The sequence below is a fragment of the Monodelphis domestica genome, chromosome 2 (genome assembly GCF_027887165.1).
Source record: "Monodelphis domestica isolate mMonDom1 chromosome 2, mMonDom1.pri, whole genome shotgun sequence".
NCBI lineage: Eukaryota > Metazoa > Chordata > Mammalia > Didelphimorphia > Didelphidae > Monodelphis > Monodelphis domestica.
The window spans coordinates 165,411,484-165,555,662 of NC_077228.1; the positions used below are offsets into that span (position 1 = coordinate 165,411,484).

At 36.5% G+C, this 144,179-nt stretch overlaps 1 protein-coding gene across 1 annotated transcript; it reads right to left on the reverse strand.

The window, feature by feature from the left end:
* Positions 1-6,382: 6,382 nt before the first annotated feature.
* Positions 6,383-92,064, reverse strand: LOC100029129 (olfactory receptor 10J5-like). Its single transcript, XM_056816183.1, has 2 exons — positions 91,548-92,064; positions 6,383-7,320 (listed from the first exon to the last, which is right to left on the reverse strand). The coding sequence occupies exons 1-2, from the start codon at positions 92,050-92,052 to the stop codon at positions 6,383-6,385; spliced, it is 1,443 nt and encodes a 480-aa protein (XP_056672161.1). The 5' UTR covers positions 92,053-92,064.
* Between the last annotated feature and the right edge of the window lie 52,115 nt (positions 92,065-144,179).

Genomic DNA, 144,179 nt, shown 5'->3' on the forward strand with positions numbered 1-144,179 from the left:
GAGTTAAAACGATCTATAAAAATAGTAATAGATAGTCAGTAGTGTTTCCCAAGTTGGAAAAAGAAAACACTAAGCTCCTTCTGGTGTTTCCCTCTTTCCTTTCTATCTGAGACAGGGGAAAGAGAGGGAGGGGAGGGAGTGAGGGAATGTGTGTGTGTGTGTGTGTGTGTGTGTGTGTGAGAGAGAGAGAGAGAGAGAGAGAGAGAGAGAGAGAGAGAGAGAGAGAGAGAGAGAGAGAGAGAGAGAGGCAAAGATGTTATCTCAAAGCCCTCAGAGAGACAATCTCTGTCAGTGACTGCCAACTGCCAGAGACTAACTGCCACACTCAGAGAGAGTAACTGTCACAGAAAAAGCATTAGACTTGAAACTGACACTGGCTCAGCTCTGTTTGAAACTCTATTTCTTTCTCAAACCAGCTTCTCTACTTCTTATCTCTAAAATAATAAAACAATACTTATTTTCTAATATCATCCTCATAAAGCAAAGAATTCTTCATTCAAATGTGAATTCAGAGCAGATGATTTAACAGAGGCTTAAGAATAGTGATATTATCTGAGGAAGAAACTATACATGAAAGCTGCCCTTTCTTTACTATATGAATTATATAGGAGGATGAGTGTTTCTGAGGAGGAACATATACAGTCCATCTCAATTTCAGCTCACCCTTTAGAAAGCAGTTCTTAAAAGTTTCCCTATCTGAAATATATGGCTTTAGGGACTTCCTGTCTCTTGAGACACTTAGCCAACTGTTGTATCTCAAAGTCTTATTTATGTAGGCACTAACTATAGGGGTGATACTGATGGACAAAGAAAGGATAGATTCATATGTGTTTGCCTTTTAAGACTTTGAACATGAGAAATAAAGTGGATCAGGACAGAATTTCATGAGTTCAAGATGGGAAAAATTCTCAGGCACCTACTGAAGGGATTTGAGATATGTGGACTGTAGAGTGATGGAGAAAGAAGATATGAGGAATGGAGATCCAGGTAGTGGAGTGGTGGAGTTGGGGAGAGCAAACTTGAACAATACAGATCTACCTTGTCAGCAACTTTGCTATTGTTGTTGTTCTCTACCTTGTAACATGAATCTCAGAGGCAATAGATTATAATCCTTGGGCAATAGATGTAATTGTGTATCTATTCTTCTGCTAATGATTTCAGCCAGATTGGGGGACTCAAGTCAAATGAGTTTTTTTCAATATGAAACTAATGGTTTACATGAGTTTAGTTGAGCAAACTACAGATTCAGAAAATCAACTTTACAAGTACAATGTGTGAGAGACAAAAAGATCTAATAATCTTAATGGACCAAAACTCAACACAAATTAATAGTAAAATATGGTAGCAAATAAAACTAGTAGTATTTGAAGAGAGTTGATAATTTTGTTGTACTCCATTTTGGTTTGACCTCACATATATATTAAGTGATCCACTCTGCAAGCCATATTTTTAGGAGGATGTTAATAAATTGTACCATTTCCAGAGGAAGACATCAAGTTGAAGAAGAATGATTGAAGGAAACAGAGATGTTTTGCCCAGGTAAGAAGACTCTTTAGATGGAAGGAACAAACTTTTTGGCCCCTGAAGTCGAGTGGGAACAACTCAGACATGACAAAGGGGCAATTTTAAGCTTGATGCAAGGAAAATTCAAGCTCAATGGACTACTTTAAGAAGTAGTATGCTGCTTTTTAATGGTTGTCTTTAAACCAAGGCTGGACAGCCATTTGTAAGGTGTGATGTAGAATTTATTTTTATTTTTTTGTTCAAGTAAGATTTGGACTTGATCAGTTTATAGGACCTTTCTATCCCTAAAATTCTGCGATTTTGTGAATAATGATTCATATCATTGAATTTTGGGGGTTGGAGAACTTGGACGATGGTAGATACTATTAATACAAGTAGAGAAATGGACAATTTAGGAAGAGGGGCAGGATTTTGGGGAAAGGAATGACTGGGTCATAAAGGATCAGTTTACTTCTAATATTTTTACTTCAATTAATCATTTTGAGGTTGGTTCTTAGAAATTTGACTTTGAGTGTTTTCTTTTTCTTTTGAATTACATGTCAGCTGCTAGTGCTGATGTGATGACAGCTTGAGAAAATAGAAAATAAAAAAGGCTTTCTGTTTTAGATGTAAAAGAATTCAACTTGATGGTATAACTGCTTATTACAGGGATATTTACAATGGGGAAAAAAGGCAGCAAAATAGACATTCTTGAATTAGTTTCTCAAAGAACCATTCAGAATATTTGAGTTTCTCGAAATGTCTTTCCAAATATGCTTGAGAAAACCTTCTCTTTCTGAATTCCAAAATTTTCTAAAACTGCTCTTTATCCCTTGCTTGAGAGCATTAAAAATAAGACTGGAATTGTGAAAAAAGAAGAGCTTGAATGAGTCAAGGGTGGAGAGTGTTGAAATATGTTGCAGCTTTGAGTGTTAAATAAAGGAGTTTGATCACTACTTGTTAGGTGACAAGGAGATTTTGAGCTCACATATATTGACTGTGTGATCTTGGATAAGTCATTTAACTTTTTAGTGCTCTTGGCAAGTCTAAAATCATGAGTAGGAAAGAAGGTGAAATTTTGCATTAGTATGAGGAGTTTCCTCATTCAGAAGTTTTCTAAAACAATGAGATCATTATTCCAGTCTCTATCCCTATGACAAGATCACATTAGTGCAAATAGGTTTTTCTGACTCTCAACAATCTTAACTATTTTTGCTAATAAATTGCTGTATTACTTCAGGTAAATCACTTAAAACCTCCAGATTTCTCATCAATACAGTAAAATTGGCTTACATAAAAATCTAATGGTCCATTTTAGCTTTTATTTTCAATGATCTGCTCTCTATTATACTGTATCAAGTTATATGAAATTTATTGGAGTTAGGTCCTCTCAGTCTATTTATGTACATATCACAAATCTTATATTGTGCAGATACACTGAATTGAAGTGAAATAAAAATGGTCCTTGTGGTCACTTCTAGTAAAAGTGCCATATGAAGTTATTGGTCAAGAAAGTAGACACATATTATATTATCTTCATATTGGTAAATCAGATTCAGTTTACATTCTAAATTTTAGTGACTTTCCCAAGAATTCCAACTCCCCAATTTCAATCAATAGATTGGTTGGAATGAATGAAAGTGCAACCTTGGTAGCTTCCAGTGCTAACAAAACTCACTAAGTCCCTAACAAGGAGAGTGGAAGCATGGGCAGAGGCAGCTGGCTTATGGAGTAAGTCCCTGACTCTGGGAATGAGCTTATGTAGGCTCATCAAGAAAGAAAAGATGTCAAGCTGGATGTTTTCTTATGGGAGTCTGAAGCCCTTTTTCTGTACATAGGAAAGTTTGTTAATATTTAGTTTATCTTTATAAACAATATGTTTGGATATATTTATTGGGAATCCAAATGGGAGGAGACAGTCAAGAGGAAACATCCTTGGAGAAGAAAGATATATTTTACCCTGAAGTGTTTTGCCAGAACATTGTCCCTAGTGTAAAAATGGAGATTTGAACCCCGGACTTCAATTCTCAGAAGTTCTTGGTAGCTCTCATAGTTCCCCATAATCCCAGGTGAGGTCCTCACTTGGGCTGAGAGCAAAAAAGGGGTATTTAAACTGACTCTGCCTACTTCTCTGTCTCTCCGCTTCTGCTTCTAGGGACAGGTGGCTCTCTACAATGTAGGTTGTATGTGCTTTCTTATTTTGTATATTCTTTATTTCTTAATTTTTAATAAACCTCTAAAAATATAATACTTTTAGCATAGAAACAAATTTTAATCTTAACAGTTTGGCAAAGCATGTGGGTTGTGACGAAATACCGTCAATCTTTTAAAATTCCCTAAATCTTTATTAAGTTCAGCTTTTAATAGCTAGTGCCTAGTTTTTTTTTTTTTAAGCCAAGTTCCTCCAAGAATTTTCAGAAAAGCCTCTGGATCCAAACCTGTTTGATTCAAATAGCTCCTGCTCAGGCTGCTGCTCCTGGTCTCTCTCTGGCTCACCTGGTGCTTGCCCTTCCTGCCCCCGCCAGCCTGGCTCATCTCTGCTCCAATTGCCTGCTTCTTTGCTCCAGCAATTCACACCTGTGCTCTCTTTCACCTATTCCTGACCCACTAGGCCCAGCAACTCTAGCCTCAGAGCAGATTGCTCATCACCCCAGGCCTAGGACTCATTTCCACTGGCTGGTAAAAACGGGGATGATTTTTCCTTCGGCTACAATTAGCCTCCACATGGACTGGGGGCAGGGGATCACAGGGAGAGAGAAAGAAAGAAAAGAAGGAAGAGGCTTTTCCAAACAGGAACTTAAAGCATGGCTACTTTAAGAGGATATCTTTTGACTGTACTGATCTTTTTATTTACTTCACCGGAGTGCCAGGGGAAAAATTCAGCTCCCTGCAACTCTTTAGCCAAATTTGAGATTCCTCACTATGGGGAGGCAACTCAGTGTCTCAGTGAATTATATTTTTAGAGGTTTATTAGAGATTAAGAAATAAAGAAAATACAAAATAAGAAAGCACGTGCAACCTACATTTTGCCCTAGCCACCTGTCCCTAAAAGTGGAAGCCGAGAGACAGAGAAGTAGGCGGAGTCAGTTTAAATACCCCTCTTTTGCTCTCAGCCCAGGTGAGGACCTCACCTGGGATTATGGGGAACTCTGGGAGCTACCAAGGACTTCTGCAAATTGAAGTCCGGGGTTCAAATCTCCATTTTTACATTTCATCATTTGATCCTATTGGGAAAAATTTCCCCCCAAAGGATCATGAAAACATAATCAACTTAAAGATTACAATAATTTGAGGATAAGAGGAAAAAAGAAGAAAACCAATAATTGCTAGATGCATTGACAAAAAGCCAGTTAGGAGGCAGTCCCCTTTGGCATGAAAGTATACATACAAATAAATGTTCAATCAACCACACCCAAAGTTCATTCTTGATCTTCTCGTGTAGCTTGTGGTCTGGAGGTATCTTCATGGTGTCTTCTCCAAATAGTTCAGCTTCTGGATTCAGAGAGGTAGCATCTTTCTTAACCTAAAATTCTTCTTAAAAGGAATTTAAACTTTGCAATTTTAAAAATAAAAATATTTTTACACTAGTGGTAAGGGGGAGGTGAAATCATATTAAAACTCCATTTTAAGTTCAACTGAAAATATTGATATAATATTTTCTCCAGACCAAAAATCTTTACACATTTTTCCTTTTAGGAAAGTAAACAGAATAAAAGCTAAGTTCTTTTCTCAGGAAAATTGATTTTAAGGGTGATAATCAAGCTTATTTTTTGTCTTGTTTAGGTATTAGTGTTTCCTATTCCCTGAAGTTATTGGCTTGTTGTGACCAATCTCAAGGAAGAGTCCCCTTCTCTTATTCAGAAAGGGTTGCAATACAAATTGCCAGAATGTTCTTTCCTATCTTGAGGATAATAGTCAAGGAAGGAATTAAGTAATGAATTATTCTGAAATGTTAATTCCAAACTATATTTCAATAATGCACTATATATTTTAATATATTATGATTTTTTCCTTGTTAAAGATTATAAACATTATAAATGTTATTTCAATTTGTTGTTGGGTAGAGAGCATGTCAAAGGGCATGAGATAGTGAGAGATTAGGTTAATCTGAATAATCTTTCTAAGAAATTCTTGTATACTTTACTTAATGCTTAATAACCTTATTTCTGGAAGACATTTCCCAAAACACAAAGAACAGCATTAATATTTTTTCTTTGAGAGGATCTGGGGAGGACGAGAGAGAGACAAAGAAAGACAGAGAGAGACAGAGGCACAGACAAAAAGAAACAGGGAGATGGAGGGAAGGACAGAGAGTGAAGGGTGATGATAATAGATTCTTTTGTTACAACTTCCTAGATCAAAGAAAGAACATTTAGACTGGATTCATATAGGCGATGAGTCAGTAGTAGTATGTGGGGAGCAAGTAGGAACAGTTGAACAATACATTTTACCACTTCATTTCCTCCTGGCTATACTTTCTTTCATGTAATTGTACCAAGGTATCAACAATACTTGTTGATAGTTTGATATTTGTTGGTTAATTCATTTGGGAAAACCAATTTTCTATCTCCAGGTGAACTAAACAGGGAGGATCAGTATTTCTGTCTAAGCCAAATGAATCTGTAGGAATTAATCAAACATTCAATCAATCAATAAATATCAGGAATCCCCAGGGACCAGGCAAGTACCCTTTTCTTTTTCAGCAATGTCTAAGCAATGAGAAACACTAGTTTCTCAAGTCCATACTGCTTAGTAGTAGAGAAGTCTGAGTTTTGCTTCAAATTCAGGGACAACTTTAGTATACTTGGATTGTTTGTAATATTTGTGGTCAGCATATAAGATTCATGGGCTCAAAATATGCTGAAAAATAGTTGATTACTTAAGAGAACTTTTTGCCTATGACTCGCCTTAGAGCATCCTTGACTTCCTTGTTTCTCAGGCTATACACAACAGGATTCAACAGTGGTGTGATGAGAGTGTAAGTAATAGAGAGTAATCTGTCTTGTTCCATTGAGTTTTCTGATTTGGGCTTGAGGTAGGCAATGGAGGCACAGCCATAGTGGACAATGACTACTGTGAGGTGGGAAGCACAAGTGGCAAAGGTCTTTTTCCGTCCCTCAGCTGAGGCTATCTTGAGAATGGCAGAGATAATAAGGATGTAGGAGATAAATATTAAGCCCATGGGCACCAGGATCACTCCTAAACTGACAACAAAATTGATGATTTCATTGATTGTTGTATCTATACAGGCAAGTTTCATCATGGGGAGGATGTCACAGTAGAAGTGGGCCACCTCTGCTTCACAGAAGGTCAAGCTGAATATGGATGTCACCTGTACAGATGCCATGGTCAAACCAATGACACATGCCCCACCCACTAAGTGGGCACACACCTTTTTATTCATGACAATCATATATCTCAAGGGGTTGCAAATGGCCACATAGCGGTCATACCCCATTGCTGTGAGCAGGAAGCAGTTGTTGATGGCCAAAGTGACAAAGAAGAACATTTGAGTGGCACAGCCTTCCAGGGAGATGGGCTGGTTCCATCCTATAAGGCTGGATAGCATCCGTGGGATGATGACTAGTGTATACAAGGTCTCAGAAGTGGACAAGATGCTCAGGAAGAAGTACATAGGGGTGTGGAGATAGTGGTCAATGCAGATGACAGCCACAATGATGACATTGCTGGCCAGGGTTATGATGTATAAAGTGAGGAACACTGCAAAAAGTGTGATCTGGTGTTCATGGAAGCTGGAGAATCCCTGAAAGGTGAACATGGTCACCACAGTGTGGTTCTTTTTCTGCATTGGGTTATCTCAGGATCTGAAAGCAATTAAAAGTGTCAGAATGGAGGAGTTTTCCTTAAATGGACTTTTCATCATACAGGAAAAGATATAAAGATAATGTCAGCCAAAATGTGCTCAGTAACCTTGTTGTTGCCAGAAAGTTTCTAGCAAAGTTTATGAAATAATTAATTCAATCTCTGCCTGTATTTCTTTTTGACCCCTGATTTAAGAATGAGCTTCATCTGAGTCTCAGCAAGCACCTTTTAAAAGTTAATCATGGGAGCAGCTAGATAGATAGTGCAGTAGATAGAGAGCCAGGTCTAGAGATGTGTTCTGGGTTCAAATATGACTTTACATACTTCCTTGCTGTATGACCCTAGGCAAGTCACTTAACCCCAGTTGACTAGATTACTGCTTTTCTGTCTTGGAATCAATACTTAGTATTAATTGCAACATGAAAAGTAAGGGTTTTGTTGTTTTTTCAGTTAGTTATATATGATGACAACACAATAATAATAATGCCAATTCCCTCATTAGATTGTAAGGTCCTTGAGGGCATGAACTATCTTTTGCCTCTTTTTATATCCCCAGTGCTTAGCACAGTGCCTGTGTTAGATTTATCATTTTCTTCATTTGGAGCATTGTCATTATTTTCCCAGTTCCTATTTCTATAATTCTGGTTTCTAAAGTTCTTATTTCTATGTTCCTTATAGTTATTTCCATAATCATCATTATAATTTCTAGAATTTCTAAAATTTTGGTTTCTATGACCATTATCATCATTATAGTTGTTCTGGTTTTTATGACCATTATCACCATTTCTATAGTTATTTCTAAAGCTATTATTAAACTGTGTATTCCTTCCAATCATCTTAAGAAAGGTTCTACATTCCATCATTTTGTGGCCCTTCTTCTCACAGAAGTGGCAAGTTATTGATTTATTTGTGAATTCCCACAAAGGGGCTATAGTCTCTCCCTTATTTTTCAATTAAATCTTCCACTGATGTATCATCTTCCTCAGGTCTTTTTATATGACCTTTATAAACATAGGTTGCTACTCTCCTTAGTTCATTGAGGTCCATAGAGTCCCAATTAGGACAGCTAGTTCTAAAGTAGTCTTTTATCACTGAACAACAATTCTTAACAAATTGCCTACATATTTGTCTAATGTCTCTTTCTCTGGATAAATCAAGGTCCATATATGTATTCCCTATGTCAATAAGTCTGTCCATAACTGGGAGGGTGTTTCATCAATATGTTGTCGGGTTTTTTCAAATTTTGACCATTTTTCAGGTCTATCAGAGCAAGCTCTCATGGCTGTCAATAATGCTTCTCTGGCCTGGTTTAGTTTTGTGTAATCTAATTCAACATTGGGGTTCCAATGTGGATCTTCAGTTGGCCAATAATGTCCTCTTCTACCTCGTTTTTGATTAGCCAGAGAGATTATTTTATTTTTTTCTCTCTTTGTTAATAATTCTTCTAATATATTCTCAGCATCCAACCAAATGGGGTCAAAAGTTCCGAATATGTTCTCTAATTTTTTTATAATTAATATTGGTTCGTCCTCAAATGATGGCATATCTTCCTTCAATTTTTTTTAAATCCTCAGGGGTAAAAGGTGTATGATGATACAGATATCAAGTTTCCATTTTTATTAAAAGTAGGTACTTCCCTTAAAGGAAATAAACTTTCTAAATTATTTGGTACTCCTTTTTCTAGGCTTCTTGCTACATTTTCAATTGGGTAAGTCTGAGACATAGAAGAGTTGGGCACATTAAAAGGAAGGGTTTGTTGTAATCCCATAGTGCCAGAAAATTCAGAGATAGGGTGTGAATTTAGGTTGGAATGTAAACTTAAAGTAGATTGTGTAGGATGAGAAGGAGGAGCCAAGGAAGAAGTGTGAAAGGATACAGAGGTGTTTGGATTGGAGGAATCAGTAAGGTGATTAAGATCAGAAGTATGGGTAGGGTGTGAACTTAGAGTTGATTGTGTTGGGTCGGAAGCCTGGGTGGGGTGTGAACTTAGAGTTGATTGATTAGAATTAGAGTTTTCTGAGGCCAAGGTGGAAGGGGGAGAGGTAGGTTCGTTAGAAGCAGGGGGTTCTAAGGTCAAGTTGGCATGAGGAGCTTTGTCCAGAGTTTCTGATAATATTCTTAATTCTCTTTTAATGCTTCTCATAAAAGCTACAATCTCTCCCTGACCTTCCTCTATAAGCTTAAGCTGAGTATTTAGTTCTGCATATTGTTGAGTAGTAGAAGGAACACTTGGTTGGTTTGATTGAGAAGTGGGTTTTGTAAAGAAATACCATATTACAGCTATAACAATCAAAATCCCAAGGGGGAGTACTGTGTTGATTATATTTTGCCATAAATCCCATGGTATGAGAAATTTTAGAGAGAAAAAGAATGCAAATTTTACAAGGTTGGTCATGGAGCTGAATAGCCAGTTGTTAAATATGTTGTGAATTGGCTGTAACCACATATTTCTAAAGTAAACATGTGGGGAGAAGGACAAGACCAGAACTTTCCCCAGGTTTTGTCTTAATCTTAATTTAGGCAGTTGTTCCCTAAAGGAGAGGATTTAGAAATAGTTCTCCTAGCCAGGATTTTAGGGCCCTGTTGCTAAGATCTAAAACAGCTTAAATTTAAGGAGAACCAAAAAGGATTTTTACTCACCCATTCTTGCAGCTGTAATTTTGAAGTCAAGTTAAAACAGAAAACAAAACTGACTGATAGGCAAGTAATAAAGCAAAGAGACAAAGGAAAGAGATTTCATAGAAGTCTTTTGAGGGTTTCTTACCAACGTCGTGAGGTCGCCATACACTGTTAGATTTAAAATGGTTGAGGTCTTAAACTGTAGTGATTAAAATAGTGGAAGATATAAATTGTGATAGATATAAGAGAGGGTGAGTAAATTTGACTGCAGAAATATGTTTCACTACAGTGTCTTGGTTTTTAAATCAAATATAAGGTGGTCGCCAGGGAATATATTCCCAATTATTCAAATGCCCAAGTCAACTGGGTTTTATAGAGATTTTTAATTAATAATATAATGAGGAATTAGAGAAAGAGAGAAAGAGTAGGAAAGGAATAATTATGAAGGGCCTCAAGCCAATATGGCCTAGACCTGATTCTTAAGAGAGAGAATCAGTCAGTCAGTCTTTTAACACTCACCACAAGGTCTGCCTAAACAAGGATTCTAGTGACACCAGGCCAGCTCCATCTCAGCTGACTTCACCAGAGAGCCTTCCAGCCAGAGACTGTTCCAAAAGGCCTCTCTCCAGAGCCTCCAGAGGGACAGAGTCCCCTTAGAGGACCTCCAGCAAGACCTCCTTAGAGATTGTCCTACAAGAGCTTCCCTTCTCCAGAGCCTCTCTCAAGAGATTCTTCCCAAGCGATCCTCATCAGAGATCTTCCAAAAGGAATTCCTCCAAAAGGATATATCCTCAAGAGATTCTGCTTTTTCTTAAATAGGGGTTATTCTCCCATGTCACCTCCCCTAAATCCCTACATCTACCAATCACTGTAGATGCTTTCCAAAGGACTGCCCATCTAAATTCTTGCTAAGTCGACCAATCTCCTCAGTAAGTCTGAATCAGAAAAAATGCTGCTGTGTGGACCAATCTCCTCAGAAAGTCTGAACGAGAGAAAACACAGCTGAGTCAACTAATCTCATCAAGAGAAAACTTGCCGGACCCTTTTAGGTACCTAGCATCCCATTGTATCAATTCTAAAAACAGGCCTGGCTCAAAGAACTCCTTGCTTTATTATAAGCATGGGTCCAAGGACTTTCATTGTTTAGCAAGGAGTTTTCTGCCCTAAAGTATTCTTAAGTACGGGTGGAATAGAGGTCCTCCCATAGCAAGGAGTTTTCACATTCAAGTAGAGTTTTCACTATCTGGTTGGGAATTATTTCAAGTAGGGAATTGGAGGATTCCTCAATGTGGAGTAAAAATTTTTAACATTCATAAGTCTGTGAAATTTTAAGGTTTACACCTGACATATCAAAAACTTAAATATTTATCAATTGATTAATAATAAATAACAATATCTAGTATTCATATAATGCTTTAAGTTTTTAAAACATTTTATACATCCTATCTCATATGATCCTCATAATCCCTATTATTACCACCATTTTACTGGTGAAGAAAGTGAGTCACAGAGAGGTGGTCACTCAGTCAATAAGTATCTGAGGCAGGATTTTAGCCCAGGTCTTTCCAATTCTAAGTCCATCACTCTCTTCACTATAATATGTATCTACTTGGATGTGGTATCACTATATGGTGGCATGTTCTCTGAACATTTCTTGGAATTTCTTTCTTCCAGCCATATTTAAGTCATCAAAGGGTCTCTCAGTTTTATGTATTCATATTTTTCTCCTGGTTTCCACTCATCCCACCTGTATTTAGGATAGTCCAGATGAGAGATAATCAGATTCAGTGTGTCTCAACTCAGTAACTTAGACTCTCACTTAAGAAAAACATTTAATTTTAAAGTTTAAACCTAGACATAATTATCGTTTTAAGGAATTGTGACATTTCATCTACTATCTTATTATTTTATCTCGTCACTGGGAATAACCTAGTACCACTGACAACTAAAGTCTTAAACTCAGTGTCTCACGATGATTGACCATTTTCTAAGCTCAGCAAATGCAGTCCCCCTCAATAGTTCCTATAAAATGTATCAATAAATCAATTAACAAACATATATCAAGTACCTACTTGTACTTTCTTTGTTCTATGCTAAGCACTGTGCTAGGTGCTGGGGTTACAAAGAAAGAAAATGAAATGATCCCCATCCTTTAGGAATTTATAATACTTCTGGGGGAATTTATGCCCATTTCAAAGTATATATAAATCATACACCCTAAAATTCACAAAATGACTCCTTTAGGTATACTATCAGCTTATTCATTAGCATATCTATTGTTTATAGAAGGAATTATAGAAATCTCTAGAGAGGAGAAATAATGACTGTGTTGGAGGTGCCTTCCACAGCTTACAGTACAAATGGACCCTGCCTTCTCATTCTGCCATTACTTCAACACAGCTTGGTTATTTCTCCCTGGTGTAGGCTCCTATAAGGCTTGGACTCGGGGTCTGCCATAGGCTTAGCATTAATTCTATTCTGTATTGTGTTAATTCTCTTTGTCACATGCCTACATCTTGTAATTGCAAGCAGATTCTAAGAGCCTTTGGGGTTGAGACTGTATCTTAGACTGTACATATATTTCCTATAGTAGCTAGAACAGTTTTGGGCTCATAGTGTCTTGATTGATCATGCATATAATAAACAGATGCTGCTGCAAATCTTTCCCAGCTGTATCTATAAACAACAAACACACTGAAGTCTGAACTGAAACTTGAAGATGGAACTTATTTTTTTAGTGTCTTTTTTATAAATAAAAAATAATGGGGATTTTTATACATTTCTTTTCAATCATGACTGCTATTTGCTGTTCTTTGAGGAGAAAAGGAAGAGTTAAGAGCTCTGCCTCATGGAGCTTTTGCAAATAATAAAATGGATTCTCACAACAGGCAGCTGGGAGGGCTACTCCAGGCTTTCCCTATATGACCCATATTCATAGACATCAGACATGAATTATGTTTCCTGTGTATTATCTTTTGATAATACTGACTGAAGCAAGGTAACAACTTATTTTTATTTTTTCCAAGTTCTTACATTACCTGAAAGGAACATCCCTTTTCTCTTCTCCAGATATGAAAAATAGGAAAATCCTTTGGAAAACAATAACTGTTTATATGTGATTCTATGTGTTTCTTATAAGCATGAGCTAAGGATGGTGAGTTAAGCAGCTGACACATTTGATCCACATAAGTTTTTGTATGAACCTGGTTAATTTAAATGGTTATTGACATTCTCTGAAATTGTATTTGTCCAATCCACTATTTACTAGAGGCTATCACCACTGTCCTGATGCAAGGACATCCTGTACCCCTAAATAGATTGGTGCATAGTAGGTGCTTAATATATACTTGTAGATTGATTTGTTAGCTCACAATGTAATATACCTCCTTCTTGCAGTAAAATCTGAGGAAAGTGTGAGAGGGATCTTAGAGGTCATTTAGTTGAATTTTCCCCTTATACAAATGAGGAAACTAATTTAGAGAGGGTGGGACTTGCCTAAGATCACATAATTTATATTATAGATGAGGTTGAATTCTAAGCCTTCTTAGCTACAAGACAAACACTCTTTCTACTATGAATGAGGTTTGATTATGTAGGATGATTCTATAGAGGATTGTCACTAGAAGGGATCCCTTCGTAGGTTAGGTGAAAAAGTGCTAATGAAAATGAGGATATTGATAATTGTTGACATTCCATTGTTGATGTTCAGTTATTTTTCAGTCATGCCTGACTTGTTTCTGATTCCATTTAGGGTTTTCTTGGCAAAGATATTGTAGTGATTTTTTATTTCCTTTCTTAGCTCATTTTACAGATGAGAAAACTGAGATAAGCAGGGTAAAGTGACTTGCCCAGAGTCATACAGCTACTCTCTGAGACTGGATTTGAACTCAAGAAGAGTCTTCCCAGGTCCAACATGCTATCTATTGTGCCCCAGAGCTGCCCAGTGACATTTAGAGAGTACTTTAAATTTTTCAAAGACTTTTGCTTCTATTTTCACATTTGATCCTATTTTAATCCTATGAGTTAGGTGCTTAATAAATACATACTTGTAGATTGGTTGGTTAGCTCTCATTGTATTGTACCCTACTTTAATCCTATGAGTTAGGACTTTAAGTATTTTTTTTTAACCCTTACCTTCCATCTTGGAGTCAATACTGTGTATTGGCTCCAAGGCAGAAGAGTGGTAAGGGCTAGGCAATGGGGGTCAAGTGACTTGCCCAGGGTCACACAGCTGGGAAGTGTCTGAGGCCAGGACTTTAAGTATTTTTATACCTATTTTATAGCTGAAGAAACTGAAACTCAGAAGAGACAGAATGAAAGGATGCTTTGTCTGCGTCTGGGTAGATTAAAACCAAATATTAGGTTATAGGAAACCTTCTAGCTCACTCAATGTAGAGGGATGTTTCTTTTTAAAATTTGCGATCCAGGAGGAGAAGCTGTTTCATGCCAAAAGCCTGTCTTCAGGGAATCCTTAGTATGCAGGAATCTAAGAACTATATTGTTACAAATTTAGTAAAACAAAGACCCTATAAGTGACAGAGTGACTTAGAAGTATGGTACTTCTATGGCAATGCCTTGATTAAAGTTGAGGATTCTATCAACAGAGTAATATTGGGAATAATATTAAATTAAATCACAACCAGGCACTTGAGGGTATTTACATACGACAGGCACAGTCAGGGATGAGACTTCTGGTTAAGAGATTTTGTAATGTATACAGAAGCTCAGGTAACACTAGCAATTTTGTCTTCTGGGTCAAACTACCAAATAAAACACTTTTGTAGGATCAAAGATTTAGAGCTGGAAAGGTCATCTAGCTTAATCTCTCATTTTAGAGACGAGGAAGCCAAGTCCCCAAAAGGTGAAGTGATTCACTTATTGCCACATAGTTAGGGACAAAACCAGATTAAAATCCAGGTATTTTGACTTCAACATTTAGCATAATCCCTGGCAAATAACAGGTGCTTGCTTAATAAATGGTTATTGACTGACTGATTTCATACCATGTGGCCTTCCTAGAATAAGATAAGGGATATACTTCATGTTGATCTTGAACAGTAGGCCACAAGGTGGAGAATATAGGTACTCTGAGTCCATTGTAAGAAACACCAATTTTGGCACTGGGAGCACAGAAGTCCCAGAGCAGGGAAGAATATGGGCTGCAGCCTCTAGTGGGATGAAGCAAACAATATACTGATTTCCCATTTTTACTAATTATTCTCACAAACTATCTCTTAACTGAGAGGTACTGTGATATAGCATAATGATGTCCAACTCAAATGGAAACAGATCAACATATTGACTTAGAAAACCACAAATTAACCATACATATGTTGTATTATATTTTTATTCAGTTAAATATTTCTCAGTTTTATTTTAATCATGTTTGGACCCTATACAGTAGTTTTGCAGTCAAGTTTGTTGCTTCTGTGTAATGATTGACTTTGGAGTCAGGAAGACTCCCGGTTCAAGTATTACATTTGACTGCGTGATCATGGGGAAGTCACTTAACCTCTCATCTCTCCTAAATAGCAGTGTAAGTCTGAAAATTGTAGCTGAATTAATATTATTTATTAGTGGAGAGAAGTTCCATACTCAGAAAGGGATATCTTGAGGCTAATAAAATCACAGGACTAAATCTCAAAAAACAATGCCTTCTCTCAACTGACATGCTAAACTCAATTGTTTTTACCTGTTGAGAAATAAGTATAAGGGCAGCTCGGCACAGTGGATAGATTGCCAGCCAGATCTGGACTGGGGAGGACTTGGGTTCAAATCTGACTTCAGACACTTCCTAACTGTGTGACCCTGGGCAAGTTACTTTACCCCATTTGCTTAGCCCTTGCCTTTCTGTCTTAGAGTTGTTGCTAACACAGAAAGTAAGGATAAAAAAAAGAAGTGCAGTCATTTATTTCCCTCTACATTTTGGAATCATAGGGCAAAGTCTGAGTGTGTGACCTAGAGATGATTTTTCCAATAAGAGCATTAGCTTACTTTGGGCTACAGACTAAAGATATAAATTCAAATAAAATCAAATTAGGGGAAAATTAAAATCACTTTGGAAAGTTATGTAATCTCTCAGGACCTCAGTTTTCTCATTTCTAAAATGAGGAATTTATACTAGATGATATTTAGCATAGCCTACTTTTAAAAATCTTTCTTTTAAAAGGATTATTTCAGAGCAAAGGTGAAGCAGGGAGCTATATTGTACCATGTGAAGGTTTAATTATGCAATACAATTGAGTGGAATGTTTAAGTTGCTAGGACAGGGACTTATGACTCCTTTTCCAAGGAGAGGTAAAACATAGTTTTGACTAGGAGAAAAAAAAGAGCAGGTCAAAGTAAAATGAGAATGAAACCTATGGGGCAGAGATTTTAAGTGAAGTGAGAAGTCTATACAGAATGAGATTAGCCTCAAGGTTGTGTATTCCAAAGGAGAAGGAAGTTAGAAAAGGGAGTTTGAAATAATAATCACAGGCAACTAATGGTGCAATGGATATTGCACTAGGCTCAGAATTAAATACTCATTCCTGGGTTCAAATCTAGCATTGGACATGTACTTGCTGTGTGACCCTGAGCAAGTTACTTTGCCTTATTTGCCTCAGTTTCTTCATCTGTAAAATGAGTTGGAGAAAGAAATAGCAAACAACTCCAATATCTTTGCCATAAAAATTCCAAAGTGGGGTCACAGAAATGTGACTCTCTGAACAACATAAATAACACAAACATGTTTTTGTTCTCATGAACAATAAGTAATAATAATCTTTCTTGTTTTTAGTCATTTTTCCTATTATTATCAAGTAATAACTATAATGATAATAATACATGTGTTTATAGTGAATATTTAAGTTTTCAAAGGACTTTACAAATATTATTTGGTTTGACCCTATTAAATAAGAATGATAGCTGTATTTCTGTGATATTTTGAGATTTGTAAAGAGATTTACAATATCTCATTTGATCCCTACAACATCCCTGTGAAGTAAATGCTGTTACTGTCCCCATCTTACAAATGAGGAAATAGAAGTTGAGAAAAGTGATGCGACCCAGGACCACATAGCTATCAAGCATATGATCAGGATTTGAACTCAGTTATTCCTCAATCCAAAGTCCATATTCTACTCACTATTCATAAGAAATGGAGGAGTGAGGAAGTGAAGAGACTTTCAACTGTTTGTGGAAAAAGATGTGAAAAGCAGAGCAAAAGGTAGAGATGTCCTAAAGATGGTACAAATGCAGGTCTGGAATTCAGAAGAACAGCCAAAAGTAGTGATAAAAGATTTATGATCATCTGCACAGGAGTAAGTAATAGTTTAAAAATGAGATTAAATACTCTTTTCTACTTTGGATTTTAGTTTCTTTATCTGTACTATGATGGAATTACACTAGTTGATCTCAAAAATTTATGGGATGTCAATAAATGTTTACGTTGAGCATTATAACAGGTCATGTGTGAGGATACAAGGGAAGTAAAAAATATCTAAATGCCTATCAAGTTGGATGCTTCAGTGGATACAAAGCAATTTAAGCTAAACCAAGCCTTCAAGGATGTTATAGTCTGGTTGGAAACAAGACTCATAAAGTGAAATAAGAGATTTAAAATAGTTCAATAGAAGACAAATGTCATAAGATAGTATATTATTGGCTGATATAAGAGGAGATATTTTAGAGGTGGAATGGCATAGAGGAAAGTGGACAATTGATTTTTGGGGGGTGGCTATTGTAGGGGGTTAAAGCAGAATGAAGAATCAGGGATGATTTTGAATTCATGGAGGATTCAGATTCTGATTATAGGTTTAACATATTCTCCTACATTCAGCTATAAATCAGACCCTTTCTTAATAAACTTAAAATCGAATTGGTGGTTTGGAGCTGGATGAGGAGGACAAGCCCGTAGATAATTATAATACCAGATAGAATTAGATATGCATGGAGAGATTCAAACAGAGTTTTATGGTTCTATGGAGGAAGGGCACATTGTTTTTTACTTTTTTTTTTTTGTAAAGGGGTAAAAATCAAGGAAGATTTCAGCACCCAGCCTAGGTGTCATCTCCTTCATTCAATTAAATGGGGAACTTGGAGCTGTCCTCAGATATTAGTGCCTTTCATATGTGGTAGAACTTCAGAGTCCCTAAAACCTGGTGGACCTGGGTTTAGTGTCTGATCGGGTAGAGATAGAGAAGGCAGGATGGAGCTCTGATGGTTGGTGATAAAAGCCAGCCCCCCCCCCCAAAAAAAAACCACTATAAAACAAATCATATTTTAGCACCTTCCTCTAAACATGGACCTCAATTATAAGTTGATTCCATAGACCCTTTCCTTTTCTATGGCAGGAATGCATATATATATATATATATGTACATATGTATATGTACATATATATTACTATCTCTCCTAGTCCTAGTGATATTCTCCTTCAAGATTGTCCTTGATTACTTGTATCTTGATTCATTTGGGAAAAGATGTTTTTGTATAACTATATGTGAATAGAGAGAACTCACTGGGAGCACCCAAAGCAATGTCTGATAGTTTTGTCATAGGATCATAGTGTCTTAGGTTTGAATGGCAGTCACTTGGTTTAAATTCGTCATTTTACAAATGAAGAAACTGAGTCTCAGAGTGGTTTCATGCCTTATTCAAGTTAAATAGATAGATGTGTACCAGAGGGCTAGAACAGAGGCCTTTGACTCCCAAATGAATAAATGAATGAATAAAAAAGCATTGTTAAGGACTTAAAAGTGCTCAGTACTCTGCTAGGCTCTTGGGATATAAATAGAAAAAGTAGGTAGTTTTTGTTCTCATGGAGCTCACATTTCTATTGGGGGAGATAATGCATAAAAGAAAATTCAGTTCTAAGAAAGATGGAAAGTCCAGCAAGTTCCAAGAATACAATGGTATTCTTGTAAGTAGGATACAGCATAGGACCTGTTGTCAGGAAGACCTGAAATCAAATCTAATCTTAGGCATGTCATAAGGCATGTCACCCTTGGTAAGTCACATAACTGCTATTTGCCTCAGTTTCCTCATCTGTAAAATAATAGCACTCACCTCCTATGGCTTTTGTGAGAATCAAATGAGATAACAATTATAAAGTGCTTAGCATATAGTAAGTACAATATATGTTAGCTATCTTTATTATGGTGATGGGATGGATGCCAGGGTCCAAGACTGTCTCTACCATGCTCTTCCACCTTATATGAGGCTATGTGTTTATCAGTCTGTATGTTGTTCTTCTTTTCATTCATATCCTTTAAAGGAAAACATCTGCCTTTCCTTATGGATCAACATTTTCCTTTCACAGGTAGGACTGGGCAAGTCGAGCTTTCTATTCTGATCTTCTCAGACATCACATTGTTGGCCAGTAGAATATGGATAGGACTGAAACTGGTTCCGGCCCCTTTATCTTCTGGCCTCTTCTCTATCTGCCACGTTTGGAGATTGAGATAAATCCTTGCCAACACATCCTCCATCTCAGGGTTGAGCCATGTCCTGTGGCTCATGCTATTTTGTGTCGCTTGCTTCAATCAGGCTTCTTTTCTAAGCTGATAGACTAAAGCAGCTGTAGAAAAGCTGTGAGCCTTTGAATGGTATTTGGAAACAAACAAACAAAACCACAATTGTCTCTGAAAATAGCACATGGGAGATGTTGGCATCCATCTCTTCTGCTTTTTTCCAAGCCCTCACCTTCTGTCTTAGAATCAATACTATCATTTCCAAGGGAGAAGAGCAGGACGGGCTAGGCAATAGGGTTAGTGACTTGTCCAGGGTCACATAGCTAAGAAGTATCAGAGGCCAAATTTGAACCCAGGGCTTCCTGTCTCCAAGCCAGGCTCTTTACCTACTGAGTCACCTAGCTTTCCCTTCTGCTTTTCTAGTCAAAGTCTGGACAGCATGTAAGAGACAGCTTTGGCTTGTTTGGGTAGACATATTCTCCTTCTGGTGTGGCTGGATCACTGATATTGAGGATTCTTCTGCTTCATATTTCTTCAGCAGAGAAAAATAGTGTAGCAAGGCCAATGGTTGAGCATAATCAGAAAAAGGCTTCCTAGGCCAACATGAAGAATTACAGAGGGTCAACATTCCAAATAAATTCTTAAGGAATTGAAAGGTGGCATAGTGAGTGGAATGCTGTAGTCAGGAACATCTGAATTCTAATCCTACTCATATATTTAATAGCTCTGTGATCCTCAGCAAGTTATATCACCTATGACTGCCTCAGTTTCCTCATCTGTAAAATGAGAAGATAATAGCATTCTGGGACTGTTGTGAAAATAAAAATTACTTAATCTCTAGGAAGCACTTTGCAAACTTTAAAGTACTGTATAAATGTCAACTATTTTTTAAAATAATTTGTACTACAGGTATGAGTATGTGCATATACTTTTTAGAAATCAAGAAATGACAGATATATAACAAAAAACCACACAAAATAGAAGTGGAATGGTAAAACTGATATTTGTTGTACCATGTAGGATGAGAGTAGTATGGCAAATACAAAGTTTGCTTACAGCAGGAGGATAGGAATCTAAAGGGGATGACAAGCAGTTGAAAGAATACCTTACTCTTCAGAATCTAAGGATAGGGGAGATATATATTTTTAATTTCATCCAGAAATGGGACATAAAGTTAAAAGGCCAAAAAGGACCCTCGACCATTTGGAGAACCTCTTTCATAAGATCTGTAAGAAGACATGAAAAAGAGGGGCAGAGAAAGAGAAAGTATGGGTGTATTGCCATCTACATTGTGGAGGGAGTCTCAGTCAATGATCAATGAGAGCACAAGTCTTTTGAAATACAGAAGCAAGCAAGGAAGGATCAGAGTTAGATGCTTCAACACAAAGGTTTATAACCTGTGGTGTAAGAACTCCCAAGGGATCTATGGATAGATTTTTTGGGGGTCTTGAACTTAGATAAGAAGAAAAATGACATCTTCATTTTCACTGACCTCTAAGTAAAATCTAGCTTCCCTTTCAATTATATTAAAATATTATTCTGAAAAGAGATTCTTAGTCTCCATTCGCCAGCTAAAGGGATGTATGAAACAAAACAGGTCAAAAATCTCTCATTACACAAAGAAATGATTGTTTATATGAAGATTGATCTATTGATCTTTTAAAAGAGAAATATGCAGATCAGAGAGTCAAAGGAAAGATAACTAATCCAGAGGCACAGACAAGGACAGCTCACATGGAAGATTGGTCCTGCGGCAATGAAGAGGATGAAATAAAAATCTTACCAATGAACATTCCTGGTTTTCCTCCTCCTTCTAGTTACTAATGTTCTCCCCTAACCATTACCTTACCTAACATTTTGTTTGCTTTCCTCTTATACATTTTAATGTGTTTTGTATTATTGTTTTCTGCTTATTTGTAGTATTCCCTTACTACACTTTAAATTTTATAAGGGAAAGCACCATTTCTTTTCTATACTTGGTATCTCCCCTGGCATCATGTTTTACACACATGAGGTGCTCAAGGGAGGCTAATTCAGTTGGGTTGCAGAACAATTTAAGGAATCATTCAGGTAAGTGTGTAGGGATGAAGATGAGCTATTTAGGGGATGAAAAATTGTAAGCAAAGATGTTATATAAAATTTCTCAAATGGGCAATGAGGATAAAGGCATTTTTCTATAAATATTTTATCTGAGAATAGCTTATAGTAAACCTGTGGCACATTTATGTGAGGTTTGAAAAAAGACAAACCACTTTATTATGCCAGGGATGGATGAAATGACCTCACAGGGAGTCTGCAATTGCCTAAAATAGTCGAAGGGTCCCAGAGAGAAAATAATAATACTATTAGACTTGAAATCAGGAAGACGCAAATCTGGGCTCAGATGCTTAGCCATGTTTTTATCCACAAGAGAGTTGTAGTCTATCCTTTTTCTCAGCTTCAAAATGAAGAGTTTGAACTAGAAGGCCTCTAAAACCCTTTCCAGTGCTAGGTCTTTGATCTTATAACTCCGGGTATTAAAAACAAACAATTCTATAAGCCAAGTGGTTTTTGAAAGTTTTCATCTTGCAAAAGGTTCTTGTGTTGCTTTCATGATCTGGATCTCCAGCTCTTGATCAGGGCTGGGGATGGATCAATTTGAAGTAATGCCAATTGTGACTGAACATGACCATTGAACAGGAGTGTTTGCAGCTGTTCTGTAGGGGGAACTTGGTTCTGATAACTACTAATAAACAACAAGATTCGTGTTATTTTTTTAATATCACTTACCTCTTACTTAGGAGTACTGGATCTGATACTATGGTAGATTCATACAAGGCTCCTTCGAGCCATAATGATCAACCTTTTAGAAAGAGAAACTTGATTTAACCCCTAGAAAGAGGAGGTGTGGCAATGGGGCTATGAGAGGTGGAGCCATCTTGTCTAGCCCTGGTCTCTTGGGTTCTTTACTTGAAGACTTACTGGGGGCCCAGAGGAGTTAGAATACAAACAAGCAAGTTCCTTGGGATCCTCATTATAGATGGGACTCATTTCTGGGGAATTCAAGGAAGATAAAAAAATAATTAGAACTCTGTGGCAAAAACTGCATTTCCTTTAGAAACAAAGGTAATAAATCTGTATTCATTTTCAACGGTGGCACCTCATACAGTGTGCTCTGTGTAGCTGACAGGAGGGATTACATATGGGATTTACAACCATGAATAGTATAACTTGAAAAAACTGGAGCCCAGTATAAAACTTAAGTGAAAGTTGCCTGTCAGTTAAAAGTTAAAGATATCTCAATTTGGAGCCATTTTTTTTCTTATTCTTGTATTCAAGGGGTAGTTTAGTTGTAACCGAGGGGTTCAGTCTTTCAGTATTGAGAGGGGGAAAGAGTGGAGTCCTCCCTTCTCAAAGCAGAGTTCAGAGGAGACAGCTGATGTTTAAGGTTGGCTCAGAGAGAGGAGAGAGGGTTTGAAGATTTTCCCCCTTCTGCCTTCCCTCCTTAGCTAAGGTTGCTCTCCAAGATTCACTCTTGTTCCTCTTGTCTCCCCTCCACTACTCGAGACCAAAGGCCTCGAGACCTTGATCTGTTCATTCACACTTGTTCACAGCTTGGGGAACAGATAACTTTTAATGTCAACTCAGTCAGGGTAATACAAAGAATAACTAGCATGGAAAGAATGGGAAAGTAAAGTGGGGAAAAGGGGGTCCCTGTCTCTAAACCCTTTCCCTTCCCTCCTTGAGTTTGGGGGGAACTCAGGCCTTGACAGCCTGAGCCCCCTGAGAGAAAGTCAGATTGACTCACCCTGGGTTTGGCCCCTTGGCCACAGTTCAGACTCAGAACAACAGGAGCTGAAATAAAGTTGGACAGAGATTTAAAATGTCTTTCTCAGGTGACCTCTTTAATAGTCTTTTCATTTGGGAAATGTTGGGGGGAAGGATTTCCAGTCACAAGGAGGAAAAAAATGGGTAACCCTCAGGAGAAAGTCTTTTTCAACCTTCTCTCTTTGATTTCTCCTGACTGACAGCGACCAACTCCTCTCCCAGTCAGAATCTTCTCCTCCTCCAGATTCCCAACTCCTGGGGCCCTCCACCATTGAGGTGATCAGTTCCACACACTTCAGCCTGGCACTTTTCTTATGTGCCAGTCTCTGTCACAAATCCTCCATTTCCTGTTGTCTGTGTGGTGCCAATCTGGCCCACGCCAGTTACTTACCTTCTCTGTCTATTCTAATCTATCTATGTTACTTATTGTTACCATCTAACCTCCTCCTCCCAAAATAATAAATCTTATCCTAATCTGTCTAGTTACTAATCTAAATTCCTATTTTATGCTAAGACTGAGTTGTGGGAAGAGGGTTAGGATTATGTGTCAACAAAGTTTTACAATATAACAATTTCTTAATACAAAGGTCATTTGCATTGCAATCAATATAAAATTTAACTCTTAAGTAAAACTGAACTATCTTATACCTTATGTAATGCTAATTCCAATGTAACAATTCATAACATTTATATATATATATTAAATTGCATCTAATGAAATCTGATTTATTCTTTCCCTATGTTACCTCTCTAGTTACAACATTCCCTTTCCACCGTAAACTGTTCTGTCCCTGCCTGTTTATGGTTGGTATGTTAACTCTTTCCTTTCTATCTATATTAGTGGATTAGATTATTATTATGCTACAGATGTACATGTCTGTTATTTGTACACATTTACATATGCCACATGTTATTTATATACATATATGCATATCCTCTGGTACTAGAGATCTATTTACAGATATACAATTTATGTGGTGTCATTATTTACAGCACAGTCCTTAATGTTAGTGTGAAATTTGTTCATGTTCTAGATATGTTGTGGTGGATGAATACTTACTCCTCTTCAGGAAATTCTCTTCTCATGTTGCTTGAAGATTTCTTCTTCATTCTCACTTACAATGTCTATGTGGATGCAATTCTCTATGTGTGAAATTAATGTGATTGGTGATTAATCTTACATGACCCATTTTCCCGAAGTTCATTCCCCATAATGTCTTTGATTCAAAGTTCTTTCCAGTTGTCAATGTGTCTTCCATCCTTTGGTGTTGCTTGAAGTTTGTCAGCAGTCCAGATGTTTTCATCTTTACAGGATACATACTTGTTGGTCATCCCACCTTGAAAGAGGATCTCAGGTGTCCAGAACTACAGGATCATGTGTGTGAGTAAGATTAACATGTTCATGCATGTAAGAGTGAATATGTTGATGCATGTGAGTGAAACTTTATACAGGGTGTTTGTGCCATCTTCATGTGTGCAAGCAAGATTTTTTTTTGGTAATGACTGTAGGTATCTTTCTTAATGTGTGATTGTAAGGCAATTATTATATTCCTTTGTGTTTGACTGTGGAGGTTAATGATATTTTAGTCTAGGCTTGTGATGGAGATTTGTATTTATGTTTACTAATTCTAAAGGATTCTAAATTCACCCAAATAAACTCCCAAGTTCTGCAAAAAACTGTTTCTCCTGTGTTTCACAGGCTACCTTAATCCTCTCCAATCTAACTAACCCAAATTTATACTATCTTTGTTGGGCATTATTCTATATAGGTTTCATGCAATAATTTTTGTTTGGGTAAGATGCTCCAATAGCATTGTGAATGTTTCTCATCTACATTTACTAGGGTTTGTGAACTTGTCTTAGTTTTTTTTTTTTCCAGCCAAGGATTGTCATTATGGGCTTAGGGGTTTTCCTGATTTGATTAAAGTTTTTCATGGATCATGTTTCAGATCTTATGCCTAGTACCAGTCTGGGTTCTTATAAGGTTTCGTGTTGTTTGCTACCCTATGGAACTCAAACTAGTCTTCGTACCAAGTATTCTCAATAGATGGTATCTTTTCTGTTATGAGATGACCAAGGTTGGATAAAGCAGATGTGATAATAGTATTTCATTGCCTATCTCTCCTTCAGTTTGTTTTCTATCATATTACATCCAACTCAGTATCACTGTCCCCTAAGTCATATTTCTTACAAATTCTTCATAACTACTGATTCGTGTAATATACAGTATTTCCTTGTCAACATGTAATCTAGGAATCCCAAACTTGTTACCTAGTGAGATCTGATGAACCCCAATTTTCAGGACTAGCTTATAGATTGGAGACCCCAAAGCTTGTATTTATTCCCTGTTCCCATGAGAATCTACCCTGAAGGGAAATGGGTGAGATAAGCATATGCTAAGGACATTCTTTGTTTTAGGTAGCATCCCCTATTGTATTAAAACCTCTCTCAGGAAGGTCAGAGGGCATGAACCATCCTTTAGTAACTTTGTAAGCAGCCCCCTTCTCTTGCACCCTAGCTTCTAGCTATGATTCTTTTCCCTAGCTTAATTGTATCTTGTCCGTGTAGTTTGAACACTCCCATTTTCCTTGTAGCCATAGTGATGTCAATCATCTTTCCCTGCCCCTGGATTTCCCAAAGGGTATATAGGTTCCCCAAGTTCTTTTGTTCCCCAGAGTCCATCCTGAGTCAGTGGCACTCCCAGGGGCTAGTGACCAGGGCGTCTTGACTCTGTGCAGTCTTGGGAAGCAGATCTGTTGTTGCATTAGTAGCGCTAACCCCTTTTCCCTTGATTAAAGAGTGATTTTGACTATTTAATAGTTCTGCATTTTTTCTAGTTGACATCCTCTACTGATAAAGAGTTCTCTATGTATTCAAATGATTCTTCAGAATCAGAATCAGAAAAGATTATTTGTTCTGAATTCAGGTGTTCACTATGCCAATTTGTGTCCCACTCATCTAAATCTTTGTGAACTTTATCATAAAGCTTGAAGTACTGATAGGGTTCTTGTTCTTCATCACTGTTTTGGTCAACTATTATTGTACCATTTGGTACTGTGTCATCTGGGTCTGAGTCTGACTCTTGGTCTCTGATTTCTGTACTCTCCATGCCTTTCACTAGCTTTCATTCAGTGACATGTTGTAATTTGGTGTCAGGTGTTGTTGACCCTATTTTAGTGATTTCTATATTTCCCAATTTTTTTCTAGCTGTTGCCCAGTAATATGCTCTAATGTGGTGACAGATTTGATTCTTGTACGATTACTGCTTCCTGTGAATCTGCTATTATGTTACTGGAGCGCACAGGTTTTACCATATCTTTTGGATCAGGTTCTTGTTTATCTGCTCCCTCTTGTGAATCTGTTGACATGGAAACCATTCCCTCTATGGTGGTGTCTTCTGGGAATGACTTCAATACAGATCCACCTTGCCCTGTATCAGTGAGATCTTTGTAATTCTGTTCTCCCACTTCTGTTTCGAGATATGGTTCTGGAGTCCCTTATAAATTAGCTATTACAGTGTTTGCATGCATAGGTTTTCTATTATCATCAGAACCTTTTTCTTGCCCCATGGTTTGTAATGCACATGTATAATTAGTAGATGTTCCAGGTTTTGTAGATGTTATAGTATAATCTACCATCCCCTCTTCAGTTATTCCAACCTCATTCAATGCACTATAATTAACTAGCTCTGTATCACTTTGGACCACTACTGTCTGTGAGCTAACAGCTTGCTCAGTGGAAAGGTTTGTGCTTGTGTTAATTTCAGTTTGAGAACTACTTGGATAATGTTTCACTATCAAAGACTTCTGTTCCCACTCTCTTAACTTGTTTTGCAGTCTCCGGTTCAGGGAATAGACAGTCATTGGAAGTTTGGTATTGACCTGTGCTGAACTCACCCCCAGAACTGGTGTCTTTGAGTGCTATAGGATTTTGTGGGTAAAAGTCTTTGGCTTTTGGGTTTAAGTTAGTTCTCCCCTCATTTCTTTTTCTTTCCTCTCTTAGATGTATAAATGTATCAGCTTTAAGGTCTCTTGCAACAATGTCTTGTTAGGCTATCTTGTCAGAATGGTGTGGATACTTAAATTGCTGTTTTAAATATTTGCTAGCCCTATTTGATTTTGTACTCCCTAGACCCATTCTGCAAGTTAAAAAAATCCTAAAAGGTTTTAATCTGTCCCTTGCTTTTTTCATGCAGTTTTGTGTGCCCATGTATTGTGAACCATAAATGTCATGTTTTATGTCTGCTATTATCTGTGCAATTTCATTCTCCATCTCAATTATAGATTTCTGTTTTGTACTGTTGACTGGGAAAAAAACACAGAACTATTAAATAGTCAAAATCACTCTTTAATCAATAGAACAAGGGGTTTGATGCAATAGTAGGCATTGACACAGAGTCATGTGGCACACATGACTGCACAGAGACCGAGAATTGAACTCTGGCCACTCTGGACACTGACCCCTGGGAATGTCGAACTTGAGAGAATGACAGTTCCAAGGAACAAAAGAATTTAGGGAACCTATATACCATTTGGGGGTAAATCCAGGGGCAGAGAAAGATGATTGACATCACTATAGCTACAAAGGAAATGGGAGTGTTCAAACTACACTAACAGGATACAATCAAGCTTGGGAAAGGAATCATAGCTAGAGGCTAGGGTATAAGAGAAAGGGCTGCTTACAATGGATACTAAAGGATGGTTCCTGCCTAGATGTGGATCTTCTTGGGATAGGGTCTCTGATACAATAGAGGAGACTACCTAAAAGAAAGAGGGTCCTTAGCATATGATTAGTCCCACCCAACTAGGATTGTCATTCACCTGAGAGTCTGCCACTCAGTCTGAAACTGCTAGCCTGGGATTCCCTTCAGGGTGGATTCCCATGGGAACAGGGAAGAAGTACAAACTTTGGGGTCTCCAACCTACAAGCTAATCCTGAAACCTGGGGTTCACAAGATCCCACTAGGCCACAAGTTTGGGGTTTCTAGAGTCCATGTTGACAGTGCTTAAGTTGCTTCCCTTGGCATCTTGCCCAACTATCTGTTTCTCCACCACTAAAATTTTAAAGTTTTCTTTTTCCTTTCTACGATCTCCCTTTTTTGCCCTTTATGCTTATGCCCTTATGTTTCCTCCCTGGGGTACCTTCCCCATTTGTCTCCTTTTTTACTATATAATGCTAGAGTCTGGCATCATGCGGTATAATTATTATTCCTTGCTACAACTTCTGAATAACGGGGTTTTGCTCCAGAAGCTATTGCTGCTTCCATGGATTTCAGGTCTGGGGTCTCCTGTTTTTCTCAGTCTGCAGTGAGTGCAACACTGCTTGCTATTAGAGTCCTGTCCCCCATAGTTTTTGCTAGTATGCTCTTTTCCTTGATAATATGCATTTTGACCTTTCCCATCTCTCTTTTTTTGGCCCTGTTCATAGTGATGTTTCATCAGGCAGTTTCATACTATGTGTCCTTGATGAGAACGCAAAAAGCAAGTCATGGTGTCTCTTTGCTCCCTCTGTTGACTTTGCGGTGTCTGTCTATACTGTGTGGTTTGTCTGTTAAATGTTGTAATTGTGGGTCCTTAACCTCCTGAAATTCTCTCTGCCTTTATATTTCATTGGTCTCTTGGAGGTTTTCCTTTAGATCATCTTTTTCTCTTTCCTGATCTACTTGGTTATCATGTAGCTAGGTGGCAATGTCCCTAAGTTCATTAAGTGAGATGGTGTCAAACTTAGGGCAATAATTCCTGAAGAAATCCCTCAAGTGCTTATCACAGCCTTTGAGAAATTTTCCTCACATGTGCCTCTGATTCTTTTGAATCAGAGTTAAAAAGCCCTATTCAAAAGCCTGATAAAGTCCCTCAGTTTTTTCAATAAAGTGATCAATAAATGCACTTGGGTGTTCATTTTTTTCTTGGGATAATCTGTCAAAATTTCCTCATGCATTGGTTCTTTCTGACAATTGCTTCATTCCCTGTAATAGATGCTCATGACATTTTTTTTAGATAGGTCACTGATCTTGGATTAGAAAAATCCAGATCCTCAAAAACTTCTGGCCAGCTTGTGAGTGAGGAATCTTTTCTAGTTTGCTCAATAAAGTTTTTATGTTCCTGGGGTATAAAAAGTTCAGATAAAAGAATTTCTGCATCCTCAAAATCTGGTTCATAGAGGCAAAATGCTCTTTTTAGTTCTTTCATTGCGAGATGAGGCTCTAATAAAAACTTAGGCATGTGTTTATGTAAAGACTCTAAGTCATGGGTGGTGAATGACTTATGAACCTTTGCATGTAAAATGCCAGAGTTATCAGTGACCTTAGCTACATCACACAAAGGCATAACCTTTAGAACCTTTGATGCATTTGTAAGATTGTTAGCAGATGCATTAATTGGTGCCTTGTTGTTTTGTGCCATTATATTATTGGCAAGGTCATTTCCCCCTACTGCCCCTAATGGTGTCCTAGTATCAGTATTAGTAACTACAGAATCCTTATTAGTCTGTTCCATCACATCCCCAGTCTCCACATCAGTTCCCTTCTCCATGCCTTGTTTTCTCTGCATGTAATCCTGGCATATCTCAGTTATAATAGAGATCTGATGAAACAATGCATCTAATCTATTATTGATGACTAGAACATGTACAGTTTTCTTTTGGAAGATCAGGTTGGCACCAGCTTTGATAATCTTTAAGATGTTAGTCATTAAAAACACCACATAAAATTGGGGTATGATTTCTCAGAGGTAATTCACATCTAGATAATTCATTGGTATTGTGACAAGGAAATCACTTTAAAAGACTGATATATATATATATATATATATATATATATATATATATATATATATTAATTTAAGGTCGCCAAGGAATTCAGCTATGTAATTCCTTAATGAAAACTCAAGTCAGCAGTCAACCTTTTATGGAGTTTAATTACAAACAGGAGGAGGAAAGGTATTAGAGAGAGAGAGAGAGGGAGAGAGAAAGGGGAGAGAAGGGAATAGGGCTTAAATACCCATTCTGTTTAGGCTGGGCCAAAAGGCCTAAGCCCTTAGATAGCTGAGGCAAAGAAAAGAGATCAGTCCCTATCACTCACGTGACCAAAATGGAGGAACAGTCTCAGGGGCCTCCACCTCCAGCTTCCTTCAGAGCAAGCTTCTCAGAGCACAACCTCTCCAACCAACCTCCCCCAGTCCTCAGACCCCACTATCTTTAAGGAAACCATCCAAGTTCCCTCCCCTCAGTTCTCACATCTACCAATCACTGTCCATGTCTTCCCTGTGCCAATGGTGGCTCTACCTTAACCCAGGACCATCCAGAGGTCTGTGGCTTTGCACATGTCTGTTGAAGGCCATATTCTCAAATAATTAAATCTTGATCCTTTGCTGCAGCCCTTCCTAAATCCTGTTACCCTGAGTAGGGTGGAGATTGGAATAATTAAATTTTGATCTATGCTGCAGCCCTTTCCATTGTTCAGCAAAAGGTTTCTGTCCTAAAGTAATCTTAAGAAGGGAGGAGAAGGAACCTCCCATGCCAATGGGGTTCACATTCCAAGAGTTCCCACTATCAGTATGAAATTTTTCAAGTATGAAATTTCCCAATGGTGAAATTTCCAACATTTATAAGTCTAAGAAATTTTAAGGTTTACAGTATTTGTGTCCATCCCAAAGTCATATTGGTTAATGTCCCCAGAACATTATCTATCATCCCTTCCTCTGTATTATAAATTATATAGTAGCCCCAATAAATTACAATTACCCCTACCACAGCAGACCACAGTATTAGTTGTAACATGTTTCCCATTAGATCTTTTCTATGATCTAACTGCCAGGAGTTAATGGTTAGAAAATGGTTGTTATCCCCACAAGCTTTGCTTCTAACCAGGATCTAAGATGGCTAGGTCCTATAAGTTGACAGCCCTTATACAGCCTCCTTTTTACAATGGTCTCTCTTCTTCAGTTTTCCAACTGACCAGAGTGGCAGGTGGTGACTGGTTTCTACTCCTCCCACCAGGAATCAAGGTGTTTTAGATCCTGTGTGGAAACCCATAGGCAGAGACAGTGACAATTGCTGCTATCCTCAGGAGTTACAACCGACAGTTGATGACAGTTGGTAACAGTTGGTGACAGTTGGTCACTAAAGCTTTTTTTTTAAATGGGAGTTCTTTTAAATCAGGGGTGCCATTTGTATTCAAGGGGAGGTTAAGTTGCAACCTGAGTATCAAAAAGATGTACAGTTACTCCCACTATGCATATATCTATACATGAGGAAGAAGAAGCAATGGGTAGTGGCTAGAATACTTGAAAAGACCTTGGTTAAAGTCCTGTCTTTGACACATACTGGCTGAGTGACCTTATACAAGTCACTTAGGTTGTTAGTATCCCAGTTAACTCTGATATGAGAAATTGCAGAGGAGGTGATGATCTGTATTGGTAGATGAAGTTTTTTACTGGAAACTTCTTGTATTATTGAAATCACAAGTTGGTAAAGAAAAAAAATCAATATTCTTTCCTAATATAAAGCTTTGCTGATTTGATTCTTGGGTTCTCTTCTGTTGCTAGAGAATGTATTGATTGAGACTTGAGCTCTTTTTGCATTACACCTAAGATGCCCCATCCTGCTTGTGAGATGTTTCAGAGCTGTAGGATCAGTGCTACATTTGTTGGGGATGATGGTGGTGGTGTTTGGGTACTCATAGTTTAGGACAACTCACACATATAGGGTTGTGTCTTAGATGGCACAACTCTTCATGGTTCCATCTTCCAATGTCTGATTATGTCTTGTAGCTACTTTATACCACCTCAGTAGCAGCTTTATTCTCTGTCTCAATATCTGTTATTTACTACTTCTCTGATGCTGTCATTTGCTTTTGGATTTGTTCTCCAATGGAGCTTTATTCTCAGTGCTTGATGGTATTGTTACACTTACATGAGATTGTCCAGCCAAAATATGCCTATGACTCTTTTAGCTAACAGTTAAATATACTACAAGGAACCCCAATGTCAAGGGTAATATTTCTTTTATTTTTCATTTTACTTATTTTGTTAAGTACTTCTCAATTACATTTTTCTTTTTAAAAATTATTTTTTCAATTACATATACTTCTTTTTACATTTGATTTAAAAAAAAATTTGAGTTCCAAATTCTCTCCCTATTTCTCATCCCTTCTCACTTGAAAAGGTAAGCAATTTGATATAAATTATACTCATGAAGTTATAAAAACATATTTCTATATTGGCCATATTGCTAAAAAACACAGATAAAAAAGAAAAAAATAGTAAAAATAAAAAGAAGTATGTTTCACTTTGCACTTAGATTTGACCAGTTCTTTCTCTGGAGGTGGACAATATTTTTCATCATAAATCATTTGGGATTATCTTGGACCATGATTTTTATTTCTTTAAGAACATTATATTAATGAGAATAGATAAGTCATATATAGTTGATCATAGGACAATGTTGCTTTCCTTGTGTTCAATGTTCTCCTGGTTCTACTTACTTCATTTTGCATCAGTTCAAAGTTTTTCTGAAGGCACCATTCTCAGAATTATTAGAGCACAATAGTATTCTATTACAATCATATATTATAATTTGTTCAGTCATTTACCAATTGATGTGTATCCCTTCATTTTCTTTTTTAAATTTTCTTTTCTTTTTTTGAATTGAAAAATGTTATTTAATTAATTGATTTAGAATATTCCCATGGTTACATGATTCATGTCCTCCCCCCACCCCCATAGCCAATGAGCATTTGTCATTCATCAAAACTTACTTCCATATTATTAATATTTGAATTAGAGTGATCTCTTCAGAGTCTACATTCCCAATTAGTTCCCCATCGACCCATGTGATTGAGCAGTTGGTTTTTCTTCTGTGTTTCTACTTCCACAGTTCTTTCTCTGTATGTGAATAGCATTCTTTCTCAGAAGTCCCTCAGAATTGTCCTGGATCATTGCATTGCTTCTAGTAGAAAAGTCCATTACATTCAATTGTACCACAGTGTATCTGTCTCTGTGTATAATGTTCTCCTGGTTCTGCTCCCTTCACTCTGCATCAATTCCTGTATGTGGTTCCAGTTCACATAGAATTCCTCCAGTTTGTTATTCCTTTGAGTACAATAGTATTCCATAATCAACATACCACAATTTGTTCAGCCATCCCCCAATTGAAGGGCATCTCCTAATTTTCCAATTTTTTGCCACCATAGAGAGTGTAGCTATAAATATTCTTGTACAAGTCTTTCCCCTCATTATCTCTTTGGGGGTATAAACCCAGCATCCCTTAATTTTCTAATTATTTGCCTACACAAAAAGAGATATTATAAACATTTTTGTACATGTAGGTACTTTTCCCTTTAAAAATTTCCTTAGGGAAACAAAACTAGTAGTGGCATTGTAGAGTTAAATATATGAATAGTTTTATCATCCTTTGTGCATAGTTCTGATTTGCTCTCCAGAATGGTTGGATCACCACCAGTGCTTTAGTGTCCTGATTTTTCTATATCCCCTCCTACAGTCATTTTCTTCTTCTGTTATATTAGTTAATCTGATAGGTGTGAAGTAGTATCTCAAAGTTATTTTAAGTTGCATTTCTTCAATCAATAGTGATTTAGAACATTTTTACAAGATTACAGGTAATTTGATTTCTTCTGAAAAATGCCTATTTATATTCTTTGACCATTTATCAATTGGGGAAAGACTCATAGTCTTATAAATTTGAATAAGATCCCATGGATTTGAGAAATGAGGGCTTTATTAGAGAAATTTGCTTTAAAATTGCTTTCCCATTTTCTTGTTTTCCTTCTAATCTTGGCTTCTATTAGTTTTGTTTGTGCAGAAACTTTAAAATTGAATTCAATCAGAAGTATCCATTTTATATCCCATAATGCTCTCTATCTCTTGTTTGGTCATACATTCTTCCCTTAACCATAGATCTGATTTTAAAATTTAAATTTCCATGCTTTCCTTATTTGTCTATGAATTATCCTTTATGTTTAAATTTTGTACTCATTTGATGGTATCTTGATATACAGTGTGAATCTTTGCTAGACTGCTTTCTAGTTTTCCTTGCAATTTTTATCAAAGTCTCCCAATTTTTGTCAAAGAGTATTGCAAAAGCTACTACATTTTGCAGTGGATAAAGTGGCTGGGCCTGGAGTTAGAAAAACATGAATTCAAATCTGGCCTTGGAAACTTACTAGCTATGTGATCTTAAGCAATTCACTTAAATCTGTTTGCCTCAGTTTCCTCATCTATAAAATGAATGGAAAGAGGCAAGAAATGGCAAACCAATCAAGTAACTTGGCTAAGAAAATTCAAATTGGGGTCACAAAGAGTCATACATGACTGAAATTACTGAACAAGATTACCATAGTGATTTACTGCTGTATATTATATATCTAATTCATTCCATTGCTCCACCACTCTGTTTCTTAATCATTTGATGATTATCATTTTGTAAGACAATTTGAAATCTGGTGCTAAAAAACTACCTTCATATTTTTTCATTGATTCTCTTTATATTCTTGACCTTTTGTTTTTCCAGATGAATTTTATTATTTTTTCTAGCTTTATAAAATTTTCTTTGATACTTTGGTATGACATTGAATAAGTAAATTAATTTAGGTAGATTTATAATTTGCATTATATTGGATCAGTTTACCCATGAGCAATTAATATTTCTCCAGTTGTTATATCTTACCTAATTTTTATTAAAAACATTTTATAACTCTGTTGAAATAGTTCCTGGATTTGTCTTGTGAGGTAGATTCTCAAGTGTTTTAAATTGTTTTCAGTTATTTTAAATGGGATTTCTCTTTATATCTCTTCCTGCTAGAGTTTGTTGGGAATATATAGAAATGCTAAGGATTTATGGGGGTTTATTTTAAATCCAGCAACTTTGCTGAAGTTGTTAATTATTTCATTTAGTTTTTTAGTTGATTCTCTAGGATTCTCTAAGTATAGCATCATATCATCTGTAAAAGTGGTAGTTTTGTTTCCTTGTTGCTTATTCAACTCTTTTTTCTCTCTTATTGCTATATCCAATATTTCTAGTACAGTATTGAATAATAATGGCGATGATAGATATCCTTGCTTCACCTATAATATTATTGGGAAGGTTTCTAGCTTATTTCTATCATTGATAATGCTTACCAATAGTTTTAGCTAAATACAACTTGTAATTTTAAAGAAAGATCCATTTATTGTTATGTTTTTAGTGTTTTTTAAATGAATAAACATTGCATTTTTCAAAAGCTTTTTCTTCATTTATTGATAAAATCATATCATGTTTGTTGTTTTTGTAATTGAGACAGTCTGATTATGTGGATAGTTTTTCCTAATATTGAACCAGCCCTGAATTCTTGGTATATATCCCACCTGGTCACAATGTTTGATCTATGTGATATATTGCTATTATCTCCATGCTAATATTATATTTAAAATTTTTACAACTTTGTTGGCAGAATTGTGATCTGATCGATCCATTCTGGAAAGCAACTTGGAACTATGCCTAAAGAGCTCTAAAACTGTGCAAAAACTTTGATCCAGCAATACCACTATTGAGTCTATACCTGAAAAGATAAAAAAGCGGAAAATCCTATTTCTACTAAAATATTTATGTGTATGTGTGTGTGTGATAGAAAAGACCTGGAAATTGAGGGATTGACTATCAATTGGGGAATGAACTGAACAAGGTGTGGCATATGATGATGATAAAATATTATTATGGTATAAGAAATGATAAGCAGGATGATTTCATAAAAACCTAGAAAAACTTACATTAACTGAAACAAAGTAAAGTGAACAGAACCAGAACAACATTGAACACAGTAACAGCAATGTTTTTTTGATGATTGAACTAATTATTCTCAGCAGTGGTGATCTAAGACAATCTCAGAGACTCGTGATGAAAAATGCCATCTGCCTTCAGAAAAAGAGCTGATGGAGTCTGAGTGCAAGCTAAAACATATTATATTTCACTTTCTTTTTTGGTTTGAGATCTGTTCCACAAAATTACTAATACGTAAAAAATATTTAAATTATTGTACATGTAAAATCTATATCAAATTGCTTACTGTCTCAGGAAGAGGGAAAGGTTGGGAAGGAGCAAAGAAGAGAAAGTAAGAAGGTAGGGAATTTAGAACTCAAAATTTATAAAAAAGAATGTTAAAATTGTTTTTATATGTAAATGGGGAAAATGATATATTAAAAATAATTTTTTCTTTACATAAATAGCCATTAGGAAAATTGTTTTATAGTTTTATTTCTCTGTTTTTGCTCTTCCTTGTTTAGGTAGCAACAACGTATTTGTGTGATAAAAGGAATTTGGTAGCACTAGTTCTTTGACTATTTTCCTAAAGAGTTTATATAGTTTTGGAATTAATTGTTCCTTAAATGTTTGGTAGAATTGATATGGATTCATCTGGTACTGGTTATTTTTTCTTACCGAACTCATTGATATCTTGCTCAATTTCTTTAAGATAGATTTATTTCTTCTGTTAATCTGTATAATTAATTTTTTTGCTAAATATTCAACTATTTCACTTTTATTATCTAATTTATTGTCACATAATTTGGCAGAATAGTTCCTGGTAATTGTTTTAGTTTTATCTTCATTGCTGGTGAATTCACCTTTTTTTTTTCATTTTTGATATTGGTAAGTTAGTCTTTAAAAAAACAAAATTAACTTATGGTTTATCTGTTTTGTTTTTCCCTCTGTAAAGACAACTCCCAGTTTTGTTTATTAGTTCAATGATTTTCTCACTTTCAATTTTATTAATCTTTCCTTTGATTTTCAGAATTTCTAATTTTGTGTATGACTGGAGATTTTTACTTGGTTCTTTTTCTAATTTTTAAAATTGTATGTCCAATTCATGATCTCCTCTTTATTTTATTTTATTAATGTAAACATTTACATATATGGATTTACTCCTAAGTGCTGCTTTGGCTGCATCTCATGAATTTTTATATGTTGTCTTTGTTGTCATTCTCTTTCATACAATTATTATAATATTTATGATTTGTTCTTTGGTCCATTCATTCTTTAGTATCAGATTATTTGTTTTCCAATTAGTTTTTAATCTATGCTTCCAGAGCCCTTCACTGAATGTAATTTTTATTGCATTATGGTCTGAAAAGCAGGTAGTTAATATTTTTCCTTTTCTGCATTTGGTAGTAAGGGTTTTTTTTTTTTTTTTTGCTGTAATACATGATCTATTTTTGTGAAGGCACCAAGTACGACATAGAAAAAGGCATATTCCTTTCTACTCCCATTCAGTTTTCTGCTGAGATCTATTGAATCTAAATTTTAAAAAAATTCTATGTATCTCCTTAGATTCTTTATTGCTTATTTTATGCCTTAATTTATCTAGTTTTGAGAGGGGAGACTCAAGGTCCTTTACTAATGTAGATCTACTGCCCATTTCCTTCTGTAATTCATTTAACTTTAGGCTATGTAATTTGGTGTATATATTTTTCATATTGATATTATTTCATTGTCTCTGGTACCTTTGGCAAAATATAATTTCCCTGCTTATACACTTTAATTAGGATGATTTTTGTTTATGCTTTTCTGAGCTCATGATGGCTACCCCTGCTTTTTTTTAAAGCCTCAGTGGAAGTATAATAAATTCTATTCCTGATCCTATTTTTACTCTGTGAGTCTCTGTTTTAAGTATATTTCTTGTAAACAAGATATTGCTGGTTTGTAATCCATTCTGCTCTCTGCTTCCCTTTTATGAGTGAGTACATCCCATTCACATTCACAATTATGATTACTAATCATATTTTCCTCCAACCTATTTTTCCTTGCTTATCTTCCTTTCTCTTTCTTTTTAACATGTACCTCCTCAAAAGTCTGTTTTTCTTTTGACCACTTCCCATAATCTGCCATCTGTTCTATCAGCCTCATTTCCTTTCCTATATTTGATTCCTTCTACTTCCCTGTGGTGTAGACATATTTCTATACTCAATTGAGCATATGTTATTCCCTCTTTGAGCCAATTCCAAAGAGAGTAAGGCTCAAGCATTGCCCATCACCCCCTTCCACTGTAAAAGCTCCTTTCTTCACACCTCTCTTATTGTGAGAAAATTTTCCCTATTCTTCCTTCCATTTCCTTTCCTATCCTCCCAGTGGATCCTTCTTTCTCCCCACATAGTTTTATTTTTTTTTAAATCCTCCCATACTAGTCAATTCATACTGGTGCCCTCTTTCAATATAGGCTCATTCTAACTGTTCTAATAAGAATACAATACTTAGGAGTCACATGTATTATCTTTCCAAATAGGAATGTAAACTGTTTACTTTCATTGAATTTCTTAATATTTGTCTTACATGTTTCCCTTTTTATGATCCTCTTGAGTTTTTGCGATCATCTTGAATATTTGCAAGTCAGATTTTCTATTCAGCTGTGGTCTTTTCATCAGGAATACTTGAAAGTCTTCTATTTCATTAGATATCCATTTTTTCCCTGAAGGATTATATTCAGTTTTTCTGGGTAGGTCATACTTTGTTATAATTTTAGTTCCTTTGACTTTTGGAATATTTTGTAATATTATATTCTAAGCCTTCTTATCCTTTAAAATGGACATTGCTAAAACTTGTGTGATCCTGGCTGTGGTTACATATTTGAATTTCTTCTTTCTGGATGCTTGCAATATTTTTTCCTTGTCTGGGAGCTCTGGAAGTAGGTATAATACTTCTTGGAGTTTTCATTTTGTGATCTCTTTCAGGAGATTATTAGTGGATTCTTTTAATTTCTATTTTACTTTCTTGTTCTAGTATATCAGTGAAATTTTGCTTTGTAATTTCTTGAAATATGATGTTTATCCTCTTAATTTTTTTCATGACTCTCATAATTCTTTAAAAAATTTACTTTTTACTCCAAATTTTACAAAACCAAGCCAAACAAGCATTTCCAGATACAAAGAAAAAATTATATGTAAATGAAATCATATATCTCTTATAATAAATTTAACTTGCTTTTCTTCATATCTACATAATAAATCCCAACAAGTGTCCCAGTCCTTTCCTACCTCTCCTGCATCACAAAAATATCATTCAGGAGATGGAAATGTTCATACAAATGGAATCTTCCCTGTTTTTACCTTTAAGTTCAAAATCTGGAGGAAACATTCACAATTTACCCTTCTGGTATTAATTCTATAGTTATATATAATGTTCTCTTGGTCCTCTTCATTTCACTGTTCATTATCCTGTGTAGTTCTTTCTAATTTAAAAAAATTAACCTCATAGCTTCTTATTGTGCAATAATTCTTAAATTATCTCTCCTCTATTTTTTATGTCAGTTGTTTTTCTGATTAGATTTTTCATATTTCCCTAATTTTTTCATTCTTTTGATTTTGTTTTATTGTTTTTTGATGTTTCATACAATCATTAGCATCAACTTGACCAATTCTAATTTTATTAGAATTATTTCCTTCAGTGAGTTTTTGTACCTCTTTTTTCATTTGGCAAATTTTGCCTTTAAAACATTCTTTACTTCAGAGAGTTTTTGTGCCTCTTTATAATTTGGCTAAATCTGATTTTCAAGAAGTCCTTTTCTTTAGTGGATTTTTGTGTCTCTTTTATGGTCAATTCTGTTTTTTAGTTGTTATTTTCTTCAGTATTTTTGGAGTCTATTTTACTAAATGTTGACTCTTTTTTCATAACTTTCTTGTATTACTCTAATTTATTTCCCCAATTTTTCCTCTAATCCTCTTATTTGAGTTTTAAAATGCTTTTTTGGGCTATTATAGGAATTCTTTTTTGGTTCTTCTGTCCAATTTAACTTTTTCTTTGAAACTTTGCTTGTAGCTATTTTACACCATTGTTTTCTGTGGTTGTGTCTGATTTTGTGTCTGTTATTATAGCAACTCATTATGATTAGGTTTTTCTCTCTTTTATTTTTCTAGGCAATTTCTTGACTTATAACTTGATGTTAAATTTGGGAATCTGCTTCTGGGATGAAGGGGGTACTTCTCAAGCTTCAAGGTTTTTTTGCAGCTCTTTTTAGAGCTAATGCTAGGTGGCATGCTCTAATGAGAGATGTCATCACAGGAAGGGGCCTTGTTTCCTTATAACCAAAAGTGCTAACACCCCTCTTGGCCCTGGAATTGTGACTAGTTCCCCTGCTCTCTTGTAGTTGCAAGTGCTATTTCTCCTTTCTGCTTTGAAATTGAGACCAGGGTCCCTGTCCCCCTGTTTCCATTTGTATGATAGTGCTCTTCTTTGCCCTGGAACTAGGATCATAACTGCATATGGGTAATGCAAGACAGTTCTCAAACCAGCACCTAAAAAGTTTCCTATGTAATCTCTTTCTAATCAATTCTCCAACCTCCTTACCATCTGTGGGCTGAGAACTCCTGAAGTTTCTGTTGTGCTATTTTAGCTTCTCCCAGGGCCTCATGGTGGTATTGCCAGCTGGATCTGCATTGCACTCAAGGATTGACCACACCCAAGTGAGATATTCTTTTCTTGCTGACATCCTAAATTATCTGATGTTGATAACTTTTTCACCTTGACCTTTTGTTGAGTCTGTCACTCTAAAAAGTAACTTAAGTGTCATTTTAATATTGTTTGAAGGGGGATTTTGAAGAGTTTAGGTGAATTCCTGCCTCAACTCTGCCAGCTTGACTCTGCTTCTCTTCTCTGGTCCTCATTATATTTTAACCTGAAGAGAATTTTTTTCCAACCACATTCACTTCCTCCTTAGTAGTGGGACTTCTCCCAGTCCCACTTAATGTTTAGACTGGGGTGAGTAAATTATTTTCAATGTCTAACATGCTCTTGGTAACTAGCATCAAAGTCATACAAAGTACTCTACAGCATGGAAAAAGAAGTACTCAGAAAAATTAGAATGAGAAAGGCAGAAATGGTGGTCTTTACCACATATTTCTGCTATATTGTGGTCTTTCCTCTGCTCATTTCAAGCCTAGGTCTTTCTCTTTGTAGTTCTGACTTTTTATTCCTAGTCCTGCCCATGATAATTTTCCTGTCTTTTGAAGAATGTGGTTATCATTGCAGCAAGTTATTTTTTTTATCTGCTGCCTTCTTTTGGGTACTGCAGCAGATGTCTAGATAGTTGAATTACTCCATCAATGCATCTGTCCTAGGCATTTTTTGAACTTTTTATCTAATTCTTCCTTTATTTTAATTACTTTCTAAGATATTTTCACAGTTGTATTGCTTTTGCTTCTCTATCAATTCTTAACCCAGTGCTCTCTACTATATAGCCTTCATTAAGTTCTTAGGATTCCTTGTATTAGTAGACTTTTTTTTGTGTGTACAAGAGAGATACAATATATTGCAAAGACTGGATTTTACAATGAAATCTCATGCAAGAAGGAAATAGAACTTTGGCTGCCTACTGGGGATGGAACTGGAATCTCCAGAGAAGAAAAGCAGGTGGACAGTTGGAAAAATATCTTCTTGTTCTTCTGAACTGAGAGGGAAAGAAGTAATCGTGATGATCTTATCTGGCTACAATCCCTCATTGATCTGAAGAGACCCAGATTAACCATCTTTCCTTATACATGGTGGATATAGATTTTTTCCCTTTGGGGAAGGCAAGAGACTATCCACCTTGAAGATTTTCCTTCAAAAGCTGTATCTCTATTTCAGGAAATTACTCCAACCTAACTCCACAAAGATCCTAAGGTCTTCTGGGACTTAGGTCCCTAGACCTGAGCCTCAACCCCTGAAGAAACTTTAGGTGGAAAATAGAATAGGGACTTCCTGTTTCTCTTTTCCCTAACCTACTATTCCAGACTTATCAACTAATAAATAGATCTTATAACTTACCAGAGAATTAGACATCTCTTCTTCCATGTACTAAGGGGATCACAGATAACAATCATTCAAAGAAGAGAACAGAAACCAGAGACTGAAGGGGGTTTCCTCTTACCCTTCAGCCCTGAACATTGATTAGCTTCACCTTCTCTGGGGCAGCTCTGTCTAGGAGGGAAGTAGTGTTTCTCTTTATGTGTTCCCTCCCTCTCAATCACCTGTCAAGCTTTGGTTCCTGATCCCCCTCTAGTACACCCAGGGCACTCTACTATATAGCTTTCATTAAGTTCCTGGGATTCTTTATATTATGATGTGTTCTTAAAATGAAATGTTACTCTGATACACTTTAAAAACCTATTTCTTTCTTTTTTTGAGCATGTACATCCTTCCAAAGTCAGATTCTAGTCAAAAGTACCATTTTACCCACTGTTAACAGTACATGAGATGAAATTTTCCTCCTTAAGTTAGAATTTCTATTCAGTTTACCCTCTTTATTATTCATACTTTGTATAGTTGTATAATGACATCTGAGCTGATGGGCTCTCATTTTTGGATCTCTTGAATATTGTCACTTTTGAATTACTTGGTTTCCCCACTTTTATTCCTCTTTTCATGTTATGTTTGCTAATCTTTGTTGCACCAGGTGTGTCAGATATATGTGGACAATTTTCTCTTTTTCCTTTTTGCAACATAATGTCTTCTTTAGTAGATTTGAAAGACTTAAGGCTTTTAAAAACTGACTTTCTTTAGTTGCACTCAATTTCTGATCATGAATCTATTATCCTTATAATGTAAGCTATGGCCTAGAAATCCAAATGTTTCTCATTCTCAGAAACCATCTTCTTAATCAGCTATTCACTTCTCAGATTTTCTTTCAGTCAGCAGCAGTAACAAAAAGACTACCTTGGCTCCAAAGATCTTCAGTGTTTTAATCAATCATTCTATCAAGAAACATATTACCAAGTACCAAGCATTGTGCTAAGCAAAGAAACTATCTCTGCCCTTGAGGTGCTTACAGTCTATAGGGAAAGAGATCATGTATAAAAAACACATGTAAAATGAATAAAAGGAAATTTGGGGGGAGAAGCACTAGGAACTGTGTGTGCATGTGTGAATCACAATGAACCTGTACAGTGGTAGCATTTGATCTGAGCTTTGCAGGAAACTAATAACTGTATGGGGCAGAAGTAAGTGAGGAGAGAGTGCTCCCAAGCAAGAAGAAATAGTATTTTCAATAGCATGAAGACAGTAGAAGGAATGATGTATGTGAGGAGCAATAACTAGGGCAGTTTGAGTAGATCACAAAGTCCCTAAAGTGAAGTAATGTATAATAAACAGGCTCAGGTGGGTTGGGGCCAGGCTAGTTGTAAAGAGTTTTAAATGCTTTCTGTTTAGTCTCTCCTTCACCAATTGTCATAGAAAGAACCTAAGCTGTATCTTGCCAATACCTTTTCTACCTGTTTGCATGGAACCTCGTGTAACAATGACAGTGAAAACGGAATGTTTTGTTCAGTTGAATACAGATCCCAAGTAAAAATGCATTTTAGTCCTCTTATGAAAGATATATTAAAACACTCTATTCTTTGTTGTTGTTTTATTTTTTGCCAGTTTAAAAGCATTTATTTTATCTTACTATTTCCTCTTCTTCTAAAAGGAGGCCCCTTTAAAAAAAATACATATGTGTAGTCAAGCAAAGCAAAGCTCAAAAATATAGTTTGTTTCTTAAGTCTATCACCTCTCTGTCAGAAGGCAGGTGGCATACATTTATCTTTAATCATCTGGAATTTAAGTTGTTGAATTAACCAGAATACATTTGTCTTTCAAACTTGTTTTTCTTGAAGAGTTTTTCATCAGTTTATTAATTGTTCTATTGGGTTCTGCTAACTAAATTCTGCATCAGCTCACATGTTTTCCCATTTCCCCTAAAATTATCCATTTTGTCATTTTAATGGTACAACAATATTCCATTATATTCATATTCCAGAATTTGTTTGGCTACTCATTCAATTTATTACCCCGTTAGTCCCCCTTTTTTTCCCTAATACAAATGTGCAACTATGAATAGTTTTGTATATGAGTCTTTTCCCTTTGATTTCTTTGGTGTATAGGCCTTCCTGGATGAAAGGTGTGTAGTTTAGTGAATTTTGGGGTATATTTCTTTTTTTATTTTTAAAAAATTAATTAATTAAGAATATTTTTCCTTGACTAAATGATTTATGTTCTTTCTCTCCCCTCTTCTCTCCCCCATCCCAGAACTGACAAGCAATTCCCCTGGATTATACATGTATTGTTCAAAATCTATTTCCATATTACTAATATTTGCAATAGAGTGGTCTTTTAAAGTCCAAATATCCAGTTATATACCCATAAAACCATGTATTCAATCATATGTTTTTCTTCTGCATTTCTACTTTGGGGTATATTTCTAAATTGCTTCCCAGAAGGGTTAGATCATTTTACATCTTCACCAATAGTTAAATGGTGTGCCTGAATTCCTATGGTCCCACCAATAACTTATTTTATTTTATTTTTGCCATCATTGCCAATCTGATGGTCATGATATGGAAATTTATAATTGCTTTAATTGCCATTTCTCTAATTATTACTGTTTTGGAGAATTTTTATATGACTATTGATAGCTTGGATTTCTTCCTTTGAAAACTGCTTTTACAAATCATCTGTCAATCTATTTATCTATTATTTTTATAATTTGAATGCATTCATGATGTATTTTAGAAAGATCTTAATTAGAGAAACTTGCAGTGAAAATTCTCTCACACTTATCTCTTTTCCTCCAAAATTTTAATTTCATTGACTTTGTTTGTATAAAGTAGCTTAAATTTTATGTAATCAAAAATCTCTAGTTGATCTACTGCAATCTTCTCTATCTCTCGTTTTGTCAGAGACTATTTCACTATATATTCAAAAGGTAATTTCTTCCTGAGTCCTCTTATTTACATGTCAACTTTTGTGTCTTTCATGTATCCATTTGGTGTTTATTATATAACATGAGATATTAGTTTATAATAAATTTCTATAAGACCATCTTTCAGTTTTCCCAGGAGATTTGGATGAAGAGTGAGTTCTTGCTCCAGTAACTGGGTTTATTGTACTATCCTTTCATGTTTATTTGTTTTTGTATGTTGCTTATTAATCTGTTCTATCAATATACATTTTCTGTTTTTAAAAATAAGTATGAAATCATTTTGATGATTATTGCTTTGTAGGAAAATTTGAGATCTAATGTAATTAGACCTCTTTTCTACTTTAAAAAGTTATTTCCCTTAAAATTCTTAACCCATTTTCCATATTTTTTCACTCTATTAAAATAATACTATCAGTTTAAAAATATTTTCATTATTAACATTATCTGTTATGGTGTTATGTTTACAGTTTTCCTCATCTTAAGTCAGTCTTGGATTCTTGGTATAAATTTAAACCCATAATTTTGTATAATCTTTTAACATGTTAACATGTTTAACATGTTGTTGTGGCTTCACTAATATTTTATTTAAAGTTGTTACATTTACTGTGGAGGAGGAGTCAAGATGGTAGCATAGAGGCAGCGAAAGTTCAGACCTCTGAAAACCCTTCCTTACCGATTAAAAATCAAATGCTTTTAAGGGACTGAAAACCAAACCTAACAACAAGATAGAGCAACGGAACCCTCCTGCTGGACTCAACTTAAAAGGTACAGCATCAAAAAGTCTGAATTTGAGAACACTCGAGTTTAAGGGGAAAGAAGAAGGAAGGTCTCAGGACCCCTCCCCCACCTAGAGCACTGAGCCTCCAGCAGTGGCTGGAATTATTCAGGGAGGCAAGGGCACTAGTCCTAGAGGGAGTACCTTGTGGGAAAAATTATGCAAGGCTCAGGGCTCTGAACACAGGCAGTGGGGAAGCAGTTGGAGAAGAAGCACAGAGCAGCCTAGATACTCCATATTCTCCCCCCACCTTTCCTGAGGTTTTGGCCTCAGGGCACATCCAGCTCTGCAAGTTCAACTCTTCTGGGCTTATTCTTATCAAGTCTTAAGAGGGCAGGGAAGTTCAAGCTCCAACACCCCTCCCACATAGACTGCTCTGAGAGCCTTGCTAAACTCCAAGGGTGAAGGTTGACAGAAAAGGTCAAACCCAAACATCTGACACATAATGAGAGGAGCAAGAGTGCAAGCAACTACAGAGGGAAAAGAAGGGGTAAATATGATCAAACAACAGAAAAAGAAAAAAGAAATTACAATTGACAGCTTCTATCCAGGCAATGAACAAAGAACAAATGTAACAGAGGAGAATCAAGGAACACCAATAAAAAACACAGAAACTCCAGTGAATTAGACACAGGTTTTGGAAGAACTCAAAATAAAATTCAAAACACAATTAAGAGAGACTGAAGATAACTGGGAAAAGAACTTGAAAAGCAAGATAAGTCATCTGGAAACAAAATAGTGTCCTGAAAGCCAGAATCAATCAGCTTGAAAATGAGGCAAAGGAGATGAAAGATCAGAAGAAGGATGACCAAAAAGCCAGGGATGAAATTCAGTCTTTAAAAACCAGAATACAATAATGAGAAGCAAGTGACTTCACAAGGCAGCAGGAAACTATAAAACAAAATCAAAAGAATGAAAAAAATTGAGGAAAATATGAAACAGCTCATTCACAGAACAGAAAATTTAGAAAATAGTTCCAGGAGAGATAACTTAAGAATCATTGGTCTACTGGAAGACCATGACAAAGGAAAAAGCCTGAACATCACCCTACAGGAAATTATCCAAGAAAACTGCCCCAACATTCTAGAACAAGAGGAAAAAGTGGAGATTTAAAGAATCCATAGATCACCTCCTGTACTTAATCCCCAACTGACAACACCAAGGAATGTTATAGACAAATTCAAGAACTATCAGACCAAGGAAAAAATATTACAAGCTGCTAAGAAGTCATTCAGATACCATGGAACAGTGATTTTGATTTCTACTCCTAGTCCTGCCCTTTCTTCTTTCACTATTTCCATACAGTGATGATAATGCAGGATCTGGCTTCATCTACACTGAAGGACCAAAAAGCATGGAATATGATATTCCAGAAAGTAAGGGAACTAGGTCTACAACCAACTATCAACTACCCAGCAAAACTGACTATATTCTTACAGAGGAAAGTATGGTCATTTAATAAAATAGAAGAATTCCAAGCATTTGTAAAGAAAAGACCAGACCTGAAGAGAAAATTTGATGCCCAAACACAGAACCCAAGAGAATCATCAAAAGGTAATTAAGAAAGAGGAAAAATAAGAGAAAAACAAAATGAAAAATCTTTTTAAGGGACCCAATAAGTAAAAATTATATGTATCCCTATAAGAAAAGAGAATATTGGTAAATATTAAAAATTATTATCACCTGGGTAGCTAGAAGAATTATACTTAGAGGGAGGAGTGACAAACTGTATAAGATGAAATGCCAAGACAAATATGTGTATATATACACATATTTGTATATGATGTATATTTGTATATATATATATATATATATACATATGTATATATGAAACTAGAGTTAAAAAAGAGGTTACTACTAAGAGAAATTGAAAAAGAAAGAAAATGGAGTAAGTTTATATGTCACAAAGAAGCACATGGCAGGAGTGGAAGAGAACATCAGTACACTGGAAGAGTAAAGAGGTTGGAGATAGGAAATACTCAATTCATACTTGCATTGAAATTTACTCAAAGAGGGAAGAATAGCCAAATGCATTGGGGCAGAGAATTGATTTGTGCCCTATAGGGAAGTAGAAGGGTAATAAACAGACTGGTGGGAAGGGAAGCAATACAAGGGAGGGAGAGGATGGGGGTAGTTTAAAAAGACTGTAAAGAAAATAAGAAGGGAATAAAAAGGGAGGGGGTAGAAAGTGAAGTAAATAAGGGCGGGTATTAGGGAGACTGATTAAAGACAAAACACTGGTGTAGAAGGAAATAGTGAAAGAAGAAAGGGCAGGACTAGTAGTGGAAATCAAAATTCTGGGAAATACACAGCTGGTAATCATAACTCTGAATGTGAATGGAATGAACTCACCCATAAAACACAAGTGAATAGCAGAGTGGATTAGGAACCAGAACCCTACCATATGCTGTCTACAAGAAACACACATGAGGAAGGTAGACACACGTAGGGTAAAAGTAACAGGATGGAGCCAACTCTATTGGACATCAACTGATATAAAGAAGGGAGGAGTCACAGTCATGATATCTGACAAAGGCAAAGTAAAAATAAATCTAGTTAGAAGAGATAAGGAAGGTAATTGCATCCTAATAAAAGGCAGTAAAGACAATGAGGAAATATCTATATTCAACACATATACACCAAATGGCATAGCATCCAAATTTCTAAAGGAGAAGCTAGTGGAGCTAAAGGATGAAATAGATAGAAAAAACTATACTAGTGGGAGACCTGAACCTTCCTCTATCCAAACTAGATAAATCAAACCAAAAAATAAATAAGAAAGAGGTAAGAGAAGTGAATGGAATCTTAGAAAAAGTAGAGTTAGTAGATATGGGGAGAAAAATGAATAGAGACAAAAAGGGATACACTTTCTTTTCAGCAGCATATGGTACATTCACAAAGATTGACCATGTACTAGGGCATAAAAACATGCAAACAAGTGCAAAAGAGCAGGAATAATAAATGCAACCTTCTCAGACCATAATGCAATGAAAATAAAAATGAGTAAAGGTACATGGAGAGCCAAATCAAAAATTAATTGGAAATTAAACAATATGATTCTCCAAAATTGGTTAAAGAACAAATCATAGAAACAATTAATAATTTCATTGAAGAAAATGACAATGATGAGACATCCTTTAAAAATCTATGGGATGCAGCCAAAGCAGTACTCAGGGGGAAATTTATATCCTTGAGTTCATATATTAACAGATTAGGGAGGGCAGAGATCAATGAATTGGGCATGCAAATTAAAAAACTAGAAAGTGAACAAATTACAAATCCTTAGATGGAGACTAAATTAGAGATCCTAAAAATCAAATGATTAATTAATAAAATAGAAAGTCAAAGAACTATTGAATTAATAAATAAAACTAGAAGCTGTTACTTTGAAAAAACAAATAAAATAGACAAAGCATTGGTCAATCTAATTTACAAAAAAGGAAAGAAGAAAACCAAATTAACAGTATCCAAGATGAAAAGGGAGACTTCACTTCTAATTAAAGGGAAATGAAGGCAATCATTAAAAATTATTATGCTCAATTGTATGGCAATAAATATGGCAATCTAGGAGATATGGATGAATATTTACAAAAATATAAATTGCCTAAACTAACAGAGGAAGAAATAGAATACCTAAACAACCTCATATCAGAAAAAGAAATTGAACAAGCCACTAAAGAACTACCTAAGAAAAAATCCCTAGGACCAGATGGATTCACAAATGAATTCTATCAAACATTCATAGAACAATTAATCCCAATATTATACAAACTATTTGACAGAATAAGCAAAGAAGGAGTTCTACCAAATTCCTTTTATGACACAAATATGGTACTGATTCCAAAACCAGGCAGGTAAAAAACAGAGAAAGAAAACTACAGACCAATCTCCTTAATGAACAGAAATTCAAAAATCTTAAATAGAATATTAGCAAAAAGACTCCAGCATGTGAATGCAAGGGTTATTTATTACGACCAGGTAGGATTTATACTAGGAATGCAAGGAATATTAGGAAAACCATTCACATAATTGACCATATTAACAAGCAAACTGACAAAAATGACATGATTATCTCAATAGATGCAGAAAAAGCTTTTGACAAAACATAACACCCATTCCTATTGAAAACACTAGGAAGAATAGGAATAGAAGGGCCTTTTCTAAAAATAATAAACAGTAAATATCTAAAACCATCAGCTAACATCATCTGCAATGGGGATAAACTAGAAGCCTTCCCATTAAGATCAGGAGTGAAACAAGAATGCCCATTATCACCTCTATTATTTAACAGTACTAGAAACACTAGCAGTAGCAATTAGAGAAGAAAAAGAAATTGAAGGTATTAAAATAGGCAAAGAGGAGACCAAGCTATCACTCTTTGCAGATGATATGATGATCTACTTAAAGAATCCTAGAGAATCACAAAAAACCTGGTAGAAATAATCAACAACTTTAGCAAAGTTGCAGAATACAAAATAAACCCACATAAGTCATCAGCATTTCTATATATTTCCAATACATTTTAGCAGCAAGAATTAGAAAGAAAAATTCCATTCAAAATCACCTTAGATAATATAAAATACTTAGGAATCTATTTGCCAAGACAAACACAGGAACTATATGAACACAACTACAAAACACTTTCCACACAATTAAAACTAGATCTAAACAATTGGAAAAACATCGATTGCTCATAGTCAGGATGAGCTAACATAATAAAAATGACAATACTACCAAAATTAATTTACTTATTTAGTGCCATACACATTGAATTACCAAAAAACTTATTTACTGAATTAGAAAAAAAAACATAACAAAGTTCATTTGGAAGAACAAAAGATCAAGGATATCCAGGGAAATACTGAAAAAAAAATATGAAGGAAGGTGGCCTTGCAGTCCCAGATCTCAAACTATACTATAAAGCAGTGGTCATCAAAACAATATGGTACTGGCTAAGAGACAGAAAGGAGGAATGGACTTGGGGTAAATGACCTCAGCAAGACAGTCTATGATAAGCCCAATTTTCCCAGTTTTTGGGACCAAAACCCACTATTTGATAAAAACTGCTGGAAAAATTGGAAGATAATATGGGAAAGATTATGTTTGAATCATTACCTTACACACTACACCAAGATAAACTCAGAATGGGTGGGTGACTTGAATATAAAGAAGGAAACTATAAGTAAATTAGGTGAACACAGAATAGTATACATGTCAGATCTTTGGGAAAGGAAAGATTTAAAAAACAAAGAAGAGTTACAAAAAAATCAGAAATTGTAAAATAAATAATTTTGACTACATCAAATTAGAAAGTTTTTGTACAAACAAAACCAGTGCAACCAAAAGTAGAAGGGAATTAACAAATTGGGAAACAACCTTCATAACAAAAACCTCTGACAAAGGTCTAATTACTGAGATTTATAGAGATAAACCAGTTGTACAAAAAATCAAGCCATTCTCCAATTGATAAACGTGCAAGGGACATGAATAGGCATTTTTCAGTTAAAGAAATCAAAACTATTAATAAGCACACGAAACAGTGTTTCTTATAAGTCTCTTATACATATATACATACATATATATATATATATATATATATATATATATATATATATATATATATATATATATATATAGTCAGAAAGATGCAAATTAAAACAACTCTGAGGTATCACCTCACACTTAGCAGAGTGGCCAACATGACAGCAACAGAACGTTATGAACGCTGGAGGTGATGTGGCAAAGTTGGAGTTGTGAATTGATCCAACCATTCTGGAGGGCAATTTGGAACTATGCCCAGAGGGCGATAAAAGACTGTTTGCCCTTTGATCTAGGTGTACCACTGCTGGGTTTGTACCCCAAAGAGATAATAAGAAAAAAAAGACATGTACAAGAATATTCATAGCTGTCCTCTTTGTGGTGGCAAAAAATTGGAAAATGAGGGGATACCCTTCAATTGGGGAATGACTAAACAAATTGTGGTATATGTTGGTGATGGAATACTATTGTGCTCAAAGTAATAATAAAGTGGAGGAATTCCATGTGAACTGGAACAACCTCCAGGAAGTGATGCAGAGTGAGAGGAGCAGAACCAGGAGAACATTGTACACAGAGACTGATACCCTGTGGTACAATAGAAGGTAATGGACTTCTCCATTAGTGGCAATGCAGTGATCCTGAGCAACCCAGAGGGATCTATGAGAACGAACACTATCCACATTCAGAGTTAAAAATGTGGGTGTAGAAACACTGAAGAAAAACAACTGCTTGATTACATGGGTCGAGGGGGATATGATTGGGGATATAGACTCTAAATGAACATCCTAGTGCAAACATCAACAACATGGAAATGGGTTCTGATCAAGGACACATGTAATATCCAGTGGAATAGCATGTCGGCTACCAGAAGGGTAGGGGAGGGGAGGGAGGGAAAGAATATGATTCTTGTAACCAAGCAATAATGTTCTAAATTGACTAAATAAAATTTAAAAAATACCCAGCAACCAACAAAAACAAACAAAAACCAAAAAAAGAAAATTTTGGAAAAATTTAGAATAGAGAAATGTTATTTCTTAATATTTTATTTGAACTAAAATGAGGCTTAATGTGCTTCCATACCAGTAGCAATCTGGGATGCACAGAACTAAGTCAAAGTTAAAACTCAGTTCTTGGTGATCAGGATATGATTCTGGCTTATGAATTTGCGAACTATACATCTGAGTGATAATGTTACAATTTTTATTAATATTTTTGTAAATTCCTCAAAAGGAAGTATTTAAACTTGAAATGTTCATTAAAATATTCTTCACTGATGCAAAAACATTGTTACCTTTATGTTTATTTGGGCTTTTGTCTACAGTTTTCTTTTCCTCTGATTTAGGTATAAAAAGATATTTGTATCATAGAAAGAAGTTTTACAGCTCCCTTTTCTTGTTTTTGCACACTGTTTCTGCAATATAAAAATTAATCCTTTATTGAATTTTTGTTAGATTTACTTACAAATACATCTAGTTCTGGGGAATTGTCTTTTTGGTGGGGTGTTGAGGATTGAGTGTTCCAAATTACTTATTGAGTTTCCTTTTCTTTTCCTGAATTAAACAACCCATTACTTGTTCTAAACTTGTTCTGTTAATCTGGTATTTATTTGTATTAAAAAAGTATTAATACATGTCCTCTGAATTACCATTTTTGTTAGTTGAACAAAATTGTTCTTTTACAACTTCAATTTTTATAAATTTCCATTTATGATTGAAATAATATGCACATATATAAATATAACTAAAAGAATTGTTTATTTAAGGGAAGGGAAGGAAGGGAAGGGAATTGGAATGATCTATCTAAACTCTATAAATAACCTTTCCCCCCACAATCAAGTTGATAACCTACCTACACTATTTAACACTTCTCTACCTACAAATCTAATTCCTACTACTAGCTAAATTAAACCTCTCTTAGTTGATATATAAAGATGGTAAGGAATTGAAGGTAGCAGGAACAGTTCCAGAGGAAAGAGTTCTCACTGACAGTTGGCAATTGGATATCTTGAGCAACTCTGTTGGAAATCACTCTATCACAGGGACACAGGAACCAGCTGTTGGATAAGGGATACAGGCACAAGAGAGAGAGACTAATCAAGCTCATGAGGTCCACCCAAGGAGCTAGACTCACTGTTACCTTTAGCTTCAACTGTTACCAGTCAAAAGCCAAGCTCTCACAACCTCAGAATTCTGGAACCTTGCTCCTTGCAGTAGCTCCTCCCCCTTAATAGTCAGAATTCTTTTACCTTTAATTTTTAAAAACTTATATTCAGGTCCCTTAATTTCTTCCTTTATTGGGTTAGACTTGCTGAGGTCTCTCCTCTTATAGTTTTACTATTTCTCTTTGCTATTTAATTAACTTTTCTTCTAAGTATCTGAATGCTATAATTTTGGTATATATATTAAATATTTTTATACATTATTTTTATTTTGTCAATTTCAAACATTATTCATTGGATACAAAAATCATTTTCTTTTCCTCCCTCTCCTTGCAACACCCCTCCCATAGCCGATGAGTGATTCCACTGGGTATCACATGTGTCCTTGATCCGGACCCATTTCCACATTGTTGGTATTTGCACTAGGATGTTCATTTAGAGTCTACATCCCCAATCATATCCCCTCGGCCCCTGTAGTCAAGCAGTTGCCTTTCCTTGGTGTTTTTACTCCCACAGTTTGTCCTCTGCTTATGGATAGTGTTTTTTTCTCATAGATCCCTCCAAATAGTTCTGGGTCATTGCATTGACACTAATGGAGAAGTCCATTACATCCGATTGTACCACAGGGTATCAGTTTCTGTGTACAATGTTCTCCTGGTTCTGCTCCTCTCACTCTGCATCACTTCCTGGAGGTTGTTCCAGTTCTCATGGAATTCCTCCACTTTAGTATTCCTTTGAGAACAATAGTATCCCATCACCAACATATAGCAAAAGTTGTTTAGTCATTCCCCAATTGAAGGGCATCCCCTCATTTTCCAATTTTTGGCCACCACAAAGAGTGCAGCTATGAATATTTTTGTACATGTATTTTTCCTTATTATCTCTTTGGGGTACAGACCCAGCAGTGCTATAGCTGGATCAAAGGGCAGACAGTCTTTTAGTGCCCTTTGGGCATAGTTCCAAATTGCCCTCCAGAATGGTTGGATCAGTTCACAACTCCACCAGCAATGAATTAATGTTCCAACTTTGCCACATCCCCTCCAGCATTCATGACTTTTCATAGCTGTCATGTTAGTCAATCTTCTAGGTGTGAGGTGGTACCTCAGAGTTGTTTTGATTTGCATCTCTCTGATTATAAGAGATTTAGAACACTTTTTCATGTGCTTATTAATAGTATTTATTTCTTTAACTGAAAACTGCCTATTCATATTCCTTACACATTTATCAATTGGAGAATGGCTTAATTTTTTTTGTACAATTGATTTAGCTCTTTGTAAATTTGAGTAATTAAACCTTTGTCAGAGGTTTTTGTTATGAAGAGTGTTTCCCAATTTGTTGCTTCCCACATATATTAAGTACTAATTCTGATTTATTTAAGCATAATGTTTTAATTAACATTTCTCTTATCATATCTATATTTATTATAGATCCTATCTGAAATCATTATTGATACCTATGCTTTTTTAAAATTCACCTGGAATATAATAAATTCTGCTGTAGTCCCTCATTTAAATTTTATATGAATCTTTATATTCCAAGCATGTTTATTATAAAAAGAATATTTTTGGATATGCTACATAATAGATTTTTCTATTCTCTTTCATTTTATGGGTAATTTGTTCACATTAATAGTTATGATTTTCATTGTATATTACTTTCCATTCTGCCCTCTTGTACTTTGCCCTCTCTTACTTTTAATTCCCTTCTTTGCAAATAAGGTGCTTAGGAAGCTCTCTCAATAGGTTGCAGTTGGTTAGTAGTTGGTGTTGGTGATGATGGATGTAGTGGATTCCTCCTCTTTTGTTTACTGTGTTTACTGTGGGTACTGAACTGAAAGCAAAGCAAATGGTCTGGAAGGTGTCCCTATTCCTGGGACCCTTGGTCTCAGTCTCCTTCACTGTTTCCACTGGAGTTTAATGGGCTTATGGAGATTGAGTTGATGGCAGTATTTTGACTCACCATGCACATGTAACCTCCTATTTCCTTCAGGATGTCTTGTCTTTCCTCACATCAGCAATTGATGCTGCCTTACCAGGCCATGAAGAAGTACTTTATAAACTGGGAATAACTATTTAAGTGAATTTCCTGCTATTAACCTTCACAACCAGACCCTGTGCAACAAGGAGGCAAGTAGATAATACTCTGACCTCCTTTTCCTTTTATTTTTTAATTAAAAACATATATTAACAAAAGAAATGTTCACATAAGCAAACTAAAACATTGAGTTACAAATAAAACCACAGGCCCAAACTAGTTAAACAAAAATGAATGGACATAGTGATTTAACTAAATAATAATAATGCCATCTTATCTCCATTTGCTTTTTTTTTTTTAAGCCCCCTTTGGATAATTTCTTCTTTACAGACATTATCAGATTAAGTTGCTGCTGCTTTTTATAGTCAGAGTTTGTGTTCAGATTGTTTGAATTCTCTTTTCTTTATGTAGTGCCTGCTCTGCTCCATCCACACTGCCCCCAAGAGAAATAGAAAAGCTACCCAGTTTTGAGACATTTCTTGGGTTAAGTATCCATTCAAAACTATAGCTTATTTGTTCCTATTGAAGTGTTTACTTTTTCTTTTCTTTTTAAAAAAAGGTCTTATTGCAACACTTATGTAAGTGAAAAAAGGATAAAATTAGCTTATTAAGAAACATAATTTCCTCAGATAAAATGTTGAAGAAAGACACAGACTCTTAGGGAGTTTGGATAGATAATTGCACCATAGGTGAACATACTCAGAGAACTTATTTTATGTCTGATAAATGATTGAAGTAATGATGACTTCAGACTTCAGGGCATTATGGTCTATCAGTTCATTCACATATGATTGTTTTTAGAGTTTTAAAAATTGCAAAGCAATTGACTCTTTGAAGACTGTGGGAGGATTAAATAAGGACTATTTGGTTAAGAAAACAACAGAGAGTTGTATTTCTTGGGTTTTATCTTATAACTAGCAGTAGGCTTTTTTGAGGCATTAAGAATGAACTTAAAAAAAAAACAGCTTTGGAGAAACCAAGTGGGGAGAAGATAGCAGGAAAGTAAGATAACAGGAAAGCTTTTGCTACACTGCTGAGAGCCTGCTGATTCCACAAGAGGCATTGCTTTACTTATTGGCTGAAGAAAGCATCTGCTGGGAAGCTCATTAGAAAACAGTAGAATTCTAATGCTGTTTGAGTTTATTGTCCTCCAGGCCAGCTAGAGCTTGAGATGAGAAGCCTCTTTGAGGAGCTGGGTTACTTTTTTCTTCTCTGGAGCAAAATGTAAAATAGATTGGGGAAAGAGTAGACTTTGAATCTGTTCTGCTATGAGCAGAGGCTTTATTGGCTAAAATCTGATTCTACAGAGTTTATCTAAATTTTCCTGAATGTTCATCTATGATTCCAAGAAGATGTAGCATGCACAGAAGCCACATCCTGTTAAAACAATCTTGGCAGATGGACTAAATCAGGTTTAGGTTAACTGACAGGCTTCCAAGCCATTGGTGAATTAGGCAGATGTGAAGGTTTACCCCCTGAAGAATGGGTGGATGAGAATGATTTGTTCCAGTGGCCATGATGGTGATTGAAGCAGGCATTATAAAGTTCATCTCAAAGATGCTAAGATCATCCACTGTATCCTGGGCCATTGTCGTTTTTCTTGACTTTTGTTTGGCCATTGGACTTTGCTGACTCTGGAAAGAGAGTGAGACTACAACTTTGTTCAACTTAAATCCAATTCACGAGCAAGTCAAGGTGTCCCTTGATGATATTTGGTCCTTTTCAGAAACAAAGGATGAACAACAATGAAAATTTCCCAGAGAATCTACTTAAGGAGTTTTATTGCGGGCTTTGCTTTGCTTTAAGAAGAGGGGAAGGAGGGAACAAGAATTTATTAAGCTCCTACTGTGTGTTAGGCATTGTGCTAAACACTTTACAAATATTATTTCAACTTGGCCACTCTCAGCAATGCACTGATCTGGGATAATCCTGAAATATTTATGATAGGGATTTCTATCCATGTCTAGAGAAACAACTATTGGAGTCTTCTTTCACATAAGTGTATTTATGGTTTTATTTTGGGGTTCTGGTCATGTATGAGTTTACTCTTACAACAATGACCAATATGGAAATGTGTTTTGCATGACAATATGAAAAGCAAATGTTATTTCATTTGACCCTCACAACTCTATGAGATAGGTGGCTATCTCCATTTTTCAGCTGAGGAAACTGAGGCATATAGAGGGATAAGTGACTTGCATAGGGTCACACAGTTACTAAGCATCTGAGGCTGTATTTGAACTCAGATATTTCTGCCTTTGAGGCCTAGCACTCTATTGTCTGCACCACCTAGCACCCAATTATATTGTCCTTTTGATGTATGTAAGTTGTCAGTCATTCAGTCAATCAATAATCATTTATTGGGATCTTATTTTGTGTTAAGCAGTATGCCAAATGATTATCAGAACCTCATGGTTTTGCTTTTTTTTTTTTTGGTGTCTCAACATGTATTTCTTTGAAAACTTCCCATTCATGTTTCTTGGCTATTTATCCACTGGGAAATCAATGTTTTCTCTTGTTTGAGTGTAATGTCAGGCTGAGGCTATTTCCTCTAGCCTTTCACGACTGACTGAAGCCTTTTCTTCAGTTTTTCCCACGTCTCTATGCTGTAATTGACAGTTAAAAGTTATTATTTGCCACAGAAAGCTCTCTTGAATAGAACAGCTATTGTTTCATTATATCTCTTAGGCTATGTTGTGTCAAGCCTCAATTTTGTGTTTGAGGTTTCTGATTGTGCTTTTACAATATCTTTATTGTTGATCACTGACACATTGTTGAGGTACATCGCAATAGAAGTTGGACTAAAGTATTACCATTTCTATATGTACACTAGTGAGAATGGAACCTTTTCAAGGACTGTTAATTTCAGCAAACAGAATGTGATAAAAATTGATTAGGGCTACAATATAAGAGTAGAGCAGTATAGACAGTAGAAGATGAATTCCAGTGGTGAAGATATTAAAAAGACTTTTCATAAAGTGGACAATTTGGAGAAATGTCAGGTATGATGTATATACTATTGGAGAAAAATGACAGAATGATGAATATTCAAGTATCTTGAAAAAGATAATAGCTAGAGATTCTGGGGATTAATTACTAGACCTACTCAGGATGAAGAGTTGGAAAAGGAAAAACCTAGAGGGAGAAGGTTGGTTTGAAAATGTCACAAAATTTCTGCAAAGAGGGAAGTGAAGACTTGAGGGGGTAGAGTTAGCCAGAGATGGACATGCCAGCCTTACTGGTACAGATATCAAAGACTCACTACTTGAATTTAAGACTCTTCTCAGGGAACATTCTTTCTCCTCTGTGGAAGGGTCTTTTGAAGTCCTGGCTAAGACATGATTGTCAAATTATTTAATAGTGGCAGTATACTGATTAAGAGGAATAGAGGATAATAATGGAAAGCCTAATTGACTCTTGCATGTGTGTCCTGATTGCACATTCTATCATATATATGCTCACTCTCACTCAGACACAGTCAGACAATCAAACATTTTTAAGAGCTTTCTATATGCTATATGTTATGCTAATTGTTGAGCATACAAAAGATGCAAAAGACAGTCTTTGCCTATAAGGAGCTTTTACTCTAATGGGGTAAGACAGCACATTAAAAGAAGCTGAGAATAAAAGGAGATCTTGGCCTTGACCTTGATGAAAATTCAGAGTACAGCCCTCTGGGAAGTGATGAAATGTTAGCCTTGGGCCCACTTTTAATGGGGGATTTGAGCAGAACTCTCCATTCTCCATCCTCTCTTCTCTCCAGAGGAAAGAGCAGAGGTATCCAGAGAGAGTGAATATTAGAATTGGCAAGATATTGCAAGATAGGATTCCAGAAGATTTTATTTAACCAGATGGAAAACTAACACATATACACAAACACACACAATAAAGTTACTCACCACTGCTTCTCTTTGAAGATGTGTTTCTTACTAGTTCAATTGTCCTCTCTTGGCTTGTGGCCCAAATTATGGTGCAGTGCTATCTTCATCTTAGAGTAAAATCTCTTGGGTGGTGCTAACTGCTTTCTAGAACCATATGGAGGATAAGTGACAGTCTAGAACCAAGATCCATTACACAGCTCCAGAGATTCTTTGGACATGGCCACCAGCGGGTGAGTACTCACCCCCCTCCCCCGCATCAGTGCTCACTCATGGCCGAGACACTATGTGAAAGACAAGAGACTTTGCAAAAATGGCACTTTCCAATTTGCCACTTGTTCAGCTTCTTCCTGAAAATCTAATTCTTTCATGGAACTCTTTTGACTTTCTTGGCTTCCTTCAAGTCTCAGTTAAAACTCCACCTTCCGCAAGAAGTCTTTTTTTATCCTTCTTAACATTAGTGTCTTCCCTTTATTGAGTTTATCCAATTTATCATAATGCAGTTTAACTAGTTATTATAGCTTATTTGTTTTTAGTTCTTGTCTGTTGTCTCTCCCATTAGAGAGTGTAAGTTCTTTGAGACTAGACACTGTCTTATCTTTATTCTATCTCCATTGCTTAGCTCAGTGCCTGGCATATACATACTGAATAAATGACTATTGATTTTCTGATAAAACAAGTCCAAATTTCCCTCTTGAATGCATCCAATGTTTATGTGTTCCTCTTGACTATAATTGTAATACAAGGAAACACTTCTTTGGTTGTGCTCTGCTATTGACATTCTTGTGTCAAACTTCTATGACGTCTGATATAACATTAAGTGAATTTATCTTTGAGGGAAAATTGTCTCATTTTTCAAGAGACTTAAAATAATAGCAAGCATTTATATAGTGTTCTAAGGCTTGCAGAGTATATCACACGTATTATCTCATTTGCTCCTTACAAGAACCCTCTAAAGTAGATGCTATTATTTCATTCCTTTTACATATGAAGAAATGGAGGCAGATACAGGTTAAGTGACTTACTCAGGTTCACACAGTAGTAAGTACCTGAGATTAGAATTAGAACTTCCTAACTCTGAGCCTAGCACTCTCCACTGTACAAGTAACTTTCACTTAGTTCCTACCTTTGGATCTTGGTGACCAGGAGTGGCATCTTACTTTGCTTCTATATAGCATATGCACATCAAAGTGCTCGGAATATTTATTAATATTTCTATTTAAGAAGTCACAAAACCGGTAGGACTTCCGGTTAAGATGGCGGCTTAGAGAAAGCTGAAGTTCAGATCTCCGGAAAACCCTTCCCCACCGATCTCAAACTAGAAGCTCCTAAGGCGCCGAAATTCAAAACGATCAACAGCACAGACCCTGGGAACCCTCCTCCTGGACCTGGACCCGGTTCAAAAGGTACGGCTCCCCTTAAAAGCCAGAACCCGAGATCACTCGGACCTCAGGGGTAGGAGCGCAGAGTCCAAGGCTCCCGGAAGCGGCAGCCGCGCCGGGCTCAGAGAGCAGGGTCCTCGGAACAACAACCCTCAGGGCCTTCTACCCGAGTCCCAGTGAAAGTTACTGCCTGGGGCTCCCACTGCAGAGAGCTGGTCGAAACAACAGCAACCCTCAGGGTGGGCAAGACAGCCTCACTGGCTGGATCCTGCTATCCAAGTCTCAGTGAAAGTCCCTGCCCTCGGAGCTTGGGGAAGCTGCAGCCCATCCCCCCGCAGGCCTACGAAACAGCCTCACGGCCAGCGATTCTGAAGGCAACTTCCGGAAAGCGAGCCGGGGGGAGAGTGTGGCCTCGTGGTCCGACCCTTCCATTCCAGTTCCAGTGAGGCATATTCAGTTTAACCCAGGGAAAGCCCATAGAACTATCTGCCCAGGACTGCCTCTGAACACCAGAAAGAGACAAGAAAAACTAATCCTCCACATTCAGAGATGACAAACTCCACAGAACCACAGAAGCCCCAAAATACCAAGAAAAATAAGAAGAAAGGGGCGACTTTGGACACATTCTATGGAGCCAAAATACAAAATACAGAGCAGACAGAAGATAATATAAAAGAAAATGCTCCAAAACCTTCCAAAGGAAATGGAAACTCTCCACAAACCTATGAAGAATTTGAATCAGAAATGACCAAAAAGATGGAAGCCTTCTGGGAGGAAAAGTTGGAAATAATGCAAAAGAAATTCACGCATCTACAAAACCAGTTTGACCAAACTGTAAAAGAAAACCAGGCTTTAAAGGCCAGAATCAGGCAGCTGGAAGACAATGATCGTGTAAAAGAGCAAGAATCAATAAAGCAAAGCCAAAATACCAAGAAATTAGAAGAGAACATAAAATATCTCACCGACAAGGTGATAGATCTGGAAAATAGGGGGAGAAGGGATAATTTAAGAATAATTGGACTCCCAGATAAGCCAGAAATAAACACCAAACTGGACATGGTGATACAAGATATAATCAAAGAAAATTGCCCAGAGATTCTAGAACAAGGGGGCAATACATCCACTGACAGAGCTCACAGAACACCTTCTACACTAAACCCCCAAAAGACAACTCCCAGGAATGTAATTGCCAAATTCCAAAGCTATCAAACAAAAGAAAAAATCCTACAGGAAGCCAGAAAAAGACAATTTAGATATAAAGGAATGCCAATCAGGGTCACCCAAGACCTTGCAAGTTCTACTCTGAATGATCGTAAGGCATGGAACATGATCTTCAGAAAGGCCAGAGAGCTGGGTCTCCAACCAAGAATCAGCTACCCAGCAAAACTGACTATATACTTCCAAGGGAAAGTATGGGCATTCAACAAAATAGAAGACTTCCAACTTTTTGCAAAGAAAAGACCAGAGCTCTGTGGAAAGTTTGATACCGAAAATCAAAGAGCAAGGAATACCTGAAAAGGTAAATATTAAGGAAAGGGGAAAAATGTTATCTTCTTTTACTCAAACTCTCTTCTATAAGGACTACATTTATATCAACCTATGTATACTAATATGTGGGGAAAATGTAATGTATAAATAGGGGGTAAAGAAAGACCAAATAGAATAATGGTTCTCACACAAAGATTCACAGGGGAAGGGGAGGGGAAGAAAACTCCTATAAGAAGGAGAGGAAGAGAGGGGGGGGGTTTACTTAAACCTCAATCTCAGGGAAATCAACTCTGAGAGGGAAAAACATCCAGATCCATTGGGATCTTGAATTCTATCTTACCCAACAAGGGTAAGGAGAAGGGAAAACCAAGGGGGGGAGGGGGAGAGGGAGAACAAAAAGGGAGGGAAAGAGAGGGGGGAGGGGGAGGGAACAAAAAGGGAGGGACTAAAAAGGGAAACATCAAGGGAGGGGACAAGGGGGACTGATTCAAAGTAAATCACTGGACTAAAAGGTAGAGCCGAAGAAGAAAAGGTTAGAATTAGGGAAGGCAATCAAAATGCCAGGGAGTCCACAAATGACAATCATAACTTTGAACGTGAATGGGATGAACTCACCCATAAAACGTAGACGAATAGCAGAATGGATTAGAATCCAAAACCCTACCATATGTTGTCTTCAAGAAACACACATGAGGCGGGTTGACACCCACAAGGTCAGAATTAAAGGATGGAGTAAGACCTTCTGGGCCTCAACTGATAGAAAGAAGGCAGGAGTGGTAATCATGATATCTGATAAAGCCAATGCAAAAATAGACCTGATCAAAAGGGATAGGGAAGGTAATTATATTTTGTTAAAAGGGACTCTAGACAATGAGGAAATATCATTAATCAACATGTATGCACCAAATAATATAGCACCCAAATTTCTAATGGAGAAACTAGGAGAATTGAAGGAAGAAATAGACAATAAAACCATACTAGTGGGAGACTTAAACCAACCATTATCAAATTTAGATAAATCAAATCAAAAAATAAATAAGAAAGAGGTAAAAGAAGTGAATGAAATCTTAGAAAAATTAGAATTAATAGACATATGGAGAAAAATAAATAGGGATAAAAAGGAATACACCTTCTTCTCAGCACCACATGGCACATTCACAAAAATTGACCATACATTAGGTCACAGAAACATAGCACACAAATGCAAAAAAGCAGAAATAATGAATGCAGCCTTCTCAGATCACAAGGCAATAAAAATAATGATTAGTAATGGTACATGGAAAACCAAATCTAAAACCAATTGGAAATTAAACAATATGATACTCCAAAACCGTTTAGCTAAAGAAGAAATCATAGAAACAATTAATAATTTCATCAAGGAAAATGACAATGGCGAAACATCCTTTCAAACCTTTTGGGATGCAGCCAAAGCGGTAATCAGAGGCAAATTCATATCCCTGAAAGCTCATATTAACAAACAAGGGAGAGCAGAGATCAATCAATTGGAAATGCAATTGAAAAAACTCGAAAGCGATCAAATTAAAAACCCCCAGCAGAAAACCAAATTAGAAATCCTAAAAATTAAGGGAGAAATTAATAAAATCGAAAGTGATAGAACTATTGATTTAATAAATAAGACAAGAAGCTGGTACTTTGAAAAAACAAACAAAATAGACAAAGTACTGGTCAATCTAATTAAAAAAAGGAAGGAAGAAAAGCAAATTCACAGCATTAAAGATGAAAAGGGGGACAGCACCTCCAATGAGGAGGAAATTAAGGCAATCATTAGAAATTACTTTGCCCAATTATATGGCAATAAATACACCAATTTAGGAGAAATGGATGAATATATACAAAAATACAAACTGCCTAGACTAACAGAAGAGGAAATAGAATTCTTAAATAATCCCATATCAGAAATTGAAATCCATCAAGCCATCAAAGAACTTCCTAAGAAAAAATCCCCAGGGCCTGATGGATTCACCTGTGAATTCTATCAAACATTCAGAGAACAGTTGACCCCAATACTATACAAACTATTTGACATAATAAGCAAAGAGGGAGTTCTACCAAACTCCTTTTACGACACAAACATGGTACTGATTCCAAAACCAGGCAGGTCAAAAACAGAGAAAGAAAACTATAGACCAATCTCCCTAATGAATATAGATGCAAAAATTTTAAATAGGATACTAGCAAAAAGACTCCAGCAAGTGATCAGAAGGATCATTCACCATGATCAAGTAGGATTCATACCAGGGATGCAGGGCTGGTTCAACATTAGGAAAACCATCCACATAATTGACCACATCAACAAGCAAACTAGCAAGAACCACATGATTATCTCAATAGATGCAGAAAAAGCCTTTGATAAAATACAACACCCATTCCTATTAAAAACACTAGAAAGCATAGGAATAGAAGGGTCATTCCTAAAAATAATAAACAGTATATATCTAAAACCAACAGCTAATATCATCTGCAATGGGGATAAACTAGAGGCATTCCCAATAAGATCAGGAGTGAAACAAGGATGCCCATTATCACCTCTACTATTTGACATTGTACTAGAAACACTAGCAGTAGCAGTTAGAGAAGATAAAGAAATTGAAGGTATCAGAATAGGCAAGGAGGAGACCAAGTTATCACTCTTTGCGGATGACATGATGGTCTACTTAAAGAATCCTAGAGATTCAACCAAAAAGCTAATTGAAATAATCAACAACTTTAGCAAAGTTGCAGGATACAAAATAAACCCACATAAATCATCAGCTTTTCTATATATCTCCAACACAGCTCAGCAGCAAGAACTAGAAAGAGAAATCCCATTCAAAATCACCTTAGACAAAATAAAATACCTAGGAATCTATCTCCCAAGACAAACACAGGAACTATATGAACACAACTACAAAACACTCGCCACACAACTAAAACTAGACTTGAACAATTGGAAAAACGTTAACTGCTCATGGATAGGACGAGCCAATATAATAAAAATGACCATCCTACCCAAACTTATTTATCTATTTAGTGCCATACCCATTGAACTACCAAAATACTTCTTCACTGATTTAGAAAAAACCATAACAAAGTTCATTTGGAAGAACAAAAGATCAAGGATATCCAGGGAATTAATGAAAAAAAACACATATGATGGGGGCCTTGCAGTCCCTGACCTAAAACTATATTACAAAGCAGCAGTCATCAAAACAATTTGGTACTGGCTAAGAAACAGAAAGGAAGATCAGTGGAATAGACTGGGGGAAAACGACCTCAGCAAGACAGTATACGATAAACCCAAAGATCCCAGCTTTTGGGACAAAAATCCACTATTCGATAAAAACTGCTGGGAAAATTGGAAGACAGTGTGGGAGAGACTAGGAATAGATCAACACCTCACACCCTACACCAAGATAAATTCAAAATGGGTGAGTGACTTAAACATAAAGAAGGAAACCATAAGTAAATTGGGTAAACACAGAATAGTATACATGTCAGACCTTTGGGAGGGGAAAGGCTTTAAAACCAAGCAAGATATAGAAAGAATCACAAAATGTAAAATAAATAATTTTGACTACATCAAACTAAAAAGCTTTTGTACAAACAAAACCAATATAACTAAAATCAGAAGGGAAACAACAAATTGGGAAAAAATCTTCATAGAAACCTCTGACAAAGGTTTAATTACTCATATTAATAATGAGCTAAATCAATTGTACAAAAAATCAAGCCATTCTCCAATTGATATATGGGCAAGGGAAATGGATAGGCAGTTCTCAGATAAAGAAATCAAAACTATTAACAAGCACATGAAGAAGTGTTCTACATCTCTTATAATCAGAGAGATGCAAATCAAAACAACTCTGAGGTATCACCTCACACCTAGCAGATTGGCTAACATAACAGCAAAGGAAAGTAATGAATGCTGGAGGGGATGTGGCAAAGTAGGGACATTAATTCATTGCTGGTGGAGTTGTGAACTGATCCAACCATTCTGGAGGGCAATTTGGAACTATGCCCAAAGGGCGACAAAAGAATATCTACCCTTTGACCCAGCCATAGCACTGCTGGGTCTGTACCCCAAAGAGATAATGGACACAAAGACTTGTACAAAAATATTCATAGCTGCGCTCTTTGTGGTGGCCCAAAACTGGAAAACGAGGGGATGCCCATCAATTGGGGAATGGCTGAACAAACTGTGGTATATGTTGGTGATGGAATACTATTGTGCTCAAAGGAATAATAAAGTGGAGAAGTTCCATGGAGACTGGAACAACCTCCAGGAAGTGATGCAGAGCGAGAGGAGCAGAACCAGGAGAACATTGTACACAGAGACTGATACACTGTGGTATAATCGAACGTAATGGACTTCTCCATTAGGGGCGGTGTAATGTCCCTGAACAACTTTCAGGGATCCAGGAGAAAAAAAACACCATTCATAAGCAAAGGATAAACTATGGGAGTGGAAACACCGAGAAAAAGCAACTGCCTGAATACAGAGGTTGAGGGGACATGACAGAGGATAGACTTTAAATGAACACTCTAATGCAAATACTATCAACAAAGCAATGGGTTCAAATCAAGAAAACATCTAATGCCCAGTGGACTTACGCGTCGGCTATGGGGGGTGGGGGGGAGGAAAAGAAAATGATCTATGTCTTTAACGAATAATGCTTGGAAATGATCAAATAAAATATATTTAAAAAAAAAAAAGAAGAAGAAGTCACAAAACCCTATAGGATGTCAAAAATACCTGAAAACTAGGCATTAAGTATATTATTGAGGAAGAAGAAATAGAAATAAAACTCAAAACTTTCCTGCAAAAGATGCATGAAGATGCTGACCAATGTGTTTATGAGAAAAAAAAAACTGACATCTGGAGGTACAGATCAAGTTGGATACTAGCCAGTGCAAGACTTTCATTATGGTAAGTTATAAATATATTTTAGTAAAGTTTGTCATTTCCTGTTGGCAAGAAACTATTCCAGTTACAGATATGATAAGCCTCAAGACACACTGCAGCAGGAGCAGGTGACTGTGGCAGAGAAAAAGAGGAGACTACTCAACATTCTCAAGGGAGAAACTTTCAAGCCAGTGGGTGGTTTGAAGTCTAAAAAGCCTTATGGCACAGTATTGTCAAACTTGCAGGGACTGGAGCTGCAATGTAGCAGTACAGAGAATCTATAGCAATCTTATATTAAATTTTTCAATACATTAGTATGAAAGGGAAAATGACTCCAAGTTCATGCTGCCCATGGGGACTGCTTCAGAAATATGCAGTCAGGGGAACAGTGGAACCAGGAGGTTTAGACTGGGCTCTATTGTCTCAAACAAATGAATTTACGGTTATCAGGCAGATGCTGTTATGAGAACACCTGATTAGACTTAAAATGATGAAAAGCAGATTGGGCAAAATGCACTGATGGACAATGTATTTGAGCAAAAAGCTGACTCATTTGGGAGTCTCATGCATACCTTGATAGTTTATGCAGGCCCAGATAGAGTGGAGGTGCTGAGTAAGTACCTTGCTCTGTATGGTTGCCAGAGAATCAATGACCTTCTATGTTTCAAGTCTTCCTTTCGATATGGGGTGAGGCTGCTCATTGCCAAAAGATATGAGAATTCATGGATCTATCTATTTATAACTTAGTTCTGAGTTCCCTCCCACTAGCAAAGCAACACATCTTTTAAAAATTCCTCTATTTCCAGTGAGGGCTAGTCATGTTATGTTGTCACATCAGAATTGATTCACCATGGAAGAGGTGTTTAGGATGTGGAAAGTTTCAATTGGTTATTTCCCAATTGCTACTCCCCTTGAGAATATACTTTTACAAAAAGGGAGGGAAAGTGATGGGAGAGGGAACTTAACAGACCCTAAAAAAATAATAATAAGGGAACAAAAAGGGAAGGGGCATAAAGGGAAGCATCATAAGGGTGGGGATTAGGTGGACTGAGTAAAAAAACCCCACTGGTTTAAAAGGATATAGCAAAAGAAGAAAGGGCAGAACTAGGAGAAGATATCAAAATGTTGGGGTACACAAGAGGCAATCATAACTTTGAATGTGAATGGGATGAATTCACCCATAAAACAAAAGCAAATATCAGAGTTGATTAGAAAACAAAATCCTACCATATGTTGTCTACAAGAAACACACATGAGGCGGTTAGACACTCACAGGGTTAGAATTAAAGGTTGGAGCAAAATCCATTGAGTTTCAACTGATAGAAAGAAGGCAGGAGTTGCAATCATGATATCTGACAAAGCCAAAGTAAAAATATATCTGATTAAAAGAGATAGGAAAGGTATTTACATCCTGATAAAAGGCAGTATAGACAATGAGGAAATATCAGTACATGACATGTATGCACCAAATGGTATAGCATCCAAATTTCTAAAGGAGAAACTAGTGGAGTTGAAGGAGGAAATAGATAGTAAAACTATACTAATGGGAGACCTAAACTTTCCTCTATCAAATCTAGATAAATCAAACAAAAAAATAAATAAGAAAGATGTGAATGAAATCTTAGAAAAATTAGAGTTAATAGATATATGGAGAAAAATAAATAGGGGCAAAAAGGAATAAACCTTCTTTTCAGCAGCACATGGTACATTCACAAAGATTGACCATGTACTAGGGCATAAAAACATGGCAAAAAAGTGCAAAAAAGCAAAAATAATAAATGCAAACTTTTCAGATCATAATGCAATAAAATAATAATTAGTAAGGGTACATGGAGAGCCAAATAAAAACTTAATTGGAAATCAAATAATATGATTCTCCAAAATTGGCTAAAGAACAAATCATAGAAACAATTAATAATTTCATTGAAGAAAATGACAATGATGATATATGCTTTCAAAATCTATAGGATGCAGTCAAAGCAGTAGTCAGGGGGAAATTTATATCCTTGAGTTCATATATTAACAAATTAGGGAGGGCAAAGGTCAACAAATTGGACATACAAATCAAAAAACTTGAAAATGAACAAATTAAAAATCCCCAGATGAAAACTAAGAGATCCTAAAAATTAAAGGAGAAATTAATGAATTTGAAAGTGAAAGAACTATTAAATTAATAAATAAGTCTAGTAGCTTGTATTTTGAAAAAAAAACACAAATAAAAGAGACAAAGTATTGGTCAATCTAATAAAAAAGGAAAGAAAAAAACCAAATTAACAGTATCATAGATGAAAAGGGAAACCTCACCTCTAATGAAGAGGAAATTAAGGCAATCATTAAAAACTATTTTGCCCAATTATATGGCAACAAATATGGCAATCTGGGTGATATGGATGAATATTTACAAAAATATAATTGCCTAGCTTAGCAGAAGAAGAAATAGAATACTTAAATAATGTCTTATCAGAAAAAGAAATTGAACAAGCCATCAAAGAACTCCCTAAGAAAAAAATCCCAGGGCCTAATAGATTCACAAGTGAATTCTATCAAACATTCAAAGAACAATGAATCCCAATACTATAAAAGCTATTTAACATAATAAGCAAAGAAGGAGTTCTACCAAATTCATTTTATGACACAAACATGGTACTGATTCCAAAACCAGACAGATCAAAAACAGAGAAAGAAAACTATAGACTAATCTCCTTAATGGACATAGATGCAAAAATCTTAAATAGAATACTAGCAAAAAGACTCCAGCAAGTGATTACAAGCATTATTCATTATGATCAGGTGGAATTTATACCAGGAAGGCAAAAGATGGCTCAATATTAGGCAAACCATCTACATAATTGACTCTTATTAACAAGCAAACCAACAAAAATCACATGATTATCTCAATAGATGCAGAAAAAGCCTTTGACAAAATACATCACTCATTCCTATCAAGAATACTAAAAAGTATAGGAATATAAGTGCCTTTCCTAAAAATAATAAACCATCTGCAATGGGGATAAATTAGAAGCATTCCCAATAAGATCAGGAGTGAAACAAGTATACTAGAGATGAAAACTTGGTGAATTATAGTGGGGGAAATTTAGAGGTGTTGCACCAGGAAGTAAGCAAAAGAAAGAGGCTGAATCTTGAGCCCCTCCCCACCCCTACTTTCTGTTCTTCCTTCCCAACTGTCTTGATGGAGATTTTCTCACAGATGGTAAGTTGTAATTTTCACACTAATAACCAATCTTACAAACTAGTACTTTAACTAAAGGATCTTTTATTCTTGGGGAGGAGGAGATAAGGGTGGGGTTAAAAAAGAGAAAAAAAGGATGTCCCTAAATCTGAGTTATAACAGTGATGAAGACTTCGAAAAAAATAAGTCTCTTCAACAGAAATAAATAAAAATATTTTCTCAGAGGAAAAAATTGGCAATAATTCTGCCAGGGTCTCTTCTGGGTAAGACCAAATATCTCTTCAGCTCACAGTATAAGTAGAAGGCAATGGCCAAAGAGGAGATGAAGGGGTTTGTCCTCCACCTTCAGGCAGAAGTAGTCAAGTGAATTCCCAGGCAGCTGGAGTCCCAACTGCCTCTCTCCAAACTTCCATTGCAACTGTCTCTCCCCCTTATTTCAATGATTTATGTGTTCCAAATGTTCTGAGCTCTCCTTGCTTTGCAGATCCAACTTTTGTCTTTGCCCAAATTTCTTCAGTCACACAAGGATGCCCACTATCTCCTCTATTATTTAACAGTACTAGAAACACTAGCAGTAGTGATTAGAGAAGAAAAAGAAATTGAAGGTATTAAAATAGGCAATGAGGAGACCAAGCTATCACTTTTTGCAGATGATATAATGGTCTACTTAAAGAATCCTAGAGAATCCACTAAAAAGCTAGTGGAAATAATCAACAACTTCAGCAAAGTTGTAGGATACAAAATAAACAAACCCACATAAGTCATCAGCATTTCTATATATTTCCAACATATTTCAGCAGCAAGAATTAGAAAGAGAAATTCCATTTAAAATCACCCTAGACAATATAAAAAACTTAGGAATCTATCTGCCAAGACAAACACAGTAGCTATATGAACACAACTATAAAAGACTTTCCACAATTAAAACTAGTTCTAAATAATTGGAAAAACATTGATTGTTCGTGGGTAAGATGAGCTAACATAATAAAAATGACAATCCTACCCAAACTTATTTACTTATTTAGTGCCATACCCATCAAACTACCAAGAAACTTTTTTACTGAAAAAAAAAAACCATAACAAAGTTCATTTGGAAGAACAAAAGATCAAAGATATCCAGGGAAATAATGAAAAAGTTGTGAAGGAAGGTGACGTAGCAGTATCAGATCTTAAACTGTACTATAAAGCAGTGGTCATCAAAACAATATGGTCCTGGCTAAGAGACAGAAAGGAGGATCAGTGGTATAGACTTGGAGAAAATGACCTCAGCAAGACAGTTTATGGTAAGCCCAGATATCCCAGTTTTTGGGACCAAAACCCACTATTTGATTAAAACTGCTGGGAAAATTGGAAGACAGTATGGGAGAGATTGGGTTTGGATCATCATCTCCCACCTTACACCAAGATAAATTCAGAATAGGTGAATGACTTGAATATAAAGAAGGAAAGTATAAGTAAATTAAGTGAACACAGAATAGTATACTTGTCAGATCTTTGGGAAAGGAAAGATTTTAAGACCAATCAAGAGTTAGAAAAAAATTACAAAATGTAAAGTATATAATTTTGATTGCATTAAATTAAAAAGTTTTTGTACAAACAAAACCAATGCAACCAAAATTAGAAGGGAAGCAACAAATCCGGAAAAATCTTCATAACAAAACCTCTGAAAAAGGTCTAATTACTCAAATTTATTAAGAGTTAAATCAATTTTACAAAAAAAAAATCAAGCCATTCCCCCAACTGATAATTGGGTAAGGGACATAAATGGGCAATTTTCAGATAAAGAAATCAAAAGTATTTGAAAAGTGTTCTAAATCTCTTGTAATCAGAGCAATGCAAATCAAAACAACTCTGAGGTACCACTCCACACACAGCAGGTTGGCTAATATTACAGCAAAGAAAAGTAATGAATGTTGGAGAGGATGTGGCAGAATTGGGACGTTAATGCATTGCTGGTGGAGTTGTGAATTGATCCAACCATTCTGGATAGCAATTTGGAACTATGCCTAAAGGGCACTAAAAATCTATCTGCCCTTTGATCCAGTCGTAGCACTGCTGGGTTTATACCCCAAAGAGATAATAAGGAAAATACATGGACAAGAATATTCATAGCTGTGCTCTTTGTGGTGGCAAAAAATTGAAAAATGAGGGGATGTCCTCAGATAGAGGAATGACTGAACAAATTGTGGTATATGCTGGTGATGGAATACTATTGTGCTCAAAGGAATAATAAAGTGGAGGAATTCCATGTGAACTGTAACAATCCCCAGGAATTGATGCAGAGTGAGAGGAGCAGAACCAGGAGAACATTGTACACAGAGACTGATCCACTGTGGTACAATCAAATATAAAGGACTTCTCTTGTAGTAGCAATGCAATGATCCAGAACAATTCTGAGGTACTTATGAGAAAGAACACTATCCACATTCAGAGGAAGAACTATGGGAGCAGAAACACAGAAGAAAAACAACTGCTTGATTACATGGGTTGAGGGGCATATGATTGTTGATATAGACTCTAAATGATCATCCTAGTGCAAACATCAACAATATGGAAATAGGTTTTGAACAAGAACATATGTAAAACCCAGGGGAATTTTGTGTTGGCTACGGGAAGGGGTGGGGGCAGGTGAGGGAAAGAAAATGACTCTTGTAACTAAGGAAAAATATTCTAAATTGACTAAATAAAATTTTAAAAAAAGAATACATTTTATTCTCAATTCTACATAAATAGGTAGAAACTCAAAAAGAAATCTGAGACTCATGGCAGGAGGAATGGATTTAGCTTCCAAGTTGACTCAAATGTAGAATCTGACCATGGCCATTTCATTGTTGTTAGAGACCTCAAGCTTCTTCTGGCCATAGTCAGCCCATTATGGAGTAGGTCAGGTCAACAGCTGGTCAGGGCAAAAAGAAGTCTATTGATACCATTGTCTCTTTCCGCCTTAAGTACTTCTCTCTTCTGGTATCATAGCATATCACTTTCCTTCTTGCTTTCATAGTCCAATATTCCCATAACTCTACCAAACTATGGGAAAGAACCACTATATGATGAGGGAATACAATACCCAAGTTCTGTCTCTTAGAGTAGTTGTTGTGCTAAAGTATGGAGATATAAAGACAAAAGTAAAATAGTCCCTGGATTATGAAAAACAATTGGATCATTTTTTTCTGTGTTGCTGTTGGGATTTGGAAGGACCATAGTTTTTGCTTTTGTTCCCTTTGGAATGAAATGTAATGAAAACAATGGGAAAATCCTAGATCTTTTAGAACACTGGTATCAAATAGGACTAGAAATGGGAGTCACTAAACCCTACATAGGAATTTCTGTGGCTTCATATTGACTTTGAATGTAACATTTTTATGATGAAATGTTTTTATAATTTTTATTTATTTTGTTAAATACTTCCCAATTAGATTTTAATCTCGTTCAGCAATACTCTGAACTGTTGTGGGGCACAATGCATTATGCTTGACATCTCTGACTTAGATGATTATAAAACTGAATATATATACATATATATATATATATATATATATATGTTTATATACAAGACATCCTGTGATCCTTAGAACCCAAGCCTGGTCCAGTTACTAGGGAGCTAAATAGCCAGAACATTTGACTCAGAGCAATTTTAATATAATCCTGTTTCATGTAAATGGTTATTAGGGTCCTTTGAAATTCTAATGAGTTTATCTACAGTGACTGGGGGCTTTTCCCTCCAGTTTGCCAAGATGAAATCCAGCTCACATAAAACATAAATTTTGTTAGCTCACACCATAAACACCCTATTTTCTTCTTGCAGTAAGATTTTTTTGGGAAATATGGAAAATGATGACTAACCATTAAGGATGAATGATAATTTCAGAGAGGACAGTGATGCAAAATAATCTTTGACAGCAGAATAATGATGATGATGATGTTACTGATAATTGTTGACATTTAGGTAGCATTTTAAAGTTTATGAAATTTTTATATGTGTGATCTCAAATTTGAGTCTCATTCTAGTCCTGTAAGTTTTGTACTAATAAGTAATTTTGTTTCCACTTTACAGATCAGGAAACTGAGGCTCCAAGAGACAGGAAAGACTAAGGTTTCATCTGTAGCTAGGTAGATTTAGGACAAATATTGTAGTCCATAGGGTGCCTTAGCAAAGAGGGATTATTACTTTTTTTGTCCTTCTAGCTCTGATATTGTGTGAGAACTGTTTCAGAGGAAGCTTCTCTTTGGGATTTGTGATACAGGAAAGATAAGCAGCTGCCTGATGAGAGTCTGTGCTGGAAATTCCTATTTTGAATGAATCTGAGGTACTTCTTTGCAGTCCTATTAACCTGGGGAAACAAACCATGTAAGATACAGAAAGACTTATGATAAGTATAGTGCTTATCCTGTTGCATAATCAGGTTAAAAGGGAGCGATTCTGTTAGCAGAATAATATTGGGAATAGCCTTAAGTCAGGGTAGGACCAGATATTATGGGTATGTTAGATGTGACAGCTACAATAGGGGATAAGAATTATGGCTGGGAGACATTGTAATGTATGAATAGATGCAGATCACTAAGCAACTACCAGTACTATCACTTTAGTTAAATACCAAAAAATGAGAAAATTCTGGAATGTTATTATTTTTCAATCATTTCAGTTTTGTCTGACTCTTTGTGGCTCCTTGTGGTGTTTTCTTGGTAAAGATACTGGAGTGATTTGCCATTTCCTTCTCCAGCCCATTTTACAGATGAGGAACTGATGCAAATAGTTTTAAGTGACTTGCCCAGGGTCACACAGCTAGTACATGTCTGGGGCTAGAGTTGAACTCATGAAGATGAGTCATATATTAAATATGAAATGTTGTATATAATACATATTATATCATATCACATTATATTATTGTCAAACATTTAGAGTTGGAAAGGATGTTAGAGGTAATCTGGTCCAAACTCTTGATTTTACAGATGATAAAAGTGAATTTCAGAAAAATGGAATGACTTGTCTAATGTAATAGAGGTTTTTTCCAAGATTTGAACTACTATCCTTTTATTTGAAATTCAGTGTGCTTTCCACTAAACCACTGACTAAATTGGAGAAGAGAAGGGCTCACTGGATCAGTATGAATGATTACTGAGGGGCAGCATTCTAAATAATTTTCATCAAGTTATGGGCATATGCATATGTATATAACTAAGTCCATCGCTTTTAGAAAGTAAGAAGCAATGAATATAATACATGCCATACAAAATGAGCCTGAGTATAACTTACATCAGCATACTTAAAAAAAGCATCCCAAACCAAAGCTGTGAATGTAGGGTAAGTAGTATGAAAGTGAGCAAATTCTACTTGGAGCAGGATGTCAGGCAGCATGGCACAATAGATAGAGTATTGACCTGGACTTAGAAAGACCTGAGTTTAAATCTAGCCTCAGATGTTTACTGGCTGTGTAGCATTGAGCAAGTTACTTAATTTCTCTTTGTCTCAGTTTCCTCAACTATAAAATTGGGTTAACCTACCTTTCCTGAATCATAGGATTACTGTGTGGTTCAAATGAGAGAGTATATGTAAAAAGTGCTTAGAATAGAACCTGGTCAAAGAAGGCACCGTATAAAAGTTTATTTCCTTCCTTGTGACTTGACCTTGGGCAAAATCATTTAATGTTTCTTCCTTAGTGTCCTCATTTGTAAAATGGGGAATAATAATAGTTCTTGACTCCCTGTGTTGTGAAGATCGAATGATATAATATTTTAAGAGTGCTTTAAAGCTTTATAAAAATTCTAGCTAAAATAAATAACTAAAATGTATAAAATAAGGATGGCAAACAGTTCAAATATCTTACTTTTAGGTTCTCAAGAGAAGAGAGAAATATGTTTTTAATTTTATACACATATGGACAGTAAGCTTAGAATAGTAGCTGGCCCAATTGAGGGAAAAGACATCCCCATCCCTTCCATCAATGCTTTAGAACTCACAGGGTCATTTTTTTCCATCTTGTGGTCACCAAAAAGGAAAAAGAGGGAGTTTCCCCTTTGGGGTCTTTGATGTGCCTTCTCAGTTCTCGATCACCAAGTACAAAAAAGTCTCTTTATTATACAATCAGCAGACAAGAAATAGTCACAGAATACATACTGTACTCAGAAGAGGAAGACAAGATGCTTCTGTTCCATATTATCACACACTTCGAGCAGCAGGTTCACCAATCATCAGCTTCACTATTAATTACTCCTTGAATATAATTTATATCTCACTGGGCAGAACTGGCTTAAATCTGATTAATATTCATACTGGACTGTTCTGAACCTAGAAGAATGATCTGTTAGAAAGAGATCCCTTCCTTATTCCCTGAGAGCAGAAGGAGTGGACTTGAAAGAGAACTCTGTGAGGTAGCATCATCTTGCCTGGTTCAAGTCTCTAAGATCAATTTATAAGAAGACTTCTGGGAACCTAGAAGAGTCAGAGTCCAAACATCAAAGTGCCTGAGGCTTTAAATAATTTATTTTTATAATAAAATTTATTAAATTATATAAGTTTAAATGAATTTATTATCAATAAATCAAATAATATTATTAATAAATAAATTTAAAATAAAGCATCATTTATGGAGTCTGTTTGGAAGTGACTTTTTTATTAGAACTCTGGGGCAAAAAATTGGGTTTCCTTTAGAAACAAAGGCAACTTAACTTATCTATATATCTGTTGAAGGCTGCACAATGGTACCTTATTCCATTTACTCTGTAAGACTGACAGAAGGGAGCTAAAACTATGGAAAGAATATCATGAAAAAAGGAGCCAAGTATAAAATGAAGCTAGTACTGCTTGTCAGGCATTTCGTAAAGGTGGTGCAGGTATATGGCCATTTTTTCTTTACCATTTATGAGTAAGGTAATGGCCAAAAGCAAAAGAAATCTGGAGTTTGAAGGGATGCCTCAGAAAAGGAGCAAATGGAACCTTTGGGACCTGTGGGGGATGGGAGAGTTCCATGAAAATTCAAAAAACTGTTGGAGCCAAAAAGACTTTTTCTTCTTATCTGGGACTCTGTGGGGATCTGGGTGGAAGAAAGTACTCATCTCCAAATCTTTTCTGTTTGAACTGGATGAAGATTTCAGTGCCCAACTGAAGTCAACATTTGGAATAGAGACTATTTTTTTCCTTAGGGGGAACTCCTCCCTGGAGAGATTTCTTTGGTCAAACCTTCAAAAGCTATATTAGGAAAGAAGGAGTAGGGACTTTCCTTTTTTTCCCTCTGTCCCCTTCTTTCCTTTCCCTTCCTTTCCTTATTCCTTCTATAACTTTATATTAAAATAAATTAGATACTTTGAGTCACAACAGAAATTGATTCAGAGTCTATGTAATCGGAGGGGAATTTCAATTCATCAAAAGAAGGAAACTGTGGGGAGTAGACTTACCTTCTGGTCTGACTGATTGACTGACTCCATTGATAACAGCTTAGTGGAAGAAAGAGAAAGTGCTACACAGAACTCAGTCCCCAAACAGCTGCTCTCTGGTCCCTTCCTTTTTAAAGACCTCCTCTCTATTACAATTTGGCACCCCAGGATCCATCCCAGGCAATTGAAAGGAGGGTTGTCAGTGGCAACCCCAAAACAAGGGTAGCCATATTTTGAAGGACTAGGACAGAGGAGTTTTGAAAAGAAAGCATGATGCTGCAATTGATTTTTTGGGCATCTGTGCTCATGGCATTAGTGATTTATTTGGCATATTGTTTAATATACAATACTGTGACTAGTGTCATGATGGACATGGTTGAACTAATAACCAATACCACATCATTCATCACAATGATACCATTCTCAAATACTGTAGTTTGGCAGGTGGTAACCCAAATCTACTTGATCCTCATGGCCACCATACAGACCCTCTCTTACGTAAGATCTGTTGTAAGGATGCTAACACCTAGGAAGGTTGCACAGATATTGTATTAGACAGCAAATTGGAAGACTTGGTCCAGAAAATATGCAATGATTATTTGGCAAGAAGGGAAAAAGATAATACTAGGGAAGGGACTGAAACACCTAAAGTTATGGTTGGGGACACAGTTGCTTCAGGGAAAGATACAAACAAGACAAATGACGCCATGGCTAGGGATAAGGTTTCTGACAATGCAAAGGACAATACCAGACAGGAAAACACATCAACTGAGGTCACAGGGGCTCATAAAATACTGCCTCTTCGGGACATGACAAAAATCACTGGTGGAGCTGGTGTGTTACACTCTAAAGTGCACAAGTCTTTCACCACCCAAGACTTGGACTCCCTGAAAAAAAAGATTCCCAAAATTCATAAACAAGCCCTATAAATGTCTCAAAGAGATGAAACATCCCTTCAAAATCTTTGAGCCTTTTCTGAGGCATCCCTTCAAACTTCAGATTTCTTTTGCTTTTGGTCATTCCCTTATTCACACTTTCTTGGATCTTTGATATCATTTAGATGTCTCAGTGTGTTCAATGTGTCAAAGTTATAGCCAAAATAGGTCCACAAATGGTTCTTTAAACCATAGAGCAGGGATGGTGAAGTATTGGCACAGGTGCCCAGCTGACATGGAGTAGTTGCTCTGTTTCCCTTCTTCCCAGCTCCCTGGGAAATTTTTTTTTTTGCATTCCCCACCCTACTGTCTAGATGCCCAAAGCCATCACTTCCTCCCTCCACTTTCTGGTGTATTGCCAGGGGTTCACAGGCAACTTGAAATTGCAGTTTGGACCTGAGAACTTGAAACCCTGCATGAATACTGCTGCCATAGAGTACTACATACACATAAGTATGGATGTCATATCTATTATACACACATATATGTGAAATAATATATACTGCATATAAAGCACCTTGCAAACTCTGAAGCAATATATAAATGATAACTATTCTATTTGTTATCTTTCTTCCATTTTTATTTATAAATGACCTTTATATTTTGTTGCTTAGCTGTACCTCTTGCCAAACTTTCTTCAGACTGGATTTTTACTTTTCACTGCTTCTTTCTGCTTTAGGGATTACACTATTTATAATCATCCATAATACTTTTTAAGATCTTATAAATAAATTATCTTCTAAATCAATGTTGCTTTTGATTGCAATCTCTCTCCTCTTGGTAAGTAAAGTATTTGTTATCTAATTTGGTTTTCTTGTGGCAAGTGATGTATATAAATAAAATTTTTTCATGAAAGGTTTATAATTATAGCAAATTGTTTTCATCCTCAAGGATGCTAGGGCAACCACAATTGCTCTCTAACATCATAGTCCTGTGTATTCTTGGGGAATTAGGGGAAGGAAATACAGATCTTGGTCTAAATGTGAACAAAGAAGGGAAAAACAGCTGGATCAAACCATGTATATACAAAAAACATCTATGCCTGTGGCAACAAAGTTGTGAGAGATTGAATCACAAGGTGTCATATGGAGGGACAATAACCTCATTAATAAAGAAAAAAAAGAAACCAAGAGAACACTAACAATTACTTACCAAAATGTTTACTTTTCCATCTACCTAAAATCTTATCTATAAATGGAGGGAGGGCATCCTCAATGAGGGTGACAAGCTGGCTATTGTAAATTCTATTCTACAATAGATCGTACCTTTATAATATTAAAACTGACTGAAAGTTATAGACAATACAAGGTTCCATCATGCTTATTGCTCATTTATTATTTTTTAAAAAGCATTTATTAGTTCCTAATGTGAGAGGTCCTTGAATAGCCTAGAAATGATTTAAGAGGGAACTAGAAAAACAATTATCAATAAGACCAAAAGGGGGGAAAAGTTCCTATATTTATTTCAGGACTGCAAGAATGTTACCAGAAACCCATTTTAAAACATCTTGCCTCTCAAGCTGGCATTGTTCTTTGCCAATCTTCTTTCTAAAGAAGTGGAAGTGGAAGAGGAAAATTAAAGGTGGATACTATGGAGGGAAAAACATAATTAAATGTAATAATGAATACAAATGGTATGAACTCATGTATGAGAAGGTGGCAGAATAATTTAGAAACAACTAAGCACAAACCAACAATATGTTGTGTATAAGAAATGAGCATGAAAAATAATGCTTTACAAGTTAAATGAGGGGTTGGAGTAGAATTTATTGTGCTTCAAATAAATTTGGAAAAAAATAAGTATGGAAAATATCCATAGTCCCAGAACAAGCAGCGGTATAAATAGACATAGTTAAAAGAGATAAGTTGAAATGATACATTTTGCTTAAAGGCACCATAGAAAATAAATAATATCAGTACTTTATACACACAAATACACATAATATCTAAGTAATTAAAGGAAAAGCTAGCTGAATTATAAGGAAATATAGCTAACAAAATTATAATAGTTGGGGAGCTTGCTGTATCTTTTCCTGACCTAGACAGAGATGAATAAGAAGTTAGAAACTGTACAGAATTTTAGAAAAAATTATATATGACAGATCTCTGACTATTATTGCAAAGGAATAACAAGGAATATATATTTTTCTTACATGTGTTTGGCACATTTACAGTTCTTGGTCATGTGTGATAACACAATAACCTCATATACAAATGAAAACAGAAATATTAAAACACATCTTTTATTATGTACAATGCAATAGAAGATGAAAATCAATAAAGGGCCTTTGAAGAAAGGATTAGAAAATAAAAAGGGGAGAATATAGAACCTTTAGTGGATGGCTTCCATTTTTTTTTTATAGTAAGAGATAAAGACCTCAACTGAATGAGTGGTAGGAAGTAGTACTATGGAAGTTTTGAGGAGGGATGAAACACTGTGATGGGTGGAAAGGCAAAAAATTAGAGAGGTATAAATGGATGACTTTACTTCAGTGAGGGCCTAGTTGACTTACATAACATAAATTTGAAGTGAACATGGTCAGCATAATTATATGTTTTTCTCCATTTCTGTTCAGCAGCATAAAAATAAGAAAAATTTTTGGAGAAGAGCAATTTAAGATTTTTTTTTTGGCAAAAGGTATGATTGGCAGTAAGATATATGGAGAAAAGTTACTGCAGTATTAAAGATAGTAATGATTTGAATTTATTTACTAAGAGATGAAGATAGGGAAGGGATAAAAGTTGTGGCCAGTATAGGAGTAGTAACCCAGAAAAAGAAATGAAAGATGATGGGATTGAAGATCATGATGAGGATGAGGAACAGAGTTATAGAGCATAAGGCATAGTGAAAGTTGGAATGATGAAATATTATGATCACATAGAAAAGTTTTAGAGTTTATAAACATGGAATTGGAACCATTGAGATGATGCTAAAATACCTATACATAGGTGAAGTGGAAAGGCAAAGCTGGTCATGAGAAGTGATTATATTTGAGAACTGAGAAGTTAGGATACTTGAAGAAGCATCAATATATAACTTGAAATTCTCTGGTATGAGCACAGGAATTAGGTCAAGAGAGGCTAAATTATTAGACTTTCCCCATCCTAGATTGACTGGAAACTTAAACTGACTTTGAACCTTCACAAACAGACCAAACAAGGAATTTACATTTCAGAAGTAAAACATTTCATCAGAATTTGAAAAAAATTGGCAATGAGACAGTGAATCAGGCACATGCTTTCCTAAAGGGTTATTCTTTAACTGTTCCCAACATCTATATACACTGGAATTGGGGGAATCATTGCTTTCACAACTCATAGCCATTTAAGGAGGACAGAAAGGATCTGGCAAAGGATCAAGAGAATCCAAATGAAATTTGGCCAGCTCTGCCCACTTTACCCTGCTCATAGAGTCTTCTTGACTCTTTTCCTGACCTCTCCACTGGCCAGATGTCTCATATGATCCTAGTTGCTAAGTGAGCAGCTTGCCTATTTAACCTGTAGAGGACTCATAGCATGGTTTACTGATTCACTTTAACTATTTTGTTCATAGTTTAGCTATCAGAGAGTCCAAGAGAATGTGTAACCTACCTGTTGTATAAAAGACTGCATAGTTCCAGAGGTGTACCCACCCATCCATCTATCCATATCTAGATTTTTATAAGCCTATTTTTTTTTTTTGCATGAGCCTTTGGGATGGGTCATGCTTATTAGAAACCTATAATAATGTCAAATGAAGAGGAAATTAAGGCAATCATTAAAAACCACTATGCCCAACTATGTGGCAAAAAATATGGCAATCTAGATGATATGGATGAATATTTACAAAAATATAAGTTGCCTAGACTAACAGGGGAAGAAATAAATTACCTAAACAAACCCATATTAGAAAAAGAAATTGAACAAGCCATCAAAGAACTCCCTAAGAAAAAGTCCCCAGGTCCAGATGGATTCACAAATGAATTCTATCAGACATTCAAAGAACAACTAATCCCAATATTATCCAAACTATTTGACAGAATAAGCAAATAAGGAGTTCTACCAAATTCATTTTATGACACAAACATGGTACTGATCTCAAAGCCAGGCAGGTCAAAAACAGAGAAAGAAAACTACAGACCAATCTCCCTAATGAATATAGATGCAAAAATCTTAACTAGGATACAAGCAAAGGAATCCAGCAAGTGATCACGAGGATTATTCACTATGGACAGATATGATTCATACCAGGAATGCAAGGATGGTTCAATATTAGGAAAACCATCCACATAATTGACCATATTAACAAGCAAACCAACAAAAATCACATGATTATCTCAATAGATGCAGAAAAAGCCTTTGATAAAATACAACACCCTTCCTACTAAAAACACTAGAAAGTATAGGAATAGAAGGACAGTTCCTAAAAATAATAAGCAGTATATATCTAAAACCATCAGCCAACATCATCTGTAATGGGGATAAACTAGAAGCCTTCCCAATAAGATCAGGAGTGAAACAAGAATGCCCACTATCACCTCTATTATTTAACAGTACTAGAAACACTAGCAGTAGCAATTAGAGAAGAAAAAGAAATTGAAGGTTTTAGAGTTGGCAACGAGGAGACCAAGCTATCACTCTTTGCTGATGATATGATGGTTTATTTAAAGAATCATAGGGAATTGGGGTATATGGGGTGTTCAGGGAGGGGCATTATCTCTGGTATGGAAGGCTTGTTGTGCCCTCTTAGGGCAGCTCTCCAGCCTCTGACCCCCACCTGACACCCAACTCTCACTTGTGGCTCCTAGTAGCTGCTAGCATGCGGCAGTGGCCACACCCCGGGCAACGGCTTTGACAGGCTGGCTAAACCTTATGAGGGTAGCCATCGGGTCGTCGACCCCTGGTGAACCAGGGCCTTGCTCACCCAGTATGTGAAGACTGCTTTGGCTGAACAGACGGAAGAAACCAATAAGAAGTTTCAGCAGCTGTGATGGCGACACAGCGAAGCACTGTGGAGTGCTCAGTGTGTGTTGGAGCACAAAGGACAACATGGCCATCCAATGTAGCTAAGGAAGTCTCCAGGTGTAACGACTTTTTGTACCATTGGACCCAGGCTTCCAACGCTGAGAGAGTAGGACTGTCACTGTGCATTGACTTTTCCACTTAAATCTCCTTCACGCACAAGTGTCTTTGTGCACACTCATCTATACACCATAGATGAAAATGCACAAAGACAATCGTCATCCTTGGTTACGGAGAGACTACTACTATATAACTAACATAGAGAATCAATCAAAAAGCTAGTCAAAGCAATCAACAATTTTAGCAAAGTTACAGGATACAAAATAAACCAGCATAAGTCATCAGCATTTCTATATAGCTCTAACCCATTTCAGCAGCAAGAATTAGAAAGAGAAATACCATTTAAAATCACCCTTGACAAAATAAAATACTTAGGAATCTATCTGCCGAGACAAACACAGGAACTATACGAACACAGCTACAAAACACTCTCCACACAATTAAAACTAGATCTAAACAATTGGAAAACATTAACTGCTCATTGGTAGGATGAGTCAATATAATAAAAATGATAATCCTACCCAAATTAATCTACTTATTTAGTGCCATACCCATTGAACTACCAAAAAACTTTTTTACTGAATTAGAAAAAAACATAACAAAGTTCATTTGGAAGAAAAAAGATCAAGGATATCCAGGGAAATCATGAAAAAAATGCAAAGGAAGGAGGACTTGCAGTCCCAGATCTCAAACTATACTATAAAGCAGTGGTCATCAAAACAATTTGGTACTGGCTAAGAGACAGAAAGGAGGATCAGTGGAATAGACTTAGGGTAAATGACCTCAGCAAGACAGTCTATGATAAACCCAGAGATCCCAGTTTTTGTGACCAAACCCACTTTTTGATAAAAACGGCTGGGAAAATTGGAAGACAATATGGGAGAGATTAGGTTTGGATCAATATCTCACACCCTACACCAAGATAAACTCAGAAAGGGTGAATAACCTGAATATAAAGAAGGAAACTATAAGCAAATTAGGCGAACACAGAATAGTATACTTGTTAGATCTTTGGGAAAGGAAAGACTTTAAAACCAAGCAAGAGCTAGAAAAAACCATAAAATGTAAAATCAATAATTTTGATTACATAAAATTAGAAAGTTTTTGTACAAACAAAACTAATGCATCCAAAATTAGAAGGGAAGCAACAAATTGGGAAATAATCTTCATTACAAAAACCTCTGACAAAGATCTAATTACTCATATTTATAAAGAGCTAAACCAGTTGTACAAAAAATCAAGCCATTCTCCAATTGAAACATGGACAAGGGACATGAATAGGCAATTTTCAGTTAAAGAAATCAAAACTATTAATAAGCATATGAAAAAGTGTTCTAAATCGCTTTTAAACAGAGAAATGCAAACCAAAACAACTTTGAGGTATCACCTCACACCTAACAGATTGGCTAACATGACAGCAATGAAAAGTAATGAGTGCTGGAGGGGATGTGGCAAAGTTGGGACATTAATTCATTGCTGGTGGAGTTGTGAATTGATCTAACCATTCTGGACAGCAATTTGGAACTATGCCCATAGGGCGATAAAAGATTCTCTGCCCTTTGATCCAGCCATAGCACTGCTGGGTTTGTACTCCAAAGAGATTATAAGGGAAAAAAAACATGTACAAAAATATTCATAGCTGCGCTCTTTGTGGTGGCAAAAAATTGGAAAATGAGGGGATGCCCTTCAATTGGGGAATGGCTGAACAAATTGTGGTATATGTTGGTGATGGAATACTATTGTGCTAAAAGGAATAATAAAGTGGAGGAATTCCATGGGGACTGGAACAACCTCCAGGCATTGAGGCAGAGTGAGAGGAGCAGAACCAGGAGAACATTGTACACAGAGACTGATACCTTGTGGTTCAATTGATTGTAATGGACTTCTCCATTAGTGACAATGCAATGACCCTGAACAACTTGGAGGAACCTATGAGAAAAAACCACTATCCACATCCAGAGGAAACACTGAGGGAGGAAAAACATCGAGGAAAAACAACTGCTTGAATACATGGGTCAAAGGGATATGGTTGGGGATGTAGACTCTAAATGAATATCCTAGTGTAAACAACAACATGGAAATAGGTTCTGATCAAGGACACAAGTAAAACCCAATGAAATTGCTCATTTGCTTCTGGAAGAGTGGATGGAGGGGAGGGAGGGAAATAATGTGATTATTGTAACCAAGGGAATAATGTTCTAAATTGACTAAATAAACTTATTCAAATGGAGAAAAAATAAAAGGAATACTTTTTGGCTAAAAAAAAAAAGGAACCTATGATAATGATGTTTGAAGTTGACCTTTACAAGATTCCTGAGTTTCTCCATCTCATAGAGGGTAATTTTTTCTGACTGAAATTACTCTCAAAAGGGTTAGGAGTTCGTTAAGAAGATTATATGTCTCTCTCCTCTAAAGTGTACCAAAAGTTGCCCATGCATTGAGAACATATCATTTTTCATGTTGAATTTCTTCCATAGATAATCCTTTCATTCTTCAGGGAACTGAGAGTCACAGTGGTTGAACTTTACTGAATCTATCACTGAAGTAAAAGTTTCAGTGCTTCATTGTTGCTTTCAGGGACTGTTCTCTATCTTCTTTGAAACTTTATATAGAATAGAAGGTATGAGCTGTCAAAGTGACCAACTATTGAATCCTGGAAAAAAGAAGGGAGGCTTACTTCTTTTTATAATTAAGTGGGTTGGTTGGTTTGTCTTACTGGCTAATATGTAATTCCAGTGGAGAAATTGAGAGGACCAGGTAAATAGGAATTAAAGAAACCCTATTGATGGAGGGAAGATGGCAGGATCTCTTCCTCCCTAGGGTGAAGTAGATCAGGGGTTTGAGATAACCTCCAGGGAGAAGGAAAGACGACCTTCTCTCTTCTTTTTCAAGGGATATCTAACAGACTATATCCCTTGATTTCCTATAAGAGCAAAAGCTGAGGGGAAGAGATGTCAGTTCCCCTGTCAGCAACTTCTGAGGAAGGTTTCTAATCTATCTTCCTCAATGGAGAATGTGTGGCAGACCTAGTCTGGTCTGGCTGCAGAAAGGGACTGGACTCAAACTTGAGCCCTGTCCCCAATTATCCAATACCCTTCCCTTTGTAGAGATAAGCCAAATCCAAATCTGCCTTATAATTAAGGATTTATTGAAGGGATGGGGGAAAACAAGGTTGAAGGAAAATGGGAGGAGGTTGCCCTGTCAAGTTAAACCCACAGCAGCTGGATCAAGAGATGGATGCCCCAGCTCACAAACACCTCAGGCCCTTTCCCAACTGGCTGCTCTCTTTATGATCTCTAAGCCAGTATATCCTAAAACTAAATCTTAAATCAGTTCAGGGAAGGCAAGGAGAGACCAAGAAGAATCAAGAGGTATGGACTATGAGTTTTTGAGAGAGAGTCCAAGTCAGTACTTCCTTTGGGTCTATGATTCTTGGTATCAGATGGAGGAAACAGTAAAAGGATTTTCTTTGGAGTAACAGCTTCAGGAACTAAAGGCAGGAAATCTGGGTCTTCTCTCATGGCTTTAGGGGTTCCTTCAGCCACCCAGAAACTGAACCAATCGGCTTTCAGTCCTGGGACCTAAGACCTCCAGGCTCTTCAGAATGCCCCCCCAGCCAACGGTTCTCTCCCATAATCCCTTGCTGTCCAAACTGTCACTCCAGTTCCTGTCCATCAAATGTAGGATTCCAAAAGCCTTCCTTTCCAATTCCTACATTCCCAAAAAGTCATGTTTATTTGAGCAATTGAAAGGATATATCATGCAGCAAGACATGATGTCTAAGGAATTCAGAGAAATGTAGGAAGAGTAATGTGAACCGATATAGAGTAAAATAAGCAGAATTGAGTACAGTATATATAATGACTACAACAATGTAAATTAAAATATCACTAAAAGAAATTTAAACTCAGAGTAATTGAAAAACCAAGGAAGTCCAAAAGAACACTTAATATTCTTCCTTCCTTATGACAGAGAGATGGAGAACTACTAGAACAGAATATTGTAAACATTGTCAGCTATTGTTTCCCTATGGGATGTTTTTTTAATTAATTTGTTTGTTTCTTTATTTGTTTCTTTGTTTATGTCTCAAGAAAGGATTCAGTTGGAGGGCAGGATTGGTAATGACTGTGACTTGAAGACTACTGCCCCCTCAGACATTTGAAAAAAAAAATCTCATCTTTAGAATTTGGTACACTGAGGGCTTGTGACATTATCAACAGAAATTAAGAAGAGGAGCAGGTTTTGGGGGTAGGTGGTGAATTTAGTTATAAGGATACCACTGAAGATTTTTCTTCCGTTTTTTTTCCTTTCATTGATTATTTTTAGGCTTGACCTTGAAAACTTTGATTTTGAAGTTGTATGAGTTGGACAAGACTAAAAAATAACAGAACAACAACAATGAACTTCTACTGCATGTAGTATACAATTTGTTTTAGGCAGTGAAAGGAAGAAATAAATAAACATAGGGAAAATGCAAGTTTGCAGGATAAAGATACAGGAGGTTGGATGGATTACAGAAGAAAGAATGTGCATCTGGGAGCCTTGGAATTCTGAGAGAGTTCTGTGATGGTTGAAAAAACTGCCAGCCTCTGAGAAGAGCTTGGGAGAAGCAGTGGGAGACTACACAGTTCCTGAGCTTGCTTCTTCTCTGATCCTACTTCAGTTTGTCCTGTATACTTGGTTGGATCCTGTCTGGTCTAATATTGTTCCTGCCAGCATTTCCCAATCTAGAAGCCATCTATTGAACTACTTGGAAGATAAAACACCATCTTGATTAATTTGATCTTCAAAGTTACCTCTGTTACCTGAATCCTGGTCTACCTGCTAGATCTGTAATGCCACCAAAGACTATTTTTGGATGGGTTTAGACTAGTTCAATTAGACAGGAATTTAGGAACTTTAGACAGAGAGGGAGATAGAGTAGCTCTGATTTTGTTGGAGGCTGAAGAGACCCTTGCTGGTCAGTGGGTCTGGGAAAGATAGATTTTATTATTATAGGGAAAATCCTTAGCCCTTCATTCCTTACTCAATTCTACTTATTAACTCTAATAAATCTACAGTTGTGTTTAGATGAAGAAAGTCAGATTTGCATTTTTTCAGAGCTCCAGGCCTGAGGGGAGCCATCTTGCCCTTGGGCCAGGGAAAAGTAGCTACAACAACCTGCTACTTTACCCACCTTCGTTAAGGGTAAAAATACTGCCTTTCAGCAGTGAGGGAGGACCAAGATAAACAAGATTTCATTTCTTTCTCCTGCTTATAGTCTAACAGGAGGATATGACACACATTAATAATTAATACACAAAGAAAAGGTCATAGTACTTCTTGAGGACAAAGTTGTGTGTGTATGTGTGTGTGTGTATGTGTGTGTGTGTGTGTGTGTGTGTAAATTTATGATTAATTTAGAGGATCAGGAAATCCTTCATAAAGGAAGCAGCGTTTTAGTTGGTCTTTTAAAAATGGGTAGGAATTCAACATAGTGAGTTGAGGAGTTGGGAGTGGAAAAGAGTTGATTCCAGGCATGAAGAATGACATTAGTATTGGCATGGAGATGCTTTATTGGTGAGTATTATGGGGGAAAGTGAGTTTCCCAATTGGTCTAGAGAATTATAAAGTACACTACAAGAATGGAAAGAAGGTAACACTGTGTTGTGGAGAAGCTTGAATACTACACAAAGGGATTTGAAGATTACTTAATGGGAAACTTTTGAAGGGTTTTGAGCAGACTAGTCAGTGCAGGATATCATTCTGACAACAGTATAGCCTATCAAGTAAAATTTATTGTGGTTAGTTGCTGAGTCTCTCCCTCAAATCAATTTGCATGCACGTTAGAAATCTTCACATGCTACAAATATATTATAGTTGAATAAATAAGGTGCTTCTAGTCTTAGTATAAAACACTGTCAATGAAGCCTTTGGTCATGAATGTGACCATCTACATGACTATACATTATCTTTGTGTAGAGGATTCAGATTAAACTTAAATTAGTTTGAATTAGGGTAACTTTTTTCTAGGAACATAAATTACATAAGTATAAGATCTGATTACATTCTGCTTAAGAAGGCCAGATAGGGAATTTATATAACAGAGAAATTTCAATCAAGAACAGTTAAAATGATAACAGTTTTACAATGCAAAGAGATATAATTTAATTATTCTGAAACTTGTTATATGGAAAATTCAGTTATGTGGAGTACCTCTTCTCCTCCCCCCCCACAAAAGGTTGGTTTGAAGATGAAATGAGATAACATATGTAAAGTACTTGCAAATCTTAAAGTGATATTTAAACATTGTTATTATATGAGATAAATTATAATAATAGTAGTAGTTATTGTTAATAATAGACCTTAAGAGTTTATAAAGCACTTTAAAAATATCATCTCCTTTTATGAAATGATAGATACTTTATCACCTGGGCAGCACAAAGAAAAGAGTAAGGAGTAATGAATGGAAGAGTTTTGCTACTCAGAACATTGTTTTTAGTTGTAAAGGCTAAGAGGCTCTTTCTAATGTTATGTTTGGGGATCAGAACTTGGGTGGACCATCAAGAAACTGTCTCTGCAGCTACTTTTGCTTCTGTCTCTAGGATCTGTGGCAACAGATGAAGGATAAATATCCAATTAGTTAAGGGGGAAGGAATGAGGGATGGGTAGGACAAAGGAAAATTCTGAAGGCATAAGTGTCTAAGGCAAAGAAATATTATAATCATAAATAAATAAAAATAAACAAATGGTGCCATGTTGGAATGGGGCATACATTTCTCACCTGGGACCAAAATCAGTCATAACTAAATATTTTCTTTACTAGCTTTTCCCCCAAAGCTTCTGCAGTGGCAGTTCTTCCAGTCCTTTTGATTAGGAATTGGGAGAGACAGGTTGGCTTTGAGTTCTGACATGGACAATAAAATAAAGGGTCTTATCCTAAGGTAGTGAGATACCTGATTACATGTTGAGGCTAAGCCTTGGGAGCTGTACCATCTTCATGGCTAGATAATGAATATTTTCAGGTAATATTTTTAGGTTCTTAATATGACTAATCTATGCTATATTGTTTTTTAAAATGTGCCTGTTTTCATATAGTGCCACTTAAGTTCTTTTGGAGAACTACAACCTCTCTCTTCAGGTGAACTAAGGAGAAAAAAAAGCATCCTTTCAAAACTAGAGGATACAAGGGGGAATCTAGGATTACCAGGAATCAGATAAGGAAATACAGAAGCAGTATGAAAGGAGTGCCCCCAATTCCTTTTCAAGTACCCAATTCAAATTCTTCACTTTTTAACAATTCTTTGTATTCAAATAAGGATTTGTTAAAAAGTGAGGAATATATACATATATGCAAACACATATGTCTATATATACATGCATTTACACATGCACACAAAATATTTAATAATACAAATTTAGGAACATATATAAATTTAGGGAAAATTATATTTGATATACTTTGTCTACAATATTTATGGTCAGGACATCAGCTTTACTGGTCTAAAGACTGCTTATAAAACACATAGTTGCTTAGGGCAGCTTTTTGCCCATGGCTCGCCTTAGGGCATCCTTGACTTCCTTGTTTCTTAGGCTATACACAACAGGATTCAACAATGGTGTGATGAGGGTGTAAGTAATGGAGAGTAATCTGTCTTGCTCCATTGAATTTTCTGATTTAGGCTTGAGATAGGCAATGGAAGCACAACCATAGTGGACAATGACTACTGTGAGGTGGGAAGCACAAGTGGCAAAGGTTTTTTTCCTCCCCTCAGCAGAGGCTATCTTAAGAATAGAGGAGATTATGAGGATGTAGGAGATAAAGACTAAACCCATGGGCACCAAGATCACTAATGAGCTAATGACAAAGCTGATGATCTCATTGATTGTTGTATCTATACAGGCAAGTTTCATCACAGGGCGTATGTCACAGTAGAAATGGGCTACCTCTGTGCCACAGAAAGGCAAATTGAATATAGATGTCACATGAATAGATGCCATGATCAGACCAATGGCACATGCCCCGCCTACTAACAGGACACACATTTTTTTATTCATGATTATCATATATCTCAGGGGGTTGCAAATGGCTACATAGCGATCATATCCCATTGCTGTGAGCAGGAAGCAGTTGTTGATAGCCAAGGTGGCAAAGAAGAACATTTGAGTGGCACAGCCTTCTAGAGAGATGGACTCATTTTGTCCTACAAGGCTGGATAGCATCCGTGGGATAATGACCAATGTATACACAGTCTCAGAAGTGGACAAGATGCTCAGGAAGAAGTACATGGGGGTGTGGAGGTGGCGGTCAATGCAGATGATGGTCACAATGATGACATTGCTGACTAAAGTTAAGATGTACAAAGTGAGGAAGATTGCAAAGAGTGTGATCTGGTGTTCATGGAAGCTGGAGAATCCCTGTAAGGTGAATTCAGTCACCTGTGTGTAGTTCTTTCTCTGCATTGAGCAATCCTAACGTCTGAAAGCAATAAAGAGAATCAGTGTGTTTATTTGTAGATTCCATTTTTAAAACAGACTTTAAGGCACAGGATATCATGAGGGATACCTAGAAGAAAAATCTCCAAGGAGATCCATAAATTCAAACAATTTGGCAGGTGCTAAAAATGAGTATAAAAAATAAAAGGCTAACAGAATGAAGTTATAAGTATTATGTCTATTTGAGACTGATAAAAAATATGCAATTTCAAAAACTTCAGAGATATCTCAATCTCAGATCAACTTAAATGTGAATCAGTATGTTGATCATTTTCTTAGAATTTCAGGGATTGTGATATATTTAATAGAATTGATTTTCTTTTGAAACTCACAATATTGTGAATATTTTGTCTATTATTAACTGCAAAACAAATTTTTTATTTCTTCATGTTAATCAATGGCAAAATATAATTCATTAAATAGAATTATATAATATAGTATTGTTGGAATATATTATATTTAAAATGTGTTTTTCACTGATAAACTATAAGTTTCTTAAAAGCATTATTATGTGGAACACACAGTATAAAATGTTAGATATGAAAGAGAGCCTGGATTATGTAATGTGAGCCCCACCTTTTCTAGAAAAGAAAAGTGAGCTTTAGAACAGTTAATAATTTATTCAAGGTAACAGCAGAAGCAAAATCATAGGATCATGGGTCTGGAACTAGAAAGCTGTTTAGTGGTCATGAAGTTCAATCTGTCTCTTTTTAACAGATGAAGAAGCTGAGGAAAGTGTCTTAGGCTCATTTCAAACTCAGGTCTTCCTGATTCCAAGTCCATAGTTCTATCCACTGCATTAACTAGCTCTGAAATGTAGATATGACAAATTTCTTGGCAACTACTATGAGTTATCTCCAAAACCTCAACATGGTTTTGAGCTTTAAGAGACTCAAGGCCACACAATTAGTAAATGATGAATATTTTGCACCCATTTTCTGAATTCTTAGTCCATTGCCTTTGCCACTTATAGCACATTGCTTTCTAGTGCCTTTTATACAGTGGGCACCACCTTCTCAGATGAAGTCTGGGATCTTCCAGAAAGCCTTCCCCTACCACTAAAGGGCATGATGCCTTTCCCCTTATCTAGACTCCTCTTACAACTTAGTATTAATATTATATTGTTTTGTGTTGTCTTCTCTTTCACATGGTTACACATTTTTACAAGTAAACTCCACATGCCTTAAAATTAGGGGTTATGTTTTGAGATTTTTGCATAAATTCTCTTCAGTGACTACCTACACAGTTCTGGGTAAAGAATAACTTGACTGATGCATAGATTATGCATGTATGACAGAATTTATTTTTTAAATTTCCTAGATGGGTCCATAAGCAACAAATAAACTAAAAGATATCCTAGTCATTGACAAATCTCCTAATAAAGACAAACTTATCAGGGGACAATTGTCTAGAGTAGGACCTCATGGAAGGTGTCAATACCTATTAGCCTTTCCAAAGAAGATCCTGCTGTCATAGATTCATTTTATTGTTAGCCTATACCTTAAAACTCTTTCCTCCTTGTATCAAAATCTGTAAGAAAGGAGGAAAAAATTATGTTGAGCTTAAATATGAATGATCAATGTGTAACAGTCCCTTGAAGAGATTCTTTTCCAAAAAGACCATCATTTCATCACAATTGATATTTATGTTGCTTTTAAAGTTTGCAAAATGACATACACCCACAGCTTATTTGAGTCTCTCAATAATCAGGTGCTGTAAACACAACTGGCATTATTATCCCATTTTACACATGAGAAAACTGAGGTACCAAAAAACTGGGGGGAAAAGAAATTGCATGTATAGCTGGGTACATTTAGAATAAATGTTATGGACCCTAGGAAACTGTCAGCTCTGACATTGTATAAGTTCCCTTTCAAGAAAAGTTTCTCTCTGGAATTTGTGGTATGGGGGAGACAAATATGCCTGACAAAGATATTGTATATAGTATATAATATGTAGTAACGATTGAGAACTGGAAGGGAATGTGTCAAGTTCAATACCCTTATTTTACAAATGAGATGAAAATGAAGAATGGAGAAATTAAATGGTTCCTCTAGGGTCACATGACAAGATTTGGATCCAGGTCTTGCTAATTTCAGGTTCCATCCAGTATGCCCCATCATGCCCCATCCAGTACACTGTGCTACCTGCTGGCGAATTTGATAACCATTTTTATAGTCCTATTGACCTGAAGTTATGAAAACCCTTGACCATGAAGTAGCCAAAGAATAGGTCTTCTTGTAAGGCAATAGGAGAAAAGAACATTATTCTATTGGGAGAATATTATTAAGTATTAAGTTAAATTATGATAGGATCACAGACTTTGTGGGTCTATTTACAAATGACAGATACAGCAAGGAAGTAGAATAATGATTAAATGGACCATATAACTGAAGCAATAGGCAGCCTTGGAGTATGGGCCAAGAAGCATAATTATACAACTGAAATAAGGAGGAAGAAATTGAAAAAAAAATAATCTCCAATTGTCTCCATTTTCTTAATTATAAAATATTTGTATTAGATGATCTTTAAAACTCTATAAATTCGTAGTTTGTTAGAAAACTCTGGTTTAGGGCTTAAACAAGGGGTCCTCCAATACAAAATTAGCTAGAGAGATGCTGTATACCCTGTCTCTTTTCCGTTTTGAGCTGTAAGCTCCCAGGCCTGCTTTTGTTTCTCTAGATTTTACCTTCATGCCTCTGCTTTTTTCTTACCCTGGAACCTTCCTTTAGCACCTGTGGTCTTCTCATCCTGGAATATTTCTCCACTTCTGTGGTCTCCTACCACTGTAGCCTCCTTTTTAGATAGGATTCCAGGTCTGCCTCACTTCATTCCCTTCCTGATCTACTTGTGGCTTTCTGAATTTCACCATTTTGCCCCTGCTCCCTTTTGTGTTGTCTTCCCCTAGTGGAATAGAATGTTCCTTTAAGGCAGGGATTATCTTTCTCTTTACTTGTACATATATTCTCATTGCTTTACACAGTGCCTGGAACACAGTTGGTTGGTTGTTTTCCTTTGTACTAGAAGAGTCCCCAAATGACATCACTAGTGATGGTTTTTGACTTGTACACAAATTGGATTTAAGTGAGACAGAATTGCACAAAGCCGTCAGACTCACTCTCGTTTCTTGGGTCATCAAAGTCTAGTGTGGCAAGATAAAAGTCAAAACAACTGGTGACAGCCTAGGATGCTGCAGATGACCTTGACTTCTTTGATGTCTAACCCAGCTCTAAGCATTCCATAACACCTATTTCTGCCACCTTCATGGCCATTAAAACATATGGTTCTCATTCACTTCTTCCACTGGGAGAAATCTTCACATGGCTAGGGTAGAAATCTCCTAACTTGCCTATGGGTTTCAGATCTGTTGATTACCTCAACAATGTTTGCCTGCCTGGCCTGTGTGGTTTACTAGGGTGTGGCCAATGTGCATGCTAAAAAGCTGGTGAGATCTGGGTGGCAAATGGACACCAAAGGAGGAGAGCAGTCCTGAAAAGGGCTTGGCAAGCCCTTACACCAGAGGTATTAGTCTTCCTTGAACACCCCATATACCCTGAAACACCCTTCAGTAAGAAGTTAATAAATGTTTCTTTTCTGCCTACCTACTATATTAGTGTAATGGTGTGTAATCAGGGATATATTTCTAAATACTTAACAACTAGCTCTCTGAAAAAAAATACACTGGACACCTTTAATCTTAAATTGCATTGTTAGCCTTTTCCCTATCACTTTTTTTAAGTCTAGGCAATTGAAATAATATTTGCCAATTTTATAGATATAAATGCTTACACTGAAAATTTAACAATCCACTCTCAAGCTAGTTTAAGCTGGCTTCAGCATTTCTCTATATGTAATACGCTTGGAAAAAAAATTTCCAAAGCTGGAACAAGGATGGCATGACTTCTTGTATTAAGAAAGAATACTCTGTGGGAAGAAAGGGCCCACCTACTTTCATGCTAGAGCAGTCCAAGGGAAAGTGGGAGGGAAGCTCTTGGCTATGGGGAAAGAGGACAGAGCACTTTCAGAACTAGTCTTTGTCCACAGCTGATTTCTAAGATTGCCCAAAGAAAAGGGAAGGTGGTAAAAGGATCTGGAACGTGGTTTGTAGGAAATGAAGGAAGAAAGAAGATAAGAGAATTGTAGTTGTTTGTGGGGAAAGAGGAGTAAAGAACAAAAAAGCACAGAATTTATTAGGTTAAATATTCAGATCTGGAACTCAGAAGAGAGGTCAGGATTAGAGCTAGAGATTGTGAGAATCATACACAGAGATGACAGCTAAAACTATGAGAATGAATGTACTTTCCTTTCTCAGGCTTCAATTTTCTAATCATTACAGTGAAGGAGTTTCACTAACATCTCTAAATTTGTGCTATAACTATAAATGTTCACCTGGCACAACGTGACTAGTCATAAGGGAGGTAAACTATATTTGAGTGCCTACAATGTCAGGTGCTTTAGGGGATACAAAGACATTCAAGTGAACTCCTGCCCTGAAGGATACTGCAGTCTGGTTGAACATAAGAAGATGCCACAAGCTAAATAGAAGCTTTTTAGGCAGTACAAAGGAACAAAGAGATGCCACAACCTAGCAGGTGATTCATTGCCAAGTGAATGGTACAGATTTATGCTTTAGGAAGGTGAAGGAGAGAGAGATCACTTCTAGCTAGTAAGAATTACAAGGCTGCCTATGGCAAGTGAATTGAATGGGTAGATGAGGTAGGATTTGAAGAAAATATGGGAAAGCAGAAGTTGGTCAGGAATTAAAATACTGATTAAATGCCAACTATTTATAAGATACACAAAGATAGGGGGTTTTCTGTGAGGAGGAAAAATGATTTGGAATTCTTTAGGAAACATGATCCTTAACCTAGTCTGAAAAGGAATGTCTTCCCTGGGCAGAAATTTTGGTCATTATGTTACAGTAAAGATCACTGGTTCTCAAGTTAGATCACTTCGGTTTCAAATGCTGCTTTTGATGCTTATCATCACCTATCCTCCTTGAGTCTCAGTCTCCTCATCCATTAAAAATATTAAAAATGAGAGAATTGGACTAAAGAGCTTCTGAGATCCCTTCCAGTTTTTAAGTCTATGATCTTTACCAGGATAACTCCAAATTCTATAGCTCTCAAGTTTGAGAGTTCAAGGATAAGACCTGCTAGAAAGAATAGGTGATTATTTGATTCTGTATATTGTATTAGAGGGTTGGTTTGAGTTTTATGGAGAAGGATTTGATGATATATGCCCAGAAGGTAGAAGGAGGGTGAGATGGATTATGCCCCCTTCAGTCTTCTTCAAATAATGTCTTTTCACTAACTCTGCTTTTACTCCCCTCTAATAACTAGTTTTGTAGATGGCTTTTTCCCTTGGGGAAAAAGAGAAATCAGCTCTCTCCCTCTTCCACTGTAACTATTTCCTTCACTCACAAGGAAATCAATTTAAGATAAATGACAAATCTTTATTCTGAAAATAATGGTCAGGAGTAAAACAGGTAGATGTCTGAAGGGTTAGAGTCTATATCAAGGGTCTCCAAACTTTTTACACAGGGGGCCAGTTCACTGTCCCTCAGATCGTTGGAGGGCCAGACTATAAAAAAAACAAACTATGAACAAATCTGTATACCACTTTCTGGGAAAGCAGAGGATGCAGTGCTGGCTGTGATTGGCCTGTCACGCCTTGCACAGGCCCATCACTGCCACCACTATGCCAGGCAGCAGTATACACAGTGTGGAATCCCCTCCCCCAGATCACCACTCACCATCCTGATGACTTCCATTGTACAGAGATGGATACATTGTGGCATAATCAGATGTAACAGATTTTTCTACTAGCAGCAATGCAATAATCCAGGACAATTTAGAAGGATTTACCTGAGAAGGCTTAGAATCTTGAGGAAAGAGGAGATTCTAGGGGAGAGGCAGTTGGTCTCTCTCTCTCTCTCTCTCTCTCTCTCTCTCTCTCTCTCTCTCTCTCTCTCTCTCTCTCTCTCTCTTTCTCTCTCTCTCTCTATATATATATCTTGAGGCAGAAAAGGAGGTCTTATCTGAGGCTGGATCCTGAGCATTAAACTAAATCCCCCCTCCTCAAAGATCCCAAAAATACCAAGAAGTGTGGCAGAAACCTGAGAAAAATAAGAATCAGCTTAACAAGATCTCACACAGCTCCTTTGACACCCTGGGTCTGGACATTTGCTCTGCTGTGAAAAAGACCAGGGGTCAAAAACCTGAACCTCTCAGAGGCCAGGCTGAGTCTCTCAACTTTGGAGGAAGGGAAATTTCTTCCAGTTTCTGTCATTCAAAGTCCCTGGATTATTCCTCTATCACAATACTCCTTGGGAAAAGATGAAGTTCCTCTTTATAGTTTGTGTGTTGAATCCAACTTGGGAGAATAGTGCATTCAGTGCAGGTCTAGTTGATATGAGAAAATTCATGAGGTCCCATAAAACACTGATGAATAGGAATGTGAACAAGAAAGGGAAGGACGGGGAAATTGAACAACCCAAGGATACATCAGGCAAAAGCTGTTGCACAGAATTTCCTAAGGAAAGAATATTTTCTCCTAAGTACTTTATATTTCTCTCCCACTTTTAGGATGATGAGTTGTTTTCTTCATAATAACCCTGTAAAATTTACCTCTGTAAACCTAAATTTTGAGTCTCTCCTTGCTTTTTCTTTATCCCTTTCAAATTCAATTCATGCTTTAGAACACAATTCAAATGTGACTGTACCATGAGCCGTTCTCAGGTCATGTTTGTCCATTGTAAATTCTCCTTATTCCAATTTCCTAAAGCATTATTTTTTAATGGGGTATGCTGGAATCACCTCATCTTGAGTGGATAGAATGGATTATTAACTTTTATTTTCTTTTTATATTATATATATGTACATATACATATATATTTACCAATTACATGTAATAGCAAATTTCCACATAAGTTTTCCCGGGTTTGAACTTATTTGAACTTATCTCCCTCCCTCCCAGTGCTGGAAGGTGATTTGATCTGGGTTATACATGTATTATCATGCAAAACATATTTCCCTATTGTTCATTTTTGTAAGTGAGTGATCTTATAAAACCAAAACTCCAAAACATGAACCCAAGTAAGTAGATTTTAAACTTTCAAAATGATCCTTTATATCTTGAAAATTGGCCAATCCCTACAAAATCAGAACTTGGTCTATCATTTTATTGGTTATCTAGAGACTTAAGGAAGTGATGGAGAAACTGTTAAAAGTGTGCCTTGCATACATTTTCTTTTCCAAAAATCATTTGTTAAATATCTACCTGTCACTCTTGATTTATGCTATTTTTATGGCAATGAATCGTCAGAGCCATAACTAAGGTTGTGCAAAGTGGGACTTTTCCCAGGACACTGACAACAAAACTGAGTCTACCAATCAACAAGCAATAATAATAAAATAGGCTTGCTTTTTCTTTCTTTTCCTTCTTTAACTTCTCCCTCCTCCTTCAGCTTCTCCCCAGTGAAGTTTTGTATTACTCCTCATTATGTAACCTCATCTTTAGTATTCTGAGACCTCTTCCCATAAAGACCAATATCCAGGTATCTTCCCTTCTCTCATTGCAACTGAATTTGCCTAAAAAAGTTGACTTGACGGCAATTTTGTACAACTTGTTTTAGGTACATCTAAGCTAATTCTATAACTCACAATTAAACTTTGTGTGTGTGTGTGTGTGTGGTGGGGATTGTTTAGGACTAGACCTGTGATTTTATTGCTAAGACTAAATCCTTATAAGGGAATTCCTCTGCCAAAGGAAATTAGCATTTACTCTGCAATTTATAATCTTAGAGAATTGCCTAGTTTGAATAAGAGAGGTTAAATGAATTACCCAGAATCAGACTGCCAGGATTTGTCAAGAGTAGTACTTGATCCTAGATATTCCTGCCTCTGAAGCTGGCTTTGCATATTACCTTGCACTAAGGTGATTAGGACTTTAAGGTTTATGAGGAACTTGTCTTTCAACAACTTTTGAGTTAGGTAATGTTAATATCATCATCCCCATTTTAAATGAGGCTTAATACAAAGCAGGACACAGTGCATGATGAGAGTGTACATTGAGATCCTTTTCTTTTTCCCTTGAACAGATTAATCATATAGAGTGAGGCTCCGGTTTAATATTCATTATGTGAAAGATAAATGGGAAAGGGCAATAAGAGTGGCAAAACAGGGGTAATGGGAATGACAACGTGAAAAAGATTAAGTTCTTTAATTTTTTTCGTATAACAAAAGGACAATTAGCCTCTCTTTCTATATCATCTAACATCAACAGCTATCCCTGGGCTCTGGTGACTGCCAAGCAATGCTAGGCTTTGGAGCTCCCCAAATCTGTTGGTTGCTTGGTTTTTGATAGGGGGATTTGGAGAAGAAGAGCAGGATAATATTCTGGAGACTTATGACAAAAGCCAACTAATACCCTTTCCCCATAAAATAACAAAAATAATCATGTTTATAACACTGTTCGTCAAAACCTGAAGTATCTGTATATATAATATAATACATAATTGTATATTGTATATACATATATAATTGTATAAATGTATACAAAATAGCATATGATTATATAATACATACATATATACAATTTCCTCATAGTATTCTTCTTTCCCTAAGGCAAACAAAATGGTAAGATTATAAGTTTCACAGTGAATATTCTCTTTCAAGATTGTCTCTGATTTCATTTAACTTGACTCCAGGAAGATAAAAATGTTTTGGGATAAATGGATGTGAGCATAGTATGACCCCTTCAGGGAAAGAAGATATGATAAGTAGTCAAGAAAAATGAAGTCAGCATGCACAGTGAGAAAAGCAAAACAAAACTAAAACCAGCCATAGAGTCCAAGGACCAAAGTTCAAATATAACTTCTGATGCTTACTATGTATGTGACCTTGGGAAAGTCATTTAACTTTCTTGGGCCTCAGCTTTCTCATCTAAAAAATGAGGAGGGCTAAAATTATGCTCCCTGAGGCCCCTTCTAATTCTAGATAGATGATCCTATAAGCTATTGATATGTGTCTTTCAAAACTAAAAGTCCTGAAAGAATATTTTACATAGTAACGATGCTAGTGTACAATTATCAGCTGTGAATGATGTAACTATTATCAGTAGTGCAAGGATCCTGGACAACTTCAAGAGAATCAGGATGAAAAAGGCTATCCACTGTCATAGAAGGAACTCATGGAGTCTGAACTGCAGATCAAAGCATACATTCTTCACTTTATTTCCTCTGTGAATTTTTCTCTGGTCTAAGTGTTATGCATTTTCTTTCAAAACATGACAAACATGGAAATATATATCGTATGATAACACATGTATAACTTATATTACTTGCCATTCGGGGGAGAAGAAGGGAAGAAGGAGGGAGAGAACATGAATCACAAAATGTCAAGAAGTCATTGTTAAAAATTTCATTGAAATATAATCTGGAAAAATGTAAAAAATGAAAAATCATGTGTTTCAACATTTGATAATATAGCTATGCATACATTCTATATATCACAGAGGATGCTAGCTAATGTGAAAATATAATAGAGTATAATTAGAATATATAGTGAATGATGTTCTTTTTATTAATTCCACCAGGGTCCAATCCATCATTTCCTCTTGCCATGAATACAGATCTGCTAAATAGCAACCTAAAGAATCTTTATTCTGTCATTTTCATTTCTGCCCAAATCCCTAAACACTGGCTCACCTCACCAAGATCTCAATCTTCTGGTCAGCTGTTTGTGTTCCTGTGTGATCTATTCTCTAAGTTGGGTCATTCACCTGCTGTCCATCATTCTCACATGAAACTCCTGTGGACTTTTGAGGGATAAACTTTCTCTGCTACCCTTGGCCTTACCATACAGAGCTGGAAGAAGCATTAGAGGTCACTGAGTCCAACTCAGCTCTTCATTTTAAAGGTCAAGAAACTAAGGCTCAGAGTGGCTAACAAGTCACAAAATCAGTCACAATGAAAAACCAGATCTTCTAATACCTCCATCCACTATTGTTTCTACTATATTACCTTCTTAGCCATTCTACACATTGCATTTTCTACACTGGACCCATAATAAACCCATAAGAATGAGCTCTTCTTCTTCCTCACAGACCAGCATCCCTTTTCCCAGCAGGACTGGGCAATTTGAGCTTGCTACCCTGGTTTTTTCACATCTCATTATTGGTCTGCATTGTGTAGATATGACTGAAACTGATCCAAGCTTCCTTATCTTTTGGTCCATTTTCTTTCCAAGCTAATTTCCTGCCAAAGTTGGTAACTGAAATAAACCCTTGCCAAGACATTGTACATCTTGGGGCTACCTCTGTGCACATCATGTCCTCTGGGCAATTTTTCTTGTGCCCTTGGCAACTATCTTATTTTATCAAGGTTCCTTTTTTAAAGCTGAGATGCCTTAGCAGCCACAGAACTGCTTGAGAGCCTTTGGATGACATTTGGAAACAAAAATACAGGCATTTCCAAAAGACCAAATGGGAGGTGTTGGCATCTGTCTTCTTTTCTGTCTTTTTAAGCTAAAGTCTGAACAATACACCATATGTACCTACAAATAGTTGGGTGTGGGGGGGGAGATATGCTCTCTTTCTGGTATGGCTGGATCAGCAACTTGGAAATCCTATTATTCTCCCCACTTTGGTCCAACAAAACAAGCAGTTAAGCTAAGCCAAGGAAGAGGACTCACTAAATCAACACAACAGATTACCAGGTTGGCACTCACAGTGATTTGCTACAAATGATTTACTATTGCTATGATATTCCAAAGAATCTGTTCTCTGATAGAGGTGAGCACACAATGCAGTGGGTACAGGTTGGATTCCTGTCCACTGATCATTTCTGTCCATACCATGTGACTGCAGCCCTTGACCAGACATACATTTGGCACAATGGAGTCCATCTTTCTTCAATGTAACTCTAATTAGATACATTAATTGTTATAGGTAAGAAACGATAAACATGTAATAAAGGTATTTCTTCTCCCTCTTGAATTTGGTGAGTTTACTTCTTTTTTCTATATGAAAGGGTTTTTTAACCTGCAATCCAAGGACCTCTAAGTCCTAGAATACATTTAAGGGGTCCTATGAACTTGGATGGGGAAAAAAGCTTTATTTGTATGAATCTCTAAAATTTATCATTTCTTTCAATTATCAATGCAGAAAATAAACCACAGTATTAGAAATACCAATAACCACCAGATATTTGTATATTAGATTACAAAAGAAAATTGACTCAATGTCCAACAGGACATCTATGTTGCCTGTCTTGTTAAAGGCCACCCCACAGTTTAATGCTCTTGCTCAAGTTAAGAATACTGATCTGTCTTAAAACAAACAAACAAACAAACGAAAAACAAACAAACAAACCTCTTATCTTCTGTCCCAGGGTTGGAGAACTAGGAAGAAGTATCTATGAAGCCAAATTTGAACAGAGGTCTTCCCAACTCTAAGCCTGATGCTCTTTCTACTATCATACCTAGATGCTTCTGATATATTTTTCAAAATAATTTTAAACTTTCATTTTAACTTTAACTTGATTGTATTTTAAATATATTGTCTTGTTATTAAAGGAACTAATGAAGAAGCACCTATGCTACTACATAAAAATATATATTTCAGTATAATTAATTTCTTTCATAATCTCATATATTTTTATTTCATTCATTTGAATGCATTATATAGGCCCCTCCAGACTACCAGACTGTCCTTGAAAAATAACAAATATTAAGAGCCTGTATTATAGAATTTGTACAAGATCACTCTCCTCACTAAGAGGACAAGAACAATTCTTGATTAGGTTGAAGAGGCTAAGGCTACACTGAGATGAACTGGCTTGGAGAACCTCCATGTCTCTTAGGGAATGGATTTCAGGGCCCTTGAAACAATTTGCTTGGCTGGAGTTCTTGCCTGAAAAGTGACCTTTCAGTGAACACCTATAGAAGTGAGCTGACCCACTTACCCTGACCTTGTTTACTTTTTTCTACCTTTTTTCTTGCACTCTTCTCCTGGAATGTAGCAGGGATAGGGAACGGATATCTTTCTTCATCTCCCCAGTCCCAAATCCATAACTATTGTTCTGGGGCCAGAAACATAGAAAGTGTCTGATTATTAGTAAATTTGGTAGATAGTTGCTTAATACAGCTGAAGAGGATATGATTTTCTATGCATCATTAATGACTATGCTAGTTTCTGGACAATATCAAAAAGCAGAAGTCTTAGATGTTATTTTAAAACAGCAAAAACTGTTTAACATTAAGATACATTTCCTACTTATGAACTCTGGCAATTTAATAGTGTCAGTACCTCTCTCTTTTTCTACCTGAAAAATTCAGCTAAAGTCAGAGCCTGACAATTTTCAGTTTAAGAAATCAAAACTATTAATAAGCACATGAAAAAGTGTTCTAAATCTCTTATAATCAGAGAGATGCAAATCAAAACAACTCTGAGGTTGTTTTCACACCTAGCAGATTTGCTAACATGACAGTAAAGGAAAGGAATGAATGCTGGAGGGGATGTGGCAAAGTCTGGACATTAATGCATTGCTGGTGGAGCTGTGAATTGATCCAACTATTCTGGAGGGCAATTTGGAACTATGCCAAAAGGGCACTAAAAGACTGTCTGCCCTTTGACCCAGCCATAGCACTGCTGGGTTTGTACTCCAAAGAGATAATAAGGAAAAAGACGTGTACAAAAATATTCATACCTGTGTTCTTTGTCCTGGCAAAAAATTGGAAAATGAGGGGATGCCCTTCAATTGGGGAATAGCTAAAGAAATTGTGGTATCTGTTGGTGATGGGATACTATTGTGCTCAAAGGAATAATAAAGTGGAGGAATTCCATGGGACCTGGAACAACCTCCAGGAATTGATGCAGAGTGAGAGGAGCAGAACCAGGAGAAACATTGTACACAGAGACTGATACACTGTGGTACAATCGAACGTAATGGACTTCTCCATTAGTGTCAATGCAATGTCTCTGAACAATCTGCAGGGATCTAAAAAACACTATCCACAAGCAGAGGCAAAACTGTGGGAGTAGAAACACAGAAGAAAAACAACTGCTTGAATACATGGGTCGAGAAGATATGACTGGGGATGTAGACTCTAAATGAACATCCTAATGCAAACACCAACAACATGGAAATAGGTTCTGATTAAGGACACATGTAATACCCAGTGAAATTGCGCATCGGCTGCCAGAAGGGTGGGGGTAGGGGAGGAAGGGAAATAATGTGATTCTTGTAACCAAGGAATAATGTTCTAAATTAACTAAATAAATTAATTAAAAAATAAAGTCAGAGCCTGAAAATCTTCAACCTTAATATTCTTTTGCTTTACACATTCAATTTAAAATTCTCATCTCATTTAGAGAAAATAATTAAATTCATTTGTTGAGGGTGGTGGTGGTGGTGATGGCATGCATTATCTTAAGTTATTAAAAATATGTGCAATGCTCTCCTAAATGTTAAAGAACAATTAGTTATTTTTAAATGAATATCAAGATTTAGAAAAGTGCTTTCTTATAGCTTTCTCACCCACTCAGCTAAGAAGAAAGTTCTTGATAGTGAACTTTCTAAGACCAAGATATAAAAGAATAAAATATGGTGATAGACTAGACAAATTTCCTGTGAAGCAACTAGTAGAAGCCAACATAAGCTTTCCCATGTTACCTGAGAAGGAAGTTCATGGGCAACAGACCTAATTCACAGCCTCTTGTGTATTTCTGAGGAAATGTAATACTAGAATTACAGATTCCTAGATCCCTGTAACTACCTTAGTCAAAGGAGGGAAATTTCTTCAGCATCATCAGCCTAGAGGTTACTTCACAAGTAATCCTGAGTGAGAATTTCTAACAATGTATTATCATTATAATAGTTAATATTGAAAGAGTACATTTGGTTTACAAAGGAATTATATATTCATTAAAATTTTTATCTTTTTCCTGAGCAGTGTGACTCTTAGAGAAAGAAGAGTATCACCTATATGACTCCTGCAGGTAAAAGACAAAATCAGGATATTGGGTGCTGAGAGATCGGCACCTTGCACCTTTTCTATTTCTGTGATTGAACTGGACATTGTAGTCCTAAGGAAAATATAGTTGCCTGTCTAGAAACTCTAAAATGTGTTTACCTTCTTGAGGGGGAAGGGTTTAAACAAGGTAGACATTCTAAAAGAACTGTATAGAATTCTCTGGGAAGGCTCTCACCTGAATTTTTTTTTTAATATTCAACAATGACAATTTATTTTCAGAACTTCATTTTTACAAAAACAATTCATTCACAACTCTAATTTCTTTTTCTTTATTTTTTAAAAAATATTTAATTGATTAATTTAGAATATTTTCCATTTCCATTTTCCATTTCCAATTTAGAATCCATGGTTCCATGGTTTATGTTATTCTTTTTCTTTCTGAGGGAAACTTACACATTATTGTAAATTCTTTATGTATTTTTATATCAGTTTTTATGTTCCTGTGAGTCTTTTCTTCTTTATGCATTTTCTGTGGAATGAAATAAAGACTGTCCACTAACCAATATGTATTTGTTACCTTATGTTTTTATACAGGAGAATGGGACCCTGATGTTAATATTCATGAAAATCTACAGACAAATAGAATTGGAAATTTAGCAGAGTGAGCTCTGGATAAGAACAGTATGAGCTATAAAGAATACTTTTGTTTCATCCCTGAGGCTAGACACAATCCATGTGAACTTAGAACTTGGGGGACCTATGGGCTATATGTTCATTCCTTAGGACTTAACAATGATGCCTTAATTTTTATGGGAAGGTGAAAGGTTGATGTCTAATCAATACAAAATGTCTAATCCCCTTTGGGGAGCTCTACATTTATTGGGGCCTCATTTTTATTTCAAATATGTAATACACGCACACAAAGAAAGTTGGGAGGAGGGGAGAGGAAGAAAACTGATAATGTTCTTTAAAGGAGTCCCTAACTGAAAATTGTCCTTTCCAGAGTGAGAGCCATGCATTAGGCAAGTAAATTCTGTTCCAATCAGGACCATGAGATTTAATGAGGATGGTTAAAATTCAGAAGTATCTTATTTTTGAGAATCCCAGGAAAATGAGAAATATACTTTAAAAGTTTAATATATATGGAATATAAGCTGACAATATATTTTTAAAAGTCTATAATAAATTCTCTAGAACACTGGATAGTTGATAAGAAGGTGTTTCATTCTCTGGGAAAGAGTAATTAGATTGACGCAATCAAAGATCTACTGAAGCACTGAACTCTGCAAGAGTTAAAGCAAGATGCTTTAAGGGAAATAGTTATTTTTCGTTCTAAAATTTTGTTTCTCACCTCTTTGGAAGATTATAAGAGCAGAAGAAAGAAAACCCTCATATGAATAAAAATGTAGGCAATTTGGAGGAATTTAAAATTAAGAGGTTCAGAGATTGAATTTAGAGAGGAGAAATTTAGGATAAATTGAATAAAATCTGATGGAAAACAATCTCTAGATCCATATTATATTTATGGCTTCTGTGAAGAGAAAGTTGTATGAGGAGCAAGATGAAAGAACTTTAGGAAACAAGACTGAAGATATGTAAAGGAGAAATTAAAGGAGAAGGTAGATGACAAAATAAGAAAATGTAAGTGGATCTAAGAAGCCACATGGCATAGTGGGAAAGAATAAAGGCTCTAGGGTCAAAGGAGTTAAGTTCCAAATCCAGCTCTGTTGCTTACTATCTGGGTGATGTTGGGTAAATTACTCAATCCCTCTGGGCCTTCATTTCCTCATCTATAAGAGTTGGACTACATGGCCTCTGAGGTTTCTTCCTTCTCTAGATCTTGGATTCTATAATCTTAAATTGGTGGGTAAAGCAACTGACACGTAGTAGGCTGACACATAAGTAACTGCTTAATTGTTTATTGGGGAATATTGGGGAAGTCATCTGAAAAGGGAAAGAAAACTTAGAAAATGAAATCTAAAGATAAAAGGGAAAAAATTCCCATTGAGAGGAAAGACAGGATTTCTCTGAAATAACTGATGTGGATGCATAAGGAGCAATTCACCAAGAAATGCAAATCTTAAAATGCTATGCACAAATCTTTCCATTTTCCAAACTTTCCTCTTACTATGGAGGTACCACTATCCCCCCCAATTTCCCAAGTTAACCTCAACATCATTCTTCATTCCTCACTAGTATTCACCCCACATATCTAATCTGTTATTAAATCTTGTGATTTGTACCTTCAAAACATCTCTAGTATATATCACCTCTCCACTCCAGTGTAAGGACAGGATTATTGAAGAAGCTTTCTATAATTTGCTTCCAGCCTCAAGTCTTTTGCCAGTCTATTCTGTTTCCTATTCAGCTGTCAAAGTATTTTTCTTTCCTTTTAAAAAAAATCCCTTACCTTTTGTTTTAAAATTGATACCAAGTATCAGTTCCAAGGCATAAAAGTGGTAAGAGCTAGGCAATGGGGGTTAAGTAACTTGCCCAGGATAATATACTTAGGAAATGTCTGAGGACAGATATGAACCCAGGACCTATGACTGAGGTGGAGTATCAGAGTTAGTCATGGGAGTTGAGAATAATGGATTGGGAAGTTGGCAGAGAATTTTCTCTCCCTCAACTTCCCCTAAAAATTTGCTTATTGTTTTGCAGGAATTTATCATAACTGGTGTTGCAAAGTCCTGAAACACCCTGTGGTCAGCTATTTGCTGAAATGTTTGCAACTGGGCAGCATAGCTGGAGGATATGTTTATCAGATGGGTTGGAGGTCCTGTGCTCTTTTTCCTTTACTTCAGGTAGATGGTAGATAGAATGTTGGACATGGAGTCAGAAAGAGCTGGGTTTGAATGATCCCAGGAAACTCATTCACTCTTTTATAGCTTCAGTTTTCTCATCTGTAAAATGGCTGGAGTAATGCCCCTCAGTGTTGTGGTGAAGATCAAAAGAGCTAATTTATAAACAAAGGCTTTGTAAACTTTTAAGTATTGTATAAATGCTTGCTATTGTAATGAAAATGTTTCTGCAAACCTCAGAGTTATATGAGTGCTTTCTTTTTTATTGCTATTATACATATATAGGTATACAGATTTTAAATATACATAACTTGTTTAAATGCTAATGATTGTAGTAGAAATGCTTTACAAACTTCAAAGAGTTATATTAGTGCTTCCTACTTTTTACTGTTATTATATACTTATAGGTATACACATGTTAGAGTAGCTAGGTGGCACACTGGACAAACTGCAAGGCTTAGAGTCAGAAAGACTCATCTTCCTGAGTTCAAATCTGGCCTTAGACACTTATTAGCTGTGTGACTCTGGACAAATCACTTAACCTAGTTTGCCTCAGTTTCCTTATCTGTAAAATGAGCTGGAGAAGGAAATGGCAAAGCAAACCACTCCAAGAGCTTTGCCAAGATAACCCCAAATGAGATCATGAAGAGTAAGACATGACTGAAAAATGACTATATATAACCAAATATTCATTTTATATCCTTTGTGCTATGCTAGATATTAATTAAAGAAATTTTTTTACAAAGTCTCTAAAATGTTCATAGAAGAGAGAGGTGATATGCCATAAATGTCTTATGGAGTAGGATAGGAAAATATGTATTAGAGCATGAAAGAATCTACTCAAGGAATAACTTAATTATGAGATCAATGGATAGGCTAAGAGGGAAGAGGAAGAGTGAACATATATAAATATCACTAGGTAAGAAATGCTGGCAAAGAAGATGAAAATTTCACAGTGCTGAGCACCTTGTAAGGTTTGAATATTTGCCTAATATCTATATAGGCAAGATATCTTAACTGGGGGAAAGGAAAGGGAAATAAACATAGCACGTACCATGTGCCTAGCAGTGTACTAAGCACTTACAAATATTATCTCATTTGATCCTCAAAACAACCCTAAGGAGGGAGGGGAGGTACTGTTATTATCCCCAACACAGTCTAGGAAACTGAATTAGAGAGAGGTTAAATTATATATTTACCCAGGGTCAAACATAGCTAGTAAATTTCTGAGTACATTTTCACAGTCTGAGTAAATAAATTTCAACTCAGTCAACTGGACTTCTGGCCAGTGCTCTGTTTACTGCAGTGCCACCTAGTTTTCCAAACCAGAAAATGACCCCCCATTTTGGGGTGGGGTGGAATATACAATACTAGAGTCATTCTTCAGTAAATGGCTTATATATAAATAAAGGCTTTGATTATTCAAGTCAGCCATTCAATCTAATTATTCAATTGTTTTGTTGATTATTCAAGAACTTGGCTAAAATCTTGCCTGTGATGTGTCCTCATTGTGTGACTTTGGGCAAGTCATTTAACTTTTACCTGTCTCAGAAAACTCCTAAAGATTTATCTACTCAGTAACTGAGGGGTTTCAATCTATTGTTCATTCCCCACATTGATAAATAACAGATGCTTCAGTTATATGCACATATAAATTACTTAACCTGAGGCACATTTCTTGGGTTGTTTTTAAACACAAAACCATTTTTTATGAACTGGATGGATAGGTTGACCTCATGAGGACTATATGATTTACTGAAATATTTGTGAGAGCAAGGAAGAAGAAAAAAAAAGGTTGGTTAGAGGAAAGTTGTAACCCTGGCTAGAAAAAAAATCTATAAAAACATTGAATTCTGAAAGTTTTCAAAGTATCAAAGCTATTTGTGTTGCTTTTATGCCCTAGGTCTTCATCCATCTTCTAGCAAAGGCTGAACCAGCTGCCAGTAGGGATGGAAGTTTTCAGTGATTCCAACCCATCCTCCCTTCACCCCTAATGTGACATATATACAAAGGTGCTTATGGCTTTTCTAAGGAATCCTGGCAATTGAGGGAACTATATAGCTATGAGACCTATAGCTATAAGTAACAAGTCTTATGCCTTTCACATGTTGGTATTAATTATTAATATTACTATTTTTGAGATTCACTTACATATTACCAGGCAGCCCTGTCTCAAATATGATGTTAGATTTACATTAGGCTTCTGAGCAGAAGCCCTCCTGCAGAAGGCAGCCTATTAAAAAGAGATGTACCTTTTAGACTCTGAGAGCAGGAAGTTTGGCCAGGGTTCTGAGAGATGAAGTCATCTTGTCTAATCCTTCTCTCCTAGGTCCTTTTGAAACTTGCGGGGGGCCCAGAGGAGTCATAATCCAAATAGGCAGATTCCTGGGGACTAAAATACAGAAGGGATTCAATCCTGAGGGAGCCTCCAGGCAACTTTAATTTTCTGATTAGAACTCTGGTGAGAAGCTGGGTTTACTTTCCAATCAAAGAGACAGCTAAATACACCTGCATTTCTGCTCATAGGTATCTTACTGAATCTGTTCTTCAGGTCTTACAATCTTGAAAATGTGAAATTAAATATTAAAATTCAGGTAAAGAAATGTTTTCCTTTTTAAAAATTATTTAGAATGTTTTCCATTGCTTCATAATTTGTGATTTTTCTCATCCCTCTTCTCTCCCCACTCCCAGAGCTGACAAGTAGTTCTACTACTTTTACATGTATAATTGTTCAAAACCTATTTCCATGTTAAACACATTTACAATAGAGTGATCTTTTAACATCAAAACTCCAATCATATCCCTCTTGAACCATGTGATCAATCATATGTTTTTTCTCTGCATTTCTGTTCCCACAGTTCTTTCTCTGGATGTGGACAGCGTTCTTTCTCATAAATCCTTCTAAATTGTCCTGGATTATTGCATTGCTGCTAGTAGAAAAGTCTGTTACATATGATTATGCCACAATGTATCCATCTCTGTACAATGTTCTCCTGGTTCTGCTCCCTTCTCTCTGCATCAAATTCCTGGAGGTCTTTCTGGTTCATACAGAAATCCTTCAGTTCATTATTCCTTTCAGCACAATAGTATTCCATCCCCATCAGATACCACAATTTGATGAGCTATTCCCCAATCAATGGACACCCCCTCATTTTCTAACCTTTTCCACCACAGTGTGGCTATAAATATTTTGGTACAAGTATTTCCCCCTATTATCTCATCCCCTCCAACATTTACCATTTTCCTTTGCTGCCATATTGGCCAATCTATTAGGTGTGAGATGCTACCTCAATGAAGGAGGGATTTAGAATACTTTTTTGTGTGCTTATTGATAGCTTTGATTTCTTCATGTGAAAAGTGCCTATTCATGTCCCTTGGCCATTTTTCGATTTGGGAATTGTTTGATTTTTTATAAATTCAACTTAGTTCCTTATATATTTGGGAAATTGAACATTTTTCAGAGAGTTTTGTTCCCACTTTGTTGCTTTCCTTCTAATTTTAGTTGTATTGATTTTGCTTAATCAAAACCTCTTTAATTTGATATAATTAAAGTCATTCATTTTACATTTTGTAGTGTTCTCTATCTCTTGCTTGGTCTTAAATTCCTTCTTTTCCCACAGATGTGACAGTTATACTTTTCTATGTTCAACTAATTTATTTATGATTTCATTCTTTATATTTAAGTCATTTACCCATTTTGAATTTATCTTGGTACAGGGTGTAAAATGTTGATCTAAACCTAATTTTTCCCATACTGTTTTCCAATTTTCCCAGCAGTGAGTTTTTGTCCCCAAAGCTGTGTTCTTTGGATTTATTGAACACTAGCTTTCTAACCCTGCTGCTGAATTTTGTTGGAAATATACAGAAGTATTGATGATTTATGTGGGTTTATTTTATACCATATGATTTTGCTAAACTTGTTAATTATTTCCACTAGCCTTTTAGTTGAGTTTCTAGGATTCTCTAAGTATGGATCCTTGTTAATTATAATTTTTACTGCATTATTATCTGAAAAAGTGGCATTTATTATTTCTTCTTTTCTGCATTTGTTTGCAATATTTCTATTGCAAGTACATGGTCAGTCTTTGTATAATGTACCATGTACTGCTAGAAAAAGAGATATTCCTGTTTATTCCTGTTCAGTTTTCTCCAGATATCTATTAACTCTAATTTTTCTAGCATTTCATTCACTTCCCTTACTTATGTCTTATTTATTTTTTCATTTGATTTATCTAGTTCTGAAAGGGAAAGGTTGAGATTCCCCTACTAGTCCTATCTATTTTCTCCTTAAGCTTCTTTATGTTTTCCTTTACAAATCTAGATGCTATACCATTTAGTGCATAAATGTTTAGTAATGATATTACTTCATTGTTTCTAGTATCCTTTAGCAAATTATAATTCCCTTCCTTTTCACTTTTAATCAAATTAATTTCTACTTTGGCTTTGTCTACTATTGTAATTCCTAATCCTGTTTTTTTTTTTACTTTAGATGATGCATAATAAATTCTGTTCCAGCCTTTTACCTTGAATCTATGTGTGTCATCCTGCCTCAAATGAATGTGTTTCTTGTAGACAACATGTAATAGGATTCTGTTTTTTAATCCACTCTTCTATCAGCTTCTGTTTTATGGGTGAGTTCATCCCATTCACATTCAGTGTTATGATTACTAACTATATATTACCCTCCATCATATTAGTCCCTTTAGATCCTGCTCTATTCCCTTTTACTCTGTTCTTCCTCACTAGTATTTTGCTTTTTATCACCCCCTCCCACTTCTTCATCCCTTCAATTATTTCCCACTTCTCTTGTCTTATTCCCCTTCTACTTCTTTGTAGTGATCGAATTCTTTACCCCACTGAGTATACTTGTTTTTCCCTCTCTGAGCCAGTTACTATGAAAATAAAATTTCAGCATTGCCCACTACCACTCTTATCCTCCCCTCGCTATAATGATGTTTCATGCCTTTTTATGTTACATAATTTACCCCATTTTATCTCTCCCTTCCCTTTTCTCTCAATGAAACCCTCTCTTTTGGTCCTTGATTGATTTTTTAAATATATCATTCATATGCATACATATCATATCATACATATATATCATTCTATATCATCACATTTACATATATATAATATCATCTTATACAACATATCATCATAATCAGCTTACTTCTTTATTGTTTTTCTGAGTAAATTTCTTCTATCTTCTCTATTACTAAGAGTAATTTTTGAGAATTAAAGAAATTCTCTTTTCCTATAGACATATAAATATTTTGACCTTAATGAGTCCCTTACATTTTTACCTTTTTGGGCTTCTGTTGTATCTCATATTTATACTTCAAAATTTTTTTTAGGTCTGCCTTATTCCTCAAGAATACTTAGAAATCTTCTATCTTATTGAATGACCATTCTCTCTCCCGCCCCCCCTCCCCCCAAAAGAATATACTCGGTTTTGCTGAATAGGTGACTCTGGGTTGTAAAGTCAAATCTTTTGCCTTCCTGAATATCATATTCCATTCCTTTTGATCCTTTAATATAGAGGCCGCTAGTTGAGTGATCCTGACTGTAGCACCATGATATTTGAATAGTTTCTTTCTGGCTGCTTAAAGTATTTTCTCCTTGGCTTGGTGGCTCTTGAATTTCACTATTGGATTCCTGTCATTTGAGGATTTCTTTCTGGAGGTGATCTGTGAATTTTTTCAATTTCAATTTTATTTTCTTGTTGCAGAATCTTTGGGAAGTTACCTATGATAATTTCTTATAATATGGTGTCCAAGGTTTTTTCTTGATCAAAGTTCTCAGGTAGTCCAATAATTCTCAAATTGTCTCTCCTATATCTATTTTCTAGGTCAGTTGTTTTTTTCAATATGAAATGTTTTCCTCTGTTTTTCTCCCCCTTCAATTCTGCTTTATTGTTTCTTGATTTCTCATGAAATCATTAGTTTCTAGATGGTCAATTCTGATTTTTAAGACCTGATTTTACTCTGTCAGTTTTTGGTTTTCCTTTTTAATTTGACCCATTTCTTCTTGTATCACTTTCATTTCTCCTTACATAATTTTCATTTCTCTTCCCTACTTTTTCTCTGCTTCTATTAGTTGGTTTTTGGAGTCTTTTTTGAACTCTTCCAGAATCTGTGTCTGATCCATATTTTTCTTTTGGATTTTGCGTGTGTTTCCTTTGCTTTCACTGTCCTCTTCTGTCTTTACCTTGCTCTTTATCTCCATAACAATTCTTTAGAGACAGGTGATTTTGTGGTTGTTTGCTTATTTTTCTTATCTAATTATAGGTAGGCTCTGTTTTCTGGGAAATTGGGGTACCCTTTTAAACTTTACTCCTTCCTTGATGTTATTCTCAGCTTATTTTCTGGGTTGTTATTAGTTTACCAAATGGTCTGAGGGCTATGAGCTCTGAGATCCCCCTCCTCCTGTTGATGCAATTGATCCTTGATATGCTAATAGCTTAAAGACTTTCCTCAGGCTTGGATGTAAGCTTTTGATCTCACTCTGAACTTGAGCAGGTCAGGGGCTGATCAAATTCCAGCCGCCACTTAGGCTCAATTTTTTTGTTCTCACTGTATACTTGATCCAATCAGGCACACCCATGATTGCCCTGACCTGGAGCTCCACCCTTAGTTTGGGGCAATGAGATCCAGGGGGTAGGAGGATTCCCCCTATGAACTGTGTCCTTACCCCAAATTGTGGATTATATCTTCATCTCAAGCCCAGACTGGGATTCCTGGCTTTGCTCTGGGCCCACATGGATCAGACCCTTCGGCCCAGCTTGTCCTGGGCTAGGATTCTGGACTTCTCCATAGGTTTAAAATCTCAAGGGGTATAGATTGACTTGGACCACCATTTGCCTAGGTAGGATCTTAGGATCTTAATGTTATCTTGAGTTTAAGTTTGGAACTTGTGACAGCAGATGTGGGGTAAGGGGTGGTTTGCTCTAGGCTTGCTTTTCCCTCCTTGTTATAGCCTCTTGCTGACTCTGCTCCCCTCTCATCCCAGTGCCCCAGATGTTGTCTGCCTTTCTTTTGGGTTTTTCTTTTCTTGAAAGTTGTTTTACTTTGTCTTATTATTGGTTCTTTCACTCCTGTATTTGTTTTATGGCAGTATTTTAATTTTGGTTGGAGAGGATTCTCATGGTGACATATAGCTTCTGCTCTAGTTACTTCTCCATTTTGGCTCAACCCCAGGAACGATGATGGTCAACTCTGCAGGTAAAGAATTAATGTAATTTGTCACTTATTCTCATCTCATAATAAATCTGGGGTACCATTTAGATATCCTATTGTCTTCCAATGTGTCAATTTTGTTATTAAAATATCCCCTACCCTTACAGGCCATTCCAGGTTCAGATATAGAAAAATGCTATTTTTCATAAAGTAACTCAATCAAGCAGTCAAACATTTATTAAGTACTTAAAATATGCAGGACATATAACTATTACATCCAAGTAGGAGCTTTTATAGGTTATTTTTTTTTCGCTGTCTCCTATTCTTTGGACTTCACTATCATGCTTCAGTTGCCTTCACATACTGTGACTCCCTTCTTCTATTGGTGAGTTCTTCCATATACCTTCTGTTTGTGGATGGATTAAGCTCCACAATCTTCATTTGATAACCTGACTCTTCTTCTGACTCCCTAGATAGCGATATGTGGTCTTACCTCTTTCGAATTTAAGTTCATTGAAGGCAAGGACTGTTTTCTTGCTTGAAGTTGTATTCTCATCTCTTAGCATAGGTAGTAAGCAACTAATAAGTGATTATTGACTGACTGACAGATGAGGTGCTAGAAATACAAAGACAAGAATGAAACTGACTGTTTTTGATAACTTTGCTTTTTAGTTGGGAAAGAGAATATATGCATGGGCTCATCTAGGAGCAAAGGCAATGATTGTCCTGGGAAAAGAGTAAAAATTTTTGGAAGGAGGTATGTTAGTGCAAAGCAACCTTGTGGGAAGAACTGAGGATTTGTCCATGTTTTGTCTTCTCATATGAGAAAGTTCAACTTGTGCACAGCCATGAGTCTTTCATTTCTAATGTCCTCTCTTGAAAGACTGAATTGAGGTGAATGGCTTTGTGAACACCAAGTCCCAGCTTTGAATAGACTGCCTATATCCTTGAGGGATGGTGATGCTAGGAATACCAAGGGACCAACAGTTGAATTATTAGCCTCAATGTCATTGAGTCTTAGATTCTTCATAGTTGTGTTTCTTTCAGGTTCAGTTTAGATTAGGACTTGAATTCAGATCTTGATGGCTCTGAGCTCATCTTTCTACTTATTATACCATGATACCTCTTCTCATCAATTTCCCATAATAATTCATTTTAGGCATTTGTGTCATGAAAAGACCACTGATCTTAGAAGCAGAAAGACTTGATACTCCCAGCTTTGATTTCACTATTTGTATAACTCTGGGAAAGCTACTTCTCTCCAAGGTCAATTTTCTAATCTGTAAAAGGGGTGAAATAGCAGTTGGATTAGCTACTTTTACAGTTTTGTGGTGAAAGTGGAATAAAAACACTATGATATATAGATGTGAGATATTGCTATTAATTCTTCTTCTTCTTCTTCTTCTTCTTCTTCTTCTTCTTCTTCTTCTTCTTCTTCTTCTTCTTCTTCTTCTTCTTCTTCTTCTTCTTCTTCTTCTTCTTCTTCTTCTTTTCCTCCTCTTCCTAAAATCCAACTCTTTTTATCCATTACTTTATTTTGCATCATATTCATGTAAAGGAGAGGTATAGTCCTTCCAAATGTAAAAATAGAGGATAAGAATACTCAAAGCAATTTGAATTTATTCATTACACCAAAAAAAGATTTTAAGCTTATTAACTTGTCCAATCTTCTCATTTTGTAGATAAGGAAACTGAGGTCCAGAGAGGTTAAGTGATTTTCTCAAGATCATAAAGCTAATAAGTGTCTAAAGTAGGATTCAGACCTGGGTATTCCTGACTCTCCACTTTTCTATTGACAAATCAGGGGTCCTCACAGTGAGATCCATTGATCTACAGGGGTCCCTGAAGTTAAAACTATCTTCATAATAATGACAAGATTTTATTTACCCATTAAAATCCACCTCCTTTTCTTCTTATATAAATTTATTTAAATTTTTTATTTTAATAAAAATTTATACATAAGTTTTCTGAAGTTATATGATCTATATTATTTCCCTTGTTTCTTCTCTTCCCCCTCCTGGAGTGGACAAGAAATTTAATCTGTGTTATACATGTATTATCAAGCAAAACATATTTCTATATTATTCATTTTTAAGTGAATAATCTTATAAAGCCCCAACCCCAAAACATATGCCCAAATAAACAGGTTTTCTTCTGCATTTCTACTCCAACAGTTCTTTCTCAGAAGGTGGATAAACATTCTTTTTTGTAAGTCCTTCAGAACTGTCCTGGATCATTGTATTGCTGTTAGTAGCAAAATCTATCACATTTGCTCATTCCACAATATTACAATTACTGTGTATAATGTTCTCCTGGTTCGCTTATTTCAACTCCCCAATTTTTATAACTTCACATCTATGTGAGGCTGGATTTTCTTCACACACTTCAACCACAACAAGATATTTCAATTTATTTATTAAAAAGTGGAAGCAGATAGTCCCAATGATCCTCTTTTAAGCCAAATATCACACAGACATCATCTGTTTGGCATTCAAATCCATTTATCACCTAATCCTCTCCTGCCTTTCCCAGTATTTTTATAACTTACTCTTTACCATGTACTATTCTATCTATTGACACTGGCCTTCTTGCTGATCCACAAGCAAAACACTTTACATCTTGGCTCTTCTTATTTTCACTTGCTGTCCTCCTTCATTAACTCTGTTGACTTTTCTGGCTTTCTTGCCAGAAAAGCCCCAACTGAAGTCCCATCTTCTACTGAAAGTCTTTTCCCAACCTCTCTTAACTCTAATTTCTTTCCTTTCTTAATTATTTCCTATTTATCCTGAACATAGCTTTTTTTTTTGTTACACATTTATTTGCTTGTTGTCTTTCCAATTAAATTGTGAGTTTGCAAAGGGCAGGGATTGTCTTTTGCTTTTTTTTTTTTGATCCCTAGCACTTATCACAGTGCCTGGCATATAGAAGACAAAATAAATGTTTATTGACTAGTATTGAAAAGATTTTTAAAAATATATATGTTTTTTACTATCATTATTTTAATAAAATGCTACTTATGCTAATATTTAATTTATTATTTTAAAATATGAATTAATGAAGGAACATTTTCAAATTTTAACAGTTTTAATTTCCATTAGGGTAAATATCAACAGATATATCATATGTAAATAAAGTTCTTTGGAAATGTTCTTCTTATTATTATTTAATAGAGAAAAGTGAATAGGAATAAAAAGGAATTGATTTTTTTTAGGATGCATAGCATCTTCAAAAAACTGACTGTATGAGGGCATTAAAAATTTCACAAACAAATGCAGAAAAGCAGAAATATTAAATATATCCTTCTCAGATAATAATGAAATAAAAATTATATTCAATAAAGTATCATAGAAACAGATTTTAAAATTACCTGAAAACTCAATAATCTAATCCCAAAGAATAAGTAGATAAAAGAACAAATAATAGAAACAATAAATAATTTAATTAAAGAAACTGATAATGAGATAACATACCAAAATTTTGGAGATGTAGATAAAGCAATACCTATGGGGAACTTTACCTTTCTAAATGCTTACATCAATAAAAAAGAGAAAGAGTAAATCAATGAATAGGACAGACATAAAATGAAACAAACTAGAAAACAAACAAATCAGCCCCTTCCCCCCATTAAATGCCAAATCAGAAATCCTAAAAATTGAAGGAGAAAATAATAAAAAAAATAAGCTATTGAACTAATTGATAAAACTGTGCTAATTTTATGAAGAAAAACTAATAAATTGGTAAATCATTGGTTAATTTGATTTAAAAAAGAAAGAAAACCAAATTAACAGTATTGCAAATTAAAAGGGGGAATGTGCCCCCAAATAAAAAATGAAATTAAATCAATCACTATGAGCTATTTTGCCTAATTACCATATATGTCAATGACACTATAATATATTAACTTCAAATACAGTAGATGAAGGAAGGGCTAATAAAATTCCCTTGGTGTTGTGATTAGTTTTCATTAGTTCCTTTAGTTTTTTCTGTCCCTTTCTTCTCATTACCCCTTTCCCTTTGTGGCAAAGACCCTACTTTGATCAGACTATATCAGTTGATTAAATGAAGAAGTTGACCTTTTCCTGATCATTTTATTACCATATATATCGAATTTTCAGTGACTCATGGACTACTGATGACATGCAGAATTTCATCAAATTATATTTATGATCAAATTATCCATAGTGGTAGTCTCTTGGTGACCGAGAATGACAATTGTCTTTGTGCATTATCATCTATTGATGTACCCTCATGTGGCTTTGGAGTCCAAAGGCTGAGGCGCAAGGTTTGTGGCACATGGGGCATGGGACTCCAGTTGTTATGGGAGGTCCTGTTGTGGCCTGGTGTCGGCGTTCACGCACAGCGGCAAGATGTGGACGTTGCTCAGCTTCAAAGGTGGTGGCGGCATGGTTAATGTGGGTTTACCAGCTGCTTCTGACAGAGGCAGCAAGTTCTAGTTGCTTTGGTGTAATGCCAGCCCACTTCAAGTTGGACTTTAGCTGATCCTTGAATCTTTTCTTTGGTCAGCCTTGTTTCCTGAGTCCAGCTGACAGTTCACCACAGAATACCTGTCTTGGTATTCACTGTAGATCCATGTGGATGACGGGTCCATCCACATCGTAGCTGAGCTGACTTCGATGATGGTGGAGTTGGCTCTGTCGAGGACTTTCTGGTTGGTGATTCGGTCCTGCCATCGGATCCTCATGATTGACCGAAGGGAGCGTTGGTGGAATTGCTCCAGCTGTTTCATGTGCTTCCAGTACAGTGTCCATGTCTCACAACCATACAGGAGCGAGCTGAGGACCACTGCATTATACACTTTGAGCTTCGTCTCAGTGCTTACACCTCTGTGTTGGAGGACTTTGGAGCGCAGCCGCCTGAGTGCCTGGCTGGCCTTTTGGATCCTGGCATTAATCTCATGGTCTAGGAACCCGTCGTTGGCGATGGTGCTGCCCAGGTACTTGAAAGTGTTGACGTTAGAAAGCTGCGTGCCATCGATTGTAATGCATGGCTGGTTAGTTGGCCTCCCTGGTGCAGGTTGGAACAGCACCTCTGTTTTGCTGAGGCTGATAGTCAGGCCAAACAGTTTTGTTGCGGTAGAGAACCTGTCCACAATGGTTTGAAGATGATTGTCTTGGTGGGCCATGAGAGCACAGTCATCTGCAAAGTGAGTTCCAGGATGAGTCTCTCTGTTGTCTTTGTTTTTGTAGTCAGGCGGCGAAGGTCAAATAGTGAGCCATCAAGTCGGTATTTGATGTAGACACCCAGGTCTAGATCCATCACAGCATGTCGTAATACTTGGGTGAAGTATAGGTTGAATAGCACCAGAGCAAGGACACAACCTTGTTTCACGCCACTGGAGATGTTGAAGTGATTGGAAGTCTCTCCACCAGATAGGACTTACCCTGTCATGTCGACATGAAAGAGCTGGATCAGTTTGACGAAATTTGCTGGGTAACAGACCTTGCTAAGGATCACCCACAATGTGTCCCTGTTCACTGTGTCAAACGCCTTTGTCAGGTCTATGAAGACAATGTAGAGACTCAGGTTCTGCTCAAGGCATTTTTCCTGCATTTGCCTCACCGTGAAGACCATGTCGATTGTGCTGCAATCTGGTTGGAAGCCACATTGTGATTCAGGCAGGTTCTGCTCTGAAACAGATGACAAGAGTCTGTTGAGTATAACACGGGTGAGGATCTTTCCAGCAGTGGAGAGTAGTGAGATGACTCTGTAGTTGTCACAGGCTGATCGTGCACCTTTGTTCTTGTATAGGGCTACAATGGAGGCATCTCTGAATTCTGGGGGCATGTCTTCCTCTTCCCATATGCTGGTCAGCACTGTGTGGAATGCCTGGAGCACCTTTCCATTTAAGGGCTTGTACACCTCAGTTGGGATCCTGTCTTTACTGGGTGCCATGCCTGCACTCATTTGTTTAATGGCATTTTGGACTTCCTCTATTGAAGGAGGGACGTCAAGTTGTTCAATGGTGCGGTTTTGGGGGATCTGGTAAAGGGCGCTTTGGTCGACTGAAGAGGGTCGGTTGAGAAGCTGACTGAAGTGTTCTTCCCACCTGTTGCTGATGCCTTTTTTATCTTTTATGAGAGTGTCACCATCAGAGGATAGCAAGGGAGTGGGGGTGAGTTTTAATGGCCCATAGACAGTCTTGAGGGCACTGAAAAATTGTTTGTAGTTTTTTGTATCAGCAAAGCACTGGATTTCTTATGCCTTTTTTTCACACCATTGGTCTTGCATCTTCCTGATCTCACACTGCACCGTGGCTTGGAGAGACTTGAATCTGTCCTTTTTAGGAGCAGAGTTTGGATTATTTTGCCCCTCCATAAAGGCTTTGTTCTTTTTGCTCAATAGGTCCTCAAGCAGTGTTGTTCTTGTTGAACCAGTCCTGGTGGTTGCATTGTTTGGGGCCTAGGACTGCCTTTGATGTTTCCTTCACTGCTTCTCTGAACTGGTTCCATTTCTCGGTTGAGCTTCCAGTGAGTGGTCCCTTGGCAGACAGCTTGTCGTCCAGGTAGGACTGGAATGTTTGCAAATAAGATGGATCTCTAATATGACTCACATTGTAAAATGCGCAAACTTTCTGGGCGCGTTTTGGATGGCGAGGTGCAATGCACATTTGAAGAGTCGCTCTAACCAATCGGTGGTCTGTCCAGCATTCAGCTCCTCTCGTGGCTCTGGTGATCTGTACATCCTGGATGTCTCGTTGGCATACAATGATGTAGTCAATGAGATGCCACTGTTTTTATCATGGGTGCATCCATGTTGTTTTATATTTGTTCGCCATTTTGAACACAGTGTTCGTGATGGTGAGTTCAAACTCTGAACATTTGCTGAGTAGCAGTAGGTCGTTGTTGTTCATTTTGCCCAAGCCATGTTTGCCAAGTACTCCTTTTCATTTTTCATGGTCCTGGCCAATGCGGGCGTTGAAGTCTCCCAGTAGTATCAGCTTGTCATTTGTAGACACTCTGTGCAGGATGGCACTCAGGTCAGAGTAGAACAGCTCGATGGTCTCCTCTGTTCTGGTCAGTATTGGGGCATATGCGCTGATGATTGTGGCATACTGGTCTTTGCTGAGAGGTAAACGGATCTTCATGAGCCTCTCGCTGATGCCCACAAGCAAGTCTGGCAGCTGTTTGAGCAAACTGGTCTTGATAGCCAGGCCAACACCGTGGATTCTGTCTTCATTTGAGGCTCTACCTTTCCAGAAGAAGGTGTATCCAGTGGTGGGTTCGCTGAGTGATCCCTCTTCTGGTAAGCATGGTTCACTTAGGGCTGTGATGTTGATGTTATATCGCACCAGTTCTTTACCAATTAGAGCTGTTCTTCTCTCAGGTCTTGGGGTATTCTCTCTATCAAGAAATGTTCTGATGTTCCATGCTCCTAGTAGGAGTTTCTTTGTATTTTGTTTTCTTTGATTTCGACCCCTTAAAGGGATGACCCGCCAGCCACGGTGTGCTGACCGGGTGTTTATAGGGCAGGCAATGTTTGGCACACCTTTTCTAATCACCTCCCTTGATTAGGGTGACCAGTGCTATCCTAGAGAGGCCTGCTCAGTCACCCAGGATGCTGCCGAATGTCCCTGCTGCCCTACAGGGCCAAGCGACCACTGGCCCATGGGCTGCCTACATACAGGATTGTGACTACAACTGCCAGTGGTTACCTCCACCTGTTGTGTCGCCACTTCCCCATCACCGCAGGTCTTAAAGAGGGTGGACAGGGTTAGGATAGATGAGTGTGCACAAAGATACTTGTGCGTGAAGGAGATTTAAGTGGAAAAGTCGATGCACAGAGACAGTCCCACTCTCTCGGCGTTAGAAGTCTGGGTCCAGTGGTATGAAAAGTCGTTGTGCCTGGAGACTTCCTCAGCTGCATTGGATGGCCATGTTGTCTTTTGTGTTCCAACATGCCCTAAGCACTCCACAGTGCTTTGCTGCGTTGCCATCTCAGCCTTTGATCCTTCTTATTGGTTTCTTCCATCTGTTCCACCGAAGCAGTCTTCACATACTGGGTGAGCAAAGCCCTGGTTCACCAGGGGTCGACTGACCTGATGGCTACCCTCACAAGGTTTAACCAGCCTGTCGAAGCCATTGCCCAGGGTGTGGCTGCTGCCACATGGTTGTAGCTACTGAGAGCCACAAGTGAGAGCTTGGTGTCAGGTGAGGGTCAGAGGCTGGAGAGCTGCCCTAAGAGGGCATGACAAGCCCTCCATACCAGAGATACTACCCCTCCCTGAACGCCCCATACAAATTATCCATACAAATTGATCATATATATATTGAAAATTAAATTTAACTCTCCCTTGATTGTGAAAATGAAATTAATTAACTCACTCCCTGATTGTGAAAATTAAATTAGTTGCCCTGCCCATTTTTATATCTAATCACCAAAAGTGTAAACATTGCACTTAATCATTAAGAAGGGAGGTCTGTGACCCATGTATGCAATAAAGGATGATGAATGAAAACCAAACTGACAAAACCTGGGTAGTCCTAAAGCAAAGCTTCAACTGTGATTGGTAGACATAAAATTAGGGGAAGACACAGGAAGTGACACAAAAGAAAGTGTCTTTATTTATTTTTTTTCCTTTTAAATATCTTATTTGGTCATTTTCAAACATTATTCATTGGAAACAAAGATCGTTTTCTTTTCCTCCACCCCTCCCACCAACCCTCCCATAGGCAATGCGTGATTCCTTTCGGTATCACATGTGTTCTTGATCTGAACTCATTTCTATGTTGTTGGTGTTTGCATTAGGGTGTTCATTTAGAGTCTCTCCTCAATCATATCCCCTCCACCCCTATAGTCAATCAGTTGCCTTTCCTCGGTGTTTTTATTCCCACCATTTGCCCTCTGCTTGTGGGTAGTGTTTTTCTCCTAGATCCCTGCAGATTGTTCAGGGGCATTGAATTGACCCCAATAAAGAATTCCATTACATTCGATTGTACCACAGTGTATCAGACTCTGTGTACAATGTTTTCCTGGTTCTGCTCCTTTCACTCTGCATCACTTCTGGAGGTTGTTCAGTCTCCATGGAATTCCTCCACTTTATTATTCCTTTGAGCACAATAGAATTCCATCACCAACAGATACCACAATTTCTTCAGCCATTCCCCAATTGAAGGGCATCTCCTCATTTTCTAATTTTTTGGCCACCACAAAGAGCGCAGCTATGGATATTCTTGGACAGGTGTTTTTCCTTATTATCTCTTTGGAGTACAAACCCAACAGTGCTATGGTTGGATCAAAGGGCAGACAGTCCTTTATTGCCCTTTGGGCATAGGTCCAAATTGCCCTCCAGAATGGTTGGATCAATTCACAACTCCACAAGCAATGCATTAATGTCCCTACTTTGCCTCATCCCCTCCAACATTCATTACTTTACATAGCTGTCATGTTGGCCAATCTGCTAGGGGTGAGGTGATACCTCAGAATTGTTTTGATTTGCATTTCTCTGATTATAAGAGATTTAGAACACTTTTTAATGTGCTTATTAATAGTTTTGATTTCTTTAGCTGAAAACTACCTATTCATGTCCCTTGCCCATTTGTCAATTGGAGAATGGCTTGATTTTTTGTACAATTGATTTAGATCTTTGTAAATTTGAGTAATTAAACTTTTGTCAGAGGTTTTTATTATGAAGATTGTTTCTCAATTTGTTGCTTCCCTTCTGATTTTAGTTACATTGGTTTTGTTTATGCAAAAACTTTTTTAATTTGATGTAGTCAAAATTATTCATTTTACATTTTGTGGCTCTTTCTAAGTCTTGCTTGTTTTTAAAATCTTTCCCTTCCCAAAGGTCTGACATATATACTATTCTGTGTTCACATAATTTACTTATAGTTTCCTTCTTTATATTCAAGTCATTCGTCCATTCTGAGTTTATCTTGGTGTAGGGTGTGAGGTATTGATCTAAACCTAATCTGTCCCACACTGTCTTCCAGTTTTACCATCAGGTTTAACAAATACTGGATTTTTGTCCCAAAAGCTGGGGTCTTTGGGTTTGTCATGGACTGTCTTTCTGAGGTCACTTACCTCAAGTCTATTCCACTGATCCTCCTTTCTGTCTCTTAGCCAGTATCAAATTGTTTTGATGACCACTGCTTTATAGAATAGTTTGAGATCTGGGACTGCAAGGCCACCTTCCTTTGCATTTTTTTTTCATTATTTCCCTGGATATCCTTGATCCTTTGTTCTTCCAAATGAGCTTTGCTATGGTTTTTTTCTGGTTCATTAAAAAAGTCTTTTGGAATTTCAATGGGTATGGCACTAAATAGGTAGATGAGTTTGGGTAGGATGGTGATTTTTATTATATTGGCTCATCCTACCAGTGAGCAGTTAATGTTTTTCCAATTACTCAAATCTAGTTTTAGTTGTGTGGAAAGTGTTTTGTAGTTGTGTTCATATAGGTCCTGTGTTTCTCTCAGCAAATAGATTCCTAAGTATTTTATATTGTCTCGGGTGACTTTAAATGGAATTTCTCTTTCTAATTCCTGCTGCTGAGATGTGTTAGAGATATATAGAAATGCTGGTGACTTGTGTGGATTTATTTTATATTCTTCAACTTTGCTAAAATTGTTGATTATTTCCACTAGCTTTTTGGTTGATTCTCTAGGATTTGTTAAGTAGACCATTATGTCATCTGCGAAGAGTGATAGCTTGGTCACCCCATTGCCAATTATAATACCCTCAATTTCTTTTTCTTCTCTAATTGCTACTGCTACTGTTTCTAATACAATTTTGAATAATAAAGGTGATAATGGGCATCCTTGTGTCACTCCTGATGTTATTGAGAAGGCTTTTAGTTTATCCCCATTGCATATGATGTTTCCTGATGGTTTTAGATATATGCTGTTTATTATTTTTAGTAAAGGCACTTCTATTCCTATACTTTCTAGTGTTTTCAGTAGAAATGGGTGCTGTATTTTGTCAAAGGTTTTTTCTGCATCTATTGAGATAATCATGTGATTTTTGTTGCTTTGCTTGTTGATATGGTCAATTATGTGGATGGTTTTCCTGATATTGAATAATCCTTGCATTCCTGGTATAAATCCTACCTGATCAAAGTAAATAACCTTTGTGATGATTTGCTGAAGTCTTTTTGCTAGTATCCTGTTTAAGATTTTTGCATCTATGTTCATTAAGGAGATTGGTCTGTAGTTTTCTTTCTGTTTATGGCCTGCCTGGCTTTGGGATCAGTACCATATTTGGTCGTAGAATGAAATTGGGAGAACTCCTTATTTGCTTATTCTGTCAAATAGTTTGTCTCGTATTGGGATTAGCTGTTCTTTGAATGTTTGATTTGAATTCACTTGTGAATCCATCAGGCCCTGAGGATTTTTTCTTTGGGAGTTATTTGATAGCCTGTTGGATTTCTTTTTCTGATATGGGATTGTTTAAGAATTCTATTTCTTCTTCTGTTAGTCTAGGCAATTTATATTTTTGTAAATATTCATCCATATCACCTAGATTGGCATATTTATTGCCATATAATTGCGCAAAGAAGTTTTTAATGATTGCCTTAATTTCCTCTTCATTGGAGGTGAATTCTCCCTTTCCATCCCTAATGCTGTTAATTTGATTTTCTTCTTTCCTCTTTTTTATTTGATTGACCATTATTTTGTCTACTTTGTTTGTTTTCTCAAAATACCAGACACTAGCCTTATTTATTAGTTCAATAATTCAATCACTTTTTATTTAATTAATTTCTCCCTTAATTTTTAGGATCTCTAATTTAGTTTTCTTCTGGGGATTTTTAATTTGTTCACTTTCAAGTTTTTTGATTTGCATGTCCAATTCATTGATCTCTTCCCTCCCTAAATTGTTAATATATGAATTCAAGGATATAAATTTTCCGCTGAGTACTGCTTTGGCTGCATTCCATAGGGTTTGAAAAGATGTCTCAGCATTGCCATTTTCTTCAATGAAATTGTTAATTGTTTCTATGATTTGTTCTCTAACTAGTTGATTTTGGAGAATCATATTATTTAATTTCCAATTTGTTTTTCATTTAGCCTTCCTTGTACCCTTAATGATCGTTATTTTTATTGCCTTATGATTTGAAAAGGTTGCATTTCTCATTTCTGCTTTTCTGCATTTGTATGCCATGTCTTTATGACCTAGTTATGGTCAATCTTTGTGAATGTTCCATGTGGTGCTGAAAAGAAGGTGTATTCCTTTTTGTCCCTATTTATTTTTCTCCATATTTCTACTAATTCTAATTTTTCTAAGATTTCATTCACCTCTTTTACATCTTTCTTATTTATTTTTTATTTGATTTATCTAAATTTGATAGCAGTAGGTTCAGGTCTCCCACTAGTATAGTTTTACTATCTATTTCCTCCCTCAATTGTACTAGTTTCTCCATTAGAAATTTGGGTTCTATACCATTTGGTGCATACATGTTGATTACTTATATTTCCTCATTGTCTATACTCCCTGTTATCAGGATGTATTTACCTTCCCTATTCCTTTTAATCAGGTCTCTTTTTGCTTTGGCTTTGTCAGATATCATGATTGCAACTCCTGCCTTCTTTCTGTCAGTTGAGGCCCAATATGTCTTGCTCCACCCTCTAATTCTGACTTTGTATCTACTCACCTCATGTGTGTCTCTTGTAGACAACATATGGTAGGATTCTGGATTCTAATCCACTCTCTTATTCGTCTATGTTTTATGGGTGAGTTCATGCCATTAACATTCAAAGTTATGATTGTCACTTTTGAATTCCATAGCATTTTGATATCCTCTCCTAGTTCTGACCTTTCTTCTTGTGCTATGTCACTTTAGTCCAGTAGTTTCCTTTTAGTCAGTCTCCCTATTCCCTTCCCTTGATATGCTTCCCTTTCTGGCCCTTCCCTTTTTGTTCCCTTCTTGTTGTTTAGGGTCTGTTAAGTACCCTCCTCCCTCCCCTTCCCTCCCCCTTTTTATTTTTTGAGCTCCATCCCCCCTACCCCCCTTAACTTCCCCTTCTTCCTTACACTGAGGATAAGATAGACTTTAAGATCCTAATGATTCTAGATGTTCTTACCTCTCAGAATTGATTTCACTGAGAGTAATATTTGGGTATCGCCTATTAGCACTCTCTTCTTCTTCCTCTTATTAGAGTATTCTTCCCCTCCCCTTCCCATGTGTGTCTTTGTATGACAAAGATTATTCTATTTATTTTATTTCTTAAAGTATCTCTTAGTACCGTAGATCCCCCCTCACCCTTTTTTCCCCATTATCATTTTATAGCCTTTAATGCCCCAATCTTTTCTTATGAATGATTCTTCTATTTACTATAATAATAAAAACATTTTTGAGAGTTACAAATAACATTTCCCCCATATATATATATATATATATATATATATATATATATATATATGTAATTTGATCTAATTGTAGCCCTTAAGGAAGAGAGTTTGAATAAAACAAATTAAAATAAGAGAAAATGAAGCATTTTTCTCCTTTTCCCTTTCTTTCATAATTACCTTTTCATGTTTCTCTTAATCTTTGTGTTTGGATGTCAAACTTTCCACTGAATTCTGGTCTTTCCCTTACAAATACTTGGAAATCTTCTATTTTGTTGAATGCTCATACTTTCCCCTGGAAGTATATAGTCAGTTTTGATGGATAGGTGATTCTTGGTTGAAGACCGAGGTTGCTTGTCTTTCTGAACATCATGTTACAGGCCTTGTGGTCTTTTAGCATGGCCACTGCCAGGTCTTGTATAATCCTGATTGGTGCTCCTTTGTATCTGAAGTTTCTCTTTTTGGCTTCTTGTAAGACTTTCTCTTTAGCTTGGAAGCTCTTGAATTTGGCAATTACATTTCTGGGATTTGTTTTTCTGGGGGTAAGTGTAGAGGGTGTTCTATGAACTCTTTCAATGTTAATTTTGCCCCCTTGTTCAATGATTTCAGGGCAGTTTTCTTGTATGATCTCTTGTAGTATGGTGTCAAGGTTCCTGTTTATTTCTGGCTTTTCAGGTAGACCAATGATTCTTAAATTGTCTCTCCTTCCTCTGTTTTCCTGGTCTGTCACTTTGTCAGTGAGATATTTTATGTTTTCTTCTATTATATCAGTCTTTTGACTTTGATTGATTAATTCTTGCTGTTTTGCAAGATCATTGGTTTCCAGTTGCTCAATTCTGGTCCTTAATGCCTGGTTTTCTGCTTTAATCTTTTTGGCATTCAGCTGTAATTTTTTTGGTTCTCTAATATAATTTATTGATTTTCTTTTTGAACCATTTCCCACTTCTCTTTTCAGAGGGTTTCTATCTTTCTGATGATAAGCTCCATTTGAGACTCTTCCAGCGCTTGTGAACAATTTTCATTTTTTTTTTTTGGTTTTGCCTTTGTTTGAGTTTTGTCCAGTATTTCCTCTGTAGCCTGGGTTTTTCCTCCATAAAAAATTTCGAGGGTTACAGCTTTCTTTTTTTATTTCCTGGAGGGATTTTGAGGCTCCTGTGCACAGCCATTTTTTCTGGATGTTTTCAGTTCCCTCTTTAGTCAGAAATCATAGTCTGCTGGGCAGGTTTTTTGTGTATAGAGTTAATGAGTAGGCTCTTGATTCTCAGCAGTCCTTTGTGGCTTTTCTCAGTGCCTCCCCCCAGGGGGTGCTCAGTGTCTGCACTCTCTTGCCCACCTTGATTTCCAGTTTAGCTCCTTTTGGGGTGGGTCCCCTGCAATTCTAGTTAATTCTCAAGGACCTCAAAACACTTACTGTTCATTCCAGAGGCACTCCTGGATCACTCCCTGGCTCCTGTGGGTGCACTGGCTTTGGATACCTGAGGTCTGCACTCTCTCACATGTTGGGGTTTTCTGTCTAGCTGCCTTCAGGGGGGGTCCCCTGCTGTCCTAATCAGCTCTCAAGGGTGCAGATGTGCCCTCTCCTTGGTTTAGAGGAGCCCCTTGCTTGTTCATCTCAGTGTGTGCTAGCCCTGGCTCTGGTCCTGTAGGTGGGGGTGGGGGAGGGTGTATTGGCTCACATTTGGGTGGAAACCCTTTCCACCTCTTATAGACTGGTAAAGCCCCAATTCCACACACCTTCAGTGCTGCTCCTGCTTTACAGCTCCTCTGCCCCTCTGATAAAGGTTCTTAAGGTCTTTTGGGGTGATCCTTCTCAGTGTATGTTGGGGAGAGTGAGTAAGCCATGTTTAGCTGGCCGCCATGCTTACCCGGTAGTCTACATTTTCCTCTACACATTTTCAGAGCCCAACCTTTTCCTACTTTTATAGTTCTGAACTTTTTGATTCATTTACATCAGACTATCCTGGAAATAGGGTCCCACCCAAACACTTTGAAGAGATTAATTCCAAATATTGATATCTATAACTGAAGCTCCCACAAGGGATGCATGGCTATTATAATGGAGAGGTTATTTGTGGTAAAGAGAAAACAGGATCCAGGAGAGATAGCTGATGGTTGGCTCAGAGAGAGAAGAAGGGGTTTTGATTAGTTTCTTCCTTCAGCCTTCCCTCCTCAGCTATGGCTGCTCTCACAGATGGGCTCTTGTCCTCCTCCATTACCAGAGCTTAAAAGATTTCTTCTCAGGAAGATTTCTTTCCCCTCCTCCCTCTCAATCTGTCTCACTCACATTTGAGTCACTTGGGAAAAGATAACACCTTTAATATAAATTAAGTCAACTAGGGTAACACAAAGAAAATGCCTGGTAGGAAAGATTGGGAAAGGAAAATGGGGAAGGGTGTCCCTTCTCTAACTAACCCTTTCCCTCCCTCCTCCAGTTTGGGGGAACTCAGGATTTGGCAACATGAGCCCCCTGAGAGATAGTCAGGTTGCCTGACCCTGGGCTTGTTACCATGGTCACAGTTCAGACCCAGGACACCAGGAACTGTGAGTTAAAATTTTTGACAAAGGCTAAAAATATCTTCTTCAGATGTTCTTTCAGTTTGGGAATGGGGGAGGGGAGAATGTCCAGTCACCAGGAGAGGAAAGAGATGGATATATCCCAGGGGAAAGGCTTGGCCAGACTTCTCCTCCTAGGTTTCTCAAGGTTGAGAGAGTTATCCAACGGAAATCCCAGTCAGAATCTTCTGTCTTCTCTACATTCCAGATCTCCTGGGACCCCTCCCCCATCAAGGTGAGTAGATCCACAAAAAACTCTTTAGCCTGGCACTTTTTCTATGTCCAAACCCTCTGTCACACTTTCCTGGACTAGAATGACCACAGGCTCTGTGTGAGGAGGGGAGGGAAAGGACTGTAGTGCCAGGAACTGACAAAGTCTTCAGTATTTCCAGAATTTAATCATGGAGGATTTTTTTCTCCTCTTTCTATCTCTGCCTCTGCTGCATTGTTGAGCAATTTCTTTTTGTTTTGTTTATCTGAGATAGCAAGGTGGCAATTGAGCCCTAGGGTACTATAAACTAACATATTCTTAGGATTTCCCCTCATCTCATTCTTTATTAGGCATAGATTGTGTAGAGTAAGACATTTCCCCAAATGCTCAAAATATCAAGCAGGGAAAAGGAAAAAAAAGGAAGTGATAGTTATGCCATAAAAGATACTATTATTTCAGTTTCCTTTTCTATAAAATGGGGATAATAATAGCATCTATTTCTCAGGATTGTTTTCAGGGTAAAATGAGATATTTGCAAAGTTCTCTGCAAACCTTGAAGCTGTATACAAATACTACCTATTATTGTTTCTTTTGCTAATCAATTTAATCTTATGTATATTAAATGTATAATGACTCATATTATACATCTAAATTGATGGATAGAGAGAGAAGAAAATTGGAAGTGAGTTCTCCCTTTGGTTGGGAGTCAGAACTAGGTTATAACAGCAACTGCTATTTTTAATGTTAATGTATTATCTCCTACACTAAGATTTGGAAAACTTTGGTAAGGGCATGAGGCTGCCTCTAAGACTAAACAAAAGAAAATCAATCATTTGGGAAATGTCTTGGTTTGGGCATAATAGCTATACAAAGTGGATTATAGAAATTCATTGTACCCTATAGGGAATAAGAAGTAGAGGGGGAATTTAGAAAGGCGGACAGACAAAAGGAAGGGTGAACTTGGGGAGTCAGTAGTCAGAAACAAAAATATTTGTGAACAGGGAAAGAGGGAAGGGAAAGGAAAAGAAACATAATTAGGAAAAAAAGAAGATGGAGAGAAACATATAGTAATAATAATGTGATTGTGAATGGAATGGACACCCCCATAAAATGGAAGAGGATAGCAGAGTGGATTAAAAACCAAAATTTGATAATGTGCTGCCTATAAGAAAAACATTTAAAGCAGGGAAATACACACACACACACAGTAAAGATAAAGGGCTAGAACAGAATCTACTATGCTTCATTCAGCCAAAGTTAAAAAAGCAGGGCACTTATGACCTTAGTACAATTGTAATGGAATACTGTTGTACTATAAGAAATGGCAAATAAGATGATCATAAAAAACCTGGAAAAACTAATATGAAGTGGGATGCAAAGTGAAGTGAACAGAACAGAACCAGAAGGACACTGTACACAGTAACAGCAATAAAGTAGGATGATCAACTGTGAATGTCTTAACTATTATCAGCAATGTAAGGATTTAGAACTTAAAGAGACCCATGATGAAAAAGGTTATCTACTTCTATTGAAGAAACTGACTAAGTTTGAATGTAGATTGAAATATTCTATTCTGTATTTCCTTCATGGATTTTTCTTTAGTGTAAGCAATATGTGTCTCCTTTCATTATATTTAATGTGATGAACATGGAAATATGTGTCATATAATATAATATGTACCTATATCATATTACCTGCCATTTTGGGGAAGGGAGAGGCATAGGAAGTAAAGAGAGAAAATGGATCCAAAAATGTCAGAAAATGATTACTGAAAATTGTATTGAAATGTAATCTGAGGGAGAAAAAGCTTTTAAAAAGTTTGTTCTAAAAAAAGGTCATAATAACAGCTTACATTTATGTAACGATTCTATGGTTTTAAAAATGCATTCTTCATAAGTTTTGATAAAGAATGATCAGAATTACATAGTAGCTCAAAAGAAACATGAGATGTCCAGATTTAGAGAAATCTCCATCCTAAATGTTTATACCAAATATTTATGTGTGACCTGTGGTAGAGCCTTCTCAGCTTATATTCAAACACACTGTGCATTGTATTCAACAGTGTGATTTCATTTTGGTCTTCTTTGAATATGAATGATAATGACCTGGGAATTAGACAGTATAAGTGTTATTAGCCCCATTTTATTGATGAAGACAGAGAGGCTCAAAATAGTTAAGTGACAGGATCCAATAGTTAGTATTTGGAGGTAGAATTTGAACCTTTTGTGGTTGTTCAGTTGTATCACACTTTTTGTGATTTGATCTAGCAAAGACACTGGAATGGTTTGTCATTTTCTTCTTCAATTCATTTTATAGATGAGAAACTGAGGCAAACATGGATAAGTGACTTATCTAGGGTCATGCAGCCAGTAAGTATCTGAGGCCAGGTTTGAACACAGCAAGATGAGTCTTCCTGATCTCAGGCCTGGAACTCTATTCACTGTACCACCTAGCTGTTCTTGGACCTAGGTTTCATTATTCCAGGTTTGGCCCTCTTTCATCATAGCATACCACCTCTCAAGTCTGACCTGGAATTGTTTATAGTCTTTGCTTTTTCTAATCTTCTCATTTGATAGTACCCTTCCCTTCAGAAAATTACCTTGTATTTATTTAATGTGCATTTCATATTTGAGGAGTATTATACTCTGGTAGAGAGAGGACCAGTCAATAGACAGGTTCAAATTCTCTCTCTAGTACATTCCTTCTTTGTAACCATGTCCAATCCTCTAAACTACTCAATGCCCCAAGGCCACTCTCTAAGAATGGAGTTGTTAGAGTATAACTGATTCCTTGAAGCTTCTGATTGGAATTGCTTCTTACTATAGACTGCAGAATGAAATACTTTACTACAGATAGCCATTTCCATGTGTAGACAGTTAAATAAACAGTTAGTTGAAGAATCCTTAACATGCCAAGTCAATTTGTGAGATGAAAACACAAACATAATAGTTCTATCAGCATGGTAGTAGGTAACATGAAAGCATGGGGCCACTTTTCATGTGAAATATGCCAAACTAAGCCAAAAGAGGGGCATTTTATTGTTCCATTTGTATCTTAATTTTTGAGAAGTCAGTAGGTACAATTTGAAGATAGAATTTAGTTATCTCTCTATTAATTGAGTAATACAAAATATCACATCTCATCAATGGCAAAATGGGAGAATTAGATTTTATTTTTGGATGACAACAAATAAAGAGAACTATACTTTTCCTCCCATATATTCTCTCTTCCCCTAGACCTTCATCTTCTCAGTAGATGGACAATAAATTAAGGGGAAAGGAACAGTAATCTGAGAACAGCAATCTCCAGAGTTCACTAAAAGCTCAATTATTCCTATTAGGTAATGTGGTCTTTGGCTCAACCACAATGGAGAAATGAACCTGAGGATGCACTGAGAGTTTGGGAAATACTGTTCTTTTCAAATGATTGAATCCATAAAATCTGACTTTCTAAATAAAAAGACAGTCTACAAAAAGCAGTGCTGAAGGGATTTAGCTTCAGAGAAGTTAATTAATTGGAAACTTAAATCCTGAAAGTCATACTATGCTTAAAAAATTATCTGGGAAGGGAAAGCATGAGAAGGGACAAGTGGAATCATGGTCCTTTTTGGGTCACAAGTTTAGGGTATACCTCTCACTGTAACCTCTATTAGAACAATGTGCCCCAGTGAGGTTTTGGAAAAAGCTTAAAGTCTGCAAGGGCAAAGAGAGAGATAATGAAATATAAAGGGGAAAGCCTTCATATGTAAAATAGTCATTTCCCTCCCTGGAAAAGGTTGGAGTCTTGAACAGCTCAATTGCATATGAAAAGGCCAGCAAGATAATAAACCTACATTCTCTGTACAGAGTGAATTCATACATTTGTCCCTAGCTATTCACACACTTAAAATTCCCAAATGAGTAAAGGAAATAAAACTCACTAAATTGAAACTGATTGCCCTTAGGAAGCATGGAGTGGTTTATTGAAGATTGGGTCTGTTGAGCTAGGAATAATCAACTAAGAGAAAGAGAAATTCTCCTATCTCTTGCCTAGGGGTAACAAACAAGGAAAGAAGATAAAGAGAAGAGAACCTGTCTATCCTAGGTTATGTGCCATTGATCTAGCTGAAAGAATTCTGTAGAATTCAAGATGAAAAGAACACTGTACTGTTCCAAATGCAGACAGATAAGACAGTAGTTAAGTGTAGAAAAGACTATGGTTGCCCACTAAAGAGAAAATTTGGTGATTCCAGAGGATCCACCAATCTATCTGACACACCAGATCCTGAGAAGAACCCAGAATCAAAAGAACTGCCAATCTAGCAACAATCATGCAATGGCAGCCTAGCCCTAAGAACTGACTTTCCTAGTTGTGGACAAAATTGGTGGCTGAGATGCCATCTCTCTCAGCAAGGAACCTACTAATTCAGTGGCCATGACAATAAAGTGTATGTCTATATAAAGGCTTTCTGTATATAAAAGCTGATTTTGATGAAATCCAAAGAAATTGATTTTAAAATCTCACAAAAATATACACCAGCATAAATTATTCAAAGGTTAATAGTGTCTTAACAATGTGTTAAGGGCCTAATGAGATAAGAAGGTCCTAATAAGCTGAGAAGACTGAAAGAAAATCTGCTTAGATAGGTATAGGAGGGATGAAAAAAAGAAACAGAGAAAAAAGAGATTCTCCTCTCTTTCAATAAGTATGGAAAATGAAGAATTTTAAAATATCCATATGCATTTGGTGTGTAACACTTGAATATATGCCATCAAGTGGCAATCATCTATTCTCAAAGACAATCTGGTCTCTTCACTAGAGGTAGAATAGAGATTTTTAAAACATTTCCCCACTTTCTAGGTTATCAGAAAGAATGAAGTTTTAAAAAATATATGAATAATAGAAGGAATTTTGGGTGAAAAGACAAAATGGGAAATCCTTTAAAGACATGAGAAGAAAAAAAAAAGACATGAGAAGAAATGCAGGACCGTGTCTGGTGTTTGGAAGGTGAATTATGTAACAGAAAAGAAAGGTTTATTTTTTTTTTCACCACAAAAGGGAGAATCAGAGTCATTTGAAGAAAAAAACCCTATTTGTTCACTTTAAAAAATGACATTGTGAAACTACAGATAAGAAATTATTTAGTCAAGTCTAGAAGAATTGAATAACAATGCTTGGTGAATCCCTACTGAGTGGTATCATTGAACTATTTGCTGATATACTAGTGTGAAGATGGGATTAGTTCTCCCCTTGCTCACTTTTAGATTTAATCATCAGAAGTGTATTTACCACAATTATCCTTAAGTATGGGTAGGTCTGTGACCCAAGTGTGCTATAGAGGGTGAAAAATAAAAAAAACAACTGACTGCCCCTTGGGCAGTCCTAAACAAAGCTAATGCTGCAATTGGTCCACATAAAGTGGAAGGAAGGCACAGGAAGTGATGAAAGGAATGGTCTTTTAAAAATGTGAAAATTTTCCTGTGAGGAACTCTGTGGCCTTCAAACTTTGCCTTGAAGGAGCTCCAGCTTGGGACCTAGGAATCTTGAATCTTCCTTTAGGACTACCACATTGGTGAGTGAAAAAGCTGACTCCTTTTCCTGGCTTTTCTGTAGGTATTAGCCTCCAGAGAGGCCCCTCATCTTGGAGGAGGCCTCATGGCTAGAGCCCTTGTTTAATTTACCTCTGGGCCCCTCCTTGCTGGGCCCTCTGAAGCCCTGCCTGGTTTGGACCAGCCCAGAGTAATTATCTATTCTTCCTTTCATTTCTCTTACTTTTGCACTTTTTTCCTTTTGTAAATAAACTACCATAAGAAGCCATCCTGACTTGAGTAATATATTTTTGGTGACCACATTTTTATACATTTAGTCCAACCTTTAATTTTTAAGCCTTACATTTTGACAATCCACAAAGGTTGTGTTGAGTATCCTCAAAATTCCTCAATTTTTCTTGACTTTTCCTTCATTCTGTAACTATCTCAAGTTAGTCTCTTTGTAGCTGATTCTACAATTCCCAGCTGCTAGATAAAGGTAAGTTCAAACATTTTTTCTTTTTCCCCCCCTTAAAATAAATAGAACACAGCCATTTTTAATCTTAGCAGCAAGGTCCTGAGGTCTTCCAACCTCTCTCACCTCAGGGAAAAAAGACCCAATTAGCAACTCTCAGGTTTTTACCTTGGGGGGACTCCACCTCATATCCAAAACTGCCAGAACATTGGCAAGTAAAGGTAGTGAGTTTGACTCAATGAGGTTTGTTATTAGAGAGAGTGATTGTTAAAAAATAATTCATAAAAACTCTTATTGCCCCAGTCCAACTAAAAAAAGCAGTGTTTTTGTCCAAAGAGGCAAGCACATGGTTCTAGCATTTTACCATTAGTGGGAAGGATAGAAGAAAAAACTCTCTCAGACCTCTTAATTAAATAACAAGCTATACAAAACTTCAGGTGCCTCCTGTTGCCCCTCCTAAACTTAGTCTCTGGCAAAAGGTTTCTTCATCTGCCCTCCACCAAAAATTTAATTAGATTAAGGTCTATTTAGAAAAAAAAGACCACACTCTGACCGTAGCCCCTATCCAGTAGCGTCACCTACTGACAAAAACCAGAATAGCAAGCAATTTAATAATTAAATTTAAAACATGATAGGATGACCATTCAGAATGATTTTAATAGCATTAAAATACTGGACCAACAGTGTTTCTTTGGTATTTAAAATGGCTCATAATCCCAGATAACATATCACAGTAGATATATTTAGTACTGTTCCTGTGATGGTAGGATATGGATATCTCTCTCAGAGAAACTTGACAAATTATCTAAATAATTTAGAGATGCAAATAAGTGATTCATCTTGACCCCATACTGTACAATGCATTTCTCATTCTGTCTGACACATTTCCTGTCCAACCCAACCAATTACCCCTCCTACCTCTTCAGTAATCGCTGAATTAAAAGATAAGCTTGAAAGTAACTCAACTGACCTTTATAGATGACTGTAAAATATGGAGGGGAGTTTAGAGGATCTCAAGACTTACATAAAAAGTTTTTTAAAACCCCAGGGTAAGAAGAGGAATTTATCTCTCCAAACATCAGAGCCAACTCAATCTGAGTCCCATCAGGCCTCACACATTTCTGCACATACTCAAATTATTTCAACTCCTTGTTTTGGTTTAACTACCTCTAGAGGTACTCAAACTCCTAAACTCATGGCTTAGTCTATTGCAACCCAAGCTCCTCCCATCTGACTTATTTCCACACCCACTACCTGCTCTATAGCAACTCAAACAAAGAGCCTAGAAGCAGAAACTGAAAATAATTCAGATAAAAATTTATTCCCCTTAAAGGAAGTATCCACCTTCAATAAAAGTGGAGATGTGGTGTCTTTAAGACACCATTCACCCTTCAATGCCCAAGAGTTAGATAAATTCAAAGAAGATATCCCTTCTTTTGAAGAAGAACCAATCATAAACATAGAAAAGTTAGAGAATATATTCAAAACATTTGACCCCAATTGGGTGGACACTGAAAATTTATTAGAAATTATCTTGACAAACAGAGAGAAAAATAAAATAATCTCTCTTGCTAATCAGAAGCAAGGTATTGGCAGAGAGCAACTCATTGGCCGACTGACAATCTAAAATGGAACCCAATATTAAGGCAGATTACACAAAACTATGCCAGGCTAAAGAAGCACTATTGACAGCCAGGTTAGCTTGTTCTGATAGGCCTGATACATGGTCAAAAGTCAAAGGAACCAAACCAAAAATATATGAAAATCCCTCCCAGTTTATGGACAGACTCATTGAGCTGGGCAATAGATATGTGGACTTTGATTTGTCCAGAGAATGGGATGTTAGACAAATATATAGACAATTCATTGAAAATTGTTGTGTCAAAGACTGCTTTGAAACTAACTGCCCAAATTAGGACTTTATGGATCTCAAGGAATTAAGGAGTGTAGCAGTCTACATTTTTAAGGGTTATGCACAACAACATTAGGAGAACTATGAATCAATGGAGGCCTTAAGAAAAGAAAAGAAAATGTTAAAAGAAAAACTGGAAAATCAGGGAGTGACCAGGGCCCCTGTGAAGGAATCCACAAATAAATCATTAACATGTCTTTACTTTGGGAAAAGGGACCATGTAATGATGGTCTGAAAGAAGTGGCTTCAGGAAAAAAGGAATAATAACAACTTTAGAAATAATAACTATAGAAATCATAATGACAGTCACAATATTGACAATGCTCCAAATGAGACAAATGATAATACCCAACAAATTACTCAACAATAATATATAAAAAGTGGATCTCATCTACACTATAATCAGGGTGAAAATTCCCTTCAGTGTGGGGAATCCCAGAGGAATGCCCAAGCATCTTTATGAAGGGATGTCTGTGTGTGAGTAAGGAACTTCAAATCAAAAAATGAAATCTTTGATTTTCCAGACCCTGATGTTTTAATGCAAATCATACCTATATACCTCCCCCCAATATAGTAATGAAGCCCATGTAACCCTAAAAGTGGGAAACTTGTACTATGATTGCCTCTTAGATACTGGAGCATCTAGATCAGTCCTGGTGAGTAAAGCAGATGCAAAATACAACTCTATTGGCTCTTTAAATATTATAGGTATATCAAGAATATGTCAGAAGTTCCCAAAACTTTCTCCTTGAATGGTATCCATGGGACCCTTAATTGTACAAAATTCTTTTCTATTAATACTTGGATCCCCCAGAAATCTGCTGGGAAGAGATCTATTATGTAAACTTAAAGCCACAATAACTTGTACTCCGGAGGGCTATATATCACTAGAATTACCTGAGGAGTCTTTAAATTTACTCCCTGTACTTTTCTCAGAGAACCAGGAGGTGAAAGAGCCTCCCACCTTTGAAATACTAGCTTATATACTTGAGTCTCTTTGAGTCACATATTCTTCTGATGTAGGCCTACTTAAATCAACTGTTCCTGTTCAGATTAAGACAAGAGGTGGGCCATCTCCCTCTATTCTTCAGTACCCCCTATCAAAAGAGGCAATTGCCCCAGTAATAAATTCATTAATTGAGCAAGGAATAATAATTCCATGCAAATTGGAATATAATACAACTATTTTACCTGTTAAAAAAATTGACCCAGATGGAAAAATTGTATATTAATTCATCCACGATTTAAGGACTGTAAATAATCATGCCGTAAAAAGACATCCTGTGGTTCCAAACCCAAACACATAATTTAATCTATTCCCAGTACAGCCACCTATTTTATTGGAGTGGACTTATACTCAGTCTTTTTTTTTTTTGATACCTATTCATGGGGATTCCAGGAATATAGTTGCCTTAACCTGGAAAGGTTCCCAGGGGACATGGTGTTATTTGCCATGAGGGTACATAGAAAGTCCTACCCTGTTTGCACAGATTTTGAGCCAAGACACAGATAATATAAAATTCTAAAACACTAAGTTAATTAAATATGTGGATAATTTGCTCTTGGCATCACAAAATGCCACAGCATGTCAGGAAGATAGCAAATATCTTCTTTTAGAACTACATAAAAGAGGTCACAAGGTCTCAAAGGCAAAGGTTCAGTATTGTCTCCCCAAAGTAGAATATTTAAGGTTCATTTTAACTGCTGGTGCCTGTTCTATTTCGCCTAAGCACATTGAAAATATTCAAAAATTGATCATTCCTACCTTTAAGAAATAACTAAGAGCAATCTTAGGAGCAACATGTTTTTGTAGACAATGGATGCTTTGCTATAGGGAAATTTCTAAACCCCTTATAGTACTAACAAAAAGATTCCATTTCTGAACTATCTAGATTAGAGTTGGAATACCTGTCAGCTCTATCAAATTTTAAACAGGCTATCCTGTTTGCCCCTGCTCTAGGCATCCCAGATTGTAAAAAATACATTTACATGGCCTATGTGAATCAGGTGTGCTGCAGACTGCCTTGCTCTGTGGCTGGGGACCTCATAGTAGGATTAAACAAGGCTTGGAGCATCTCTTTAGGATAGTACCAGCCAGGCATGGAATTCCTTGCTCTGAGGTTTCTCTGGGGTTCAGGTCTTCACTGTAGGCTTGGACAGAGCCTCAGAGCCTCATTCTGGACTTGCACTTGCCCAGTGCCTATAGATTGCCCTACAATGGAAGGGTTCCGGGCCACTTCTTAGGCTTGAATGGGCAAGTTACTACAGATTGCCTCATTTTAGGGCTTGGAACTTCAAATGTGGGATGCTCTGCTTTTGGTTTATGCAGGGTCTTGGGGTCATGAAGTTGGCTTGAGTCCAGATGCAGAACCTGGAGCAGTAGGTGGTGGGTGGGTGACTTTCCTACTGACTGTGCTCTTCTTTCATCCCAGTGAAATAGACTCTCTCTATGTTCCAAATTGTTTTCTGTAGGATTGTTAGTTCATTCCGTCTCCTTGTACATTCTGTCATTTTAGTATTTATTTTGAGGCATTATTTTAAAACTGGTTTGAGAGGATTCTCAGAGTAGTTTCAGCTTTTCATGCTACTCTATCATCTTGGCTCTACCCCACTCAATGACCACTTCTTAAAGGTGATGGCAGACCATGGGATTTCATTTTCTGGACAAAAGAAAATGTACTGACATGTTCTTAGGTAGATGTAGAATATACCTTAGTAAGTATTGTAGGATTGTATTTTTTGAATCATGATGCTCTAATCAAAAAGGTATCAGACCAAAAATGAGGAGGGAGGGAAGTGCAATCAAAAAAGTGACCATAGGTTTAGAGCAGTGATAGCAAACCTTTTAGAGGAATAGGTGATATGAGAAATGTCCTCAGGTGAGGGGGAGGGGAACAGCCTAACCCTGTCCCTCTTGCTTTCTAGTAATGAACCCTGGTAAACTCTGTGCTGGGGAGATGGTGAGTATATCTGTAGAGAGGACTCTGAGTGTCCCCTCTGGCACACATGTCATAAGTTCACCACCATGGATATAGAGGTAGAAGAGACCTCAGAGGCCAATTAGTTTACCACCACCACTACCACCCTATTTTACATACTAGGTAACTGAAGTTGAGGAAGATTAAATGACTTCCCCTAAATCATAAAGGGAGTCCGCATCAGATGTAGTATTTGAACTCAGGACTTTTGACTATAGGATCACTGAATTTTCTACCACTGTTAGACTATCTCTACAACTATGCTCAATATCATAGTTAGAAGTGAAAATATAGGAAAAAATACATTTTAAGAAATGCCAATGAGACATAATACAGAAATGAGTCACCAATAAAGTCTGTAGGTTCAGATAGCTATAGAAAAATGTACAAAATATGAATAAAAGAATAAACTTTCTAAAAGTAGGACTCAAATTTGAACTTACGGGTATTGCTAATAGCTGAATTTGTTTTTTGGAGGATATACCCTAGTCAGAGGATAAAAAGCAAGAGGTAGAATAGTATTAACATTTTAAAAATCTTAATTTTTTCCAGATTACATGTTGGTGGTTTTCAATATCTATTTTCTGACATTTTTTGATTCATGTTCTTTCCCTTCCATTTCTCCTTTTTCTCCAAGACAGTACGTAATATGATATAGGCTCTATATATGCTATTAGATAATACATAGTTCCATGTTAATCGTGTTGTAAAAGAAGACATATATCACTTATATTAGAGAAAAATCCATGGAGGAAATAAGGTAAAGAATGGCATGCTTCCATCTGCATTCAGACCTCATCACTTCCTTATATGAGTGGATAGCCTTTTTGATTCCTTGAAGTTGTACTGAATCCTTGCATTTCTGACAATAGTTAAGTCAATTGTACTTTATTACTGTTACCGTGTACAATATTCTCCTGGTTCTTCTCACTTCATTTTGCATGATTTCATATGACTTTCCAGGTATTTTTTTGTGCTTATCTTATACATCATTTCTTATGGCTCCATTGAAATCATATACCACAACTTGTTCATCCATTTCCCAATTTATAGATATCTTTTGAGTTTCCAGTTCTTCACCACCACAAAAACAGCTGCTATAAATATTTTTACCAAGTAGGTCCTTTTCTCCTATCTTTGATCTCTTTATTTTTTATTTTTATTTTTTAAACCCTTACCTTCTGTCTTGGAATCAAATGGGGGTTAA

Coding starts and splice junctions, on each gene's coding strand:
- LOC100029129 (XM_056816183.1), bottom strand. CDS start 92,052: ATGCAGAGAAAGAACTACACACAGGTGACTGAATTCACCTTACAGGGA. Junction 7,321..91,547: donor TATATTCAATTTGCCTTTCT/GTGGCACAGAGG, acceptor TCAGATCCTGAG/ATAACCCAATGCAGAAAAAG.